The sequence below is a fragment of the Sinohyriopsis cumingii genome, chromosome 7, assembly GCF_028554795.1.
Source record: "Sinohyriopsis cumingii isolate HCF-2022 chromosome 7, ASM2855479v2, whole genome shotgun sequence".
NCBI lineage: Eukaryota > Metazoa > Mollusca > Bivalvia > Unionida > Unionidae > Sinohyriopsis > Sinohyriopsis cumingii.
The window spans coordinates 118,104,602-118,241,155 of record NC_142967.1 but is presented as its reverse complement, the minus strand read 5'-3'; the positions used below and the strand labels follow the sequence as shown (position 1 = coordinate 118,241,155).

Below are 136,554 nucleotides of genomic sequence, written 5' to 3'. Positions count from 1 at the left end.
GCTGATTTCGGGCAGCTATCCGGCCTCGTTCCCCCTATTCAGCAATGTCATCGCTAGCAGATTTGGTCATTGTTCATGTTTTTTGTTGTTAAATTGCTTTATTTGACACCTTCGTATCCGGACCTGAGCCCTAAGTTACACATGGGGTAATACCGCTCAAATCCATCCGGAGGAAGCTATTCTGGTCCTGAGTGGCCCGCACAAACATATCATGAATGATCGGTCGCACACCAGGCCCAATGAATGTTTGCAAGGCCATGCGCGTCAATGCCACAAAGTATCATATTCATGTTACAGTTGTCCTGGATAGTTTATACACATGCGAGTACCATTAAGCTAATTAGATCACGTCTGTGTGTTTTGTAACCTCGAAAAGATATTCTCGCAGGTTCTCTTTGGTTTCAAGCAGCACAATATCATATACATTACATAGTCAGCGTGCTGAGTGAGTTTGGGAACATGTCACCGTGTTTCGGTTTTATGTGTTTTGCCTGCACAGAGACATAAATGACGGTAAAATCAGACCTTTTCAAATCGGAGCTTTTTCTCTTCGGTGTTGCCATGTCGAAAATCCATTGTTCTATCTTGCAATTATGTCTTCATATTGCATGTGTGATGCCACAAGAAAATACAATTTCAACATGTAATGACAGTCTCGATCACTAACAATTGCTATTGAACTGCAGGAAAGAATGACGCGGCTTACATTAGTCATAGATGCGCTCAGTACGGACAAAAACACACTAAAGCAATTACACAGAAGACCATTACCTAGGAAACCATTCCATTTCCACCGCCGTTAGACCCGAATGTAAACAATTTATTTCAGTATATTTATGCATTGGCAATTTGAAAAGGTGGGCAGGATCGTGCTGCTGATTCAGGATGATCTGTCGAGGCATACACTATATCAGAACTGACTGACATTGGGGGAAGCAGAAACACAATCATATAGCACCCTTTGGCAAACTAGTAGAAAACCACCAAGTAGAGCATTTTGTTCAAGATGAATTATTAAATATTCAAGAGGATCGGAACTACCTCAGAGATACACGCTGTGTTTTAGATCTTTTTGTAACTCTGACTCAGGGAACTTTTTTTGTCTTTATGGTCTTCCCGATCTAGTCAGGATCAAAAATTTTGTGTGGCTTAGACAAGCACATTTTTCGATGGTTTGTCCGCACAATCATCTTTTAACATACCAACAGCTAATTTATTTGTGCTACTGAACATCTGATGATCTTTTGGATACTCACTTGTATCATATTCGTCCACAAAATATAGTAAGTCCATATCCGCATACACGCCTTCTGGGGTATTATGCAATAGCAGGGAGTCAATATAAGAGTACATGATGATATCACCGCTCCGGGGCTTGATATGGTCACAGCGGAACACGTACATGAGAACAATGGAAAAGTCTAGTACTTTTTCGCCAACATAGACGGAATTTATTGATCCGCGGTAGATTAGTTTCATCAAATTTATTCCAATCGCTCTTTTACTCATAAGGACACAATCCAGTATGTGAAGCACAACCACGTCAATTGTTAAGCGATAGTTGCAGTTCGCTAAAGGTTGTAGTGTTGAAGGGTTTTTCTAGAAAGGAGTTCAGATGCTGTAATGTGTCAATAAATTGTAACTGACCTAGCCAGAAAGTTTTGTATTTTACCAATGTGTTCGAATTATCGATGAGTTGCCACTGCTTTCATTATTCAGTGGTCATAATACTCGTGTAGGTTATGAAACATTACAGAAACTCGTGTTTTATTTGGATAAATTCGCAGCTGCAACCCTCGTGCGCTTCATACGATTTTTATCTACGTGCCAGTAATATGGGAGTGAACAATAGTCTTTGTTCCAAGCGAGCATCTTAACGGCGACGACCATGTTGAGTCGTTCAGAACGTTTGGGTTTGGGTATGGTGCCAGAAGACTGTTCAGGAAATAGAATTTTAGCTAACTTTTGTTCGTCCAATATTTGTTTATATTCTCAAGGCTATTCATTATTATAGCTGGCGCGATGCATCATGGTTACGATTACCCATTATCTTCGTTATATGGAGCATACTTTGGTTTGCAATATAACTCGATTAAGGGGGACTTCCAAGCATCTGGAAAGCATCTACCCTGAACTTCCTCTGGAATAATTGTAAACGTTTCTAGGACCTTTGAGTAACATTGATCAATTTTATCGTTGATGACGTCAGCGTCGTTCTGCTTCAAGATTACATATGCACAACCATGAAACCATGCCTGCGATGTCATAGATGGTGGAAAACCATCTTTGTTTATATAACCACGCATGGTAAATTATATAATGAGAATAATATCGAAGCTGAATCCGGACAACACCTCTGTCTTGACCACTTTCTACAATGTCTATTCAATCACCAGACGCATATTCAATATAAGTTGTAAGCATCCGTACTTGGTTTGCATTCAGTTGGAATGGTAGCCCGATAACCTTGAAGATCATAAGAGCCTTTGTTTAACTTGAATTCCAGAACGTTGGCTATTTGAGGAGTATACACAACAGCCATTCGACAATAATGCGCGCGATATGGCATGTGTCCCGATCACGGCCCAGTTTGGCATGTGGAGAAACGTTAATACAGAAAGCTCGTTTGCACTCAAATGAATTTCGACTGCAACACCTGTCATGTTGGTAGTAGTTTTATATTACGGTCGCGTGCAGTCTGATTCAGATGAGGTGATGTCTACTTTGCCGTTAAAACTGGATGTATTCATCCGGTCCAAATTATCACACTTCGTCTTCAAGCGCATTTGCATATATGATACAATAGCGTGTGATTGCAAGGTAACTTCATGGTAGATCGAAATCATTGATTTGTATCAGTAAAAGAAATAAATAGCCCCATAATGATACTACTAGCGAAACCTGAAACTCTTCCTGTTTCTTTCGGATTTGAAAATGTATTTATTCTGCTTGAGGACTATTCATTAATTTCTTGAGATATGTTTTACATACTTCATCAGAGATTCTTTGTATTAAGTGTTATACCATATATTTACAGTCTTGCGAAATACTTCAATCCTTATCCACACTTACATGCTAAATATTACTCTAACATGTCCGTTTAGTAATAATTGTATATGCATATAATTGTTATATTTCATGGATCTGGTCTGCATTTTGTGCATGTGCATTGCGTGCGTTGCTTGTTGTTTGTATGCAATGTATAATGTGAGTGTTGCTTATATGTCCCGTTTGCAACGAATTCTCTTACTCGTGTGTTTAGGTGTTGCGTTTTCTTTACTTTTGTATATATATATATATATATATATATATATATATATATATATATATATATATATATATATATATATATATATATATATATATATATATATATATATATATCATGTTCAGAGTACAGTAAATCCATTAATGTCAAGCTATGTTCCTATCTCTTTTTATGTACGATGGCTCAAATGGGATAAATTATATTTAATTGCACCATCTGTAGATGATCAGAGATAATACGAGGTCCTTAAAGAATTTAATGAAAATATAAAATTGTTGGGCGAGGATGGTAATGATATTATTGATTTTATCACCGATATTGAGGAAGCCCCATCTGTAGTTGAGCTCGATGGATTTATTAATAATCCCGTAGTATATGATTATGTAATGCTGGATAAGCAATCAAATCCAGCTCGGATATTTTCTCGAGGGAGACATACAAACACCGATGTTATATATGTTACTCAGCGATATAACAAATACCTAAAGTGATCAGAGATAACTGCAATATTTTAGTTGGGTTTAATGGAGTTGGTACACATACTCTGCGAAATATTCTTCAGACTTGGTGGAGTGGGGATTTTGACCTGATTAAATTCAAAAACTTCTTTTCAAAAAAGCACAATCTACTCCACACGGATTTATCACGATAAATTTACATGATCCTCGATCACAATATCGTATAGGTCTTGACAAAATATTTCGTTGAGACACTGATATAAATAATGATTTAATTACTCACACAATACAGCAGCAGAGAGGGTGCGACCTCAATGAAACGTTTGGCGGGTAAACGAACGCATTTTCAAATTTTCAAAAACAACAACGACAAAGATAAAGTAGCAGAAAAACCAACCCAATTAGAGAAAATCTCGGTTTTAGTCAGAGCATTCGGTTTGACGTTATTGACCTTTTATTTTCATTTTTCGTAGGAAGTTTTATATTTTTCAAAAACTGACCTTCCAGCAAATGGTCTGTTCACCCTCTCTGCTGCTAAAATATATGCATAGTTTGTATGCTGTATCATTAATATACCACTCGTTTTAATGAACAATGGTATAGCATTGACACAGAGTACATAATATACACAGTATATATATATATATATATATATATATATATATAAACTTACCAGGATATGTGTAGTGCTATTTAATGATGTAATGCTTCATGAATCAATCGTGCAGCGTGGAAAAGGAAGGTACCTTGGCATATTACAACTCATCCGCACACCACCAGTAAGAGAGGTATGGATAATGAAACTGAAACGGAAAGTAATTTTTGGCGTCAGGGTAGAGAGTAGTAAGACCCAAGCTAAATGTGTCATAATTTTATTAATCGATTGTTTCCTTAATATTTAAGTATTGAACACAGACGCCAATAGTGTTCTACCAACACGACACGTGTGATCTCATGTGGTCTATATGCACGACACTTGTTTTCTCATCAAACAGTGAGTTACGTACCCTATTCCGATGGTTAAGCACATACCAAAGTCTTCTGTTTATTCTTTTGTCTCTGCGTTTATCCGATGTTCTAACTGACCTCACTTTCGCATAAGTGTTCAATTGTACGTATAATGTGTCCATTTCTGTTCCTTTTAAAATTGTTATTACAGTGTGATTCGTTAATAAACCTATTTTTCTTGGTTTAAATACTTTCAAATTCATTCTAAATATCAAAGATTGGTCATGGTTTTAATTCAATAATTTACATCATAAGATCCAAATGCTTCAATATATATCGAATGCGTTTTACCAAATTTTGTTCCAAGACTCGAAAACAATGCACTTTACACAAGAACCAATTAAGTCCTCGTGAGTTAATATGTGTGTGTGTGTGTGTTTAGTATAAATGTAACTGTTGAAGGACTATACCTAACAAGGCTGTTCATTGAAATACACACACACACATATATGAAATACACACACACACACACACATATATGAAATACACACACACACACACATATATATATATATATATATATATATATATATATATATATATATATATATATATATATATATATACATTGTATTATTAATCAAGCAATATCATTATCAACCGTCCAAGTATTTGTACGACCAATTGCTTGCATACCTATCAGTCAGTCAGTCAGTCATACATACATGCATACATACATACATGCATACATTATATCATTGATTAGGCAATTACATATTCAACCATCCATGTATTTGTACGACCAATTACATACCTACCTACCTACATACATACACATATACACACATTGTATTATTGATCAAGCAATTACATTACCAACCGTCCATGTATTTGTACGACCAATTACCTACCTACCTACCTACCTACCTACCTACATACATACATACATACATACATACATACCTTGTTTTCTGATTAGGCCACTGTGAGTATGTGAGAAAGCTTGCCAGTAGCTACTCGTGGGTTGGTGGTTCTTTCTGGTGTTTTCCCGGGTTTTTCCTCCACCATTAATACCGACCGCCACGTATAGCCTATCGTTTGCTGAAAAAGGGCGTTAAACCCCAAAACAACAACAACAACAACATACCTTGTTTAGCCTTTTTCCTCGTATATTATTTAATATCTGAAAAGCGCGTCTCTTAAATGAATGGGCTATATGTAATGGACTTAGATTTGGATCATGTATATTTCACGTTTTGAATGATAAGAAGTGAAGCTACTTCCACAATGACACTGAACTATATACTTCGTGATTCCTATTTATCTTATCATTATATACTTTTCTTTCATTCTCTGGCGTCCAATGGTAATAGTTTCTGACTGCTTGTAGATAGTTCAATATAATAAGAAAAAAGTTGAAATTAGGCGTGCAACGAAGTTAGACAATACATTTGTCATAGAACTTTAATTTTAGCGGGTATATATTTCTTAATAAGACAGTCTACAATCTAAACCCCAAAGTATTTACAAAAAAACAAAACACGCTTTTTTATATCAGCAACACTTATAATTAAGTCTACAATGGGATACCCATAAACCGGATTAGAATGCCATAAACTCCACTATACTGAATAATTCATAACGCAGGACACTCATATAGCTGGAAATCTATGCTAGCTAAATAGAACAAAAAGATAGAACCACTAAAACAAATAACACGCAAATAGCCAGGCACGTAAGGCACAAGCCAGGCACGTAAGGCACAAGCCAGGCACGTAATGCACAAGCGCACTACTCAACTTATATACATGTACATCAGAATGTGTATACAGTCAGGACATAACATGTTAGCAGAAAACTGAGCATGGCGATTGCAATCATAATACATTGCGTACTCTTGTGGATTTCAGCGTAAATTACTATCCCTCCACCATGACTGAACGTAATGGTCAAGTGTAAAACAAATAAAACTAATACAGTTGAAATATTAAAAACAAATATATCTACTCATTGCAATCAATAGAGAAAGCAGTTTTTTTTTAAAAAAAAAATCTTTAATCAATAAAGAAGCAAAATTAAGTCTACTCTTCTACAGACTCTGCTTCACATAGTGTGTTCATTTGTTTAGGAGCATATAATATAATATAATATAATATAATATAATATAATATAATATAATGTAATATGATATCGAACAGTAATCAATGTTTAGGTTACAGGATAAGATTGATAAAAATCAAATATAATTGTAAGTTAAATGTTCTAAATATCGATGTTTAAATTACTTAAAGTGGTAAACCAAGAGCCAATTTAATATGAGAGAGAGAGAGATAATTTTCATGTTAAGCAGTAGAGATCAAAAATGGAGATGGCATAGTCGCCTGTCTGATGAATGCAAATAACGATTTACGCATCAAATATACTTACCATTATACCTTGTCGATTATTAAGCTAAACATTTGTCAAACCATAGGATTGGTAGAAGCCTGTACGATCACGTGACTAATAAATCACTGAATTGTAGATGGTAATAAACATTACTCATTTTCTTTCTATCTTTAAATTCAGCTTTTGACTCGTGTTTCAAAAATTCAACATCAATACATTCTTCGTTATCAGTATTTGTAGTCCTTCACTCTTAACTTGAATCATATACGTTTCACTGTTGTTAAAACGACTTGAATGTAGGTTGTTTTTTGTTTATTCAGTTTCTTCTATTTCTTGTAAGTTTCTCGAAAATGAAGCTTCGCTCGAACGCTACCCGAATCACGTTTTCCTTTATTTTCGTCCTTTGAATCAATAAGCATTAAATTAAAGCACTGACTCCTGTTATATATCTAAACTGTGTTACATTATTTTCTTTGTGGTTAAAGCTTGTATGGGTCATTTTGTAAATAACATATTATATAGCTATTTCTTGTCTGAAATTAGATTATATAATATTTTAATTGATATTGATTAAATACATACAAGCAAGCGTATGGTTTAAACATAGAAGACGGTTTTAATAAGAAAAGTAGAGCGCTACAAAAACCTGGTTAGCTTAACAGTGGACGATCAGCCATTCACGTGAATGTATGAAATGAGCATGGAATTTAAACTAAGCGAAATGACGAACCCACAAGAGGTAATTCAAACATTTTGACCTATATAAAGTTGATCCAAGTCATTTTTCTGCTTTAATTAATACTACTACCGGCCATATGATTACTTTTATCCTAAATCAAGCAGCTATATCTCGCTTACACTTTTCCGTATGGTCGGTTTGACTGTAACTTCTACCATCTTTCATAGGTAGAGAGACATTGTCGCATGGTCAGGATGACTGTAACTTCTACCATCTTTCATAGGTAGAGAGACATCGTCGCATGGTCAGGTTGACTGTAACTTCTACCATCTTTCGTAGATAGAGAAAGACATCGTCGTATGGTGGTTTGACTGTAACTTCTACCATCTTTCATAGGTAGAGAGACATCGTCGCATGACACATGGGAAAAAGTATCTTGCTAAGATGGGAGAGAGAGAGAGAGAGAGAGAGAGAGAGGGGTGGAGGGAGGGAGAGAGAGAGGGAGGGGGAGAGAGAAAGGGGGAGAAAGAGAGATGGGAGAGGGAGAGAGAGGGAGGGAAACAGAGAGAGAGAGGGATGGAGAGAGAGTGAGAGGGAGAAAGAGAGAAAGAGGGGCGAAAGAGAGAAAGGGGGAGAGAGAGAGAAAGAGAGATAGAGAGGGAGGGAGGGAGAAAAAGAGAGAGAGATAGAGGGAGGGCGGGAGAGAGAGGGAGAGAGAGAGAGGGCAGGAGAGAGAGAGAGACGGAGAGAGAGGGAGAGACAGACAGACAGACTGACAGAGAGAGAGAGAGAGGTTGGTCTGCTGACTGACTAGACAAACCAGCACAGTCAAAGAAAGTTGGGCGGGAGCGGCCTTCAGTCATTTTCAAATGTGAAACTAATCGGTTTTTAACCTTGTTAATGTTTGAAGAAAAAAACAAATGAACAACAAAAACAAGCATTAATATAAGATCTCAAATGGGTAACGATTTAATATTGAATTTTTTAAATGAGTCGAATAATGTCCAGCTTTTGCGAGCCTTGGCTCGCAAAAGCTGGACATTATTTAACTGGACATCATTTAACGAGTTTCATTAATACTGTTACACGCACAGGGGTATTTACTTGACCGCGCGGTTGTCAAACCCTGGCGCGATTCTCGCTAGAAGTCATAAGTTTACCCCAACATTCGAAAGACTTCCATTCAACTTCATTTGTAAATTAGAAAGCCCGACGTATCCATTATATACCTAAATTTTACTCTGATTAATGCAAGACCACAGATACAACAACCTGCCAAATATATATCAACCGCACTGCATGGTTTATCTTCTTGTTTCCGTACCGCCAACCGTTCACGCCTTAGAAAATATACGAGTATCCCCTAACACTCGGAACTATTTTAACTCCGGCACCTTAGGCCAGTCAATGTATGCTTTCCACGCACATTTCATCAATATAACTTCACCACATTTGCCCCCATGGCGAAATAAATGGTATCTGCCAAGTCCCTTCTTATTTATTCCCTTGTGTAATTTATTGGTTTCCTACCCTAAATACTGCCCTTGCAGTCACACCACCAAGGCACACACTAGATTTTAATATGGACTATCTTACTGCAGGGACATTCATTCGGTTTTGGCCTGAATTCACTACTAGTGAACCATGGCATAATGGGAAACTCACTAACACTTCACTCCGTGATGTTTGCTCCTAATAACTGGCTAATTATTTCGGGCTAGGAATATTTGCATTACGTCGAATTCCAATAATCACACAAGTAATCAAACAAATCTAAGAATTCCATAAAACGGTGCGCTATAACCAATTGCGCATACTCCATCTTTATTACAATACTATAGATATTGACATGACTAATATGAATTAATTATAGAGACTGACATGACTAAATAGGCATTAACTCAAGATGTCGACATGACCAAATAGGCATTAACTTTAGACATCGACATGACCAAGTAGGCATTAACTTTAGACATCGACATGACCAAGTAGGCATTAACTTTAGACATCGACATGACAAATAGGCATTAACTTTAGACATCGACATGACCAAGTAGGCATTAACTTTAGACATCGTCATGACCAAGTAGGCATTAACTTTAGACATCGTCATGACCAAGTAGGCATTAACTTTAGACACCGACATGACCAACAGGCATTAACTTTAGACATCGACATGACCTAGTAGGCATTAACTTTAGACATCGACATGACCAACAGGCATTAACTCTAGACATCGACATGACCAATAGGCATTAACTTTAGACATTGAGATGACCAATAGGAATTAACTTTAGACATCGACATGATCAACAGGCATTAACTCTAGATATCGATATAACTAACTAGGCATTAACTTCAGTCATTAATATGGCCGAATAGGCATTAATTCTATATAACGATATGAAACTCCTGAAATGTTTATTTATCCTCTCTGGGAAACAGTTGAATTCAATAAATCATAGCTGTGTGTCATTATTCAAGATATGAACAAGAGCAAATTAGTTTTGGAGTTCACTTCATGACTTGATTTGTAAAGTACTTTGATTATGTGAAAAAAATACCTTCGTATCTGGCAGGTCAGGTAATGTTGTTAGCTATACATGACCGTCAGTATCTATGGTGGAGGAAGAACACGGGAAAAACATTGGTAAGAACCACCGACCCACGGAAGCTGATGGCAAGCTTCCTCACTGACCCACATTTGCCAAGCCCGAGACTCGAACACACGCGGACAAAGGTGAGATCGCAGTGAACTGTAAAGTAGAGCGCATTGGACCAATCGGTCACCAATGGCCCCGAAATATCAGAGTAGTATGTAAATTGTGAGCAATGAAAACTTCTTGAACATTCACAATGTATTTACTTTTTTATTTACGCCTCAGCGAAACTCACGCAAGAAATTATGGTGCAAATTTCTACAATTATCCCGCACTTACAAAAGTGTGTGTGAGAGAGAGACATACATACATACAGACAGACAGACAGAGACAGAGACATAGAGAGAGACAGAGAGAGAGATTTGGATTTTTTACGTAGCTTTAAAAAAAAATTCAGTCATATCGCTACGATGTTTGCAGTGTGGCAGTTTATGAGATGTCTAGCAGTGGGGCATCATGCCACTGACATATAACCTCATATCCGACACAGTCACATTATGCTAACACGAGGCCGACTAGTCCTAGCACTAACCTCTTAATGCTGAGCGCCTAGCGAGGCAGCTGTTAGTACTATTTGTATAAGTCTTTGGTATGACTCGGCCGGAGATCAAACCCGCGACCTCCCTCATCCGATGCGAACACTCTAAGTCACCGGAGCGGGCAAAAGAAAGAGCCTCAAAGAGAATAATTTAATATTTCAGTAATTTGAAATTACTACCCAGAGATAACCTACTCACTAGGATTATTCCTGTAATCAATAAGAAATTAATCTACAGACACTAAAATCAAAAGTTGACACATTCGCAGAATATTTGCGGGGAAATGCTTGCATTCTGCATGTATTTACATAACGAAAAATTTTAATAAGCATCAATAAGGGAAACATTTTATTACCACATGCTAATCAAAGTCAAGCAAAAGCAGCACATAAGTAAACAGTGTAATAATTAAAATACAGATAGACAAGACAATTCAATAATAACTAATGGTTTTCATCGCGTTTATACATACCAGGAATAATTAATTTTTTCTGACTTTGCTTTTTTACTACGTTCGTGAAACTGTGCTGAAATTTCGCTACAATCAGCTTCTTTGCAGATATTAACATTAGACGTGAATATTAGAACTACAGGGTGCCTTGTTGGAAGAATGGCGATTGTTTACATTGGCCTGCAGCAGTGTCACTAGTTTTGTTATCGATTGTAATTTTATTACAAAGAAATTGTTTAACGGCATTATGTATCCAATAATGAAAAGCGTTAGTCGGACCATTATTTATCTATGTTGCAGTATATGCGTAGCTAACGTTAATAATGGTTTCGTCAGAAACGTTTATACAAGCATCACCCAGATTTTATTAACGGTCAGTCTCGATGTCAAGCGCAAAGAAAATGTTTAACTTTAAAAACTAATTTATTCCCTCTCATTGCATTTGAATATCAAAGAAATTTTAATATTTTTCCCTATTCAATAGATCCACAGTATCTACGATTAAATGTATTACGTATCTGCCTCTATTTGGTCTTGAAGAATTTGCCAGCGACTAGTAGAACACAAGTTCGAATAAACGAAATTGTAACTCAAGTGGCATGGCAATGTCCACTCATTAAATTCGTGTAGTTTCATTGTAATTATTTAATACGTGTTGGATAACCGTAGTTACTTCTGTTTTAACTGATACGAAGTACAGAGGCCAAATTGCCAATGTCGTCCGTTTTGCAAATTTACTGTAGTTTGTATGAAAGCAAATAATTATATGGTGATCTCTATGTGACTGTACGAGGACTAGAGTTTGTAGTCCGTTGAGAATCAAAAGATAAATTATGGGTTGGCAAAATTATTTAAGACGTATTGTGCAGAAGCAACGCTTTAATTTCAGTACGTATTAAAACCGCAAAAAGCGACAATGGTAGTTCATTTCTAGGATTCTTTAAGATTTGGTTCACACAGTCTTCACTCGTCATTTTAGTGATGTTAGAAACATTTATCATGTAAAAAGACATTATTAAAAAGCTGTGCACAAAAGTTTAAATTTGCTCTGCGTGTAATTTAGGAAACAATAAACCAGCCTTGATTATATAGATGCATCAGCTCAGAATTCCCCATGCAATATCCATGTTATCTAATAGTAATATCTATGTGATCTAATAGCAATATACATGTGATTTAATAGCAATATCCATGTTATCTAATATCAATATCCATGTGATCTGAGAGCAATATCTATGTGATCTAATAGCAATATCCATGTGATCTAATAGTAATATACATGTCATCTAATAGTAATATCCATGTTATCTGATAGCAATATCCATGTGATATAATAGTAATATCCATGTGATATAACAGCAATATCCATATGATCTAATCGCAATATCCATGTGATCTAATAGTAATATACATGCTATCTAATAGTAATATCCATGTTATCTGATAGTAATATCCATGTGATATAATAGTAATATCTATGTGATGTAATAGTACTATCCATATGATCAATAACAATATCCATGTGATCTAATAGTAATAACCATATGAACTTATAGTAATATCCATGTGATCTAATAGCAATATCCATGTTATATATAGCAATATCCATGTCATCTAATAGTAATATCCATATAATCTAATAGCAATATCCATGTGATCTAATATTAATATCCATGTTATCTAATAGTAATATCCATGTTATCTAATATTAACATACATGTTATCTAATATTAATATCCATGTCATTGAATAGTAATATCCATATGATCTAATAATAATATCCATGTGATCTAATAGTAGTATCCATGTTATCTAATATTAATATCCATGTTATCTAATAGTAATATCCAAGTGATATAATAGCAATATTCATGTGATCTAATAGTAACATACATGAGCTCTAATAGTATTATCCATATGATCAATAACAATATCCATGTGATAGAATAGAAATATCCATGTGATCTAATAGTAATATCCATCTGATCTAATTGTAATATTCATATGATGAATAACAATATCTATGTGATCTAATAGCAATATCCATGTTATCTAATAGTAATATCCATGTGATCTAATAGTAATATCCATATGATCAATAGCAATATCCATGTGATCTAATAATAATATCCATGTGATCTAATAGTAGTATCCATGTTATCTAATATTAATATCCATGTTATCTAATAGTAATATCCAAGTGATATAATAGCAATATTCATGTGATCTAATAGTAACATACATGAGCTCTAATAGTATTATCCATATGATCAATAACAATATCCATGTGATATAATAGAAATATCCATGTGATCTAATAGTAATATCCATCTGATCTAATTGTAATATTCATATGATCAATAACAATATCTATGTGATCTAATAGCAATATCCATGTTATTTAATAGTAATATCCATGTGATCTAATAGTAATATCCATATGATCAATAGCAATATCCATGTGATCTAATAATAATATCCATGTGATATAATACTAATATTCCTGTGATATAATGGTAATATCCCTGTTATCTAAAAGTAATATCCATGTGATATAATAGTAATATCCATGTGATATAATAGTAATATCCATGTTATCTAATAGTAATAACCATGTTATCTAATAGTAATATCCATGTGATATAATAGTATTATCCATGTGATCTATTAGTAATATCCATGTGATATAATAGTAATATCCATGTGTTTTAATAGCAATATCCCTGTGATCTAATAGCAATATTCTTGTGATATAATAGCAATATACACGTGATCTAATGGCAATATCCATGTGATCTAATAGCAATATCCATGTGATCTAATAGTAATATCCATGTGGTCTAATAGTAATATCCATGTGATCTAATAGTAATATCCATGTGATCTAATAGCAACCCTGTCGCTGATGATGCTAAGGACATCGTCTTCAACATATTTTCCAAACTTGTTATATTTAAAACTCAAACTCAGACATATCTTCAGGTTGTTTTGTTTGCTTGTTTCTTTTCATTTCTTGGTGGACAGTTCAACTAACACTTGTGGTTGATGTCTTCTTTTAAAGAAAAATCCAATGTCTGATTCTGGACCATTACTTTTATCCTGTTCATTCATCCATCTATTTTGTACTAGGAAATTCCCTTGTATTTTAGGGCCCAGTAAATACATTGGTACATTTATGTCCAGTAATTTAATACTTTGGTACATTCAAGTCAAGTAATTTTAAGACAGTGATTAATTCATGTGCAGTAATTTAATACATTGATATATTTATGTCCAGTAACTTAATACATTGGTACATTCACGTCAGGTAATTTTAATACAGTGATAAATTCATGTCCAGTAATTTAATACATTGGTATTTTCATGTCCAGTAATTTAATACATTGGTATATTCATGTTCAGTAACTTAATACATTGGAACATTCATGTCCAGTAATTTAATACATTGGTACATTCGTGTCCAGTAACTTAATACATTGGTACATTCACATCCAGTAATTTTATTACAGTGATAAATTCATGTCCAGTAATTTAATACATTGGTATATTCATGTTCAGTAACTTAATACATTGGAACATTCATGGGCTGGACATGTTATGCGTGTTTAGAAAAACAAGATCGGCTATACAGATTCTGAATTACTTGGGTTATGTTATTTACCTTCGTACTGCGTAGTAACCACATCTCTGATAAAACTATCCGTTAATTAGGTGCACACTAGATTCATTAATAGACAGGATTAACATGAGTGATATTAGTTCATATAATGGACAGGTTTAAACATGGGTGATACTAGATTCATTAATAATCAGGTTTAAGCATGGGTGATACTAGTTCATATAATGGACATGTTTAAGCATTGGTGATACTAGATTCATTAAAACACAGGTTTCAGCATGGGAGATACTATATTCATTAATAAACAGGTCTAAGCATGGGTGATACTAGTTCATATAATGGACAGGTTTAAGCATGGGTGATACAAGATTCATTAATATACAGGTTTAAGCATGGGTGATACTAGATTCATTAGTAGACAGGTTTAAGCTTGGGTGATACTAGTTTGTATAATGGACGGGTTTAAGAAGTGGTATATTAGAATTCTTTTAATGGACAGGTTTAAGCATGGGTGATACTAGTTCATATAATGGACAGGTTTAAGCATGGGTGATACAAGATTCATTAATAGACAGGTTTAAGCATAGGTAATACTAAATTCATTAACAATCAGGTTTAAGCATGGGTGATAATAGTTCATATAATGGACAGGTTTAAGCATGGGTGATACTAGATTCATTATTAGACAGGTTTAAGCATGGGTGATACTAGATTCATTGAAAAACAGGTTTAAGCATGGATGATACTAGTTCATATAATGGACAGGTTTAAGCATGGGTGATACTAGATTCATTAATAATCAGGTTTAAGCATGGGTGATACTAGATTCATTATTAGACAGGTTTAAGCATGGGTGATACTAGATTCATTAAAAAACAGATTTAAGTATGGGTGATATTAGTTCATATAATGGACGGGTTTAAGCATGGGTGATACTAGATTCATTAATAATCAGGTTTAAGCATGGGTGATACTAGTTCATATAATGGGCAGGTTTAAGCATGGGTGATATTAGATTCATTATTAGACAGGTTTAAGCATGGGTGATACTAGATTCATTAAAAAACAGGTTTAAGCATGGATGATACTAGTTCATATAATGGACAGGTTTAAGTATGGGTGATAGTAGATTCATTAATAGATAGTAGCATGGGTGATACTAGAATTATTTAATCGACAATTTTAAGCCAGGGTTATACTAGTTTGTATAATGGACGTGTTTAAGCAGTGGCATACTAGAATTTTTTAAAGGACAGGTTTAAGCATGGGTGATAATATTTCATTTAATGAACAGGTTTATTCATGTGTAATATAAGATTCATTAATAGACATGTTTAAGCATGGGTGATACTAGTTCATTTAATGGACAAGTTTAAGCATGGGTGATATTATTTTATACAATGAACAGGTTTAAACATGGGTGATACTAGTTCATATAATGGACAGGTTTAAACATGGGTGATACTAGTTCATATAATGGACAGGTTTACGCATGGGTGATACCAGATTCATTAATAGACAGGTTTAAGCATGGGTGATACTAGTTTATATATTGGACAGGTTTAAGTATGGGTGATAGTAGATTCATTAATAGATAGTAGCATGGGTGATACTAGAATTATTTAATCGACAATTTTAAGCCAGGATTATACTAGTTTGTGTAATGGACGGGTTTAAGCAGTGGCATACTAGAATTTTTCAATGGACAGGTTTAAGCATGGGTGATAATATTTCATTTAATGAACAGGTTTATTCATGTGTAATATAAGATTCATTAATAGACATGTTTAAGCGTGGGTGATACTAGTTCATTTAATGGACAAGTTTAAGCATGGGTGATACTAGTTCATATAATGGACAGGTTTAAACATGGGTGATACTAGTTCATATAATGGACAGGTTTAAACATGGGTGATACTAGTTCATATAATGGACAGGTTTACGCATGGGTGATACTAGATTCATTAATAGACAGGTTTAAACATGGGTGATACTAGTTCATATAATGGACAGGTTTAAGCATGGGTGATATTATTTCATATATTGGACAGGTTTAAGTATAGGTGATACAAGATTCATTAATAGACAGGTCTAAACATGGGTGATACTAGTTCATATAATGGACAGGTTTAAGTATGGGTGATACTATTTCATATATTGGACAGGTTTAAGTATAGGTGATACAAGATTCATTAATAGACAGGTCTAAACATGGGTGATACTAGTTCATATAATGGACAGGTTTAAGTATGGGTGATACTATTTCATATATTGGACAGGTTTAAGTATAGGTGATACAAGATTCATTAATAGACAGATTTAAGCATGGGTGATACTAATTCATATAATGGACAGGTTTAAGCAAGGGTGATATTATTTTATATAATGAACAGGTTTAAACAAGGGTGATACTAGTTTATTTAATGTACGAATTTAAGCATGGGTGACACTAGAATTATTTAATGGACAGGTTTAAGCATGAGGGATACTTGTTCATTTAATGAACAGGTTGAAGCATGGATGATACTCGTTCATTGGTAATATGCAGTACTCTTTACAGGTGGCTTGAACACTTAGACTCAGTGTATTATCATTACACACACACACACACACACACACACACACACACACACACACACACATATAAACGCAAACGCAGACATATTAACGGGTGCTTGAATAGAAGTAATCTCAAAACTCTAGTAATGCCACATGTCATATAAGTTCTCGCATAGCATCCTGAAGTCACGCACGAGAGAGGTGATGTCGAGCATGACAATCCCCCCAATGGTCAAGGTCAAGAGTGCGATCCCAAGAACGCCCAAACTAGTGGCAGATGGGCGAAAGTCCTTCATGCTGATCTTTGAGCGAATCTGAAATAAATGTAAAATTAAGACTAGAGTGTTTACTATTCGATTTTGCAACATGCTAAATGCAGTTGAATATAACCTTGCTTAGTGTATTACTCGCAATGACAAATTCTGATACTTCATGAGCTGCCTTATTTTTCAGTTCCCTCTAAAAGTTACTTATTTACATTAATAATTAGTTTTCAAAACATCAGCTAGCCACCATCGAACAGCACCCATGTGATATCTGTGGACCAATCACAATGCGTACTGCGCACTAATTGTCCTCGTACAACATGCTTCACAACGATGAATGATCGTCGTGCAATCTTTACATCATATACCTCATTTACACACTAGCTGAATGATATGAAAGGTTTGAATTGATGTTTCACAGAATAAGCACAAAAGCATTTTACAAAGTTGATAGATTATTGGATTGGTCTAAATTAACAAAACAGGGGACGGGGGAAGGGGTACTTGGTGTAATAAATAAAATAGCCAGAAATATTAAACTAGTGTAAAATTTGCTTTTGAATTTTCGGAAGATTGTGTAGCTAATATTAGACCCTTGCAAGGATGAACTATGTAGGCTTCTCTTTTTGCATTGTTCGTTAAAAACTTTACAAGTTAATTATTGTATGGCAAGTGCTTACTTGACGATTTGTTTTATTTTCCAAACTTATTCTTCATTATGTATGCAGAAGATACTGAAATCTTCCCTGACAATATAGAAGAACTACATCGCTTCAGTAGAAAACCTATAAAGTTCGACACTTGTATAGCGCTAAATGTCACCATGGTGTAAGTAAACTGAAAATATAGATTGGAGATTAACGAAAGGTTGGAAAGATTAAAACAGCATAAAATGTGATACTGAAAAAGCAAATAGACGAAAATGTTTGTTACAAACTGTTTTTAAATCACAGACTGCTTATTTATTATACTGGTAAATTAGCTGTGACTCCAAAATTATTAACACCTCGGCAACGACTGTCATATTTCACGTGAGAAGAATGACGCAGATCATTACTTTAATGTTTTAACAACATATAATTTTTCCAGACAGTGACAAAACGACATATGTGTTTTGTTTAGAGTGGGCGCCATAATCGAGTTTGATAAGGTGTACGAATATCGCAGTCGTCAGACCGAGTCGTATGTTCCAAACCGAATCAAAAGAGTTCTTTCCCTCGACTACCAGCAAAGCACATGTGTGACTTAGTATTTGTCACATATGCACCTTTACTTTACATATTCATTTCCATATTTTAAATGTGTACTTTGAGAAAAATTAATTATTACATATCCTCATTCTATTCACAAATTTTTTCAACCTTCTAATAAATAATTTTAGAAAACTTAATTAGGCATTTGGCGTTTAATTAAAGATAATATAAAACCCTCTGAAAAAACCTATGTATGTAAGCAGGACTAGACCTACTTTGCAGCTGCGTTATCGGTCTGTCTGCATTGAAGATGTAGTTATTTACTCTTTGGCTTTAAATTTGTAAAAGTATTCTAAGGGACATATCAAGAGATTAAAACTGCAGTCAAAGGCAAATGGATTTTTTCCTTGCTACTCAAATGGAACATATATTTTAGACCGGTAAATGGCATTTTTTCCTACACCCTACTTACTGAATATATACAGTTTCCAAGCAAATTTCAGGGCAAATTTCACGGACTAACAGTAATTTCATACATTACATTTCATACAGAGAATTGTTTTATTTACATTTATTTCAAGATTTGTAATGTTATGTTTTCATTTAATATATTATTAATATATTGAACATAGAGGTGATAACTGAAGCACATATACTTTTAGAAAACGAAGATTCTGTCATTTTCTAACATGCGGGCTAAAATATTAATTACTCCTTTGGCTAAATTTGACAAGAAAATTCTGAGCTATATTGTTCGGTTGTCTTTTCTTTATTTTCTGCTTGAAAAATTCTCAAGAATGTAGATGTAAACAACATACACTTCCCTCAAGGTGCCCCCATCATGAAAACGTCTCAGCGATAGCACAGCACGATGTTATTTTTCAATTTCACATCATAATCAAAGCAGCTGCCGCTTTCTGTTATACGTCTACATCTACGTTGCAGATATTTCCCCGTTTAAGCATCAGATTTACTGAACACGTTAGATTCCTAGGTAAATTGACATATTGCAAACGGAATCTCTTTGTATTGATAAAGGAGTCACGAATGTCGATATTTCTTTTGCCCTTTCCATCAGTGGAATTTGCCAAAATCCTTTTAGAAGGTCACATTTGGTGACATACTTTGCATTTCCAATTTTATCAATGCAGTCATCGTATCTTGGTAATGGTAATAAATCTGATTTAGTCACACTGTTCACCTTTCTATAATCAGTGAACACGCGGAACATATCTTTTCTTCAGAACAAGTATGCATGGTGAACTCCAGTTAATTTTACTCGGCCTATAAAATCATTCTGCAGCAAATACGGAATTTCTTTTTTGAAACATTCCTGTCTGAGAGAGTTCATCCTATACGGGTGTTGTTTCACAGGTGTGGAATTTACAATTTCAAGTGACAGACTTGAGAATGCCAAATTTAGTATAACATTTTTTTTATCAAAGCTTTTACTATTGTTTTAGTTTCAATATTCCTCAAACGAATTGCCTCTTGGAATCTTCTTGGTGCACACATTATGGTCAGCAAGTATTGGTTACCCGACTTGGTCTTAGATAAGTGACCGTCACAATCCACCATTAGTCTGCTAAATGGTTCGTCAAATGCAGGAGTAGGTTGCAGATGAGTCTTAGGTATCTTCTAATTGGGTTTTCCTACTGTAACGTAATCGAGCTAACTCCCTTTGAGACTGAATTGGTATTTAAGAAATAAAAAACACATATGCGAGTGACAATAAAAAGATGTAGTATTCTCTCACACTAATGATGAAGTAACATGACATCAAAATAAATACAAAGGTACATAATATGGATCCGATGGAAAACTATGATGAAGAACAGATATAATTTTTTGAAATGTTCAATAATTATAAAGTCGTCTCAGATAATTAAACACTACCATGCTTTTTGTCTCTGTGGTCAACCAATATGCCAACCTTTCCCTATATAGTCAAACACTAATGGCATTCTTATAGTCAAACACTATAATGAAATTCTCTTAGTCAAACACTATGACCGTCATATAGTCAAACACTATAAAGAAATTCTTATAGTCAAACACATTAATGACATTTCTCTTAGTCAAACACTATGACCTTCTTATAGTCAAACACTATAATGAAATTCTTATAGTCAAACACTATAATGAAATTCTTATAGTCAAACACTATAATGAAATTCTTATATGTACGTCCAATGTTTACTTGACATTTCATATGCCCTTTGACCCGCTTCCCGGCTCGGTCACTTCAACCATCCAGACTTTTCATGCACATATACGTTGGCACTTTCCTGGCGGTCTTTCATCGCTATTGCTGCAGCCTCTGGCTACACCTAGTCAGTCCGCACACAGTTATCCACACCTAGACACTCATACCTAGTTATCCACAACTAGTAATCCACGCCTAGTTATCCACACCTAGTTATCCACACCTAGTTATGCGCACCTAGTTAGCCAACTCGTTGGCTCAAACTAAGACATAATGGCGATCCCGCCCCGACAGCTAAACACATAAAGAGCTTCCCTCTAATGTCTGTGTCAGATAAGATCCCTAAGTAACAATATATAGTCGCGCGCGTTAACATGTATTACGCACGTGCCGCGCAAGCAATGAAGGCGTCACGCGATGCAAAGAAAAAGTATATTTACAAGATACTATGGCGCGCACAACACGTCAAATACTGGAATTTATGGTGGTCTAAGCAAGCCATATCAGGTATTTCGTAACACCTACCATTTGAAAAGTGTGACAAGATCTTCAGCATTTACAAACATCACTTTTATTATTTGCCTAAAAGAAGTGATACAATATCTTGTGATAAGTCTTATTAATCCCTAAAAGACCAGCCAAAAGAGTTTCATGGGCCGTACTAAGAATTACCAGTCTGTACGATTTTGGAACTAAAATTTGATGGTTCACTGACCACTCGTCACCAGCAGATATCTCGTGAGGTCTCCAGTTTCTCATAATATTCCCATAGGTAATGAAATAACAAACAGGTATTTATGTAGCTTCAGTTTCGTTAATAGCCCTTTGAAACAAACAGGAGATCTCAGAATATTTAACCTGTTCGACGACAAGTGATTGTCATTTGTCACACCGATTAGAATAAAGAGAATGAGTAGTTAAAAGATGATCACTGTGATCAATACCATCAATACCCTTTTATTAATCCAAACAATGAGTGAAACTGACCTCAACAAAAGCTTGACCAATACATGTGTCAGCTACAGGAATACTTTGCAGATCAACATCATTCTCAAGAACTTTCATTGTCATAGCTCTAGTAACTGCACAATCTGGGTATAACTTAGGGAATCTTTTTCAATAGGATCGACTTTCTGATCCAAACAAGGTTATCAAAAACAGTTGGATTAACCACATCATTATATTTCGCTAACTCATTGCCTATTAATAAAAGAATACCTTCAATGGGTAAATTTACACAATGGAGAGAAACATTAACAAAGCCGCACTCTACTCCCTGAATAAGAACACTCTCATTAGAAGAAGAATTCTCAGAAAAAGGCAAAGTACCTGACAATAAAAGATTCTCAGAAGCTCCCGTGTACCTTAAAAATGTAATAGGGATAGGAAAGGCCGAATCACCCATGAGTGATAGAGAATCCTTCGAGATGAATGGTTTATAATTCTCCATAATAAAATTAGATTGGGATTTATTAAACCCAACAAATGTATTGCTTTCAATATATGACCATGACCTTAACCTCTTAGAAATAAGAGCATTTGGAACAGGTTTGCCTTGATTCTGTGGCTTAAGTTTTAATTTGAAGCAATCAGAAATAATGTGTCTATTCTTCTTGCAACAGGTACACGTAGGAGGAGATAAGTATTTCTGATAAATCCTATCAAAAACTTGATTTCTAAATGTTGTGTAAGACTGAAATTTGGAAGGGCTCGTATTAGCGTCTACTTATACGAGTGTATATGGTTACTTTACAAAGTAGTTCCTAATACAATGAACTATCTTTTCGCACACGTGTTTTCCACGTGCATGCAATATGAAGGTGTTCAGTGTCGTAAAAAGTGCATGAGTCTGACAATATAACGTTAACGGAGACAAAAATTAGCATATTATAAAAACGGGTATGTAATACATATGTGAAAAAGTATGTTGGACATGCAAGATTTGGGAACTTTAATTAACCAGTTACGTAAGAAATGCATATGCAATATTGTCGGCACGTTCTAGGGCTACAAAAGGAAAGCTTATAATACAAGGTATACTCTGAATCAACAAGGCTACCTTCTGCATATTCACAGTACAATTAGAAATGGTAAATACGGCATGAAATTCTCTACAATTTTTAACTGCATTTTAAGAACATACGATAATTATTTGATATTAGCTTGTAGTTCAAAATTTTAACGATGTTCAGCATTGTAAAATGAATTCAATTCACTTTAGTTGGGTTATATTGGGCTTTGATCAGGCGGTTTGAGGCTGAAGAGGGAGTTTTTGATTCCCTCAACATGCTGATTACTACATTGAGGCTGAAGAGAGAGTTTTTGATTTCCTCAACATGCTGATTACTACATTGAGGCTGAAGAGGGAGTTTTTGATTCCCTCAACATGCTGATTACTACATTGAGGCTGAAGAGGGAGTTTTTGATTCTCTCAACATGCTGATTACTACATTCCGCATCTAAATTATTGTTTAAGTTCTTTACCAAATTCTGCTTGATATAAAGCATTAACTAGATGTGTATAAAATGAAAAATGAATTGTATCGTTCTCATAGAAATCTATTTGCAAATTGTACATTTACAACATCCTCTTGCAATGAAGTTATTGAAATAGGATGTAATTAGCATATTAGTATAATGTATACAAAATGAATCAATACTTCTTCAAATACTATAATGTGTTTCATTTTATTCTTGTTTAGAAAAATATAATAATATGGCGCAGAAATATATTAAACCTATATTGTTGGAATTATGCAATTCTTTCAAACAAGTGTAAAGAGTTGTGTTATTTAAGCATATTTAAAATAGTTAATTCTCGTGTATTTATTATTTTGGTATTTTATTGTATTGTGCTCTTGAAAGTCTTCTACATTTTATATTTTATTTTATCCCTGACCTTAAGGAAAAGTTTTAAAAAAAAAATAATAAAAGTATACTTTCATAATTGTGTTGCTAATCAGAGTCTATATTATAAACAGGTGCGTATTTACATGCAAAAAGATCTCCAGGACGAGAATATTATGACCTTTTACTAGAAAAATAATCTTATACCCAGTGATTCTTTACCTGCATCTCAACAAAGCCGTTATAGATCAGTGGTTGTCATTATTATTATTATTATTATTGCTGTGCATGAACATAAATTGCTCATTAACATCAAGCCTATCTGTTATTTCTTACAGTGGAACCTAAATTTGATTTTGTTCGGTCTTCCACAATACGGTTATCAGTTTTGTTTATATGAATTAATATAACAGTGTGACGTAAATGAGTGATTTAAGTAAATACAATTTTTTTTCGTTAATTTCATATTTTAAAAAATGCACTACACATTTCTTGACATGGTCAAATAAATTGATGAAAGTACTGTCGACATCATAACTAACTCTTATCATATATGGAATGCATAATTCTCACAGAGAGAGAAAGAAGGGGGGGTGGAGACTGGGACATGAATACCTCAGCGTCTCAAAACATTTATTCCGAAAACTGCAGTAACATAACAGTGTTTCGTCTCATTGCCACTGTATAGAGGCAGATAGATAGATAGATAGATAGATAGATAGATAGATAGATAGATAGATAGATAGATAGATAGATAGACAGACAGACAGACAGACAGGTAGGTAGGTAGGTAGATAGATAGATAGATAGATAGATAGATAGATAGATAGATAGATAGATAGATTAGAATATGAATAAATAAGCTATGTTTGCGAAAATAAAAATAAATAATCTTTGAGAATTATGTTATATTGGTGCCTTAGCTCTTTGAACTGTTTTCGATTCCCGATAGGGAATTAATTATAACTCTCTAACTCGTGCGCAAATTTACTTCATTCATAGTCAAGAGTGTACGGGTGGAAACAGGATAGATTGCTTTATTCATGTTTATTTCAGTATCTCGTTATTCTTATTAGTTATTATTAAAATAAAAGTACTATTATTCTTTTTACCGTTGATGCAAGCGCATCCTTATTGACAGCTAGTTTCTTCTTCAATTGAGCCACTTCCTGTTTGATCTCTTCTAAAGACATTGTTGTATTCCACGCCCAAGCACACGGAACGCTGCAATCACATGGTCCATCTCCCGGATTAGAAACCGTAGATGAAGGCACAGTACTTTGTGTTGGCTCCATCTGAGAAACACTGTTGATTTGTGTTACTCCATTCGTCGTCAGAGAAGCAGTGTTGATTTGGGTTGTGGATAGGGTTGACGACCCGCAAAACGGTCTTGTATTATTCGTGTTCCGACTGGTACCACATAGAAGAACATAATAAGGTTCCTCTCCACTTCGGTTACCTATAATTATTATAAAATCATAATGATCTGTCCTTTGTCTTTCCAAAGCCGTAGATAGTATTCACTTTGTTCCAAAGAAAAACATGCTTAAGAACATAGCATCATCACAAAAACGCATATTTCAGGCTATTTTGTTTTGGGGGAACCCCTAGTGTTTCGGCTAAAACTAATATTGTTTATATTCCGTCACGTAGCGGTTTTTAAAATTTTTAACGTACAGTTATATATAATCATTTTTTTACTTCAAGTGGTTCAGTTACGTAACTGAATGTAAAATAGGTTTCGGGTCCAGCATACACGTTTGTTACTGATAAAAGGATGTCGATAAAACGTGCTCAGTACGTACTTTGTTAACGAAAGGGTTAATAAGAGGTGCCTGATTAGAGTTCATCTGCCCTCACTTGGAACATATCGAAACTGTTCTATTTATAATAAATTCGCCATGTAATGATCAAATTGAGACCTACCAAAAAATCGAGTAAAGTCTGATTAGTGACAGGTTATGCAGCATTCAGAAGAAAACTTATGCTGTACTACCCCAATGCACAGTTGGCATTTTGTGAAGACTCTTTGAATAAATAGTTTTGGTGGCAATGAACTTCTCCCAAGGTTTTTCTTTGACTAGACGGAAAAGGAAAATGGATATGATCAGAATGATCACAATGTATTCAGCGAAGTAAATTCTTTGGAGTGATACAGCATACAAGAGGGTTTATCTCAAGGAAAAGGTGAATAACCCAGTCAAATGCAGTAACACGAAGAAAAATGGTACGTACTGAAAACATCATAATACTTTTCTGAAATTATTCGCACAATATGAGTTAAAGAAATGTATCTAGCAAACTCGTAAAAAATGACACTTTTGAAAGTTTCGACCAAGGAGGAATCATCTCAATCGATGAGTGGCCTAATGAACAATGATGCAACAGCAGGTTCTGTATAATTTCCGATCACTCGGAACATCGCGCTGCCAATTCTGTCAAGACGAGAAATTATCTCAGTGTAAATGTCGGAATACACATAAATTCCATGGGTTTGGTGATTAGCTTCAGGTGAAATGCATCACAGATTCTGCAACAGAAAATGCTGATAATGTTCCATTTACGATTTTATCGACTTCCGCTGCCAAATTGTGCGTGTGAACAAACGATGTTTGAGTATAGTTTTCAGTGGCGACGAATTACAGTCGAGGTCTCTTTCTCGACTTGACTCAAAGGCCAATGTTCCGATTTATATCCGATGCATATTTCGGATAATTGGCGGAAAGACCCGAGTAAAGTCCGAATGCTGGTGGAATACACATCAAATTGGTTAATTTGGCGATTCGCCTCTGGGACAGTGCAACACATGTTAGAATACTACAGACCCAGAATGTCCTTATGGTGTCTTTTTCTCCTTCCGCCGCCATATTGTCCCAAGTGAACGAAATTATTTCAGAATATGATTCTTAATGACGACGAATTACATATGAGGCTTCTTTCACGACTTGACAGAAAATACAGAGGATGTTCCGATTTCTATGTCTACTGACTATTTTGTTAGTTTGTAAACATCATGATACGCATCGTAATGAGCAACGCGCTGTAAATCACACTTCTTTATTAGTAAGCCAATATGACTGCCCGAATCGGAAGAGTCCCTTCGGATTCATCACTTGTTTTTGTTTCTACGCTTTTAAGTGTAATTTTGCAAAACATTTTTTCATCATTCCTCTTTACGATTGTCACAGAATTATATAATTATCTTCATTTGCCATTTGTTACAAGGCAATGCAGCTTTAATTGCATGTTGTCCCATGCATAAGCAAAGAAGGACACACTCCTAATACAATTAGTGTTAAATAATCGCACACTTCGTCATTTTGATAAATAACACCGGGTAAAAAAAAAACTTTTTTTGTTCCTGGGTAGTAAGTGTTATTTCATAATTGCTAATGCCTCAAAAGCATTGAAAATGGCTATTATTCACCACAAACTTTGCTTTTGTGACCAGGACAGTGGTATTTTGAAATTTACCTATTTTCCAGAACATTCCAGATAAGTTCAGTGCTGATTAAATTTGGAGAAACTTCTAACACTTCCGTGAAGTTTCCAGAAATATAAATATTAGTATAAATACATGGGGCTTAAGCCCACCAGTTCAGTTAGTTGCAGCTGCCTAGGTGGATACATATCTGCATTTTTCTAAGATGGCATCAAGAGGCTACAAGCATCCGGCAGACACAATTTGCTATGTCTGCGGCCAATTTAACAAGACAAGAACAAAAACGTACTCCGTGGAAGCATCTGCTAAGATTTGCGAGGCCTACAAGGCATAGTTTGGCATTCGTGTCGGGGATAAAGACAAACCCTGGGCACCTCATTCCACCTGCAAGCACTTCAAAAAGAAACTCTGGAAGGTAAGATGAACAAGTGTTGCTCGCAATTTTATGTTACAAAATTTTTAAATTTTTTAAAATTGTAAACGACTTAATTTTAACATGTATTACAATTTTCAATATTATTGAACAAATATATATGTCAAATGTTGCGAGAATCTCTTACACATTAGTCATGGGTGAAATAAATGTATTTTTATAGGATGGTACAGAGGGGAAAATAGAACCATGAAGTTCGCTATCTTAAAAATTTGGCGGAAACCCATGACCACTCAAGCAACTGCTACATCTGCATGGTGGACACTTCCAAACGTCGGACTAGCAAAAATGCACCTGATATCACGTATCTGGACCTTTCTTCATCCATCGCCCCGGTGCCACACTGTCCTGAGTTCCCCGTTCCCACTCCTCCGGAGAGAGAGTAACCGTCTTTAGAAGAGAGCAGCAAGTTAGAGAGAGAGAGGAAGACGTAAATCCAGATGACAATTTCAGAGGTGGAGCTGGGGAGAGAAACCCATACTACCCCAAACCAAAAAGACCCCAAAGACTTGATCAGAGATCCTGGTCTCACCATGACCAATGCCGAGCTTTTGACGTCAAGGCTCAGGACGTAGAACTTCTTGGATGAACGTGTGCAAGTCGAAGATCAGAGTAAGCGTCACCAAACTTTTATGGTTTATTCACCCGTCAAGATGGATTCTGCCTCTGCTACAATGTGATAAGTCTGTTCAAGGCAATTGGAATCGCCTGTAACCAGAATGAGTGGCACCTCTTCATTGACAGCTCATCCATTAGCCTCAAAGCCGTGCTACTCCATGATGGGAACAAGTACCCGTCTATTCCATGGCTTACTCGGTGCACCTCAGAGGATTACAACAGTATCAAGACCCCGCTGGACGCCTGCAAGTATGATGTGTACAGCTGGGGGGGGGGGGGGGCATCCGAGACTTCAAAATGGTGGCATTCCTGATGAGTCTTCAAGGCGGCTCTACCACGTTTTCCTGCTATCTTTGCCTTTGGGGCAGCAGGGACACCAAAGCGAACTACCACAGGATGCACTGGCCACAGCGGACCGAGTTCTCTGTGGGGAGAAACAACGTCATGTGGGAGCCACTGGTGAACCTCCGGAAGGTGATGCTTCCACCACTGCACATCAAATGAGGTCTTAAGAAACAATTTGTCGGAGCTCTAGATAAAATGTCGGCAGACTTCAAGTGCCTTTAAGACTTCTTTTCTAAGCTGTCTGAGGCGAAGATCAAAGTCGGTGTCTTCGTCGGACCACAGATAAAGAAGATCCTGGAGTGCAATGAATGCCCCCAAGAAGATTACTAGTAAGGAGAAAGCGGCTTGGAACAGCTTTGTCTCAGTGGTTCTGGGCTTCACAAAGCCGAAAACTATGTGGAGCTGGTTGTGACTCCGGTGAAAAACTACGGAACAATGTGCTGCATGATGTCCATCAAAGTCCATATCCTTGATGCTCATCTTAATAAATTCAAGGCGAACATGGCAGCGTACTCGGAGGAGCAAGGCGAGTGCTTCCACCAGGATATACTGGACCCTGAACGCCGCTACCAAGAACAATATAACGAGAACGTGATGGGAGACTACCTTTGTGGACTGATTCGTGAAAGTGATTTACAGTATAATAGTAAATCTCGAAAAACTACTCACTTCTAAGTCTTTTGTGGTAAGTTTTGTATTACTTTAGTATAAATACGTGTTAAGTGTTATTCATATGTTGTTTTTTCTGTCTTCATATAAACGAAACGACACAAATTCGCCCGTTTTCTCATTGGAAATAGGTAAATTTCAAAATATCACTGTCCTGGTCACAAAAGTAAGGTTTGCGGGAATAATAGCCATTTTCTACACTTTTGTAGACAAAAGCAATTACGAAATAACAAATACTGCCTAGGAACAAAAATTGTGTTACATAGTGTAATGCTTGTCCGCTTAAAAAGGTCTTATTAATTATCATTCAAACTTGTAATATAAAATAGTATGTGTGTAAGCAGCGTACAGATATTCCTTACCCTGGCATAACGAACAATCTTCATTGAAACTGCCATCTAGATCAAAATCTGGAAAAGATATTGGCGGTCTAAGTACAATTAGGTTATGCCACTGCAAAATCATTATTGCAGATACCCACACCATTCACTGAAGAGTCGGAAGCTACTCTAACCCACCAAACCCTCACACTTCGCTGGACTAATACATCCCACCCAAGGATAAGAATGTATAGGAGGCGTCTTCTTTCTATGGCTGCATATATTGCTATGCATATTTAAACTGTGCTACATGTTGGATTCTGAACATGATTATACGGTATGTATTTTTAATTTGCATTGTGTGATTGAACATAAGATTGTTTTAAAAAAAAATATATTACATAGATAATTCTTGTTTGTGACTTTAGAATATATTTTAAGATCAGTATTACTTGTAGGAAAACAAATGTACAGATGTTGAGTTTTAGGTCTAGTTTTTTAAAAAGAAATCAATAATATTCTAGATCTAGATGTAAGTTGTTTATTAATTTAAAGAGGAAACTGACCCTCATCCTGGCTCCTTTATAGTGTCTTAGCTATTTATATAAGTGTTATTTACTTCAGAATTACTCATTCCATAGTTAGCATTAGTCTTACTGGAATCAATTGAAGTTGTATTTCAGTTAATATTTGATTGGAACGATTCATTTGAATTATTAGCTCAATTGCAAAGTGCTCAATAATAATTACGGACTAAATTAGAATTATTGTGAATTCATTCAAGGACATTTTGGATTATATCATTCTGATACATCAAAAATGGTAACAAATCACCATATTCCAGGTTGTTGGTACATCAGCACTTTCGAAATTGGGATTTATTCGGTATGGCCATTTTTTTTTTGACTTGTGATAGAACTTTGAAAACTATTTGGGATTTAATTCTCAATACTGTCAAAACAAATTTTAAGTTTTCATCATTTTTTATTATTGGGAAATAAATTATTTCTTGAATTTTGCAAAACTTGTTGGTTTTAGCTCTTTTCTGTTATATGGTTTACGACTAAAGAGTCGTAAAACTATGACGTTTGGTAGGAAACTATTTAAATATGTCTCTGTAACTGAAGTTTCTGTACAGTTTTCTACTACCCTGCATTGATGTTTAAGACGCGAGAGACAATGATAGTCTCTTTTTGCAGTTGGTTGTCATTGTTGTTGTTGTGGGTATAACGCTTTTTTTTCAGCACACGATAGGCTATGCATGGGAGCCATTATAAATCATGAAAGAAAAAAGCGGAAAAATCCCAGTAAGAGCCACTTTCCTACGGGGAACTAACGCTTTCTCAAATACCAACATTGACTTGCAGTTATTTCTGACTGTGGTAATACTAAAGCTAAATGTATCGTTGACCACAGTAAAACGCCAGGTTTTTTGTTACATATTTACGACACTGACACAGCAACCTACTAAAGATGCTCCATTCTATATGGATCATGACCTATGGGTATTTATCAGCTGACTCGTTAAATGTGTCCTCCTCGTAAGAATCCATGTTAAAGATTCAGGCAAAAAATACCGAAACTGCAATCTTTTATACTTGATCATTTGCACCAGTCCACAGGAAGGGTCCCAAACTACTACCCCCTCTCGCAAACCTTAACAAATATGTTAATCTATGTACCGAATTTGGTGAAATTCCCTCCTATGGTTTCTACAGAGAATTTGTTACGGACAGAGAGAGGGACGAACAGACAGACCCAGAGCGGGACGGACGGCATCGCAATATACTGGATGATGTTTCGAAATCGTGATGTTAATGACCATGTTACTATAATGTTATTCATCTTCCAATCAAGTGCACAAACAGCTTAAATGAAGTGCCCAAATAATCTAACCAGTTTTATATCGAGTCCATTTACCAGATAGTTTATCCTGTTTCATATGGAGTCATTTAACGAAATAATCTGACCTGTCTCACACGGAGTCCCAAATAATCTACCCCGTTTCATACGGAAGTGTAGATACCAAAGGGGTTCTGGCTCACTTTTACTACTGTGTGATGAACGAATGAGTGAGTTTCTATCTACTACTGAGTTATGGAGTTTCTGGTTCACTTTGTATCACTGTGTAGTAAAAGAGTGTCCCCCATTTCTTTCTATTAGCTGATTTATGGAGTTTCTGTCCTGTGCCTGAATTAAGTGAAATGTTATAGCATGCGAAGGAGTTGATAGCATATGCGAATAAGGATCTGATTTATGTGCCTGAGATGATCTATTTGAGGAGCGTGAAGAAGAGGAGAGCGAGGAGTGGGTGATGCTTAGTCATCAGCGTCTTGTGTAGCAATCAGCAGTACTGCATAAAAAATAAGCTGAAGCGATTTCATTTGTCAAAGTCTTAGCGAGATGAGTTTTATTATTGGCTGAACAGCGTGACTCGAGTTCAGTTGGTGCGTCGTGCGACATTCATAAAATGTGTTTATGAAATTCTTTGAAAAGATGGGTTTTCACGAGCATGCCTCCTAATGTAAAAGTATGTCTCTGGAAAGAACCTAGGTGAGTCGTATGAAATGATTATTTCGTAGGCATTGTCTGATGTACACTAGTCAAAAAGGCTGTAGAGATCCACAAGTTGAATCGTTCAGCATCATCAAACAGCATCAACAAACCACTTGATCAATTTTCGACCCTTGGTAGGATTAATTTTTCGACTCTGAAGACGACCTGATTGGTTTTTGTAACGTCCCTTGGATGGGTTCTCTTGAGTAGCCTTTGAGTGTGTATGTGACTGGAATAGTCTTTTGGACGGTATCGACGATGAAGACTTCTTCGGTCCAGTTAAGGCGTATCCTTTTTCGAACGTGTCTTTTTTTTTGTTCTTTTCTTTTATGTCTGCTCATTCTGAAGTGGTTCCCCACCTTGAATTTGGATGTCAAAAGTAATGCCTCTGTAACCTGTTGCGGTTGTGAGGAAGTTTCCGTGTGTGGCATTTGAATGCTGAGATGCTGTATGTGATTGTACTGATTAACAATGTCTAGTTATAATTTTAAAAAAACAGGTACCGGTAAGAGTTATCGCTGTTGAATCTCTTCCGCAAGCAATTTTTGAGAGATAGGCAAAACCGCTAGACGACAGATACTTTAAGACGGCTTTGCGTGTTTTTCAGATCAATAATAAGATTCACTTTCATGATCTACCCAACGTTTAAGAGGCTTACGTTGACCGATAATGGCATCCATTGCATCCACGACTGACTTTTCTTTTTTGCTATGGAGAGGCAAGTCCCATGAGTATTTGGTGAAAACGTCTATAACCGTCATGAGATAGTGGAGAGGATCATTTTGCGAGCTGTAATCTCTAATGTCGAAAAGATCTGCCGACCATATATCGTCGCGCGACTGCGATGACTGTTGCGTCGTGGAAATGTTTGCGTCCGGGTGTACGCAGTTCATCTGCCGACGATTTCATGGCTGGAATACCATGCCCAACTTATGTTTCTTGCCAGTAATGCAACGCACGAGAGATTGGTCCACATGTTTTCTGAAATATTTAGGCTTGAGTTCTTTTAAGTACCCCAGCATGACTCGATCGCATCCCGCTTTGTCACCGGGACGATCACGGTAAAAGAGATCAAGTTGTATCGCGATGGCATCAATGCCGTTGTAGGGATCCAGACCGGGCAGCGGCCGGTCATTTTTATCCAAATGTTTCAGTGGATTCCACGGCGAGGTGTATTTATGCCCGGGCAACGTCCTTCCTCCACCAAGTCTGCAAAGTTTACCGATGAAGGCATTAACATCCTCGGCTCCCACGAGAATTTGTCTGTGCAGCTTCCTGTACAGTTTTTTCGCATGCATTTACTGTAAATTCCCTTTGCACGCATGGCTTCAGGAAGCTGCAGTCCTTTTACACCGCCGAGCAATCCTGGCAGTAAGGATCTATCAATCCCTGCAAACAAAGGTCCGAGGAATCCTCCTTGTTTAGACATCTGCAATACTGACAAATTTAGAACGATGCCTTTCCGAGCAGCCCTAAATTTGGCCACCGAGGTGCCTTGTCAGTGTGTCAGCATGAGTATATCCGATCTTGAGAGTGGCAGCGCCTTCAACCTGATGAATTTTTATGCGTAGCTGCCACAGCGATACCTTTTTTATGTTGCTGTAACAGCGTGACATCGACTGGAATATACGATTACATGATGTAATAAACTGCTATTATTTTGGGGTTATGTTATGTAGCTGGTTTGCGATTGGCATAACCGCTGTGTGAGGTCACGATGGCCTTCTTTTGCCGTCCTAAATTTTCCATACACTCGGCTGCCATACATTTCGTTGCCCATCACAGCCCCTTTGAGTAACTCCAGCGATGGCTTCCGTCGCTGCAGGGTTTCCTAACGGTACAAGGACCAAAGCAAATAACTTAGGAACCATGGTCTTGACGAAAGAAACGATCGCAGTGGCAATGTATCCACCATCGCGTATACTCTTGTATGCCTTTCATCTTGACATGTCTTGTCGATACAAGGATATTCATTTTTCCATTGAGTACATCAAGAGTCATGAATCAATCTGAAGTCAGCAGCACGTAGCAGACGTAATCGCTAACTGGAGCGTAAATATTTCATCGGATTATGGTGTCGCCAGGGGAATCTTTGAGACGTTTAAAATATTTGGAGACATGGAAGTGAAATATGGGATGCAAGTTATCGAAATTGTCCAACGAGATCTCCGTGCCAGTAAATACGTCTTTCTAGTTTTGCAAGAATTTCAGCAACATCATGTGCAAGCGAGTTGCATTCGAGATCTCGCTTAGGACATTGCCTGGAGTTGATGCGGACGTGAATGCGAAAGAGATTGAGATGTTTAAAGATGTGTTTGTTTTGAAGTGGGCTATCTCGCTGTGTAACAAACCGAAATGCCACGAAGACGTGTCAGGGAAGTTCGCTGCCTGGATTAGTGGCGACTCTCAACGACGTGTTGACATGAGCAGCGATAAACTTCTGCATGTAGATGCCGTGTTGTTTGAAGGAGATTATCTTGGTGAACCTGGCTAACGTTGATTCCAGTTTGAGCATGTGAAACGTTGAGGATGTGATCTTTTGCATCAACAGCAACAACCACGTCATGTTGAATTGTCCATCCGTGGCTACTGCTGATGCTTTGTGAAGGTACTTGCGGTGGAATCTCTTTCTAGGACCCGTGTGTGCATGACTTCTCTGAGCACCGTGCGGGTATCCCTGCACACACCAACTATGCTGCTCAGATGGGTCATCATGCAAATTTGCTAGCCACTCTCGGCGAAAGCGCGCCGAGAACATCCGACGTTTTCGGTAGCAGTACTTGAAAAAGCAAAATTGGCTCTAAAATTGGGTCTAGTCACATCAGCAGCATGCACCACATTTGTCACGGGAAACAGGTCTGCATTGGCAGAAAATTCGTTGTTCATAACATCTTCCGCCGCTGTATCCCTGAACCACTACATGTTGGTAGAGCACGTTCGCATGTAGTCATCGCTGAACATGATCAGCTTCATGACCATGCTTGTTTGAAGTAAATAGAAATTGATTTCTTCCACGGTCTCGTTGTTCATTTGGTATTGTGCCGACTTGAATAACGACCATACGTTGTTCTGGAGCGTGATCAGCGATCCAGCAAGGTGAGTGTTACTATTATCCACTCGCACTATTTTCACGGTATTCCAGAAATGCCTCGCGGGAATGCAGGTACACATTTTCGTCACACGTCTCTATTTGTCGATGCGTGCTCGTATTGAGATTGTTAATTTTCGTGTCCTGCTACTCGATATTCGATCGTCGAGTAATCCACTGGAGTGTCATAGTTGAGTCGAAGATAATCGGGAGTAAACTTCGAATACTTGGAGCTATTAATGGGCATGATATATATTTTTGTTACGATAATCTTTTTAATCCATAATCGGACATGATGGCACAAGACAGGGTTGCATTTTACTTTGTTGCACAAAGTTGACCTTTCTCTTTGGGTCCTGCTAACATTTTCGGATCTATCGCTGGGGAGACCCCAACCATTTTCTGAACAGCCTGATTGACCTGCCAGGACATATGGGATAGCTATGAAGAAAACCACGAAGACGGAGCAACTGAAGTGCTGACGACTGTGTCACTGGCATGATTTTCCTGACTATTTTTGTCCCACAACCGTTACAATGGCAGAGGCTACTCTGGTGGCTCCCGCTTCGGCTGCCTTGAGGCAAAGTCAGTGCGGCTTTGGTGGCAATGCCTGGAAGGGCTAATTGTACCGAAGAAAACAGCATGGAAAAAACTCACCCACGATTTTACGTCGTTGCACTAGTGAGGGTCTGTCTCATCGATTCTTATTTTATCTGCAAACATTCTTTTATAAGGCTTTGCGTCGTAAAGAGACTTTGCTACGTACGTATAGGTAATTGGTACTTCTTTCCTGGTTATTATCGTCGGCATTTCAGGACTGATAGGTGAGCCACATGGTGTTTCTCGGGATCGCTTACGTGTTCAGGATGAGAAAGTCAATGAAAGGATTAGGACGAATTTACATGAATGAGCATGTGAGAAGATTAGTCGACATGGACTAAATCACGTTGCAGGCGGTACCGACCGACGACAATGATGCCTGGGAGATCGAGTAGTTGATGAGAAGACTGTTTATATAGGTGATGTTGACGGGACGGTCTCTTTCGTACACGCCGTTTTGCGTGAAAGTGGCACCAACTCTAAAACCCAGGACAGATCTGATCGAGTTAAGAATATCAAATCGCACGAGCTAATTACCAGAGAGTGAGAGCAGTTGGGATCAATTTTGATATTGGCAGAGACGTCTCCTTTGGCGGTGATCAGACTGGAGATTTCCGTAGCGATGTCCGTGATGTTGTATCCACATGAGGTAATCGTGATCGTTTTTTGTTGAATCGATGGCGAAGATGTCACCTGCGAAAACTGATTTCTGTTCGCGGGGATGTTAAAGAAACTGTTCCATACTTCGGATGAGATCAACGCGATTTCGTACGACGGGAGATCATAACTACCGTGGATGTGACCGACAGAGAATCGAACATCAGCGTTGTATCCTCATGCAAATTTCGATACTGATCCGAGGTTACCAACTTTTGATCCAGAAGATGATTTGAAGACCTCCTCGTTTGATAATGATTCCTCAAGTAGACTCTCCTCTTGTGGTTTTGCCGACGCTTGTTCCTTGAGCCAAGCAGACTCTGCTATACAACGGGCATTACAAAGGCTGATTATGCCATGGGAAACATAGGTGTACCTCCTGCTCGGTAGACTTGTTCTTGGTTCTGATCTGTTTTGCCAGATGAATGTCAAAATCTTTTGATTGATCAAGCATGTTTTTGTCCTGATATATTTCAATACATTGTCGGTACGCTTGGTTACCTTTGCTGACCAAGTTACGTGCAGCGGTTGCATTAAAGTAATTATCCTCTTCAGACGATCCTACAACCGCATAGGTAGCGATACTTGAAATAGTTTCTTGCACAAAGCTCTCCAGTCATTCTTTGATGGGTAGTGTTGATGATTGATAACTGTTATCGATTTTCAAATTATCTGAGGCTCTATTGAACTTATCCTTATTACGTTTTCTGGCTACTTCCTCTTCCAAAAATAATTCCTTTTGAAAATTTTCCTTTTCCCGCCGATTCTTTCTTCTTCTTTTTGAGAGATTCGATACTAGTTTCGGTTGGCTTCTTTTCCTCTTCCATCTTTTGCAGAGTTACCGCTTTTACTTTTTCCTTTCGTCTCATTTTGTTTTTAGTTCAGCCTTCCTAGCTTCTCCTCTTTGTTCAGCTTCCGTTCGTCTCATCATCTCAATTTCCGTAGGTGGGAGTGGGTGTTAACTCTTCCAGTATTCGTTGCTGCTGTTGTTGTGTCGATTTGAGCGTGTTCAGCAACTGATCTTGATGGACATCGTACGTCGTTTTTGCTTGGCCGAGTTTGGTCAGGATAGGCTTGAACAGTTGTTCAGCCACGTCGCGCTGGCTTACTTTCTCTTCGAGAACGTACTGACATAAGGCTGCCCGTTGATTCATACACTTTTTGAGGACATCCTAATACTGATGACAACTGGTGATCTTTTCAAACGCCATGGTAGATAACGTTGTTTATTTACAACAAAATTTGTTCCTATACTAATCACGAAGGTAAAATTCGTCAAAGTCTCTTCGATTACGTTCCGGTACGATTTCGTCATCGAGACGAAAGATCATGAAATCGTGTTTAGAAGACGACGTCGCAGCGGCATAGTAGTCTTGGAATAGTTTGGCGGTGCTGCCGCTGTAATGGTCTGTCGCGATAGCGTCGAATGTATCGGTTATCGAGTCCTGAAAACAACAGGAAGCATCCCATGTTTTGCCCTATGTATTTAGGAACATCGTAGTACGACTGAGTGGGATAAGTACTGTTGCAGTGCTTGTACCTCGACGATGAAAAATATTCATGTTCTTGCTGTTGATTTTAATGTAGTCGAACACGATGATCTTGTGCGTGTTCGAATCGAGTTCTCCTTCCAGTTTGATGTCGGTTAGATCAGCAAGGTGAATACGTCTCTAGCGATATCTTCTCTAGTGACATAGTCACTCAAAACATCGTTTCTTGCCACGTTCTTTCCAAACTCTAGCAGCGTTTGTTATTTGTCCTGGCGAGGATTAAGTGTACAAATCATGTACACGTCATTTGGTACTCTCGTGAGATCAGGAAGCAGTTACTCTTAACGAGAGCTGGCTCAAAAAGTCTACTGAGCAGGAGATTCCATGCAGGGTCATCTCAACATGAGCGGTCACAGTTTCATCAATCTCGAAGAAGCGAGTTCTCCACCTCCGGACGCCAATGCCGCACGATGGTCTCATTTAAATCTAATCGCGTAGACCAAATTATCCATGGCGGTTGGAACGAGGACGGGAAATCCCAACAAGGGTGGCATGAGTTTGTAGGGATTATATTCGGACTAGGTTGTGTTCTCTCAATCCATGAGATCCTCCGATCTCGAGGTGTCCGGAGCCGGACTGGTCATGCAAACGATGATGAAACGCATCCAGCCTTGGACAAGAGGCCAAAACTATATTATCAAATAGGCCATACTGTCCTGTCAAAAACTGCTCAACAAGGTCCGATCGTATCTGCGTGGACGTACGTTTGACAAGTCGCTGATGATTAGTGAAATCGGAACCATGGACGATCGCATGGTGGACATGGTAGGCAATCAGTGGTTTTCGCTAAGCCAATTCGAAAAGTTCTACGATCAAAAATACATTAATATATATTCAAACATCTAGCTACACTGCTGGGATGATGAGGTCATTATCACCGACGTGATCGTACACCAACTCGAGGCTCTTCACGAAGCCATCGCGACAGAAGTTCAAAATAACTCTCCTGTGACGATCGAACTGACTCTGGCCAAAATAAAAAGATCAGCGCGCAAGTAGTTCTTACTCACGAAAGGCATCGTTTGGTGTTATCTAGAAACGGTGTTGTCTGGATCTTCTACGACGAGGATGTGATCAGACAGCACTGCATGCGATGCATGAGTGAAAACAAAGGCTCCAAAAATCTTAAAATTATCTTAGTATAGAATACCATGGAGGACGTGGACATGGCTGACGAATCCAAGACATCGCTGGCTATCCCAATCAACTCCGTCGTGAACCAGACACGATATCTGACCTATGTCATCGTGGAAAATCGGAAAGGATGATATCGTGAACGTGTTCCATCTCAACATGACAACAATTTAGCTCTCCCGATCACCGAAGTTGTGGAAATAGGAAACGATCTCTTATTGCTCACGGAGACACAGCAGAAAGAGCTATACGACAATGGAATGCTCATCGTCGTCTGCAATAAATAACTCCTTTTCAAGCACTGCATCTCTTGCATTCATCGAGAAGAACTCCTTACGCTTTTGTACAGATCATTAGAGTAACAAAACAAAATGTAAAACATGGTTTTCTAATATATATTTTTTTGGTTATCAGTCATGTCTTAACTCCAAAATGTCCTGACGGTTAAAGGAATATCCGATGAGAACAACTCCTGGGCCAGCTTCAGACGCGAAACGATGACAGTACATCTTAGCCCTATCTCCAATGATAAACAGATGAACGATGGCGTGACGAGTAGTACTAAATCTAACCACGTGCCTGAATTTCGTGCGCACGCTACGTACCTCTCCCTCCGCGTTAGCTTCGTAACGTCTAAACACGGGATGAGCTTTTCACTCCAACGTCATGCATAATGTTGATCAAGAACACGTTGAAAACCGCTGAAAGTGTTTTGGGTTTCTGGATAGTAATCGATGTTTCGTAGCAATATTTGATTGCACTGATGTTTTGTCCACTACAGTGCCGACACACTTGGAGTTGACCTTGAACACCTTCCTAAAAAGCCAAACAGGATTTCATCCTTGGACTTCCTCGCTTAATAAGGGCATTATGATGAGTACAATACTTTCTCGTGCATTCCTTGTTGCACATTTACGTCCTGCCCTGAGGTGCCCTATCTCAGATCGAATGCCGCTTTACACAAGTTGATCAAAAGGGGTCAGAGGAGACCTCAAGGAAATGCAAAGGGGAGATCCTGAAAGCCAAGCTTTTCCCCGCAATCTCGTCAATGAGTACAACGTACTGGCAAGGACGAGAGAGCCTTACTTCGCAACAGTATCTGAAGCTTCTGCGAGACAAGTAAAAGGGGCTCACGGGAAAAAACACTGATCCTTCCAAACTTCGACTTCAGCGTCAGATCATGAGCTGATTACAATGAGCAGACATCGAGAAAAAAATAACCATTATCAATCTACAAGCTCATCAACGACAATGCTATCAAATCACTCGTCTTCCACCCGCCAGACGCACCGAAAAAGGAAGTATTTAGGATCATTCCCACATCCTTTAGCTCGGAGTCGACAAAGAAACCCTGCAACGCATTCTGCAACTTACTGCAAAAAACAGAACTACGCACACACACGGCCATCAGACTTGGAGTAGCTGTCAACGTTCATCTGGTGACTGAAATACAAGAGCTTCGACGTGTGGATCAGGTCCACATTGCTCATCGTGTATCGCAGTGACGCTTTCAGACACATATTCGACATCATCTGGTCGTTTATCCAACGTCGCTTCGAAGATTATCAAACGTCAGGATTGGCATTGGGCTTTGCCGGAGTCAATTATAGTTCGTCTAAACTTCCTAAATCACACCATTGCGCGGCAGTAAGTACGTACCACTACCCAAGTCCTAGTCACCAAAGCGTGCAACACTGTCAACAACAGCGATGACTACTGTCTCGTGTGGGCTATCCTTTCCTGGCTACATGCAGCAGAGGACAATGCCGATCGCGTCTCCAAGTACAAGCTACATTTTGATACACTCAAAACCACTGACATCACCTTTCCAGTATCAGTTAAAGACGCACCTAAACTGGAAATGCTCAGCAGTGGACTCTCCATCAACGTGTTTGGACTCGATGAAAAGAAAGCAGGTGATAAGCAGTTCGTAGTCTATTCTCTGATGATCTCCAAAACAGCCTTAAAGCGCAGCATCAATTATTTACCGTATTACCCATTGCTATTTAGTCTAAGACTTAAGTAGGTTGTGCCGATCTCAGTACACACAACATAAGAATCACTGCTATTTCTGTTATCACTGATTGGTTTCCTCGGTCACAACGATTGCACGGTCAAATTTCGTCGCAATACTCACAAGAACCACAAACCGTTCAGATGCCACGCGGGGGAACACTACAGTTCGAAAACGACTACAGAAAATACGCGCACACGTTTTACATGGTCTTTAATTTTGAAACGATCCTTGAAAAAATACAAGGACATTCTTCTGGTTAGAACTATCATTTTACTCAAATGGAACACAAGCACGTCCCGTGCGCTATCTGCCTTAAAACCTTTTGCTCTGTCGACGAAAGTTTGTCTTCGTCGCATCAACAGCAACGAGGTGAGGTTTGCGTCTTCTGGTTTTTTGAGCAATTCACCGCTGCATGAAAACGCATCAGCAAACTCCGAAAAATCCAACTCCTATCACTCCACTCACATCGTCACAAATGCGACAGTAAGCATCGTCGACGGAATATCACATCTGTGAAAAGTACTTCAAGCCACATGATAAAAAATTCGAGTTAATTGTTTTGTCACTATCAAGAAGCTGATCGTTCAGATTGCAACCTATGCCTCAAAGATCCAAACTTCATTCCAGTGATCACACATAATCTACGAGGATATGGTGGACTCTTGATCATCTCAGCATTCAGGCATCCGTGCGTTAAGAATATTCCCGCTAAGATGGGTTCCTGTAATAACAAATGCATCCTTAACAATTTACAAACGTACATGTCGTTTTCGATTGGTCCTTTTAGATTCATCGCTTCATTCCAGTTTATAGAGTCGTCGTTGCAAGAACTTGCTGAAATACTCCTGGAGAAAGAATTTGGAGCTCATGCAACTCTCTTCTAGCGAAAACGCGTTTATCCATACGAGCATATCAATACGTAGTCCAGATTCGACGAAACAGCGCTGCCACCCAATGAAGCCTACTATTCTCACTTGCGTCTCTCCAACATTACCGATGAGGAATATCAGTACGCAAAAATTATATGGAACGACCAAGGTTGTCAAATTCTCGGCGATTATCACGACCTGTACCTGAAAACGGACGTTCTTCTACTCATGAATGTCTTCAAAAATTTCAGGCGCACGTGTCTGGATCATTACAAGCTTGATCTACCCCACCTGGTCTTTCCTGGGATGATCTCCTTAAGACGAGGCAATTGCAGCTTGAGCTCTTTACAGATCCAGACATGTTCATGTTCACAGAACAAATGATTCGCGGTGGAATCTCAGCCACCATCCGAAAACACACCGTTGCCAACAATGAATACATGAAATACTACGATCCCACCAAACCATCCACGTACACCCTCTACCTAGACGCCAATAATCTCTCTCGATATCACATCCACTTCCAGTGGGAGTCTTTCACTTGATCACCGAAGAAAACTTCGCCTAGGAAATACAAACTGGATACGATGATGATCATAGCTATTTCGTCGAATTCGAATTTCTTTATTTATCTGATCTCCACGACGCTCATAACGATTGTCCCTTCTGTGCTGAACCACTCCCCATAACCCATTCGATGCTTTCTCCTCAACAACTCGAGCTTTATAAAAATCGGACTTGGTGATGCCAAAATATATTTTAAAAAACCAGTACCCAATCTCAGCCACAAAACGCGCTACCAAATGCATCGTCGACTGCTCAAACAAGCTCTCCAACATGGACTCGTTCTTGACAAAGTCCATCGAGCTCTCCGGTTTAAACAATCTCCATAGATTAAATCCTACGTCTACGTCAATACAAAACAACGAGCCGGATTTCGGTAAAAATTTCTTCAAACTCATGAACAACAGCGTTCTCTGAAAAACCACGGAACACATCAGACGCAGCAAAAATATTCGAAATCATCAATAACCAACGAAGATAAGATAAACTGGCGGCCAGTGGTGTCTTTGTCATGATGAAAATCTTTGACGAAGAACTCATCGTGATCGAATCCAGAAAGACACATCTCGTGCTAGATAAAACAATCTACGTCAGTCCAGAAGTTCTCAACCACTCCAAAATGCTCATGTTTGAGTTTCATTACGACTTCACCAAACGCAAATATGGAAATAAAGCCAGACTACTCATGACCGATACAGGTTCACTCATCCATGAAATTCACACCATCGATGTCCACGCAGATCTGTATCATCATCGAGACATCTTAGATTATCCTGAAACAATCCCATTTCACTGCAGAGATAACAGAAACAATAAACGTGGAAAGTTCAGATGACACTTTTGGGATACCCATCACAGAATTCATAGGACTCAGGTCCAAAATATATTTCCTCACGCTCGGTAATGATACAATCAAGAAAAAAAGCTAAAGGAGTCCAAAACCTGTCATCAGTCGCATAGCCTCCATCGATCATTACAGTCATTACTATGGCATATGTGCTACTACTCCATGAGAACATTTACACAGTGATAAAAAGTGATCCAGATACCCCATAACTCAGTAGTAGATAGAAATGAGAACACTTTCACTCACTCTTTTATCACACACTGATACAAATGACCCAGAATCCCAATTTGTATCTGCTACTTACAGAGTTCTTCCAGTAATTGATGGTTGTTGCAGTAAATGGTGTCTTTGTCATGATGACAATCTTTGATGAAGAACTCGTCGTGATCGATGGATGTTGCAGTAAATGATGTTGTTTCTCCCATTTTATTCTAAATTCACTGACATGGAACATGTTCATAATTGTCATTGTTTGTGTCTATCAAATATTTAAACTTTGTATTCTTCATTTAAAGCAACCTATCCGTCACGCGAAACTCAGCAATGCTCTATATTTAGTCTACTTTTGTATTAACCTAACAAGCAGCAAACGTAATGCCTCCTGTAACCGATATATACTTGTAAATAACTGTTGTTAATGGAACGAGCAATCCCTCTGATGTTTTGCATTTATGAATATGAGCAGTTAGAGTCTACATTAAGCTCATGTTGGATCTACCCTAAGGTGCCAAAATTCTTTAAATCAAGTACGATACCAATATAACCCTGTATGGCATACAAACAACGACGATAAATGTTTACCTCGCCGCTAGACGCTCAGCATTAAGCGGCTGTGTTAGGATGGGTCGGTCTAGTGTCAGGATAATGTGACCGGGTGGAACATCATGCTATATGTCTACGGCATGATGCCCCAGTCCTAGACACAATAAACTGCCACACTGCAGACATCGTAGCAATGTGACTACAAAATTGTTAAAGCTACGCTAAAAGTCATATTCACACAAACACACGATAAATGTTAATCTTAATCTACCATTCATTATTCTTCTGGAGACAGGGGTATGTGCTGATTGTTCTTTTTATTTCATGAAAACGATGTTGACTTTAGTGAGATAGCACATTATATGGCGGCAGATCCTTTCCCTTCTTCGCGACAAAGTTTTGCGCAGAGATCTAAATCTCAAAACTTCAAATGTATATATGATACCCAGGGTACAACAATGTCAGCAAGAGTTGTGTATCTAGCAGAAAGGATCCGTTTTAAGGAACGTCTTAAGGCTAAGCTATTTTGCTTTCTTACAATTAAAGTATAGACAGTCAAAGGTTTGCGATACTGAGCTTACTTTTCTACTCTCAAATTTGAATGATTAGTTTGGATTTGTATTAGTCAGTTAGGTTTGCATACTGTAAAATCAGATTTGTATGAATAGGGAGTCTCGATTTGTTTTATTCAGTTAGGTGTGCATACTGTACAATCAAATTTGGATGAATAGGAAGCCTGGGGATGTGTTGCTCAGTCAGGTTTGCATACTGTAAAATCAGATTTGTATGAATAGGGAGAGTCGATTTGTGTTATTCAATTAGGTGTGCATACTGTAAAAGCAGATTTTTAGGAATAGGAAGCCTGAATATGTGTTATTCAGTCAGGTGTGCATACCGTAAAATCAGATTTGTATGAATAGGGAGCCTGAATTTGTGTTATTCAGTTAGGTGTGCATACTGTAAAATCAAATTTGTATGAATAGTGAGCATATATTTGTGTTATTCAGTTAGGTGTGCATACTGTAACATCACATTTGTATGAATAGGGAGCCTGGATTTGTTATTTAGTTAGGTATGCATACTGTAAGATCAGTTGTTGTTGTTGTTGTAGGGTTTAACGCCATTTTTCAGCACGATAGGCTATACATGGCGGCCAGTATTAAAGGTGGAGGAAGGACCCGGAAAAGCCCGGAAAGAACCACCGACCCACGAGAAGCTACTGGCAAGCTTTCTCACATGCCCACATTGGCTGAATCTTAGACTCGAACCGCCGCAGACAGAGGTGAGATGGCAGTGATCCGTAACGAAGAGCGCTTTAGACCACTCGGCCACTCGGGGCCCCCTGTAAGATCAGATTCATATGAATAGGGATCCTGTATTTGTGTTATTCAGTCAGGTTTGCATACTGTAAAATCAGATTTGTATGAATACGGAGCCTGGATTTGGGTTTTTCATTCAGGCTTGCATACTTTAAAATCAGATTTGTATGAATAGGGAGCGTCGATTTTTGTTATTCAGTTAGGTGTTCATACTGTAAAATCAAATGTGTATGTAATGAGAGCGTGGATTTGTGTTATTCAGTTAGGTGTGCATGTTGTAAAATCAGATTTGCATGAATAGGGAGCCTGAATTTGTGTTAATCAGTCAGGTTTGCATACTGCAAAATCAAATTTGTAAGAATAGGGAGCCTTGATTTGTGTTATTCTGTTAAGTTTGCATACTCTAAAATCAGATTTGTATAAATAGGGATCCTGAATTTATGTTATTAAGTTAGGTGTGCATGCTGTAATATCAGATGTGTTTGAATTTGGAGCCTGGATTTGTATTATTCAGTCAGGTAAAGTCAGATTTGTATGAATAGGGATCCTGAATGTGTTCTTAAATTAGGTGTTTTTACTATAAAATCAGATTTTCCTGCAGCCAATAGCAATCTATGAAACACGAATTACAAACCTGTTAACCTCCTATAATCTCCGGTGTGTATATGCATGTTTGCATATTTCTTCCATCCAATGTTTGGTTGAGTTATAATCATATTTGACAAATCTCTTTTTAAGCCAAGGACCTTTTTCAAAAGAATATTTTGAACTTGGAGTCTTCCTGTGTCGTAGTCGAAGTCACATATAACATTAGACATTTCAGTCTGTAAAATAATGTCTACAGGGTTTGTTTAGAAAAAAGTTTGAGATTTCCTCAATATTTCAGGCTTTAGAGCGTATCACAGAGCAAAGCAAGACTTCATTAACTAACGTATTTCCAGTAAAGGTGGAAACACAAAGGGGCGTGTGGAGTCGCTTCAATACGCCTATGAGATTATTCATTTCAGGTCTGCCAGATTAGCCCGTTACAGTGTCGCAATACTTACTGCATTGTGACAATCAAGGGTTGGAGAGACGCGTTATGTGTATCAAACTCACCTTGAAACCGATTCACAGTAACCACCCCTGATAATTTTCTTTTTTAAGTTGGAAGCATAAGATTCGATATTATATCTGCAAACAAACCTATTGAGCCTGGCACGATATCCAGAACACAATATTCTTCGTCCATCAATCCATCACAGTCGTTGTCTATGGTATCCCCAGCATAGCCAGTACTGAGTCTGCAAGTCTGAAATCAGTCGTGAATGATATCAACAAAACAGTTTTCATCACTTCTCTGTGACTCAGCCTTTGTATAGTTTTATTTATAAGCTGTATGCCGTCTGATAAATAATCATTAGCTAACTTGAACAAAAATCTCTTTCTAATATATTCGCACTTGCAGACTCTGATTACACTGGTCAACAGTGAAATCATTACTGACTTGAAAAGGCCCTAATCTGTAGTATTTTGGTGTGCCGAACACGAATATAACCGTGAAAAATTTGTATTGGCTCTCGTTTTGAAGATATTCATATACCTCATTTTCTATGTTTCACTGTGTAAATTTCTCCAGTAGGACTGCAGCAACATCCGGAATAATGATGTAACATTGCATAATACCATCATGCTCACATCATCCACAGTTGATTGCATCATTTTCTGATGCAATGCAATACTAATGCCATGCGGCTGCTGAAGTAAGTTGACGTCAGCAGTGTACTATACATGTGTAGGCCTATTATACTAATGCCAGGCGGCTGCTGAAGCTGACGTAAGTAGTGTACTATATAAAGCCCAATCAGATAGGTTCAGCATTTAAAATATTTTAGACGTTGTGCGAGACAGTTCAAGCTACTGTTACATAAAACTTATTATTTTATCCATTTACGTACAATAAAGAACAGTAATGCCTCGAAAGTGTGTTAATACCGCGGACAATTTTTGCTATATTTGTGGGGAAGTGACATTTGCCAACCAGAAGAAAAGTATCAATTCTCAAGTGAAGAAGGCATATCATCTTTACTTCGGATGCAAGGTTGGTGACCAAGACAAGCCTTGGGCTCCGCATATATGCTGTGCTACATGTACAACACAGCTTTCGCAGTGGTTGAATTGCAAAAGGTCATCAATGCCGTTTGCAGTCCCAATGGTGTGGAGAGAGCCAAGCAACCACCTAAATGACTGTTACTTCTGCTTGGTTCCTCCTCTTTCCGGCGGAATAACGAAGCGAAAGAAGTCGAGAATAGTCTACCCAAACATTCCGTCTGCATTGAGACCAGTTCCACATGGTGAGGGACTTCCTATTCCAGAACCTCCAGCAGAATATTCTCTTGATTCATCTGACGAAGACAAAGGTGAGTCGACCTGTTCTTCTCCTGGTCCATCAGCATGCAGTGATCCAGATTTTCACTGTGGTGCATCATCAACCCCACACAGAATAACACAGGAAGAACTAAATGACCTGATTCGTGATTTGGACTTATCAAAGAACAAGGCAGAATTGCTAGGATCAAGACTCCAACAATGGAATCTTCTAGAAGAAGATGTCACAATTACTGCATATCGAAAGCGCCACCAGCAATTGGGGCCTTTCTTCAGAAAGGAAAGTAATCTGATATTCTGTTCCGATATTGAGGGCCTCATGAATGCTTTAAAAATCACTCATGACCCACAAGAATGGAGACTATTTGTGGACTCTTCGAAACTGAGTCTCAAGGCTGTGCTTTTGCACAATGGAAACATTCTTCCATCTATTCCAGTAGCGTATGCTGTCCACATGAAAGAGACATACGATAACTTAAGGCAGCTACTGAATTCCATTGAGTATAACAAGTACAGCTGGCACCTCTGTGGTGATTTGAAGGTAGTTGCCCTTTTAATGGGACTGCAGCAAGGATATACAAAATACATGTGTTTCTTATGCGAGTGGGATAGCCGAGCAAGGGAAATGCACTACATGAGGAAGGAATGGACTCACAGGCAGAATGTAGCCATTGGAGAGAAGAATATCCAACACCCAGCTCTGGTTGAGGCTCATAAAATCTTGCTACCACCCCTTCACATCAAACTAGGTTTGATGAAGAACTTCGTGAAAGCCATTGACCGGACTTTGCCAGCATTCCGATACCTGCATGAAAAATTCCCTCGACTCAGCGAAGCAAAGATTAAAGAGGGAGTTTTTGTGGGTCCTCAGATTCGAGAGCTTTTCAAAGATGACCGGTTCAACAACTTGCTGGAAGGTGACGCGAAACAAGCATGGAATGCTTTTCGCCTAGTTTCTACAAACTTCCTCGGAAATGTTAGGGCAGAAAACTATAAGGAACTAGTAGAAGACATGTTGATGAAGTATAAGAAACTTGGCTGCAATATGTCTCTAAAGATTCACTTCCTTCATTCCCATTTGGATTTCTTTCCTAGCAACTGTGGTATTGTTAGTGATGAACACGGCGAACGTTTTCATCAAGATATCGCAACAATGGAACAAAGATACCAGGGAAAATGGTCCACTACAATGCTGGCTGACTACTGCTGGACACTCCTCAGAGATGCTCCCGAACAGCTGTACAAGAGACAGGCGAAGAAATCTAAGATGTAGTCAATGACTTGATTTTTTATAGGTAGGCTATTACAGTTGACCTTTTACTATTGGAATGCATTTCGTTATGTAAACATTAATTTCTTGCAGATTACAAAAAAACTAGAGCCAATTTTGCAATTTGACTGTCATATTCGTGTTCAGCACATAAAAATTGATAAGAATTGACTAATTTTATTTCAGTAACATGACTTTTGTAAAAATTTGTTGTCCAGTGTTAATAGCCTGTTAGATAAATTTAATTCATGACAAATCGAAGTCCGAGATGCAACCAATGGAATGTCTGATCTTTATTCTACCCTGACTGGTTTTCTTCCTTCTGGGAACTCCAAAAAGGGTAAGAAACTAATGTAACAAGAATAACATTACATTGCACAAAACGTTTATTATTATGTTTTCCATTCATGACATCACTTAAAGATGTGTATCTTCTTATAATTGACACAAATTTGAAAGTCTGTACTAAGGATGAACAAACCGGAAATTATGTAGAAATTCTGTATGCCTCGCCTTCTTTGACGGTATATCATCCAAAATATAATAGTTTACTTATTAATAAACTATGACATGATAGCAACATTTTACCTGTGCTGGTGGCAATAAGTGATCAGTATGAATGCACATATGAAGTTTCACGGTCGCACACACACACACACACACACACACACACATATATATGTGTGTGTGTGTGTGTGTGTGTGTGTGTGTGTGCGACCGTGTGTTTGTGAACGAGTGCAACAGTGTCCAGGAGACAAGTGTATATGTGTATATATGTGTAAGTGAGTGTTACATGGAAGGCACGTGTAAGCCTCTGCTACTGATTTGTTCATTCTGCCTGTGGTACTTTAAAGTATGAACACACTCATCACATGTGATGACTAAGCACAACAGTGTATGACAGTCACTCGATTATAAAATGTAGTTCACTAAAAAAGATTTCTTAAATAAATTGAACAAACCAAAAGGAGGAACACTTGTATACATGTGTTCAAAGAGATGTACTTACGGTATTATTGAGATTAACAAAGACGGTGAACTACATCACATATGTTGCTTAAAAACAGGGGCCTGTCCATGCAAATATGTAGACCGTAGTTATGTTTGATTCGAAACACCAAAACGTCGACAGTGTTTGGGAACCACTGGATACAATTTCATTAGAACATGTAAATCAATCAATAAAATTACTCAGTTTTGTTAAATTTTATATATCCTTGAAGGCTTTTGTTTTTTAAATCGGTGTGGGAAAATAAAATGAGATGGTGAGCGAATAGTATAATGGACAACATATTAAATATAGCATTTTGTCCATTTTATACATTTTGAGCTTGTACTTTGGGTTGACGTCATTTCGTCTGAGTTAAAATGTAATTCTGGCCTTCTGACCTTGGAATAGGTAAAATTAATCTTGTTCACGAATTTGATGCGATTTAAGTTCGGGCCATTGGTTTCCATTGGAAAAACGTGTGGCCTAATTTTGTATTGGTTACCTTCTAAAGGACTAAACCTTCATCATTAGTAGAATATTCTGGAGATGATTTTTTTACACTCTTTCTGATTCTAACTTAGTTTTTCATATAAGGAATGTATACCCGAGAATTAATAATTCCTGTCTTAAGCATCTGTCTTCGTGGAGTCATTTAGTTGTGTTTGCTTCAAATGAATTAATTCAAGTATTTCAAATATTCATCAAAATTACAAGGTGAACATAAACCTTATGATTAAGTGGCTGTTTTGGAATTACTGTGAATTCATTTAAGACAATTTGGAATGTACCATTATAGTACATCAAGACTATTAGCACATCCTGACTACTGACATGTCAGCACACTAGATGGATCTTCATTTGGAACACTACTGGTGGTCATTTGGAATAATCGATACTTCTCGACTTGTGATAGAACGTTTAGGACTATATAAGTTTTCATTCACCATTCTGTTATTTAGTTTTAACTTTTTACTTTGTTTTCTAGGGAATTAATTATTTGTTGAATTTTACAAACCTTTTTGGCCTTCGCTACTTTCTGTTACTTAGCTTAAGGGCATATAGCCATAACACTCCATGAGGGAAGCACAGTTTCGAGATGTATCGATTGGATTGATTAACGGTCAGATGGAATACGCATGTACGATGCTATGCAAACCGATCTAACAGAGAAACTTGGAGATTTTACATACATTGACGACTTATGATGATTAATGGATAAACATGACAAATGATGATTGTTGCAAAAGCCCATAAAATATCCAAAGATCAGCAAATGTTAGACTTGATGGGAAGCTGCTGAACAGCCAAATTCCCAAATCCCTAATGAATGAGCAAGCTAGATGATTCTTGTGTTTCCCGTGGGAAAGGACGAGAGCCTTGTTCAGATTGGAAAACATGTACTGCTTATAAACTGAGAGCAAGCGAAAAATAAGTTCGTTCAGATAGCTCTGTTTTTCCTTAAAGGTAACAATAGTCTGTGTTCGTAAACCTCTTTAAAGTATAAGGACTTTTTAATGTTTGAGAATTTCATGGTAAAGTTTATATTTTTCAAACCTGTTTGTGAGTTCCATATATTTTATATTATAATGTAATGGAATGTTTAATTGTTTCAAAAAAAAATTATATTCATTTGTATTTATGGCATGTATTATTGGAAGAGACGAATTCGCTACCAACTTCATGTTTAGATTTAATTTGGAAATAAAAGATTCTTGAAATAATAAAGAAGAATGTTTAGTAACCAATTCCAAATTAGTATTCTATTTTAAATTTAGTAAAGTACATTTCTTCAAAATGATTGTTGCATTATATCGCAACTATTGAATTTTATACTCTTTGGCGATCATGAATTTAGTGGAGATCTAATTATCTGTATTATATTCAAAAATGCAGAAATTATGTATGAAGTTCGTAAGCTCGAAGGAAAAGTATAACCTTTTTATGTATTTCGTGTATTCTAAAAATATAACGTTATATGGACGTTTTCTCTAAATTTGTCAATTATTTAAATAAAAAATTCGTTCATTGAGAATCAGATGGTTCTGTCTTTCCTTACAGCGATTCCGTACCTCCACTTGCCATATTCTTCAATATGTAGCCGTATCTCTCTCTCTCACACCTGACCGCTTTGGTATCCTAGTGGTTATAGCGTACACCCCGGATGCGGGGCGTCGTGAGTTCGAACCCTGGCAGAGTCATACCAAAGACTTATAAAAATGGTACTAACAGCTGCCTCGCTAGGCGCTCACCATTAAGAGGTTAGTGTTAGGACTGGTCGTCCCGGTGTCAGGATAATATGACTGGGTTAGACATCATGCTACATGTTTGCGACATGACGCCACATTGCTAGACATCACTTTAAACTGCCACACTGCAATCATCGTAGCGATATGACTGGAAAATTGTTAAAGCTACGTTAAAAATCTATATAACACACACACACATTCTCTCTCTCTCTCTCTCTCTCTCTCTCTCTCTCTCTCTCACACACACACACACACACACACACCATGTGCAAGACATTTCTTAAGTTATGAGTATTTCCTTCTCATAGCACGAAATCAGAAGAAGGTTATGATGGTTACAATTTAACCCCATTCATAACACCTGTTCTGCCGATCACACACCCAACCCATTAGCAACATATACACAGGAAGTGCAAAGTGGACATGATATAATAAATAAAACAAAATTAATTTTTATAATGTACACTGTTTTCTTTAAATTTTACGGGGCAGGTATGTCATTCTACAGAGACAGACCAATCGGGAAGTACTCTTTAACGACAAGAAATAGAAACGTCCAAAATACCCGTATCTAATAAACCAAATCTTAACAGATAACTAACTCTCTGATGTATTTTTTACAATGATGACATCTCTTCAGTTGGATTTTGACTACTAGAGTACCAACTCATTAATTAATTAATTAGAAATATTCCTCTATAAAGATGTTGAAAACGTAATTTAGTTCTGGTATATAATGATTATTTATCGGTTCTTAAATTTTCCATAACTATCTTGTGGACAGGTCCATTTCCAATTATTCTTCTTTCCTTCCGATTCGTGTAAGAAAAGGAAAATGCGTCCATTGTTGAAGACCATTTGCCAAACGTAATTGTGAATCAGTCGACTAAATTCATACTAAAGTGGGAATCAACCGATTCAATTCATTATTAATATTTCTCAAAAAATACTTTTCTGTTTGATTTCGCAATGGATGAAGTCGGCATTATACCCCCATCAATTTTACAATTCAGCTTTTCATTCTAGGCTTCTTTCCAATGTTTCCCTCTAACCACTGCATTAACAAGCTGAATGTGGTAGATTCACTACTGTTTAGTATTCTGTATACTTATTATGCGTGATAGTAAGCTTCTTCAGTTCCGTTACAACACTTTCCTTAGCGGAGCATATGGTAAAGCTGTCAATTTACACAGGAAGTGATCAAAAGTTACCTCTATGTGCACTAACACAGCCTGTGCATGGTCACCAAAACCACACGTATGAGTCTCAGGCGTAACACAGTAATCATATACCATACGCATTAATCATATACCATTGTAATTATACTATTGAAAGTTTATGCAAGACACAATAATCATATACCAAACACAGGAATCATATTCCACTGTAATTATATGCAAAACGCGGTGACCAATCCCGTGGTCTAAGTGGATAGAGAGGGTTCGAATCCCGGCCAAAACATACCAAAGACCTATAAAAATTTAAAAAATGGCATAGACAGCTGCCTAACTTGGCGCTCAGTATTAAGCAATTAGTATTAGGACTGGTCGGCCTGGTGTTAGAATAATGTGACTGCGTGGGACATCATGCTAAATGTCTGCGGTATAATACCCCAGTGTTAGACATCAGTGCCACACTGCAAACATCGTAGCGATATGACTGAAAAATTGTTAAAGCTACTTTAAAAATGCAAATCACATACACGCACAGTAATCATATACCAGTGTAATTATGCGCCAGTGGTATTATGAAACAAAACCATTAATAATATCCCAAACACAACAATGACATACCAAGCAATCCTGGTGCGATAAAACGAAGTTTGCACCATATGAGCAACAACAAAAAACAAATAAGCACTTATTCCTGACTCAAAGCTGTGGATAGATGATTGTTATAACATAATCTGACTACTACCAATTTAGGTCAAGTCAAAAGAAAACAATGCGGTTCCTTCTTTTTCTCTTTGGCTTTTCGATAGAAATATATATTGTTTCGATCACTCTCGGAACCGAATTTCCAACCATATCTTTCTGTCCATCCGTCTCTTGATTACGTTGTTGCTGTTGTTGAGTTTAATTATAGTGGCGTGCGCACAATTGTGCATGTGCCACTTTTTCTGACTGCACCGCAGCCTGCTAGTTGTTCCTGGGGAAGGGAATGGTGCCACCTCCCCTAGGCTTTTATGGGTTCAAGGAACCCTGATAGTTTGGCCTCAATCTGTGGGTCCATAAAGGTCCCTTACAGTTGAATGGTTGGCTGTCATTAGTGGGAAGGAGAGCTCGGGAATGGTCCTGGTTGCTTTACATCGCTGGTTTCTTGTTGCATTTGCCTGGTGTTTCTTGCGATTTTTATATATTTCATATATATTATGGAAAGAGGTCAGCGTTTTTAACAAAATCGTTCCACAAAAGCCTCAAAGTATGAAAAACAGGTCCAACACGAACAAGTACCTCACAGTTTGTTAACTACGCTGCAACGGCTCCATAACAGGTCCAACACGAACAAGTACCTCACAGTTTGTTAACTACGCTGAAACGGCTCCATAACAGGTCCAACACGAACAAGTACCTCACAGTTTGTTGACTACGCTGCAACGGCTCCATAGACGATTTTACCTGGATTGACCTGTAACAGCCGCGAAGATGCCTACGTGACTTTATGTAGATACGCGTCTGCGACGCTTATATAAACATTAGACATCAACTTTACCGCTTTCTTGTATCTGCTAGCAACATCGACAATAGCTAATACATACTTATACTGTGCGTCATACTTGTCAAATGGTAGGAAACCCAATCACAAGCTACCTAAGGCTCATCTGCAACTTATTCCTGCATTAGAGGAACCATGTAGTAGAATTATCGTAGACTGTGTTGGTCCTTACCTAAGACCAAGTTAGATAACCAATACCTGTCGACCATTATGTGTGCGTCAACAAGGTTTCCATAGGTAATTCCTTGGAGGAATATTAAATTAGAATGATTTCATCAGACTTTGGAAAAATATGATTCGATCATATAGTTTTGATACGGGTAAAGATTGGCATTAATTTAGTATTGTTTGCTGTTAGGGAATCAGTTCAAGAATCTTTAGGCTTCAGTCCCTTTGAACTGGTTTTTGGACACACTGTGCGCAGACAATTGAAGTTGTTGAAAGAGAAACTACTTTCAAATGAAGATACTGAAATTAATCTTCTCGATTATGGTTCAATTTTAAGTATAAGTTATTAAAGGCTTGTGCGGTTGGAAAAGCGAATATGCACTCTACTCAGCTAAAATGAAATTAAGATATGATAAACACTCTGTGGAAAGGAACGTTCGACCTGGTGATATAGTTCTGGCTCTCTTTCCCATACCACAAAGTCCTCTTCAGCTTAAGTGTTACGTTCCCTACACGGATGACAGGAAAGTAAATTATTTAAATTACATCCTGAATACACCTTGGAGGCGAAAACAACAACAACTTAGCCACATAAACATGTTAAAGGAGTATATTGAAAGAGATAGCCAGGTTAAACATGTAATTAATTTAGTTGTACCTGTCCCAATCGGTGAAGATTGAAGTGAAGAAATATCATCGGATTCTGCTGATATTGGAGTGACATATCTTCGGAATTTAGAAATTATCAACCGTATGGACCAGAAATTTTGACATTTGCAACAACAAGAACGAAATGAACTTAAGCAGTTATTATTTGAATATGAGCACTTATTTCCAGATGTTTCTACAAGAACAAACAAAATATTCCATTTGTAAATTCCAAACCTGTGAAACAACACCCGTACAGGATTTACCCTCTCAAATAGGAATACTTCGGAAAAAAAAGAAATGCAGTATTTGCTGGAAAATGATTTCATAGAGCCCAGTAAAAGTGACTGGAGTTCACCATGCATACTTGTTCCGAAACCAGATAAAACTTTTCGTAACGGCATTGATTATAGGAAGGTACACAGTGTGACAAAAGCATTCATTTTCATTACCTAGAATCGATGACTGCATTGATAAGATCGGATTGCCAAGCATGTCACCAAATTTGACCTTCAGAAAGGATTTTAGCAAATTCCACTGACGAAAAGAGCAAAGAAAATTTCGGCATTCGTGACTCCAGATGGACTTTATCAATATGAAGTGATGCCTTTTGGGATGGAAGGGTTGCCAAATACTTTTCAACGTCTAATGATTTTGATCACCCATGATCTAGATAATTGTGATGCTTACATCGATGATTACATCATCTACAATCATACCTAGAAAGAACGTTTAGCAACAATTTGGAAATTTTTTGACAGACTCACTAATAAAAGTTTGACAATTAATTTGTCCAAAAGTGAGTTCTGCCGTTCTAGTGTAACTTTTCTAGGACATATCGTGGGACATGGACAAGTTAAACCTGAAGATGCTAAGGACAATGCTATCTCTGAATTCCCTGTGCATGTTAGTAAAAAGCAACTGATGCGATTTTAGGTATGGCTGGATGGTATCGGAAATTTTGTTCCAATTTTTCTATAGTTGCTGAACCCTTGACAAATTTATTGAGCAAGAAAAAAAACAAGTCTCTTTGGACGGAAAGATATCAGGAGGCTTTTGATAAGTTAAAAGCCATATTTAAGAGTGTACCAGTTCATACAGCTCCAAATTTCAGCCGATCATTTAAACTGTCTGTTGATGCAAGTGAAGGGATTGGAGCAGTATTGATTCAAGAAGACGAAAATGGTGTTGATCATCCAGTGTGCTATTTTTCAGAGAAATTAAATAGGGACTAAAAAGAAATTATTCAACAATCGCGAAGGGATGTTTGGCATTTATATTGGCATTACAACATTTTGAAGGTTACATTAGTTCAGCTCCTTCTTCGCTTAGTGTGCTTAGTGACCACGAACCCCTTACTTTCATCGGCACGATGAAAAATAAAATTTAAAGACTACTAAGATGAAGTTTTTTGTTACTGGAATATTAAATTGACATCAGGCATATCAGGGGAAAAGATAATTTAATAGAAGGAGCATTTTCCCGTGTATATAAATGTATTATTTCATGTACACTGCGTATAATTCATAAGATTTCTAATGTTATTTTTACCTCATGTATAAGAAATATAGGGTAAAAAGAAAGATTTATCATATATAGTTTCCTTTTCCTTTATGGGGGATGTGTTATGTATATTTGAATTAATTTGTATTTGATTTGATTTAATTGTTTGTTTGTTAGTTTTAATTTTTTTTATTCAATTACATGTTATTGTAATATAATTTTGTTTACTAGAATTAGACATTTTCCAGAAATCAGTTTGACCTGACAGTTATTTCGTAAACACCTAATATTAGAACTTTGTATCTTAATGATGATCTAGTTCCTGACCTTGATTCAGATTTAGTAAGAGTCGAAATAAAAACAAATTCTTTTTTTATTTTGTTTTAATGTAGGATTAATAGGGTAGAATCGAGGTTGTAATCGTGTACGTGTGTGTGTGTGTGTGTGTGTGTGTGTGTGTGTGTGTGTGTGTGTGTGTGTGTGTGTGTGATTTGGATTAATAACGTAGCTTTAACAATTTTTAGTCATATCGCTACAATGTCTGCAGTGTGACAGTTTGTAATGATGCCTAGCACTGGGGCATCATGTCGAAGACATGTAGCATGATGTCCCACCCAGTCACATTATCCTGACACCAGGCCGACCAGTCCTAACACTACCCTCCTAATGCTGAGCGCCAAGCGAGTACCATTTTTGTAAGTCTTTTGTATGACTCGAACCCACGATCTCCCGCATCCGAGGCGGACGCTCTAACCACTAGGCCACCGGAGTGGTACTACTTGTGTACGTGACTTTAGACATGTGAATAGCCTCTATTTCAAAATTCTGGATTTACCGGAATTGCGCAGTAGTCTGATTTAATAGTGATGTATTCTGAAATAATTGTAGTTGAGCTTTTAAGCACTTCGATGTCAAGGTTGTGTTTTTTTCTGTTGTGACGAGGTTTGGAGTTAAATATTGATTTTTCTTCAAATTGTTTGGATTATAAGATATTAATTCTTTTTCCTGGGAAAATGTAAGTGCTCATACAGAATTCTTGGGCAAAGACTTTTATTTCAATGTTTTTCTGTATTCAAAACTGGATATTAGTTTTTGTGGTACAACGAAGAACTTTAGACACATTAGTACTATACTGGTTAAGGTATATGTCGTCGCCTTCCATTTTGGATCTTCGTCGGGACTCGAACTCAAATTCATTAAAATATTTTATTTCTAGGACTTCTAATTTTTTTAATTCTTGCATTATTCTTGGAATCTGTTGGATCTGATTCTTAAAACCGTAAGTTCTTTTCCTTATTTTTACCTTGTTTTTCTAGGGAAATAAATTATTTGTTAAATTTTACAAAATTTTTTGTCTTCACCTTTTTTCTTGTTACTATTTATGAGACCCTAAACACATATGCTTTACCTAAAATAAAAAATGTAGCCTTCTTTGATGACCCATCTGGCGATTTTTACTCCAGGTGAAAGATTAATTGAAACCTATATCGGCGTGTTGATTTTGTTTGAAACCTCATAAGCAAGATCATGTATTTAACATGAAAGATCTACGCTTTTTTAGGTACTTCTTCGGGCTCAGGTCAAATGCTATGATCAATTCATATATCAAGTCTTTTCCAAGTCCACTGTAAATGGATCAGAGGACACAAGATGAAATAGTCCCATAATGATACTACTTCACATGTATCCTTGACTTTCTCTAATAGTACTTCGTTTTAAAGATTGGACTGACCTAAATTATAAAATAAAATATCAGTCCCGTCAACCTATCTGGTTCAGGATATGAAGTGATCTAAGTTACAATATCTAATATCAGTCGTGTCAAAATATCGGATATAAGGGATAGTCTGATCTAAGTTGTAATATCTGCCATCAGTCCTGTCAACCGATCTGACTGAATTGTATTATTCATATTATGTAAATTTCGCAACGAAGATTTGGCCTTACCTTAGTCGTTTTGTTCACCAGGGCGCCGGGAATTAATGCAATCCCGAGGGATTCTGAAAAAAACAGTGTGAATCCGAACATAGCCATGGCGTCATCCTTCTGTCGACTGCTGGGGAGACGTTCCGAATAATTGCTGTCTCTCAGATCTGAATACATAGTTCCATTCTTCTGCACCCAACTTGATCCCATTTTTTGGTTTCCATCTTGTACATTGGGGATAAAATTAATAGTTGAATACTGGTCTGTTGACGGAACAATAATGACAGATGAACCTAAGATGGAAATGAAATAGAGAAATACGAGGACAGGCTTACTGGCTGTTAGAGTGTACGTATGATTACCAAGAATTGTTATCGCTACGGCATCTCCGACTCTTTCCAAGTCATAACTCTGATCGAAGTCATTGGATTTGAGAGTGTTTGTGCCGTCATAACCTGATAGCACAAACAACGTAACAGTCGTAGCATTGTTTAATGTGCTGTTTCCAACATTAACATCCGGAATGTAGAACTTTGTCCCAAAGGTCTCAATGGGTGGAATTTGTACTAGTGTGGTGTATGTGGTGTTCATTGATCCACATGTCACGGCTATAGGATTGTCCGATCTCACAACGCTTCCCGTTAAATTGTAATTGCTTTTAATCCAAGAGACGCTGTAGTTACTTATATTGAATTGATGCTCGTAGTTAACAGTTGTTGAAACTTTGTCTGTTGTTATTTGAATGGAAATGTTTCTCGCGAATGCGATATAAACATTTGCATGTACCCCGGCAGTGGCGAATGCACACATATATTCGCTATTGTTTGTGGTCATCAGTACGAAATGTGTGCCCATTAGGGCAGTTGGCAATGAAATGAATGACACCGTTTTACCTTTGATTTTATTCTTACAAAATGTGGATACAAAAAGCTCCGTGTTTGCAGAAACGATTATAGATGTCCAGTTTTGCACAGGTTGCCTACTCCAAGTGAAGTTCTCTAATCGGCTGATCTTGGCAAATGTGGGGTTGAAGGCACTACCAAGCTGAAGCTCGCGGATAGCAACTTCGGTTTCATTTGCTGAGGTGATGTCAGTAACGCAGCTTTCACAGGGTGGAAGAATCACTAGGTATGACTGACTGTAGTTGCTATCTGTAAACGACATACAAAACTAGTTAAAGTACTTGATTACATACAAATAAACAAAAGCAAGGAAAGATATCAAGAATAAAAGATACATGAAACAAGTTGTTAGGTGGGAATGCGGCCGTGTTATATTCGAAATATGCAATGAAGTGTATAATGTTTCTTTCAAATAAAAATAGTGTTGAAGATGATGTTAAAGTGTCCTACTGCTTGACCAGTGACTCCACTATGGAACAATATTCTTGGAGGAACAGTAGTATACATAAAAAGTGAAGTATGAGGTAATGTATTATACAAACTAATAAATGAAATGATTCACTGGTTATTTAAAGATTAGAAAAAATTATACCCAACTAGTTGACCGACGTCTTACCCCCATGGCCACCAATGAAGATAACGGAAACGAAGAAAGCAGTATGGGCAGAGATGGAAGTTTGAAATAATACAGTTGTCTGTATTTATAGTAAACTAGACAAAAATATCATTCAAATACAAGAGAACTAAGCAAAAACTGTAAACAAATGGTGTCCTACATATTGAACACATGACTTCACTTAGGTACTTAACGCAGGGTTAGTGAATTGGTTATGGAATATCAGTGATTGTGTCCCCATTAAAATTCCTGTCCCTAGGGACATAGCCCATTGGCAGAAGCGGTAATGTAAAAAGTGGAGTGTGTGCTGACATTATATTCAAACAATTAAGTCAATCGGACAAGTGGTTAATAGGAAAACTCTGGATAAGATATATATATATATATATATATATATATATATATATATATATATATATATATATATATATATATATATATATATATATATATGAGAAAGACTAACAGGGACAGGCAAAGGACTGAGCGATATATATTTACCTGGCATCATTCCGCTGCAATCTTTTGTGGAAGCATCTGAAACATGAAGACGTTACTGATCTTAGCACATTAATTTGTGTTTATGAGATAGAATGACTGTAATTTTACAGATTTGGATCAAACAGATAGTAATTTTAAAAGCCAACATTTTTCTTTGACAACTAACATCACTAAGTAATGTAGTGTTTTATGCAAATGTATCACACAATTATATAAAACAAATTATACTAGTAGAGCATTCTTTATTGTTTACAGAACCTTCCATTCACCTTACTCGTGAGCATATATCTTTCCAAGAGGAATTAAACTTTATACAATTTTAATCCTTTTTTTATAATCTGGAAGATCATTGCATTGATTTGCCCGTTTCTTAAGGAATTCCTAAACGTTATAATCCAAATACAAAATTAAAATTACATACCCATACAACCAGTTGGAGGAAAGATCAGAAAAGAAAGTAAAATCTTCACTAAGTCACCTGGCTAATGACCACAACGCTGTGATATATATTATCTTTTTAAGGATGGTACCAGGACAATTGAAATGTCATCTGCCATCTGACAAATATTTAGTAAATGCCATTAGCATAAACTTGCTAAAATCAATCAACTGTAAATATTTTCAGGAAACAATGAAGCTACAACTTTGGAAATTTCAGTATCATCTAGACCTACTTATATCAAAAGTATGTCGTTGCTGCCAAATTTAGAGACCCTGTGAGTAATTTCTAAATTTAGTTTTTGAGCATAATATCAGATTTGTTTGCTCAGACACCTTCGTAGTTATCGCTCCTAGTATTGGGATCGGAGCGAGGATTTCCCAGCTGATACTGTGCAGTGTCTGTCTACATGGCGATGCAGTTACGACGAAATATCTTTATTGGGACTTAACCAAAATTTCAGAAATAACGGCAGCCAAATATTTACTTTCTAACAAAATACACCGAACAATAGACAACAAAAATGGGGAAAAAATCGATAACAGAAGAAACCTGGAAACAGTTATAAAAACCCTGAATATCATAATTACCATATGCAGGGAATAAATGAAATAAAGCAGGTCATTGAAACAATGTATTGATCAGTCAATTTAATTTTAAAAAATATAAAATAAGAGTAGTGAAAATATTACATACCTATTTCAAAGTCTGCCTGCTGTAGAAGAGTTCCAAAACCAATTTTACGAACGATCATGCCATTAAGAGGTACGGAGTGAAACGTGGAGACATCAAAGGAAATTTTCATATCCGTCTTATTAACGAATATCGAAACATTCCTATACTCCTCCGTGCATTTGATTACTGGGGTAACCTTCTGAGTTGAATTAGAGCAAGAGATATCACACACCGTGACGACAATTGCCGAGTTCTGTAGCACCATCAGGATGAAATTTCTAGAGTCGTACATGTCCTTCACGGTAAACATAACGATACCACAGGATCGAACACGGAAATGAAGATAGTCATTTTTTTTTAAGGGGAAATATCTAAACTCCGCTGCAAGTTCCATAAGTGGCTTTAGCAAGCTGAATCGTGTCACTGAAAAGAATAGTGTTTATTTAAACTGCTGGCTAAAGTTAAGATCGTGTCACAAAAAGTAAAGTTACATGAACTAACGATGCTCCTCTGCGCCCCATAATATTCAATTTTATCTCTGAGAAATGGAGAATTATCCAGTCAGAGTTTTGTACAAAAGTATGGTAAAGTTAATCCAACCTACAAGCAACAATGTATCCCAGTAATGATGCATATACCGATAACACGTGTGTTTAAACAAAAATAGTTTCGCAGGTACCATTGAGCCCAAGGGGGGGGGGGGGGAATAAGAACCGTGCATGACGTTTGCTCCCTATACAACAGGCGACAACAAACTATGTTCATCAAAATTATTCCCGATCTCATTAAAATTATAATAAGAGAGTGACATACCAATGTACATTAATGACATTCATTATTTCATTAAACTTTATTCATGATATCAGGGAATTGTCTGCATTCCCGATGCTATGAAACGAATCTACACAACATAAAGTGGACACGAATTCAATACATAGAAGGCAAAGCAGCGTTTGGTCAAACAACAAAATGGCTTACTCAGATCGTCATTCGTGCATTTGTCCTCGTCCACCTCTCCGTCACAATCATTATCGCGCATGTCGCCCACATGCATTACCGTCTCGTGGCAGCCCTGTATAAAAAAAAGTGATTGAATATCAAAAGTGCAAGGGTTTTACCAACGTACACTCTGCATTATACTCAGAATTATATCGTGATTACCCCATTGAACAGCATCAAAACTATCCTTGTTTTTCATATTTACTAGTATGCATGTCACATTAAAGGTTGTAGCAAAACAAATTTATTATATAGCATATATTTGTAAACTAAATAGAATTGCATTTCTTGATAGTTCTATTGAACTCGAAACGTAGAATCAATGCTTTACCTCTTTTATTAGTGATAATGTATATTTTTGAAGCTGCTGTGTCGGTATTATCCTTGTCGGTTTCTTACCATTTTACTTGATTTATTCATAAATCCAGTATTATATAACAAACATCCTCTAATTATTTAGCAAAAAATGTTCGATTGTCATGTACAAAAAACCGACTGGAGAGATATTTCCCAGATAGTTAATTTGCCACTGATGGCATCACTTACATCAATGTACAACAAGTGATAATTAATTCAAGTATAGAGTCTACAATGTACACCATCTTTGCTGTCGATTTTACTTCCCTATACAAAGTGAATTTTCTCCATCTGGCGAAAAATAACGAAGATATTACACGAATTTAGATTAACTTAATGGTTCTTGCTGGACAATCAAGTTTTCAAGGGAGATACTGAATCTTAACACAAACATAAACTAGTGCATGTTAATGCTTGGGAGTTATCAAGTCCTGGTTTTATAAACATGCCTACGAGTACGCCAGCTACAAATGAGACTTATTCAACCAGATCATAAACGTTGATGGCAAATAAATGTATTCATTATTCATTTATAGTTAATCATGTAATGATAGAAAACTCTTCATCAAAACATTGGTCAAAACTCATGCAGATAATAAGGTACACATTATACTGAACAACGACGATAAATTATGTGTCATTCACAAGGATGACAGAGTTGATATTTTTATATAAAAAAGACCAGTCTAAAGGACAACTGTGCTCTTAGCTATTTCATGGGACAATGTATAGAGCACTTAGCAAGTTAGTTTAACAATGACATAGTTATTTATACAAAGCCATTTAATTTCGTTATTACCAATTTTCCTTTTCGCTGTTCTTTTTATTTGGGGTTTTTATTTGTTTTTGCAGGGTGTCTAAGACCCAATACAAATTTCATAAACTGTGTTCATGTAGTTTGTAATGTTTTTAGTTCGTTCATTTCAGTTTGAATTGCATTAAATCTATCCGTTAATGCATCTCTATCCGTTGTACACTTCGGATCCAAATCATTTAAATATTTTCACTCTGAAAAATTCTTGAATAGAGATATTCATTGGAATTTACAGTATATTCAATCCTGGAATAATATTTCTGTGATTGAACAAAAGACTGCTGACACATCAACACTTTAATAGCTACCACAGACACGTTATAGACTTCAGTTTGTGGATTATGTTCTGGAATTTTACTGAATTGTATTAAGGACTTCAAATTACTAGGACTTGTGCCTGTCATTGTTGAATTAGTTTGGGATATAATTCTCAATACCGTAATTTTATGATAAAATTAAACAAGACATTATTATTGATCATTTACCATGGTACTCACATAATAGTGTATCTCACATTCACACACATGTATGTCATGATATGATAATTTTTTGCAATTTTATCTAAATAATTTATTCTAATTTTGACCACCTTTGTAAATTGTCTTGGCATTTTTATAATTGTCTGCATGTAATAATTACCTTTAATAGTTTTAAATTTATCGGTAAATGCTGTACTAATTTTGATCATTTTGTAAATAATTAATCAATGTGTGTGCTTTAAAATAATCACATGTAGATCTGCTTGTAGGTTAATGTATTCCCACTATTATCTTAGTCATGTTACATATCAGTAATATTTTATTTTGCTTCCTTCTCCCTATGCCACTCATTAATATTCCTTTTAATTATATAATAAGCCCCAGTATGTTTCTGTGATTACTGTGCACATTCCCTTTTCATTACATATTAAGGCCCGATATGTTTATGTGATTGCTGTACACATTCCCTTTTCATTACATATTAAGGCCCGATATGTTTATGTGATTGCTGTACACATTCCCTTTTCATTATATAATAAGGTCCGATATGTTTCTGTGATTACTTTGCGCATTCCCTTTTCATTACATATTAAGGCCTGATATGTTTATGTGATTGCTTTGCGCATTCCCTTTTCATTATATATTAAGGCCCGATATGTTTATGTGATTGCTTTGCGCATTCCCTTTTCATTATATATTAAGGCCCGATATGTTTATGTGATTGCTTTGCGCATTCCCTTTTCATTATATATTAAGGCCCGATATGTTTATGTGATTGCTTTGCGCATTCCCTTTTCATTATATATTAAGGCCCGATATGTTTATGTGATTGCTTTGCGCATTCCCTTTTCATTATATATTAAGGCCCGATATGTTTCTGTGATTACTTTGCGCATTCCCTTTTCATTATATATTAAGGCCCGATATGTTTATGTGAGTACTGTGCACATTCCCTTTTCATTATATAACAAGGCCCGATATGTTTCTGTGATTACTGTGCGCATTCCCTTTTCATTATATAACAAGGCCCGATATGTTTCTGTGATTACTTTGCGCATTCCCTTTTCATTATATATTAAGGCCCGATATGTTTATGTGAGTACTGTGCACATTCCCTTTTCATTATATAACAAGGCCCGATATGTTTCTGTGATTACTGTGCGCATTCCCTTTTCATTATATAACAAGGCCCGATATGTTTCTGTGATTACTGTGCACATTCCCTTTTCATTATATAACAAGGCCCGATATGTTTCTGTGATTACTGTGCGCATTCCCTTTTCTTTATATAATAAGGTCCGATATGTTTATGTGAGTACTGTGCATATTTTCTAAATAGATTAGTTTTTAGAGACATATATATGCATAAATTTGGCAATCTAACTGTTTATGTTTACGTTAGATATTGTAAAAAAAAGCAGCCACTCATAAATTACTAAAATTTTATTTTGTAATTTATTAAATAATATTTCATAATCATTAGCTTCTATTAAATAACATTTTAAAGTATTTTCTGTAAAATATTTCAAACATTTTCAAGTCTGACACTTTTTAAGATGACCTTATCTTTACTCACTTTAATACAAATTAAAAAATCATTAGACCCCTTGTACAAACTTTTCATAGTGGGAATTAACTCTGTGATTTGGAGGATACCAATAACAACGGAGATATATATATATATATATATATATATATATATATATATATATATATATATATATATATATATATATATATATATATATATATATATATATATATATAATTCATTCTGTACAGTCAGTCGCTCTCAAGTTTCATAGATCATCGTCCAGTGTCTCACCAATTGTACGCTGATGACACTCAAATATACAAATCTAGCCACCTAGCTGAAGTTGATGCCACCATCCAAGGTGTAGAGAGGTGCATTTCTGATGAGAAATCATAGATGACATGTAACAAGCTGCAGATGAATGATGATAAAAATGAGGCCATTCTGATTACAACACAAATACTTTCTCATTCACATCCTTTACCTCAAACAATAAATATCAGCAACATCAACATTAAATTCACACAATCGATACGAAACCCCGGTGTTACTCTGGACAGTACTCTCACATTGCACCAACATGTCATGAACATATGCAAGGCTGCATATCTTGAGCTGAGACGCATCAGCTCAATTCGCAAATATATTTCAGTTGATGCCACTAAAACACTTGTGTGTTCATTAGTACTTTCAAGACTGGACTGTTGTAACTCAATCCTGTCTGGTTCATCTCAATATCTACTCCAGAAACTTCTTAAAAGTTCAAAACACAGCTGCTCGGATCATACTTATAGTACCACGATCAAAGCACACCTCCCCGCTGCTCTGTACCCTACACTGGCTATCCATTCAATCCAGAATCAAACACAAAATTTGTTCTCTGTGCTACGTTTCACTGTCGGACTCCAGTCCAACATACCTATCTGACCTCACCCATGTGTACACACAAGCAAGATACTTACACTCCTCTTCTGACAATCGCATAGTCATTATTCCCACTATGAAAACAAAGTCATATGGACAACATTCTTTTGCATACCAGGGCCCAGCAACGTGAAATGAATTGCCCACTGAACTTAAACACAAAGACACAGTGATCACATTCAAGAGGGCTCTCAAAACTCACTTAATTCTACTGCAAGAACAAACTTAAAGACCTAATAATGTTTCCTACCTGAAATATTCTCAGCATATTTTATTTTTTAATGTTTTTCTAATCTCAGTGTGTTTGTTTTTGTAATAATATTATTATATGTTTTTTATCTTATATGTGTTGTCTAATGTTGTAAAGCGCTTAGAGCTTCTAAAGATTAGGCCCTATACAAAGTCCTCATTATTATTATTATTATTATTATTATTATTATATATATATATATATATATATATATATATATATATATATATATATATATATATATATATATATATATATATATATATATATATAACTATCTTCTTCCCCATTCTTGACTTTACTGATCTTACACAGTATATATTTTCTGACAATTGAATAGATTTTATAATTCATTGAAAACGTTATTAAGCAAGTGTGTGTGTTAAAGCTACAGATTAAGAATACCCTAATCCTACATGAAGAGTAATTTTAATACCAGTATTATAGCTCACACATTGAATTAAAGGAAATATTTTGTCATCCCTAGCAATTTGATTTTCAATATTTTTGTCTTCTTTAGTCAATTTAGACTTTTCTGAAATTCGGAGGATACTATACTATTAGGAAGTTATTATAATCATATACTGCAAAGTAAGTACTTGTTATGAATATAAATAATACCAGTGGAGAATCAAAACATTATCTGGCGATAACATCGGCTGATATCCGTATGAGTTCATGATAAATTCCATGAATGTCCAAATATGACGGAACTTAAAGATTTAATCCTGAGATATTTCATAGGCTTCAGGATGGCAAACCGAAACGTCAGCCTCCGTTGGAGGAATCCAAATCCCACAACGCATAAGGGTATGTTATGTGACCTCGTAATGCAAAGACAATGGACACTCAAAAAGCCTACGGGTTTTGGACGTCCTTAGGAAATACATGTATAGAGATCTCAAGTGAATAATGATTTAATATTGAATTTATCAAAAGAGTTAAACAATTTCACGCGATTTTCGGATGCTGTCAATACGTGATCGAAGTACAATTCTACATACATATCAGTTTTCAAATAAATTAATATAATCCTCATAACGTAACTTAAAACAAAAAATTGCTTAATATTTCACTTCTTCTGATACTAACGTACAAAGCTTGCATTACGGAAAATCTCACCGGTTAAATAACTAGGAAAGTTTCTATCCAAGACCCTGCTGATCGCGTTTCAGCTGTTTTGGAAGGGACATTTTGAAGGCTGCGGTGGGGATTAGGCATGTAAATTGCATCATTATTTCAGCTATTTACAGATTGGGCACATTGTTGGAACTTGATGATGCAGATTTGTTTAAGAGAATGTTACTCATTTCTATAGGTATGTCAAGTGAAGCTGCGGCATATTTATTCAGGTTTGTTCAGTTCTAACCAGGAAACTTCGTGTAAAATGTAGTTCTAGAATTGTTTGAGAAGAATTTATACGGAGTCAGAAAAAAACTTTATACTTATCATTTATAATTTATAATTTATCATTTTCCTACCTTTGACCTCTGACGTTAAAATTCTCTCTCGTTCTTGAATAGGCAATTGACAGGCACACAATAAAATAGAAAGAACAAAAGTGGAAAACCCAAAAATAGTGGATTCTATATTCTCTTAACTTGGGGCCCGGGGAGGCCCAGTGGTCAATAAAGCTCGCCTTTATCGATCACTTCATCCCACATCTGTGTGCGTGCTTTCGAGTCTTCGGCTCGGCCAATTTGGATATGTGAGAAAGCTGCCATTGTCTTCCAATAGGCCTATGGTTGTTACCTGTTTTTTTCTCAGATTCTTCCTCCACCAGTTATACTGCCCGTCCTGTATAGCCTAGATTCTGTTGAGAACAATATACTGTTCACGGGCACCCACGTTATCCTGTAGCACCATTGTTTTGCTTCCTTGCTGTAAAACAGTCTTTTGTCTTCATCTGATATTGCAGTTAGTTCCACATTTTTAGGTCTGTCTTTGTATGTAGTAACTAAACCTCACTATCGCTTTCTATCTCGTTTACATTACAATTAAATATCCGATAAGCACGGCATGATGAGGATTAATTGGATTACTTACGTCCATAAAATGGTATAGCATGATGAGGATTAATTGGATTACTTACGTCCATAAAATGGTATGGCATGATGAGGATTAATTGGATTTCTTACGTCCATAAAATGGTATAGCATGATGAGTAATAATTGGACTACTTACGTCCATAAAATTGTATGGCACGATGAGTATTAACTGGATTACTTACGTCCATAAAATGGTATGCCATGATGAGTATTAATTGGATTACTTACGTAAAAAAATGGTATGGCATGATGAGTATTAACTGGATTACTTACGAAAATAAAATGGTATGGCATGAAGTGGATTAATTGGATTACTTCCGTCCATAAAATGGTATGGCATGAACAGGATGAACCGGATTACTTACATCCATAAAATGGTATGGTATGAACTGGATTAATTGGATTACTTACGTCCATAACATGGTATGGCATGATGAGGATTCATTGGATTACTTACGTAAATAAAATGTTATGGCATGATGAGTATTAACCGGATTATTTACCTCCATAAAATGGCATGGCATGATGAGGATCAAGTGGATTACTTACGTCCATAAAATGGTATGGCATGATGAGTAATAATTGGACTACTTACGTCCATAAAATGGATTGGCATGATGAGGAATACTTAGATTACTTGCGCCATAAAATGGTATGGCATGATGAGGATTAATTGGATTACTTACGTCCATAAAATGGATTGGCATGATGAGTATTAATTGGATTGTTTACGTAAATAAAATGGTATGGCATGAAGAGGATTTTTTGGATTACTTACGTCCATAAAATGGTATGGCATGAAGAGGATGAATTAGATAACTTACGTCCATAAAATGGTATGGCATGATGAGGATTAATTGGATTACTTACGTCGATACAATGGTATGACATGATGAGTATTAACTGGATTGTTTACGTAAATAAAATGGTATGGCAGGAAGAGGATTTTTTGGATTACTTACGTCCATAAAATGGTATGGCATGAAGAGGATGAACTGGATTACTTACGTCCATAAAATGGTATGGCAGGATGAAGATTAATTGGATTACTTACGTCATTAAAATGGCATGGCATGATGAGTATTAACTGGATTACTTACGTAAATAAAACGGTATGGCATAATGAGTATTAACTGGATTACTTACCTTCATAAAATGGTATGGCATGATGAGTAATGATTGGACTACTTACGTCAATAAAATGGCATGGCATGATGGGTATTAACTGGATTACTTACGTCCATAAAACGGTATGGCATGAAGAGCATTAATTGGATTACTTACGCCATAAAATGGTATGGCATGATGAGGATTAATTGGATTACTTACGCCCATAAAATGGTATGGCATTATGAGTATTAACTGGATTAGTTACGTCATTAAAATGGTATGGCATGATGAGTAGTACCTGGATGACTTACCTCCATAAAATGGTATGTCATGATGAGGATCAAGTGGATTACTTACGTCCATAAAATAGTATGGCATGATGAGGTCTAAATGGATTACTTTTACGTCCAGAACATGGTATGGGATGAACTACTTACGTCCATAAAATGATATGGCATGATGAGGATTAGTTGGATTACTTACGCCCATTAAGTGGTATAGCATGATGAGCATCAATTGGATTAATTACGCCCATAAAATGGTATGGCATGATGAGGATTAATTGGATTTCTTACGTCCATAAAATGGTATAGGATGATGAGTAATAATTGGACTACTTACGCCCATAAAATGGTATGGCATGATGAGTATTAACTGGATTACTTACGTAAATAAAATGGTATGGCATAATGAGTATTAACTGGATTACTTACCTTCATAAAATGGTATGTCATGATGAGGATCAAGTGGATTACTTACGTTCATGAAATGGTATGGAATGATGAGTAATAATTGGACTACTTACGTCAATAAAATGGCATGGCATGATGAGTATTAACTGGATTACTTACCTTCATAAAATGATATGGCATGATGAGGATCAAGTGGATTACTTACGTCCATAAAATGGTATGGCATGATGAGGATTAATTGGATTACGTACGTCCATAAAATAGTATGGCATGATAGGAATAATCGGATTACTTACGCCCATAAAATGGTATGGCATGATGAGCATCAATTGGATTGCTTACGCCCATAAAATGGTATGGCATGATGAATGTTAATTGGATTACTTGCGTAAATAAAATGGCATGACATGAAGATGATTAATTGGTTTATTTACGTAAATAAAATGACATGGCATGATGAGTATTAACTGGATCACTTACGTAAATAAGATGGTATGGCATGATGAGCATCAGTTGGATTAATTACGCCCATAAAATGGTATGGCATGATGAGGATTAATTAGATTATTTAAGACCATAAAATGGTATGGCATGATGGGGAATAATTGGATTTCTTACGCCCATAAAATGGTATGCCATGATGAGTATTAATTGGATTACTTACGTAAATAAAATGGTTCGCATGGTGAGTATTAACTGGATTACTTACGTAAATAAATGGTGTGGCATGAAGAGGGTTAACTGGATTACTTACCTCCATAAAATGGTAAGATATGATGAGGATGAATTGGATTACTTACGTCCATAAAATGGAACGGTATGATGAGGATTAGTTGGATTACTTACGCCCATAAAATGGATTGGCATGATGAAGATTAATTGTATTATTCACGTCCATACATTGGTATGACATAATGAGGATTAACTGGCGTACTCACATCGATTAATTGGATTACTAACGTTCATCACATGGTATGCCATGATAGGGATTAATTGGATTACTTACGTAAAAAATGATATGGCATGATGAGGATTAATTCGATCACTTTCGTTTATAACATGGTATGCCATGATGAGGATTAACTGGATTACATGCGGAAAAAAAATGATATGGCATGATGAGGATTAATTCGATTATTCATGTAAGTAAAATGGTATGGCATGATGAGGATTCATTGGATTACTTATGTAAATAAAATTTTATCGCATGATGTGGATTAATTGGATGACATACCTCCATAAAATGGTATGGATTGATGTGGATTAATTGGATTACTCACGTTGATAAAATGGTATGACATAATGAGGATCACTTGGATTCCATACGTGCATAAAAATGGTATGGCATGATGTGGATTAATTGGATTATTTAATTCTATAGATTGTTATGGCATAATGTGGATTAAATGGATTACTTACGTCCATAAAATGGTATGGCATATTGAGGATTAATTGGATTATTCACGTCTATAAAATGGTATGGCATGATGAGGATTAATTGGATTACTTACGTAAATAAAATGGTATGGCATGATGAGGATTAAATGGATTACTTACGTCCATAAGATGGCATGGTATGGCATGATGAGAATTAATTGGATTACTTAGGTCCATAAAATGGTATGGCATGATCATTATTAACTGGATTACTTACGTAAATAAAATGGTAATAGCATGTTGAGGATTAATTAGATTACTTACGTACATAAGATGGTATGGCGTTGTGAGGTTTAAATGGACTACTTAAGTCCATAACATGGTATGGCATGATGAGGATTAATTGGATTATTCACGTCCATAAAATGGTATGGCATGATGAGGATTAATTGGATTATTCACATCCATAAAATGGTATGGCATGAAGAGGAATAACTGGATTACTTACGTACATAAAATGGTATGGCATATTAAGGATTAATTGGATTACTTTCGTCTATAAAATTGATTGTCATGATGAAGATTAATTGGACTACTTACGTCAATAAAATGGTATGGCATGATGAGGATTAATTGAACTACTTTTCCGTCCGTAAAATGGTATGGCATGATGAGGATTAATTGGATTACTTACGTCCATAAAATGGTATGGCATGATGAGTATTAATTGGATTACTTACGTCCATAATATGATATGGGATGAAGAGGATTAATTGGATTACTTACGTCCATAACATGGTATGGCATGAAGAGGATTAATTGGATTACTTACGCCATAAAATGGTATGGCATGATAAGGATTAATTGGATTACTTACGCCTATAAAATAGTATGGCATGATGAGGATTAATTGGATTATTCAAGTCGATAAAACGGTAACAAAATAATCCCTTAATTGTCAGGTGTTAATTCAAATATGTTGCTCAAAACAGAAAGCTATTAGGTTTAAAAAATTACCTTGTGGACTTATCCATATGTTTGTACTGAATTGTAAATTTGATTTCATTTTGCCTTAAATACATAAATTATATTATTAAAACACATGTAAGGTCTTCATGAACGTAGAACGAAACTGGCAACATATCCATTAAAGCAACTATATTCTTTACTCGTACAGTGTCTACGAGATTAGTCATTATCTTATTGTGCGAGAGTAGATCTTGTTGTGAACAATGATCTAATGAAACTGCATAATTGCACCAAGCAACGGCTCTTAAAGTTTAAAAAAAAAACAAGAAGAAGAAAACAGTGGCTATGTTTTTTCAGGAACAAAAATGTAATAAATATTCCTTAACTTGATTTTTAAAATATTAATCTTACGAGTGTGGATTCTCATCGACATTTAGTTGTATTACTTTCATCAAATATCAAATGAAATTTGTCACATTGATAGCATTTTTAAATCAGCATCATCTCGGATAGCCAATATTCAAAAAATAAAAAAAAACTAGGCAGTTAAATTTTCTCAAAACTAGATATAACTTATATCAGGCCCATCTTGGAATATGTCAGTGTAGTCTGGGATTGATGAACGTTGATCGCTTCAGAAAGTTGGAAAAACTCCAGCTTGAAAGGGAAGGAATAGTAACAGGACCTTTAAAATACACCATTAGACAGTCTCTGTATTTTGAAACAGGAAGATAAAATCTACAGTCTATAAGAAAGAGCCAAAAGTTATTAAGGCTCTACAATATTAATACAAGTCAAATTCCGGACTGTCTCGTTGAATTACTCCATCTTCATGTGTCCAGACTAACAAATTATAGCCTTATACTTTCAAATATTATGGTCATTTGTAATTTCAAGCTAAAATCTACTAAATCATTTTCATACCCTTAACAGTAGCCCTGTGGAAAAACATCGATACTCAACGTAGCATGTCTTACGGTGCTTTGAAAAAGCGTTAAAGTCAAAATATTGTAACTAGTAAATTGCCTGGTTTTATTAATCGAACCCTAGATACTATCCATTATAGATTACGACAATATGTAAGTTCATTACAAGCTGATCTTTATCGTGTTTAACTTGCTGATACCCTTAGTATGTTCCGGCGGTGGGATTGAAACCACCATGCATTTAGTTATGCTCTGTCTCAAGCTTAGTAGACAACGAACTGAGCAGATGAGAAAATTACTCTTTATGCCATATGCAACAGTTGGTTCACATTTACTGCTCTGGAGAAAGGGCGATGCAATGGAAAACATATTATTCTGCAACAAGTATGGAAATATATAACCAATACCGGACGATTTTCAGTAACTTATTCAAGTTGTGATTACTGTCGTCATCCTCTCTCTCTCTCTCTCTCTCTCTCTCTCTCTCTCTCTCTCTCTCTCTCTCCAATGTACTTACAAAAGCAGATGGCGTTGTTGCGATAGTGATGGGCATTACCGATGAATCATTACATGCAATGTATCCGCTGATTTCAGTGTTGGATGAGCCATACCCAGTGAAATTAGTCTGCATTACAAACGTTTTAACAGCATAAAGGGACCCTTGCACCTCTTCAGTGGCAATATTATTGTTCCAAATATTTGGTTCAATCTTGTGAGACAATAAATCCTTCTTCTTTATAATCATAGTAAGGTTCGCTCCAGCAAGACACGAAAATGCAAAAGTGCGTGAAGACAACTGCACGGGTTGGACTAACAGCATTGCCGTTTGGGCAGAAACGGAATTGTTATACAGATTCATCGAGAAGAACTGTGCGATCTGGATAGGATAATCAGACAGCAAATGATACAACAAGCCTTTTTCAAGACGTTTTTGTACATATTGTCCCTTAGCCGGCATGATAAACGGGGGATAGCCAGTCATTTCAATTTTTGTATTCATTTCTCCCGCTATGATTTGAATAAAATCTCCCGTTTTGCTGAGTCCCGGTTTCAGAATGAACTCCGTGCCCCAAAGTTTAACAGGCAGCAGTTGCTCGATGAAGTGGTTCATATCGCTTGATAAGTTACTTCTTGACCCAGCAAATACAGCGACCGGTTTGTTAGATGTAATATGCACACCGGTTAGGCTGCGTGTACTTTCCACCTGCAGGACATCAAGCTCGTTAAGTGTAAGTGTGATCATCGTATCATTTAAATTTGATTTATCTTGGCTTTTATTGGAAGCATTACTAAAGTCAATCTGCAAGTACGTGTTCTTATCTGTTGCTAGAACAGCAAACTGACAAACTGTAGTTACAAATGCACAGAAAGTGGTAATGTAGTATTCCGTTCCAAGAACCTCATATGGGTACACCGTGTATCCCTCTGCCTTGTCTCCCGTCTTCAATAATATTTGAGCAGAAACTGCTTCAGTCAAAGTGGTCTCCAATTTAAAACCCGTCTTAGTTATTCCCGTCTTGCGCGGGAAAGCATCAGCACAGATGTTGACCGGTCGTTTCCAGAAAGCAGGTTCCTGTTTCCAAGGACATGCTCCAGCAATAGTCATGTTGATTCCAGGACTTCCTGTCTCGTTCGTGATGACGGTGAGTGTTGCATTTGCTTTGGAATCGCGATATAGCAGAGCTGCATAGTACCTCTGACCTGAATAAATAAATTTAACATATGATTTATGTTAGTAACATTTTTAAGGTTGGGGCCTCGTTTATCTTCATCATTATTCTCATAGTTGGAATAGTGCCTTTATATCATACTACAAGCACCTTCCATGTACTGAAACAACGCTTAGCTTAAACCATACTAAAGCTGAAGGTATACAAGTACAATGTTGTGTTACAACCCTTACAACTACTGTAACCATATAATAACCTAAGAAGTTTTGGCCGAAGATATAGGTGTCAGCGGGTAATGCTTTAAGACCAGAATCGATGATATGGATCGGACATTATGGGACTCTATTAGAATATAATATGGATGGGATTCTATATCAGCAAAGGGAGATTGAACATGACTCAGCTCCTACATGGGTAAAGTGAAATTAGCATTGATGGGACACTGTGGTGAAAAGGGACATTGAACATGGCTCAGCTACTACAAGGGTAAAGTGAAATTAGCATTGATGGGACACTGTGGTGAAAAGGGACATTGAACATGGCTCAGCTACTACAAGGGTAAAGTGAAATTAGCATTGATGGGACACTGTGGTGAAAAGGGACATTGAACATGGCTCAGCTACTACAAGGGTAAAGTGGAATTAGCATTGATGGGACACTGTGGTGAAAAGGGACAGTGAACATGACACAGCTACTACAAGGGTAAGGTGAAATTAGCATTGATGGGACACTGTGGTGAAAAGGGACATTGAACATGGCTCAGCTACTACAGGGGTAAAGTGAAATTAACATTGATGGGACACTGTGGTGAAAAGCGACATTGAACATGGCTCAGCTACTACAGGGGTAAAGTTGAAATTAGCATTGATGGGACACTGTGGTGAAATGGGAAATTTACCATAGATGGGTCACAGTGGGTCTTGTTAAAATTTTAACATGGATGGGACAATATGGGTGGTAGAAGAAGGGGAATATTAGCACTGTGAATACATTGTTCAGTTGACAAACACATATAACTAGAGACAAATACGCCGATAAAGAGGCAAAAAGTCACCTAGGTACGGACAACACCCTCACGCACAATATACACCTTATAAATAAATATTCGCTCTTGCAAATGAACAATCACACATACAATTCAATGTACAAGGGAAATGGTACGGTATAGTATAGTATTGTACAGTATGATATAGTATAGCATACTACTATTTTACGAGATATGATGACCTTGACAGACTCGTTCTTACAAACACCCAAACATACAACCCGATATATACGGATTATGATAGAGTATGATACACTCTCGAATCTGATATCTAAAATGTCACGTTATTGAAATCGACCGAAACATCATTTCCCATTATAAAGACTATTATATTGTCTTCGATTAGAGGCATCAATTACGAATCAAATACTTCACAATGTCGTAGATGTTGTAGTGCAATAAAAACCGGGTCGATAACTGTTGTCTATGATTATCATACAGTCTACCATCATTGGATAACCCAAACAACTTTCGAGCCTATATGATAATCTGTATTAATCCTGTATGCTCAATCGTCTTGTGTGTTTTGGATGAGGGGGTTTGTCTTTGGCGCAGATGGATAGATTTCATGACACTATGTGCGAACTGCGTGTTGGTGTGCATGTGTGTGTGCAATGAAATTCCCAGGTATTCATTCTTATGGAACATAGTTCAGATGCGCTTATAGGCAGTAACTTCAAACTTGACTGGTTAGTGAGAGAGGTGGAGAAAAAGTGGAGTCGATTCAGTCTGTACTGAGAAAGGGTTTTGATTTTGTAGCAAGATTTTTTTAACACTCGTTCAAGGTTTATCGACAGTCAGAGTCCTGCTTCCTCTATAAAATACCACAGCTTTTCATTTTGACTCAACATCAAACGTCTTTCGTATTCTACTTGATGTTGATAAAAGATTTATCATTTGTAACATTGTTATATTGTCAATAGCGTGATTCTCGAGTGAAAAAGCAACATATTTTGCTAAGAACTTCCTTGTTTCGACCATCATGACAATACTGAATCTTATGCTAAATATTTTACTCCTATTCACACGCTTTGACGTTATTGATGTTGCTCTTTGCTCTTGGTCGCGTGTTTCTTTGAAGGAGATCTCCATGAGCAAGCTTCTCATGAGTGAGCCAGGTGGAGTTTCAGCAGCCCATAATCACTTTTGATGGACCATTGATTTCAATGTTTCTGTCGGACAATTCAAACACGATCACGTTGTCGAGTGCTTCAACAAATTGAATTGCCACACGTAGTTGTCCCAATTTATAGAATGGGATATTCTTCATTACTGAAAGCGAATGTGAACGAACAGTAACCTCTTGCGTTGGTATCAATCAGTGATGCTGGGTCAAACAGAGTCAATTAATTCCTGTGAGTAAAGTTGGATTCAAAAGGTCTAGTGCACAAAGCTGTCCATCCCAGCTGACTTCTATCTTGAGACATTTTGGCATTGAATATATATCTTCGATCTTAGATCGAAGTCCAGTATCAATGGTGATGGTACTCATTTCCACTTGTTGTCTGGTAGTTTTGACGGTATTCCTAGTCAACAACTGACTGGTTTCACTTCCTACGATCGGTAAAACTTCCACTTGACGTCGTATGTAGTTACCCGTCTTCGATGATGGTGTTGAAATCGTTTGCGTTTGCTATCAAGTGGACGATAGTACTAGTACGATTCAGCCTTAGACAAAATATCAGCCTAATTCAACAAATACTTGTATGGAAAAAAATCCATCATTTTCTTATGACGAGAGTGTTTTAATCTTTTTTTTCTTTTTATTACTTATTTTTTTTTTTTGTCGTTCGGTAAATCCCTGACTGTGGTCCTTTTAATCATATCATTCAATTCCACTTTGTCGAGCTAAATGTGCGTGTCCGATTTCAACACTATGTAAGTATCTAAGTGGGGGCTCTTGGCTTCCTTTTGGTAAATCTATTTAGATTTGGTGAAGGTTAGTGTCTATAGTCTTGCTCACTGGTTTCTTGCTTATGTACAGATCCACTTCACTAGGCAAATAATGCATGGACATGTTCACATGAGCCACTATGCCATCTTCGTCTGAATTCGTATTTTGGTGTTGGACCAGTTTTACTTTGAGGTGCATCTTGATTTCGAACTCGATGAAAACCGTCCGTAGTGATAGATGATACTGGAAGGTATTATACCCACCGGTATTCTTGTATCGTCATCATTGTGGATGCAATGGCAAATATGTCGGGTACGCTCTTTAGATAACAATTTTGGTGCATCGTCTTGCTCTACCACACTGGTACAAAAAAGTTCAAGTTGAGTCCTTCATTCAGTTTCATGGGGAATCGTTCTTTAAAAATATCCTATTCTTGAATTTAATGGCTTTCAAACTGACAGCTACATTCTTGTTTCCACAAACAAAAGCAGACACTTGCATGGACAAAGTTTATAGTGTTGTGAATATTTAATTTGTTATGTGTGATATAATTTGAGAGAAATCATTTACTCAAAAATTATTAATTGGAATCACTTTTTGGGATTATTGTGAACTTATTCAAAGACAATTTAGATTAAATCATTGTGATACATCAAGACTATTGTCACATCAACTTAATTAATAGAATTAGCACATCAGCACGTTAGGAATAGTCTCTACTTTGGACTTGTGATATACATTTGAGGATTACTTTAGATTTAATTCAGAATCTTTGAATATATTCCAAGCAGTATCGGCGAGACGTCGAGTATTAACATTACATCACTCAGAGATTCTCATTTCGTACGCGTTTACTATGGAATTGACTGACGATATTATCTTTCGTTCTTGTGATCCATGATCGTTTTGTGTAGCAGTTCTTGTCCTTGTTCTTCCAACATTTCTACGAGAAAATGATTTTCATTGCCCGTCATATTTAAGATTTGAGTTGAATGAATCCACTTGCCACTGTGTTTACCTGTTTAGTTGCATCGATTGAGATAATTTCGCACCTAAAGAACACATATTTGGTAGTAAGAAATTCATCCAGAGACCTGTTGCTGGTTAATTTTAAATACAACTGATTACTTATATTTCAGTCCTTCTTGTCTTCGAATAGCTTGATTTCAAAGTACTAAATTGCGAAAGTTACTTTGGTAGTTATACAACGTATTACATTAGCCACATACCTTTTAACGCTAGGGCTGCGGTGATTGCTGCGGCTGCCATGGAACCTTCGCTTCTTTGGTGCAACGTATTCCAACTTTGAGGATTCTTTGCATGCCCTCGATATCGTAGTTGTCATATTTTTTGTTGATCACTCTTTGTAACTGGGACATGCAAAATCCTACAATTATTGCTTCTTTATTCAAATCTATATTTAATAGATGTCCACTGATGTCGCACAAAACAATTTTTCTCGTCCCGTTAGGTAAACATTCTTTGTCGAAAGTATATTTCGTTATTCCGAGTCCGAAATGCACATTTTCCATGGATAGGTACTAAGGCGACGTTTGTTTTGTTTGATTTTTCTCTAATTTATTGCTGGTTCAAAAAAGTTGGTCAAATACTTCGACTTCTGTTTAGGTCGTGACATCCTCTGTTACACGTGTTCAGTATTGCGATGGTAAGAGTTCTTGCTGGCTAGTCTGGTGATGTAACAAATATGTACTAACAAATATGTACTTATACATTTTTGTCAAGGTTTCTTGAAATAGTTCGATTACCGACACCTTGGATTGAGGATTTTCGGTTGTAAAGAAATGGATATTTCGTTTTTACAATTCGGTTTAAAAGCAGCTGTTTTTTATAATCAGATTTTGTCAGCTTGCCATCGGAGTGGTCACCAAATTGCTTCAACCCGACCTTCAGAATTCGTTCTAACTCACAACATATTTAACATTTAATTCTTCCTTTCGTTTCTCCAAATCTATAAATTTGTGTTATGGCAATATTTATATCATTATGATGCCGATGAGAGTCATCATACACATCTGGATTAACTATGAGAATGTACTGACATCGTTGTAACCACTCTGGCATCTTCGTCAACCTAAACTTTAGATACCCATTCATAGAGACTCCCGGTGCAATGAAAACACTTTACTTTGTCTCCTTCTTCGAAGTAGACATCTTATTAGGCCGAAGCTCTGGGAGTTGGGTCCTTGAAATATTTCGGTCATTTCCCTTTGAACGTGTTGAATATACTGCTTAAATCATAATATACATGCAGGGAAACAGGAATCTTGTGTTCTGCTCTCCTCCATGATTTGTAAAGAACACTATGTGGCTCTTGAACGATGAGTTCAAACTTAGTATTAGGTGTGTTTTCTTGGTTGCAGCACAGATTAAAGGATATACTACACCACTGATTATGAAATATAAGGTTTGGCATCTTGACAACGTCATATTACATGATGAAAATACCCGGCATCACTCTTGTCGTATGGCACAGTATCATATTCGTCTCTTTTCTATGCAGAAAACATCGTAAGAGAAAGGTTGTTTTATGCCGAAGTCTCCGTGACAACCATGTCATCATTCGACTGTATTTATACCCGACTGTAGCCGTACGACATAGTCTTGTAACCCAAAAAGCAGATGCCGTTTCTTGTAGATAACTTGATACACTTTCTCCAATGGTTTAATGTCATGTTGTTACTCTGTAAGGGTTGTGTATTTGGACGACACAGAGTCTCTTTTTTTTATTTTAGGAAGTCATTTACGTATACTGAAGAAATGCTCCCGATTCAAAGCCGTCAAATTTGCTCACTTTAGTGATGGAAAGGTGCCAGATTTATTACACGTTGAATACATATGCATATATAATAATAGTATCCTCGTTTGAGAACAATTACATACTCATCCACATTCTTTTCAAAGCGAACTCTGTCACCGTAACGACGAGTTCGCACTGATTTTGCGACAGTGTGATAACAGCTTTATGTTGCAACCATGAGTCAACACAGGATAGCGCAAGTGGGTGGAATGGCTTTATCTTTTATCAGTGTTTCGTGTTTGCAAATTAGTCCAACGTCCTGAACATTTGTAGTGGCCTTTGAGAATCGAAAATACTCATATGCCCAAGGGTTCGTCGGACACAGACTGATGTACTATATCAGAATCATGTTAGGTATAGGTGCATCATCGGCATGCACTGTCGCCAGGAATAATAGGTCTGACTATCTCCACGTCGTAATTAATGTTCGACGACGCATCGAAATTCGGAACCACTTTTCAAACGTCAGCCGTATTCGTGCTCCCAAATCTCCAACTTACTGTATCCAGGGATATTTAAGTTCGGACATTGTTAGTAACTTCATATATACAGGTCATCCATGGATAAAACGCAATGCGATCTTTTCCGTCCTCGGTTACGATAATAAGTTGAAATTTGTACGTTTTGTGGATATAACAACTCAGAACGATTGACCTGGTAAGTCACAGTCTTCTTCTTTCCACCATTTTGGATATATTGTTTTCCACTTATCTTTTATTTCTCATAAGTAGTGTGTCCCACTTAAAACCTTTGCCAAATACCTGCAACTCATAAATCAAGGTATGTGTGGCGGCACAATAGCTTGCGCGTTCTCCAACACGTAATTCTTGCTGTAAACCAATCCACAAGCCTTGGAGATAGTAGATGCTTCACTTAAAGGATACCACTACGATCAATAAGCAACTGTCAAAACGTTTTTTACAACAACGTAGTACAATGTTCGCAATGGACAGACCATATTTTTGCATTTCTTGTTTAAAGTCAATGGCATAAACATAGTTGGTACGGTATCATGTGTAGAAAGTTCACCACAGCTCCTCTGGTATAAAGTCAGGGTCGAGGTTACCTGCGTCGAGCTAATTGGTAGAACCACGTGGTGTTTTATGTTTTAGTTTAAAACATAAAGAAAATGTCCTTGTGATTGCAGTCGTTCAGTTACAGTTATGGTTTTCGATGGTATAGCCAAGTGACTCGCCAAGTAGCTAATAACGATCTGAATCTTCTTCATCCCAGTCATCGGCTGGGTCCAAGACTCGCGTAACCAAAATCGGAAAGAGTGTTAGTAAAATCTTCTTTAATTCTACCTGGAGCACGCTAATGTTCCGAATGTGACATACTGGAGATTTCTGAATAAACTCGCTGCACGGTAGCTGTGTCACACAAAGTTAGGTACATAAATGGCAGTTACTGCGCACATTCAAAGTCAGGACGATTAAAGCAGCACAGGGTCTCCATTCTGTTTTCATGTTATTATTGTAGTCATGTTGGTCTATCTTTTCGTCGTATTCTCTGGCATATCGTTAAATGTATCGCCGATGATTGAAATCAGCGACATTATGGTAAAAATGATATATTTTCTATCCTAGACAAATATGTCATTATCTTGAATTAGAATGCAAGGTCTGTTTACATTTTTGACAATTTTCCAGTAATTGGAGCGTGTTAATGTTTTACCCCTGTTTGGATAGTTTTTGTTATATTTCAATCGTACCAAGTTTGATTCAGACTTTTGTATCCGCATGTGGAATACCAGAACATTCATTTTCCTTTAGAAACACAACATTTCGACGCCAAGTAGTGACCACATCTCTCCCAAAATGTAATTGTTGCATCCGACTATTTGATTCATGGTCATATTGTTAGCAACAGTATCCAAATATGATACATAATTTGATGTAGGCAACTACGTCTAATTGATTTTGCTTATTATACAAGAGCATGTGTCTCCGTCTGAAAAAAAGGATCCACGAAGCAAGAGATTTCCACATACAGATTGATGTGAACTTTTACGGTATATGAAGTAGCCAACACCTCTTGAATTTTCTACATCTCATTGCTGGTTCCAGAAGTATCTCTGCTTCTCTAGATTATTTGGACTCCCATTATTCGCACCCTCCATTCTATTTTATCTCTGTTCTCTTCTTGAACTCTAAAGACTGAAATATTGAGCTCTAAAATTGTAGTGTCTATGTTGGTGTTGATCTAGACTATGCGTATTTTAATGGTCTGGAGCTGATCAACTAATAACTCTTTAAAAAGCCCTTCTCTATCCGAAAGAGGCCAAACTTGATGATATACACGGTTGCATTTCCGTCTTTGATGTCAAATGTTGCATTACTGCACGTTTTAAATGTTTCAAATGATTTTGGAAGCCGTTAAATCTACAGATCTGCTATTTTCTATTCATACGGGAGTCCTAAAACTGTCATGTGTGATAGAAAGTCGCAAATAATCGCGATCTTCATCCCGACATTGTCTTTACAATAGATTAACACAGAATCAAAGAATTCACTGATAAATTAGTCCATGTCTCACCGCTGATATTTGACTTCAAATACTTGAAGATGATTTTGTGATCGTATGTTGTCGTTCGATACATTTTGGAATTCGTCCTGCTTACATTTGAATATGGACATAATCCCTGGTTTTAGCAGTGTGACTTTCACTATTGCACGACACTGGTTCTCTTGGCGGTGGTGATGCATATAGTTTGTTCATCTCACGATTAAAATCGCTGGGATGCACTTGTACCAACATTTTTCTCTTCATTTCGGGCGACACACAACATTGTCGCCTTCACTGTCGTTTCGCGTCTGTATTTTCGATTGAGTTTTGTGATTAGTTGTGATATTTGTTCGCAACATTCATTGTTCTATATATAGAGAGAGAGAATGAGAGAGAGACAGAGATAAGTACTGTTTTGTGTTGCATAACTTACCCCATATCCCTTCCCTGGTCATTGTTTTTTTATTCGTAATGATGTGTGTTGGATTGTAAGCATGTTTGGGTGTTAGTCGTTATAAAATACTATTTCTCCAAAAACATTTGTTTGTAAGTATGATTATTGGTATGTCTATTTGTGTGCTAGTAATTATATAAATCCCGTTCTTTCCCGTAGATTAGATTCAAGAACACAATAATTTTTCTTTTGTTCGCTAATTCAATCATTTTCGTGCAATTAATTGCCTTCAAAGGGAGGAGAGCTATGCTCCCTACGGATAGTGTATCGCTCATCACCGATCTCATCAAGCACTTGGCGAGTGATTTTGTATATTTTTATTCTTTATCGACTTCAGCGTATGAATCAACTTGACGTCCGGGATACGTCGTTGTTGCAGATCTTTGTATACGCGACGTCATGAGTATGGCACGCTTGATCAATCGCATTTACCGGAAATTCACCTAGTTGTCCAGTTTAAGATCAAGTCGGGTTCCAGGACCACAATAATTATATCCTGGAAGATGTTTTCTCCTGGGTACTTCGTCCGTGACATTCCTGGTAATATCCCGAGTGTCGCGGCAATATCACTTCCTGCAATGCTCGCATTGCTGCTCACAAACTTAACATTTTTTATACCACATCTCACATATTTACCTGTGAGCTCTAGCCTGTTATTTTTCAACGTGGTTATGTGTAAGCCAAATGGATCCGTGACCGTCTTGCACAATATAAACTCATCACTATAAATAATATTGTATTTGTACAATATGAACGTGAGAGACCTTTCAGCGACACGCGAGCAAGCACCGGCAGAGCATCATCCAGTGTTACCAAATTCCATTCGAGCCATTATAATTGGTCCGTCTGGGTCTGGTAATATTCAGTTGTAACTCAACCCGATAATGAGGTGGCTCAAATGGGAAAACTTTATTTAGTGGCGCCATCTGTGGATGACCAACCATGCTATGATGTTCTAAAGGAATTCACTGAATCGGCAGCGAGTTCGGAAAACAACATCGGCGATGGAGACGTTATTGAATTTATAATGAACCAGGGAAATATTAACGATATTATCTCTATCTATGAGATTGAGCGATTACAGCAAGATGGTCTCGCGGTTCAACTTGATATTGAAAGAAATCAATGATGATTTTGAGATGATGCAACGGCGATGTGAAGATGGCAGATATACACTAGCGGTAGAATATAGATTTATCAAATTACTCCAGCGCGAACTGGAATTGTCATTGGTGGATTTCCATGAACAACATGAGATAGCTAAATTTGTTCCACTGCCATTGAGAAAATATTATCACAGCTATCTCAACAATATGAAACTCGAGCGGTTGTAAGTCCGTGTGCGCGAGAGATAAAAAAAAAAAAACCTTGTGTTGGAATCGGTTATTATTCCCGAATCCACCAAGGTGGAATAGCAACTTCACCGGTACCAAAAAATATTAACGACATAAAAAAATGTTATTTTTTTTGTTCTTAATTGCTTTTGTCACGGTGTGGCGTTTAGGGTTGGCCGTCACGGCATGTCACACACATACAAGCAGTTAATTCTTCACCGCTTGTGTCCAGTAAATTACCGTCTTGGTCGGTTAGACGACAACGTATTCGTGACAGCGATGGAATATGACATCGTAAAGAAACAGGATTAACGGGCACTGATACAATCAAATGACCTAGTTGGACCTCCAGAGAAACACTGTAAAGAACATATCCATGCTGGGCCTGCCCGTGAGATGCATGCCCAGACGAGGTATAACTACCGTCGAGCAGGTCATAAATTAGATTTACATAAATCGTCGACGTGATATTGACAATGCCCGTCGATACATGACGACCACCTGTTGAACCGTTATCATGTCGCAGAGTATCTGGGAGGCCTCTTATTTTCTCCTATGTGGCATAAATCTTTGCAAAATATTCGTCAATTATGTCATCCACATCCTGTTTCGTTTTATCGGTATCCGACCCGGGTAGTTTGAAGTTGGTCTCCGATGATCTCAGAAAAGCCATTTACTATCATAACATCACCACGGTGAATTATTGTTTCTACCACAGATTTTTGAAAGTATGCTGCATCAGATTTCACCGAGTTAAGATATTCCGCTGTCATCATGATTCTGAATTTAAGATCATTCGGATATTCAACTACATACTGCTGAAGCAGCTTTCTCAGATCATCCTGTGTATCTTATGCTCTTTAACTATTGTATCGATATGTGTTTTATTAGAAACCCCCCGTGTGTGTGCTTTCCTTAATGCTGATTCCGCCATTCATACATCGTCATAGAAGCATATCGGGTATTTTTTACCGTCACTCATAAATTCTTCAATGATATTACCGAATTTATCACGGTCTTCCCTGGTTGTCCCTTGCCGGTGTCCTGCATACCCCGGAATTCTAATGGATCTTTGTATGTCTGATAAATAATCAGATCTTTGAGGTTGTGGTGGTTCAACAGCAGCTGGTGCTACCATCGGCTTTCCCAATACTAATTTCCAGTTCTGATTGACGATCTATATTTGTCAACAGCGTAATCCGGCGTGGTTATTTCAATGGTGGCACTCAACATCGGCTCTTGTACTTTGATAGCGATCTTTGATTCTTTTCCCGTCATAGATTTGGTTCTACGCTGAAATTCATCATAGATTTGTTCGATTTGATGTGATCGTGTTGGATTGGCACCGACGTTCCTCTCAGGATACGAGGATCCCTCAATATTCCGTCTATGCGAGAATACCATCGAATTATTAGCGTCTAATCCACCAAATATTTTGTCTCTAATATTTGGCAAACTATAATAAAGTCGCAATTGTGCCAGTGTGATCTCAAATGACCGGCCATGGTTTCTTTTTATCGGATGTGGAAAACTAATATCAAATTCCGGCTGTGTTGACGTCGATAATCTCATTGTGTGTCGTCGGTATCGTTGTGTTAGCAATAATCTGTTCCAGTCTTGTCGTTATTTCTTCGGTCATTATTATCTATACGGCGGATTCTAAATGTGGCGTTGGCAACGTTGGCACTGGTATTTTTGCGTATTTGTGATCCCGATAATAAATACCCCTAATTGTAGAAAATTCATTGTCTGATATTGCATCATCGTTTAACCCCGCTAACAGTATCGTGATATATTTATACACGCATACGTCGCCGCTTATGTTATTTCCGTGTGTTCATATGATCTTTTGCCAGCACATGTAGATATTTTTTCGCGATAATATTAAGGATACCACCAACGCCAGCAACAACACCGACACCGATTCCAACCACAGGCAATATCATGTGCGTCGCTGATTACGTACCGATTAACATCGTTGTTCTATTTTTATTTTTGCTTTGTCATGTGCTCGTCGATGATTTCTTCCAGTGATGCCTTCAATGTACATGCTTGATTATACTGGACTATGTGGGATTCATTGTTATATGATAAGTTTCCAATTGAGTGTTTGCGCGACGAATTTCAGACACCACCAATACGTTGCTGCGGTTAGGTCTTTTGTCTTCTGGATCCAGTATGAATATTTCCTCAACATCTTGATTTAATATGACTGACACGGTTCCGGAAAATCTATTGGCGGAAGGGCGCCATGTATATTTCGTAAATATCATAAATCGTTCAGCGCGAAACACGGAGAGTCTGTACACCCCGGAGCTGTTTTGTTGTGACCATGTTGCTGATCCAAACGGTAATGCGTATACCGCGTTCATGAGCGGAGTCATATGAACAACACGATCTTGAAGTTTGTTCTTTGTCAATGTTGGCGAGTTGTGTGCAAATTTTATTAAGACTAATGTCGAAGTAATTTGGAATTCAAAAATATAGCGGCGCTATTTATTTTTCTGCGAAATTTCGAAAACGCGGCTACATTATTATTATATTCAGATCTGAATACAGCCAATCAATCACTGATTGTTATTAACGATGTCCTTATCGCGATGTCGTTATTGTCCACGTATTTCATCGTTGCTGCAATTCCTTGTTGAGATGCTATCTGCCATGCAAATGAATGTGCTGAGTCTGTGGTCATTGTCATCCACGACATTGTTAACTTACCACCACTATCCATGAACGATTACAACCGCGTTTCTTCTGTAACTGATGGAGTTAATGTTGGCATCCACAACGCAACTTTTGTTAGCATTACTTTACAAGCAGCTGCAGCATTATCTCGCCAGATTGCATTGTTATCGGTGGACTTTCGTACTAATTCAACTGTATGTTTGGCTCCAAAGATAACTTTCTTCACATGTATATGCAAAACTTGTGTTTAACGTTGTGTGATTTCATTTCGGTCTCAGAGTGCGAGTCAAGCTACAGGTTAATTTCAAATCAATATATGTTATGGACGTTTGCATTGCTATTGTATCAAAGTGATTATTGCAGCATTCCTAAATTCCAGCTAATGAAAATTTGATTTGAAAATAGCATCTGGGGGTTTGAATGTCTAATCACTCAGACTTTGACAGGTTCTCCTCAATACATAAATCCTTGCGACCTGCCTCATTATAGCCTAAATAAGACAAGACGATTAAGTATCTACTATATAGCACGACTATGGGCTGCTGTTCTTCAAGCAAAGTGATACAATATGTGTATTCAATATAGAAATTCTAATACAAACTTGATACGTCAGATTTGTGTTGCATGTCCTTAAATGTCCAAATTCAGAAACCCTGTCTGGGATGTCGTGCCAGTTACGTTACAGAATGAGAATTCGCAACTGCAATATCTTCAAGGTGAAAGGTTACAAACGGGTGTAACTGAAAGAAACCTTCAAGTTATTTGTCTGGTATCTATCATACTTTGTCATGCAATACGCAGTTATGTTCTGATAATAGATGTTTTCGAATGTGGGGCTTCCCTTGGCCATACAAAGCTTAATGATGGACATAATGTAAGCATTTTGAGTATAATATTCTCTTTCACAGCGTAGAAAAACTGTGTTATGATAGTTGTACTATACATCTCTTTACGTTTATTTGTGTAAGAAACTATTGTTGTCGCTTCAAAGGCCTATTATTGACTTTTTTCGCATAAAACGGATATTTTTCCTATAGTTTTCATTATTTGTATGTTGTAGTGATTGCTTGAATTTTTCAATTTTCATACCAAAGGTATGTAATTGTAATTACGTGATTTATTTTGTTTAATTATCGTCTAATCTTCTACGGAGGAAAGAATAGAGGACACAAAAGATGACAAAATGAGCGAAATGTATTTAGGGAAGAAAGATTATGATTTTGACATTTCTACTCCATAAAAGGATGATGATAGTTCTAAATGAGCGCCTTACCTCTGGCGACGGACTTTGGAGGGAAGATCCATTTCGATATGTTTGCAGAGTTGAACTTTTTGTACAAACAGCCTATTGCACAATGACAGATTCAACAGAAAAACTTGACTATTTCAAATGATCCGTTACAAATGAAAGTTATAATATAAAGAAGCCTTCCATGAGAAAGAAATATATTATACTGTTTGTTTCTACAATATTTCCTATGAACTTAAACACAATATTTCAACTGCATAAATGAGACGATGTCCTTCTTAGTTCTGATGCTTCTTTATAATAACAAAATATACAGCAATAAAGCCAATGAGGGAAAGTCTGTATATGTAATGACATTAAATGGTTTAAACACAACTCGAGAGCTAAAATAACTCCGGGTAATATTAGCGGTCATAACCATCTGGCACACTAAATTGGTGGGAATCAATAGTCAGAGAATGAATTATTTAAACCTAATAAATTTCTTATTTTTCTTGATCAGATCAGTGACACCAATAACTATTCTATTTTTACTGATTCTGTTCACTAAAGTCTTTAGAAATTATTTCACGCGGATTTTTTTCATACAATGCTAATGGTCATCACAGGTAATCGCCCTTAATAATAAAACGCTTCAAAAATTTTGCGTGATTATGTTACATTAACGGGTGCAGTTAGCAGTAGGTTTGTACAAAGACTTGCTCATACTCCAATACGTTAGACTTTGCTTAGATCATGATAATTTGAAAGATATCAGAACATGTATGGTACAAATTGACAGCCAATTAATAGCGATTGAATAGATAATACTGCAATACTAATGATACTACTATAAAAACATATTAATCAGAATATAAAATAGATTTTTGAAACTTATGTCTTATTTAAACAATGATTCAATGCATTGTCTAATACAGTACAAGCCTTGAAAATACTAAAAGAACTAACGGACAAATTGCCCAGCATTCAACAATATTTGCGGCCAAACTGATAATAGGGCAAACAAACGCATGGAGATTGATGGGAGGTTCTAAAGAACTCTCCAAATGAGTGCTGTTCTTTAAAATATCCTCTGGAACAGTTATAGGAAGATGTGAACAATGAAATAATTACAAAATCGACTGAGATATTAAACTCTACAGAATTATTTCAGTACAAACTTTCAAGTTTTGTCCAACTACATATTGCTAACATTAATACCATGCCCGACATACAAAAGGAAACTGATTCCCCGAAAACAAAACAAAAAGACAGAGCATAACGAAACAAAAATAACAATGTGCATCAAATCACGAGACAAGCTAAGAAGGCAAATTAAGATTTCTTTATTACATATAACATAGTCCATTTATTGAATTTTACATCAAGTTACAAACTGAGATTGAACAATATAAAGTCAATATAAACGAATACATTTTGACTGAGAAGTAGTTAACAATGTTGGTGCGGCATATGGTAGTACAATTGGATGAAACAAATGAGAAAAAAGTCAATGATTTAGAATATGTTTACAACGAAAGCAGATACATTTAAACTTAAAATAAAAAAGTCAATGATTTAGAATATGTTTACAACGAAAGCAGATACATTTAAACTTAAAATAAAAAAGTCAATGATTTAGAATATGTTTACAACGAAAGCAGATACATTTAAACTTAAAATAAAAAAGTCAATGATTTAGAATATGTTTACAACGAAAGCAGATACATTTAAACTTAAAATAAAAAAGTCAATGATTTAGAATATGTTTACAACGAAAGCAGATACATTTAAACTTAAAATAAAAAAGTGGACTGAAATAAGTAGTAGAATCCATAGCCAAACTAAACAACATGTGGAGACACAAAACGTTTATTGAACAGGGAAATGAGCATAAAACGTATTGCCTTTGCCCTGGAAGGGATGAGTCAGGAAAGGAAATTGATAGTAACAAAGATTAATTGTAAGAGAAAATTGGCTAAATGTTAATTCTTATTTAAGATTTTTACTGTGGAAATTTATGGATATCTCTGTCATTACGGAATTTAATGACGTGCGACTTACTATGAAATTTCAATAGTCAAGGATATATCAATATCTCAACAAGGAATGAAATGATTGTTTACATCTGAAAATACACAATGTACATTAGTTAAAAGTTTGACACTATTGTCAGTCTTGTTTTCTTCCAAATATGAGATAAAAACAGAAGGTTCTCTACAACCGTGTATTGGTTTATGGCCCATGCTTATTAAGTTTCTCTACATTCTTGTATTGGCTCATAGTCCATGCTTGTAAGTTTCTTTACAGCCTTTATTGGCCTATGGTCCAAGCTTATAAGACTTTTTACAATCCTTTATTGGCTCATAGCCCATACTGATAAGTCTCTTTACAGGCGTGTATTGGTTCATAACCCATGCTTATAAGTTTCTTTGCAAGAATGTATTTCCTCATGACCCATGCATATACTTATCTACATGCGTGTATTGGCTCACAGTTCATTCTAATAAATCATTATTATTTAGGTAGACAATGAATCATATTAACATTGATCTTGATAAGTTCACATGTTTTGGAATTAAACTTCTTGGGATCTCTCGTACTTCTTGGTTTTTATGTGTTTGTGACTTTCTTTTAATTTTTACACCATATAGTCATACATCCATACAAGAATACATACATACATACATACATACATACATACATACATACATACATACATATCATATTATATCATCCCATTCCTAATTTTGGCAGCATGGTAGAAACTCTTTTTAACACACACAGATTATTTATCTATAGAAGTTTATGAATAATAAAAGTTTTATTACTCCTTAAATATATATAATTTATTATTTATTTGATATAATATTTTGCATTGATAAAATAATGAAGATTTTACATTATCTGTACATTTTGAAATTGATAATGTATCTACCATTATCTAATTAGTTAATACAATGTATATTACCTTCTTCAGACTATATTATTTTATGAAAGCGTGCATCCCAAAATAAAGATTATAAAAGAATTAATTTCACCATTCAAGATGAAGACTTAAGACTGTAACCGATGACTGGTATCTTTTTATCAAGGATAAAAATAAGATGAATATTTTATTCATAATAGTAACTTACTGACAATTCCCGTCACTATGCCAGATACATGGAACAGTATGGCCAGTAGAACCTTCGAAACGTGTATCTGTCAAAATTAATAATAATAATAATAATGATGATGATGATGATAATAATAATAATAATAATAATAATGGTCGAGTCACTGGCATGCTAACCACGCTATTCCTTTCTTATGACATGTAGAAGAGAGCGTCCTTTGCATCCCCGAACCCGTAGAGGATTTGTGCATACCAGATTTGCATAAACTTATATCTGTGCCAAACGGAGCAAAGGAACAAAGATATCCTAGCTATTATATTGTACCAATCAAATGAACCCTGCAATTATATTGTACCAATCAGATGAACCCAGCCATTATATTGTACCAATCAGATGAACCCAGCCATTAGATTGTACTAATCAGATGAATTCAGCCATTAGATTGTACCAATCGGATGAACTCAGCCATTACAATGTACCATTCAGATGAGCCCAACCATTACATTTCACCAATCAGATAAGCCCATCCATTACATTGTACCAATGAGATGTGCCCATCACTTACACTGTATCACACCCATTACATTGTACCAATCCGATGAGCCTAGCCATTCGAGTGTACCAAAAAGATGTGCCTATAGATTAGATTATACTGTTTATTTTAAACAGAACAAATTTGTATCTAAGAGAGTTCCTTTTCGACCAAAGTTTCAGAATTACAGAATCTAAAACACTCATAGTGATTTACTACTGAATAGTCTAAAGATGCAATACAACAATCTTTAACTCCTATGATCTTGTGGACCACAGATGACGGGTTTGAACGCAGAGAAAGAATCTTTTCACTACTGCTATCACTTTTGCATTGTGTCTACGGAGACATTGGAGCTCGCTTCTTTCACACAAAATGAGTGATTTAAATGCGCACTCATCTAAAGATAGTCTAGTGCTCGTACAAGTATCAATATACACAACAAATAAATAGCCACCGAATCAAATATCCGGTCATACAAATTGCGAAAAAGGGACTAAAATCAATAAATTGGTTATGCATATTATTAAAAAGTTCTCACTGCGAAACTGTGAATACTGATCAAGTTCACATGAATAATTTATCAGGAAATAATTATCTTTATAGACGAACCCGGTCGATATAAAATATTTGCTTTTGTAGAATCAATATGAAATGCCTTTGTGATCTTTGGGAATAATTTGGTTGTTTCCTTTGGCAACGGCCCAAAACCTTTCAATGAAACCAGTAGTATTCTTCGGTTAGAAAGTATGGCCAGTCTCTCTCTCTCTCTCTCTCTCTCTCTCTCTCTCTCTCTCTGTATATCAAAAACTGGTTCTTATATTTGCAAAAGTAGCTGCGAATCTGTTAGGGGGGTAATTTCCAATTAGTTAATACTTCTAGTTTACTGTTTGAATTGCGGTGGTTCAGACGATGCGGTGAAAATCATCCAAGTATGAACGTGTACCCTTCAATTTTTTATAGTCTGCCGAACTGACTGGAGGTTTTAAAATCCTACATTTGATGGATCGATGCTACTGGACTAAAAACAGACCAACTCATTGAGATGCTAACGAGCATCCTCTTCACAATATCTCCCTTGGGTTAGTATAATATCACTGCCACAATGCTGTAAATGTGGCGATAAAGTGCCATCTAGCGAAAATCGTACCTTTTGATCATTGCCTTGCACTAGTCTTGTATTCCATTTCATTTGCTATCTTTTACTTGCAATGCCTTTAGTGCGGAATGGGAAGATTTTTCGCAGTAAGGTGGTGTAAGAAGTCGGGAATTCTATAGTAGCAGTGGTGGAGAACAATGTTGTGTTTTTTACAAGCTGAGTCAAACATTCTGCGCATTAAAAGTAAATACGGTTTATCGGCAACTTTGAAATTCCACCAAGAACCCATTATTCGTCATTTGATTGATAATAACATAGCGTAGAATATCCAAATATGGTATGGCAAGCCTTATATAGAAAATGGGGCACAGCGAGAATCTCGCGTTTTCTGTCATGACGGACACGGTGAGATTAGTGTAACCATGCCAATTTATTTTATCGTGTAAGGGCTTAATAAATTCAAAATAAGCCAAACTTCTTTCACAACATGATTATACTTATGTAGTTGATTTCTACACTGTTTGTTTTTCTGACTTTAGTGATGATTTTGCTTTTGCTCCATTACATGATATGGGATCAGTTCGTAGCCTCAACCACAACAAATCAAGTTGAGGCTACGACATCGTAGCTAAGTCGCCATGTACATCCTTGCTCTTTATCCCTTATTTGTGATCGAATAGCAGTCTGTAAAAAAGAATATCAGTCTGTATAACAGAATATCAGTCTGTATAATATATCTAAAGCAGGATTCAGTCAGCATACTAGTCTACTTACGCGCTCAGATAATGAATCAAGGTTACAATGACCCGGGGGTCAACAACAAAAAAGTACCAAAGCGAGTAATTCTTACAGAGCATAAGCTGTGAGGAGCGTTGCTAAAGAGTCGACGAACCAAATCATCAGACATTATAGATAGTTTTTAAAAATATTTAAACTAATAATGCTGCGCTTAAAATATTTGAGATAAATTGTTGATTTTCAACTTTTAACATCTCTGGTTAGAAAAAGATTTTCATCAATTCATTCTTAGGCACAAATATACACATCAGTTGACATTTTTCCATGATTGTAAGTTGTGCATCAGATTACGGTAATTTGTAAACAGAAATGTTTACGTAGCATTTGAGTTCATGGCCAGTCTTATGTACAATTAAAATGTTTTTTTCCTTTAGAATGCTTCATATCCTGTTACAATATAAGTCAAGTGAAAATGTGTAGAGGTTTAAAAACAATTAAGACCAGAGAACTTATCATCTCTGTTAATTGTGTTTACACGCATCATCATGGCTTCATTCATGTTCACGTTTTCTTGTAGATCAAAAAACCTAAATCCTAAAAATAATCAAAATCATCATCCTTTCAGTCAAATGTCAGAACTTCTCCTCGTGTAGGTAGGGAATCGGACGTTTTGGTTACTTTATGTATGGTCCTATGTTGCACTGTAATCTGAAGCGGACAACAAGTGAGGTAAACTGATTACCTATGAAAGGTCGTGGTTTCGTCCGTTTATCCGATTTCCTTCGCGAGAGATATTTATTTATTTATTTATTTATTTATTTATTTATTTATTTATTTATTCATTCATTCATTTATTTATGTATCTATTTATTTATTTCTTTATTTATCTATTTATTTATTTATTGTTTAATATTTATTTGCTTGCTATCACAGTATATCATACAATAGCTGTAATAGTGGATACCTTTAATATACACATGTGCAACTCTATACAAAAGTAGATGAAACGAAAATAATATTCACGCTATTGTAAACAATAACTTACAAGAAATAAAAATATGTTATTCTGTACAATAGATAACAAACAACATTGGATTTAACAAACGTTTCGGGTAACACATACACAGATTATATATATATATATATATATATATATATATATATATATATATATATATATATATATATATATATATATATATATATATATATATATATATATATATATATATATATATAGTGTGTGTGTGTGTGTGTGTGTGTGTCACACAGAGAGAAAGAGAGAGTTCTTCAGCTCTTAACTGAGAATATAGTGAACAAAGTAATAAAACGTGTAATGAGTCCATAACACAAAGTCTGCAAAAAGTCTATTCCTTATCAGTAAACGTTTATAATGCAATATATGGCCATTTGACAAACCTCTTAAACATCGTAAGCATAAATTGATATAACTTGATGAACAATTGCCGAGAAGCAAAAACGTAATTAATTAAAATAAACTGGGTCAATTGCCCGTCCAAGATCGGGGAAAAAAAATAAAGAAAAACAAATTAAAAATAAAACTGGGATGAGCGAGTTTAAAACAAAGTTCGTACATAAAAATACAAAAAAGATACGCTAAAAAAATTGAAATGCCGCCGCCGCAAATAAGCGACCTCTTTTTTTGGGCAAGCGGTACACACAGAAAGAAAGACAAACGGATCGAGCAAACCAAACCGCTTCTTGAATTCTTCCTATGTAGCACATTGCTATATATAAAGTTCATCAGATAACACACGTAGGTTTCTATTTTTACGGCTTGCATATTGAACCAGAGTTGTTAAGCATGTGAAATCGGTGGCGTATCAAGATATTCTATCACTCCCTCCAAAAAAGTTAATTTAGTTGGATCCCTGCCAATAACAAAAAGTTGCTTAATGAGAATTTCTATCTCCACTGGGCCTACATCCACCAAATCCATTATCAAAATAAGGACTTTAACGAAATTACTTTAACGAAAAACTTTGAAAATAACTTTCTTTTGACAAATTCAGAGCGAAGAAAGAAATGTCAACTCTATTTCTTTCTTAAGATATAAAATTATGATTACTGAAAACTAAAGAAAAGAAGATCATATATCAATGTTATGTTCTGAAAGATCTTTGTCTTTTTCTTTAAACATGACTAAGGAACGAGTTTTCTTTAGCACCAATAGTCTAAATTGGAATGGAAATGCATATTTTGTAGTAAAGACCAATCATCCTATACTCCAGTAAATTTTAACCGCAAAGTCTCTCATTCCAGTGTTATTATTTGTACAAATCCTATTCTAAATTACTGTTTGAAAAAAGTCTGGTTACTGACCTTAAATATATTTATTCACAATTGATATGTGTTCATTAAGATCGTGCACAATTTGAATTTGATATTACAGTTCTTTATAATCGGAATTCTTTTATCTCGATCCAACTGAAGTTTTGCTTGTGAACGGTTCTAAACGTACCTATTGCTGATAGAGACAAGTGGTAAGCAGGAAAGACATTTAATGTTTATTTATGCTGGTTTAGCTATTCCAAACCGCAAACGAATAGATGAACAAAATAAAATAGTTTTGTATGTATGTACGTATGTGTGTGTGTGTGTGTGTGTGTGTGTGTGTGATTTGAAACCTTAAGCTCGTATTCATTACTATACACTAAGTAATAGAAAACTGACCATACCTTCATTTCTCCACTTTTTTTTCTTCTTGTTCTCAATACCTGCGCGCCATCAAAGACACCCAGCAAGGCAGCAGCCAGAAGCCAGTTTCTGCAGAATAATACGCGACCCTAATGCCGTCAGTCTGTAATTCCGCTATCTACGACGCAAGAGAGTGCCATCCAGGATCTTGTCTGAACTTGTATTCAGCTTCCAAATACCCGGGGGAGATATATCTGCCGAGTTGTATCGATTATTTTATTGGATTTCAAGCCACGTTCTTGTAACCGAGACGGTGACATGAATAAATTATTGTAAGGCTATACCTCTATTGTTTATTGTAATAATTTAAAATGTTTGTGAACAGTCTGGTATGTAATTCGGTGTTTTAATATGCATATGCTGTGCAAGTGTTTAAGCGCTAACATATAGTTTGGGGGTGGGGATTGGTATTAGGAGATAGGAAACTAGAAATCAGCAGCAGCGGAACCTGTCAATTGTGATGTACTTTAGCAGCACGTGCCTCATCGACGTTTTAACAAAGACAGCCTGTCGTTTAGCAGTACGTGCCATAACGACGTTTCAAAAAGACAGCCTGTAGTTTATGATATACTTTAGCAGAACGTGCCTTATCAACGTTTCAAAAAAGACAGCCTGTCGTTTATCATGTACTTTAGCAGTACGTGCCTTATCGACGTTTCAAAAAAGACAGCCTGTCGTTTATGATGTAAGTAGTAAAGTGGGGCACTTTAGGGACAATGGGACTTAGCATTAAAAAGACCCCTGGGTCACTTTAGGGACAATGGAAATTTAACATGGAGAAAAATCGTGGGTCACTTTAGGGACAATGGGAATTTAACATAGAGTTTGGGTCTGTCTAGGGACAAGGGAAATTAACATGGGAATAGAGTTTGGGGCTTGTCTAGGGACAAGGGGAATTGAATATGGGATTATTTTTTTTTTAATTTTTCTTTTAAATTTAAATTTAAATTTAAATTTAAAACAAAGGGGTAGGCAATTGAAAGGCTATCTCTTTTCGAGAAATATGGCTGGCCCTGAAAAGGGCCTTTGGGTTTATGTTAATGTATTCATTAACATAAAGGGCACCGCATTGGTCTTCTTCTTGTCCTTAGGCTGCGTCTTATTGTTGGTCCGTAAATCAGCACTCTTTTCAGGCATCCTTGTCTTTCAACGTAGATCCTACGTATCCACAGGCTGGTGTTTGTCCTGTGGACAACGGTTCACTTGGATCGGACATACATGAGCATGTCCGTCCTAAACATCATGGAAGACACAAGGGTGGATGACTCAACTGTGGTCCACATCTTGAAGCGACGAGAACAGGTGAATCAATGCAGTGAACTGCGCTTATTTATAGGCAGAGGAACGATTGAAACGGATTGAGTTCATTCACCAATCCGAACACGCGTTACAAAATTCAGTCAGCTCGCATCCAATCCGAAGAGAGCAGTCTGTAACGTCACGTGGTCTATATAGATTCGCTAGCGCTTGTGTACAGTCAATCTATGCGACAGTGATTCAACATGACGAAAACTCAGAAAACGATCCATTGGGGTGCACCAACAGGGGAGACCGCCCAAGGGAACCCGGACTTACTTTCAGAAGAGGTGAATTGGGATTTTGTGGATTTTCTCTCCTCGCAAGAATTTGTTCCGGAACCTTCGTTACCTTCTTCATTACCGCAAGTGGAGAATTTTAGACAGAGACAGAAAGAAGAATTGGAGAAATTTATACAACGACAAAAGGAAGCGGAACAAGCTTTTCTCCTACAGCAACAGCAGCAAGAAGAAGAGGTAAGAAAAAAACAACAGCAACAACAGCAAGAAGAAAAAGTAGCAGCAAAGAAACAAGAGGGTGAAAATCAAACGGTCACGGTACTGTTGGACATTTTAGCGGAGTTAAGAAGTCTGAAACAAATGTATCAGACTTCTTTATTACGACCGAAGAGAATACGACCTTCCCGAGCTAAACACGTTAACCTTGTGACTAAGCCTACCGTACCACCCTTAGTGATTTCAACCCAATCATCATCATCAACATTACGCAGTCCAGAAGTAGGCCTTGGCCGTGGCAAAGGCTTAAGGCAGTTAAAGTTGATTGCTTAAACTCACCCCTACACCATAAAGAAAAAAAGGCCCTTTTCAGGGCCACCCACATTTCTCGAAAAGAAATACAATTTCAATTTGCCAATAACTTAAAAAAACCCACCCATTTTACCCTTATAGTACGTTTCTGTGTATGAGTGCGTGAGTGTACGTTCTAATTTTAAAATCAAAACTCAAAGACACTTACCTTATATCATTAATGTATTCTTTTATCCAATTTTTTACAATCCAATTCACAATTCACAACACATCACTTTGATAAAAAGTTCATTGACTTCTTCTTTCTCCTAGTTTAGTCTCTCTGTTTTTTAAATTTCTTCACCGTCTTTTCCTCTTCTTTCTCCTCATTTTCTTCCCTTCTTCTTTTCTTCTCCTGTTTCTTTGCCTCTTGTAAATAGAATTGTCTTCTTTCTTCCTCTTCTTAATCTGAAGAATCCCTCTCTTTCTCTGAAGAATCACACTCTTCCTTTGAAGAATCCCTCTCTTCTTCTGAAGAATTCCTCTTTTTTTCTCATTCCTCTTGTTTCTTTTTTGGGCAATCTGGAGACCAATGTCCTTTTTCTTTACAATAATAACAGGTATCTTTACTTTTGTCTTTTTTAGCCCGTTTTTTTTTTTCTTTTTTGACGGTCTGGACACTCTGAAGACCAATGCCCTTTCTTCTGACAGATATAGCAAGTATCTTGACTTTTATCTCGAAAGGAAGGAGAGTAGTCCGTCGGCTGGTCTGAAGAGAATTTTCTAATGACCCCTCGGAAAGCTCTGACGAAACGTTCGATTTGGTTAGTCTCTTCCATCGTTGTGCTCGGCTTGAGAGTGAAATGAATAGTGAAAGGACAAGACATGCACCCTTTTATATACGCTGGTCTCCCATGACTATAAATTAGTTTATGGTGTTTACACTTGAGTCATCTGACGTTTTGCACTCAAGATGAAACGATCCCATTCATTCGAGAAGAAAGAAGAAAGTAAGAGGCAAAAACGTGATCTATCGCCTTGTATTAGAGCTGAAATCTTGGCACAAATTCATGCCAGTGATTTTGAAGAGGACATGAGTGAACCAGAATTTGAAACCTCTAAACCAAGTTCGTCACCCTTAGTCAACCCTGAAAAATACTATTCCATTCGAGAGACAGAAAAGCGCTCCTCTAGAAAATTTAGAACCACGGCTTACACCTACACGGTGAAGTTTAAAGATTTCAAGGCCGACGTACCCTTAGAGAAAGCAGAAGGGTTTATCACCGAGATGTGGGATTCTTTGCTCACCGCACTCAAGCGACAATGTCAACCCAAAGAAGACGATCGCTTGACACTATCCATAGATCACGACGGTTTGAAATCCCCTGTTTGGATCGAGTTTAGCAGACCCGCAGAACTAACCCCTTCCAAAATCATGGACAAGATTCAACACGTACAACAATCTAATGACCAGTTTGACAAAACCGATGGTAAAGCCACACTGAAAATGGCTCACGTCTCTCTTCCTCAAGGGACTGGACGCAAAAAGGTTTTATTGGTGGACGACCTTCGCAACACCAAAAAGAGTCTCGTCCGAATTAACAACCCTCAAGACCAGATGTGCTTAGCTCGTGCCATCGTGGTGGGACGAACCTATGCTAACAAGAACGACACGGTAGAATGGAAAAGAACCTGGGAGAACGTTCGAAAATCGAACCGAACCAAACAACGAAACGAAGCAGAACTCCTGTTGCAACAAGCTGGCCTGTCCAAAGACACACCCTGTGGCATTCCTGAGATGCAAAAATTGCAAGATGCCCTAGCTCCATGCTACACCTTGAAAGTGCACCCTCAAGAAATGTGCGGGCCTCTGTTGTTTCGAGGCCAACATTTTAAGGACGGAAAATACATTCACCTTTATCATCACGATGACCATTTCGATACCATTACCATTATCACTGGATTCCTGGGATATGTTTATTATTGTGAGAAATGTGACTATGGTTATAATAATCGAGAGCAACACAAGCATTGTGGATGGAAATGCCCAGGATGTTTGGCCTCTCCACCCTGTCTGAGCGAAAAACCAGTGCCTTGTTCAACTTGTAAGCGCACGTTTGTCAGCCCTACCTATTACCAACAACATTTGAAAAAACAAGGTTCACAGAAGAAATGTGCTTGTCAACTCCTGAGATTGTGCCCTACCTGTGGACAAGGCATACTTACCAATAATGCCAAGGCACACGTATGTCGAGGAAAGAAAAAATGTCACATTTGTCACCACATCGTGGACTTGGAACACCAATGCTATGTGCAAAAATACCAACCCCCACCAGAGAAAGAGGACGGTCACAAGAAGAAAGGCAATTTCATCTTTTTCGATTTCGAATGCATGCAAGAGACCGGCATTCACATTCCTAATTTCTGCGTGGCTCATCGAGCGTGCGAGAAGTGCATTCAAGAACCTATCTTCAGTCATTGCCCTCACTGCAGCAAAATTCCCGGAGGGCGTGAAAAAATCTTTCGAGGACCGAACACGTTAGCCGATTTTGCCCAATGGGTCTTAGATCCCATCGACAAGACGTGGAGCCAAGAGGACATCGAACGTTACGGAGATTGTCATCGTCATGCCACGGTGATGGCTCACAATTTCTCCGGATACGATGGACAGTTTCTTTTGAGGTACTATACGGAACAAGACACCGAACGTCCTAAAGTCACTTTGAACGGAGCCAAAATCATTTTCATGCAAGTGGGACAAGTACAGTTTAAAGATTCGATGAGCTATCTGGCCATGCCTTTGAGTCGAATGCCTAAAACGTTTGGAATGACAGAAATGGCTAAAGGGTACTTTCCACACTTTTCAATACGGAAGCCAATCAACACGCCGTTCTACCCCATTTACCTGAGGCTCACTATTACGACCCCGACAACATGCGTACCGAACAACGAGAAGCTTTCTACGCTTGGTACCAGGCTCACGCCTCGGACCCTTTCGACTTTCAGGAAGAAATGCTAAAGTATTGTCGTTCCGACGTGGACATTTTACGGCGTTGCTGTGGAAAATTTCGAGAACTGTTCATGGAACACGGAGGGGTCGATCCTTTGAAAGAAGCTTGCACCATTGCCAAAGCGTGTTCCTTAGTGTATCGACAACGATTCATGCCTGAAAACACCGTGGCTGTCATCAGCCCTCAAACGACCCACTTTGTCAAACGTCAATACTCGGTCAAAGCCCTACGTTGGTTACATTACTTGTGCGACAAGGAAGACAAATGGATTCAGCATGCCCGCAACGGAGGAGGCGAAAAGACCATTGGAACGTATTCGGTCGATGGCTGGGACTTAGAAAACCCCAAGATCGTGTACGAGTTTAACGGTTGCTTATTTCACGGATGTCCCGTCTGTTACCCTGACCGTGGCACTAAAAATCAGTTTTTGCAACGAACCATGGAAGACTTGTACCAGGACACTTGTCAGCGGCGCCTAAAGTTAGAACAGCAAGGATACCAAGTGGTGGAAATGTGGGAACACGAGTACGATCACCGTATGAAAACCGATCCCGAATTTAAACGCCTCGTGGAAAGTTACCAGTTCATGGACCCGCTGAACCCGAGGGATAGTTTGTACGGAGGAAGGACCAATGCCACCTGTTTGCTGTACCAAGCCGACGAAGAGAAAGGAGAAGAAATCAAATACTTGGACGTGTGTTCGTTGTATCCCTACGTGTGCAAATATTGTCGCTTTCCTGTAGGGCACCCACAATTGTTAAGGGAACACATCGACCTGGTCAACTTTCGACAATACGAAGGCTTGATCAAGTGTAAAGTTTTGCCTCCCACGAACCTACACCATCCCGTCTTACCTCACCATTGTCAAGGCAAACTGATGTTTCCCTTGTGCCGTACTTGTGCCGAAACGTGCAACCAAGACCAGCCTTGTCATCACAGCCAGGAAGAACGGGCCTTGACGGGAACCTGGGTCAGCGTAGAATTGTTCAAAGCTTTCGACATGAGATACCAACTGTTAGAAGTGTACGAAATTTGCCACTTTCCCAAGACACAACAATACCACAAGGGTGACCCCAGTCAGAAAGGCATTTTCGCTGACTAGGTGGATGCCTTTTTGAAACTGAAGCAAGAAGCCAGCGGCTAATCTTCCTGGTGTCACGCTCCCGAAGACCAAATACAATTCAAAGAGAAATACTATGAACAAGAAGGCATCACTTTAGACCACATCGAGAAAAACGAAGGCAGGCGGTCGTTTGCCAAAGTGATGTTAAATTGCTTGTGGGGTAAAATGGCACAACGACCGTGTTTACCCAAGACGGAATATTTGACAGAACCTTCCCGCTACTTCCAGATGATTCGCGACAAAACCAAATACATGAAACACGTGGACGTCGTTCGAGAGGATTTGATCTTGGTCAATTACGAAGAAGATCTGGACTTTGTACAAGACGACCCTTTTGGAAATGTCATCATTGCGGCTTACGTGACAGCTCATGCTCGCTTAAAATTGTACGAAGCTTTAGAACTGTTAGGGGAACGCGTCCTGTACTTTGACACGGACAGTTGCATTTACATCCATCACCCGATTCAACATCACCCTGACATCGAAGGAGACCGTTTAGGAGCCTGGACAGACGAACATCCCGACGACAAGATTCTAAGTTTCGTCAGTGGTGGTCCCAAAAATTACGGCTACAATACCGGGACCCACAAGGAGAATTGCACACGACGTGCAAAGTGAAAGGACTGACTCTGAATCATCGTACCAGTCGTGTGGTGAACTTTGGCGTATTGAAAGAAGCCTTGCAATCGGGAGAGGATGGAAACTTTAAAGTGACCACTTACCAACCCAACAAGATTGTACGTTTACCCACTCACCACATCGTCAGTCGGCCCTTGGAAAAAGTTTATCAAATCGTATACCAGAAGCGAGTGCGACTTCCCAATCATTTTACCTTACCTTATGGACGCGTCGGTATTGGTCTGTATATAAGAAAGGAACCCTAGGCAAGATCGATAGTTCATTGTGACTACCAAGACCAAGCGAACAAGATGAATACTTTCAGAGAAACACAAAACAAGTTGTTTAGAAAGGCACAATACAAGTGGTGTGGGGCTTAGGAAGTGGAATGCGATTGTGAGCCTTGTGATGGATACGATGCTGTACCTTGTGACCTGAGCGATGGTGTAAGGCATCATGGGAACTTTAGTGTCACTACCCCTATCATGGAAAGTTATGCTGTGCGTGTCAAACCTGAGGGATGCGAAAGGGATGCCGCTCGTCCTCTTGGACATTTTACTGGGTTTCGTTTTAAAGGGGAATGTTCACCTTCACGTCTACCCCCCTACGGATGTCATCCAGCCCTGAGCAAACTTCTGTTCCTGTCACCCAACCCTCATCGAAACGAATCTGTGAAAGACGAATATTCGTTCCCTGTGCGTTTGTCGGAATACTGCGACTTTGAAAATCGTCTTCAATCGTTCAAAGGAAAATGGCCTAAGTATCTGGGAGGACCGACCCCGAAGAATTAGCCAGAGCCGGATTTTTCTACTTGGGCGAAGGAGATAAAGTCAAGTGCTTCAGTTGCGGTGTGTCACTTCACCACTGGGAACCGCAAGATTCGGCCTACGTAGAACATGCTCGATGGTCACCGAATTGTCATTACTTACCCTTAGTGGGACCGAGACATTGAAGTAACTTTACCATAATAATCTGTTCATGAATACTTTACAAGAGAACATTCGTGCTTTGCCTGTGGAGTTGAGAGAACGCATTTACCGAGAGCTGGTCAAAATACAAGTCAAACGTAAAGAACAATTGCATCCGTTACGTCACCGGTGTTTGAACCACTGGTACTTGAAGGCTATACAAGGACTGATTCAACTGAAAGTGTTCCATCGGACAGACATTCATGAAAGATCCTCTAGCTTTAAAAAGGATTGGTTTGGTATGGACGATTCTAGCTACATCGTTGTAAACGTACTGCATCGAATTCCAGAGGAAGAGTTAACGAATTACCAACATCTTGAACACAATGTCAACTTAGTGAAAGAGGAAACTTCTGAACGAATTGTAATGTGTAGATTAGTGACTGAACGATTTAAATTCGACACTGAAGTAAAACCATGTTTGTGCAAACAGTATATTTCTTGTGTCAGAAAGAGAATTTAGTATGACCTATTCATGGATACTTTGTTAGAGAACATTCGTGCTTTGCCTGTGGAGTTGAGAGAACGCATTTACCGAGAACTGATCAAAATACAAGTGAAACGCAAACTCAAAGTGATTCGTCCGTTTTTAAATTATGCTATGTTCCAAAGTACAAGAAGACTGATTATGAGTGGATATTACATTAGGCACAAAGTTAAACGAGGCTATTGGCCACCACCCAACGATTCCAAAAACAGTGTATATACTTATGGATACTTTACAAGAGAACATTTTGGGCTTGCCTGAGGAGTTGAGAGAAAGGATTTACCGAGAACTGGTCAAAATACAAGTCAAAGATAAAGAACAATTGCATCCGTTACGTCACCAGATCTTTAACCACTGGTACCTGAATGGTATAAGAAAACTGATTCGTCAGAAATTGTTTCAGTGGTCAGACATTGTTCAAAACTTTGAGGTCGCCAATGATGTACATGTTCATAATTTTGGTTACTTCGACATTCACTTACTGCAACCTATTGAGGAAGAAGAGTTAAAGGATTACCAACATTTGTTACGTGGAATCTGCTTAGCGGAAGACGAAACTTCTAAACGAACTATGACGTTTCGGTTACAGTATGTAACATTTAAATTCCCTAATGGAGAACGAAGATCTCTGGCTAGAAAGTACGTGTATTGCATCCGAGAAAAAGAGAATATAAAAACAGGCTGCCATGCCACGACTTATGTCACATGTCATTGAACAGATTCCGTGGAAGGAACTCAACGACCATATTCAAACCGTGGATCATTACCATCGATTATTACAAGAACTGTATCCATTCAATTTGGGACGACAAGTGGTGTGTGTCTTAGTGACTTGTTTCCTTGGATTTCGTTTACCAGCCGATTCTTTGTGGACTCTTTACGATCAGTACTTACCACCTCAATGGCCTTAAATGGTCACGAAAAACTCCTTTTGCTCAAAGCCTTGCGTTTTCATCTGGATACTTCTCGACCTCAACAGGAAAAAAAGATTCGTCAACTTTTAGCTACCCAAGACGTGTATGACGATGTGTGTGTAGTTTGTGACTTACATCCCCATTGGACAGATGTCCGTGCCTGGAAAGAATGGGGTTTTGAGGCTTGGACCCAAGAGGTGGCTCAGTATGCACGAGAGTTGTTCAAGGAAAAAAGTTACTTTTCAACCCGTGTTAGTGACGGTGCCAGAAGAACCCGTCACCCAGGACAGGACTGTCGTGGACAGACCTGAAAGACCCTTTCGGGAGGACACTTGTGTGACCTTACCCCCTACTATAGAACTGGTTAGAACATTACCCAAAACATGTTGTACAGACACTTGTTTTTATTCCACGTTCATGGTTATCATGTGCCTTTTATTCTTGTACTTAAGCCTTTGGGTTTTATGTATTTTTGTCTTTCGTATTCATGTTTGAAAAAAACATTCAATAAACGTGTTCTGAAAAAAGTATATAAACTCTTGTTTTGTTTGTTTTCGTGTCACAAGTGACGTTTCTCACACAATGGCTACCTCTGCTGTCTCTGCTCCCTCTTCCTTTACTGTCAAAGTCATCGACGAACACTTAGATCGTGCCAGTTGGGAGGCTTTGTATCTTCGCCATCCCTTTAACATGCTCATTGCTGGACCTAGCGGTTCAGGCAAAACCGAATTCGTCAAACGTTTGATCGAACATAAACATCATTTGATCGATCGGCCACCTCAACGGATCGTGTGGTGTTACAAAGAGTGGCAATCGGCGTACAACCTCTTGCCAGAAAGTCAAGGCGATTCCATCGTGTTTGTGGAAGGCATTCCTAAAGAAGACGACGGCATCGTCTCTGACTCCCGTCAAACCCATTTGGTCATTTTCGACGACATGTTAGGAGAAGACGAAGAAGAAATTAAATTGTGGTTCACGCGCAAAGGGCATCAGCGTAATGCCAGTGTCGTTTACATCACCCAAAATTTGTTTCAACAAAGTAAAGCCCATCGCACCATCAGTCTCAATGCGCATTACGTGGTCTTGTTTAAAAGCCCTCGAGATAAATCGCAAGTGCAAGTCTTAGCCAAACAGTTAGGAACACCTTGGCTGACTCAGGCATACGACGATACCACTCAAACGCCACACGCCTATTTACTCGTCGATTTGAAACCTACCACCCCCGAGGATTTGCGATTTCGTACCCACTTGTTTCACCACTGGTGCCAAGACGGAGGGCCTGTCCTGTACACGTCTCCGTCCTCGACTTCATTTCACTCCCCATCAAAAAATCTATAAAAACCTCAGACCCTTTTTCGTCTGTCTCACACAGTGTGAACATGACGTCCCTTCAGTCGCATCTTCCCGTCAAATTGATTCGTGCCTTGTATGGCATCAGTCGAGAAAAAAATCCACAAACACGAGCTCGTGTCTTACAAGCTAGTCTCAAAGAAGTTTTACGATGGTTCACGGTGACGGCACGTCAATTACTCCAAGGAATCATTCAGATTCCTCATCAAACCAAACGCTTTCTCGATCGAAACAAAGTCGCTTTGGTCCAACTGGCTGATCCCCGCATCGACACTCAAACCAAAAAACAAATCATTTTGAAACCTGGAGGGAGCGGTACTCTAGGAGGGGTCATCATTCGCTCACTCTTAAGATGGGATCCTAATGCTACCAAAGTTATCCCCAAGAAAAAAGTCCAACGAAGCCCCAAGAAGAAAAAGACCAAGTCCCCAAGGAGAACTTCTCCAGTGGCGGGACCCTCCTCTTACCAGACACCACCCCGGAAAAAGAAAAGAAGCCCCCAGAAAAAGAAACAGAGAAAAAGTCCCCAGAAAAAGAAAAGTCCACAGTAGAAAACTAGTCGCAAGAGAGGCACTTCGGCCAGGACGCAACCTTACACTCGCAAACCACGACCTGCCACGTCGGTGACTGTGTCTCCGGCAGCCTCACGTTTATCCACTTCTCCGTTGATGACACCAGGAACTGAAGAGTACTTGGAGACGTTGATCACACCAAGAACTTCTCCGTTGATGACCCCCAAAAGAACTTCCCCAGTAGCAGGACCCTCCAATTTAGTGGCAGTGGCTGCTGGTCACAAAGTACCTTCTCCCAAAATCAAAGTCCATGAAAGATCGGGCATGTTACAAAGTTTACTGGATTTGTCCAAGCAAGAACTGGCTCGATTTAGTCCGTTACGTACCCCTGCACGACGTGTCATGCCTGTCCTCAAACTGATAAGACGTAAAGACAATCAGTGGCGACGCGTTCCAGTATAAAAAGGTGTGTGACCAAGTCGGGGGTATCAGTGTTTTTTTGGTGCTCCTGAAGACTCAAAGATGTCACCCTCCAGAAAACCCCAAGAAAAGAAAAGGAAAGGACTACCACCACGTTTAGTCAAACATGGGAACATGTTATCTGTCCTGTCCAAAGCTTCTTCACCTCTACGAAAAAAACTCATTCAATCAGCCTCCAAAGAGGTCATCGATACCGTGTGCGAATGTTGTTTGAATGTTTTGAAAGGCACGATCCCTTTGTCCAAACACCAGAAACAATGCTTAAGCAAACATCGTCACGTTCTTCGCCAAATGGTTCGAAAGACAATTCCCATTCGTCAAAAGAAGAAGATGTTAGTCCAACGTGGAGGCATTTTGCCTCTCTTGTTAGGCCCCATACTGAAAGGAGTCTTGGGAACCATGTTGGGAGGACTGGTGGGAGCAAGATAAAAAGGCCCTCGGAAGTCCCAAGATCTCAGAATCGACCGCTGACAACCCCATGGAAGGACGAAAACTAGCTTTAGTGCCTTACAAACGATGGATGGAATACCATCGGTGGCAAGAACAACGCACCCCTCATTTACCTCCCAATCCCAATTTGAGCGAGATGTCCCAGTTACAACACGAATTGCAGTCCTTGATGGATCGCCAAGATTTGTCCGAAACAGAAAAATCTCAACAGTACGGTCAACTCTTGCAACGACTGCAACTCTTTCACCAAAAAGCTTTAGACGAAACAGCTCTACCCACTCTGAAAGATTTTAAGACCTTAATGAAAAGTCCAGCACCATCACCAGTACCAGTACCAGTACCACCACTACCAGTGACCAAGACAGAAAAAGGAAAAGAAGAAGAAGAAGGGTTTCAAACTCCACCAGAAAAAGTACGCAAGTTAACAACACCACCTACCTCCAGAATTGGATGGATTAAAAAGATGATGGCCACCCCTTCTTCATCACAAGAGAAAAAGAAAGTGAAGACAGAAGTGAAGACAGAAGTGAAACAAGAACCTATATCGCCCGCTCAGACATCCTCCTCCTCTTCAACACCTATCGCCGGTCGCACACGCAAAGCATTGCAATCCAAGAAAATACCCCAAGAGAAAAAGAGTAGCCTCTTCCAAGAGTGGGTGCCTTATTAACACACCAACCAACACAAAAAAAATAAAAAATGGAAAAAGTCTTAGCCAGCATTTACTACGATCCCTCGCATCCTGCAGGTTACGCAGGAGTTCAAAAATTGTATCGTGCTGCCAAAACGCGACTGAAAAGTCTCCGTTTACCTCAAGTGCAACGATGGTTACAAGAACAAGCTACCTACACTTTACACAAACCCATTCGACGCAAGTTTGCCAGAAGTCGCACCCGAGTGGAAGGCATTGATCATCAATGGCAAGCCGATTTAGCCGATGTCTCTCATTTGGCCAGCTACAATCGTGGCTACAAATATTTGTTTTGTGTCATCGACGTCTTTTCCAAATTTGCCTGGGTCGTGCCCTTGACTTCCAAATCGAGCAGCGAGTTAGTGCGAGCCCTGCAACGAGTGCTGAAACAAAGCGGTCGTCACCCTCTTCGATGGCAAACGGACAAAGGCACCGAATTTCTGAACCAAGCTTTCCAAAAAGAATTAAAGAAACGTGACATTCATTTTTTTACCACCGAGAATCCCGAAACCAAAGCCAGCATCGTGGAACGTTTTCAACGTACTTTGAAAGAACACATGTTGAAATATTTTACGCATCACCACACTCTGAAGTACATCGACATCTTACCGCACCTGGTGCAAGCGTACAACCAATCTTACCATCGAAGCATCGGACGTGCCCCGCAAGACGTGACTCCCGACAACGAAGTGTTGGTGTTTGAGCGTCTGTTTGGTACGTCCCCGACGAGGGCTGTCCCCAAGAAAAGTGGAGAGTTGGCCGTAGGAGTTTGGGTGCGCATTGGCAAAACCAAACGCACTTTCGACAAAGGTTACTTACCTAACTGGACCACCGAATTGTTTCGCGTCACTGGATGAGTGCATGGCCGTCATCCTGCCGTCTATAAATTGGAAGACATGAACGGAGAAGTGCTCAAAGGAACGTTTTATTTGCCCGAGTTACAACGTGTCACCAAAAAAGAAGACGACATGTACGACATCGAAAGCATTCTCGAACGCAGAACCCGTAAAGTGGGCAAACGACGTGTCAAAGAAGTCAAAGTACGTTGGAAAGGATATCCAACCAGTTTTGATTCTTGGATCGACGCTTCGCAAGTCATCGACTATAAAAGGAAGAAGTGACCATCATGCCCTTTCACACAGCAGACGCAGCTACGTCGACCACTGCTTCACGTAGTTATTCTGTGCAAGATTTACAAAAACAACCCTTGTGGGTGTGGTGTGGAGAACGTGTGCCTAAAACGCAAATCGTCTTTTTCTGCCAAATCTTCGTGGTGTATTGTGTCATCGGGGCAGCCATCGCCAATTTGAGTTTGCAACAAGGAGACAAACAATTGTGGACCATTTTATTGAGCAGTTGCATCGGTTACCTGCTTCCCAATCCCTCCCTGAAATTCTCCTCGAACGGGAACCACGGGAACCTTGTGTCCAGTGCCAGTGTCAGTCACAAGTCCAACCACAATCAGAACCCCATTTTGGGCGGAGACACGCCTCTGACGTCCAGTAATAACCCCTCGGACAGCCACAGAACTCTGGAATTATGAGTCACCAAAACCAATTTTACTTAACCTTACCCAGTGACAGTTCCATGGAGGTGTTTCCCCACAACACGTTGTTCTGTTACACGGCCAAATTACCTCAGACCATCCCCTTAGATCACTAAGCCCATTGGGAAGTGGCTTTAGTGGAAATCATTCACCCGACCCAAGTCCTCAATGTCCTTCCCAATCAAAATGTTTTTGATGTGGAAGTTCATGACAAACAATTGCAACAGTACTTGGATACCTATGGCAAATATGACAAGAAAACCCCTGGCACAAAAAATCAAAAGTACACCACCTATCACTTGTTCATTCCCCCAGGGTATTATTTTAGTGGTCAACATTTGGCGAGCACCATTACCTCCAGGTTTAATGTCGTGTTTCTGAAAGCTTTGGAAAGTTTCAAAAAAAGTGTCACCATGGAATACCACAAAACAGCTCGTCGCTTCTTGATGAAATTTGACGGGGGTAAAATCCTGTCCATTTTATTTTGTCCTGAATTGTTTGACATGTTGGGCGGAGACATGGACATGAGAATGGTCATGATGAAGAAAAACGAATCACCCATCGTTTACGACAACGAGTCTTTTAGCAAGTTATTTCGTGCCCCGGTAGAACTGAACCAAGGACTGAATTTGATGTTTGTGTACTCCGATGTGGTGGAGTATAACGTAGTGGGACACACCTCTGTACCGTTACTGCGTGTCATTCCTTTCAAAGTGGATTCTGCCACGAACGCTGACGAGGAAGGTGGAAACACTTACCACGTCCACCGCGAATTTGTCCATCCTCACTATTTACCGATCAGCAAATCGTATTTGGACACGGTCAACATTGCTATAAAAGGAGATTTGGGACAAAATATTCCATTCACCAAAGGAAAAGTCACGGTGAAACTCCATTTTCGAAAACGGTTCTCTCACGACTCGTAAGTAAGTCATGTATCCAGTGTACCGAGTGGTTGCTCGACAGCGAGGACACGGTTTAGGAGATATGTTAAAATCGGCCTTTCGTTCGGTGGCCCCGGTGTTGAAACCGATGGTGACACGCGGATTGCACGCCTTGAAAGATGCGGCACTGACGCAAGGCAAAGAATTTCTCCAAAATGTCATCATCGACAAACAAAACCATAAAGAAGCCTTCATGAGGGCTGGCAAAAATGTCTTGCTGCAAACAGGTAAAGACATTTTGGGCCGACGAGACACACCTATAAATGCCCTGCATGCTACCGAGTCAGGCATTCAGCAAGGACAAGGTAGAAAGAGACGACGAAGAAAACACCCTTTCACCAGACTTCAAGCGAGAAAGGCCAAGAAAAGAAGAACCGATCGAGACTTAGACGCTTTCGATTATTGAGACACAGCAACAAAATGATGCACCGAGAGTCTTGCGCTTGTTCCAAGACGGAACTGGATATGTTTGCCATGCCACCCACCATGATGACGATGCAAGAATCCCAATGGGTGGAATTTCATCCCGTCTCCTCATTGACCGATTCCGCTCCCATCGACCTCGAAATCAAAGGACAGCCCGAAGATTACATCGATCTGAATAGCAGTTACCTGTACTTGAAAGTGAAAGTGATCGAACCACCCAACACTAACATAGACAATGATGATGCAGTAGCTCCCGTCAATAATTTCATGCATTCCTTGTTTAGCGAGGTGGACTTGTACTTGAATAACAAACTAGTCAGCAGCAGCATGGATACTTACCCTTACCGTGCCTACCTGGAAAATCTCTTGACGTACGGAAAAGAAGCCAAGAACACTCATCTGGATGCTTGCGTGGTATGGAAACCTGACCAAGCGAATAGGTTCAACACCGTTACAATTGCTGGGGATGCTCAAAATTTATCGGGGTTTGTAGAACGACGAAAGAAAATTCATCTAAGTCGTAGTTTAGAACTGATGGATCGTTTTCATTTGGACATGTGGTTACAAGAGAAATATTTGCTGAACGGGGTGGATATCCGCTTGAGACTGAATCGTAGCACTGCCGCTTTCCATTTGATGGCTGCTCGTGATGCCACTTACAAAACCATCATCCAAGAAGCCAAACTCTACGTCTTGTGTTTGTTCCAAGTCGGAACTGGATCTGTTTGCCATGCCACCCACCATGATGACCATGCAAGAATCCCAATGGGTGGAATTTCACCCCGTCTCCTCTTAAACGGATTCTGCTCCCATCGAGTTTGAAATCAAAGGACAGCCCGAAGATTACATCGATCTGAATAGCAGTTACTTGTACCTGAAAGTCAAAGTTCTAGATAAGACAGGAGGTGATATAGACACTGAAGCAGTAGCTCCCGTCAACAATTTCATGCATTCCTTGTTTAGCGGAGTGGACTCGTACTTCAATAACAAACTAGTCAGTAGCAGGACGGATACTTACCCTTATCGTGCCTATCTGGAAAATCTCTTGACGTACGGAACAGACGCCAAGAACACTCATCTCAATGCCTGGGTGGTATGGGAAGCTGACGATGCGGGTCAGTTTGAAATATTGGAAACTGATACAACTGATAAAAAGAAAGAATACAATGAGGGATTTGTAGAACGAAGAAACAAAATCAAGGATGGAAAGAGTTTAGAACTGATGGATCGTTTGCATTTGGACATATGATTGCAAGAGAAATATTTGCTGAACGGGGTGGATGTTCGCCTGAGACTGAATCGGAGCAGTACCGCTTTCCATTTAATGGCTGATATTGACGATTACAAAACCAAAGTCCAAGAAGCTAGACTCTACGTACGCCGTGTGGAAGTGTTACCTAAAGTAGGTAACGACATCAGTCAGATGTTGAGCAGAACGACCGCCAAGTACCCGATCCGACGCGTGGAAGTGAAAACCTTCACCATTCCTGCTGGACAGCGATCCATGATCGAAGATCATCTGTTCCAAGGACAGTTACCCAAACGTTTGATTGTTGGTATCGTCAAGAATTCAGCCTTCAACGGAGCCTACAACGAAAATCCTTTTGAGTTTCAACATTACAATGTGTCCAAGATCGAAGTTAGTCGCGACGGCAAGACCTTGTGTACCCGACCTTTCGAACCTAACTTTGGTGCAGCGAAGAATTACTTGAGATCGTACTTGTCCCTGTACGAAGCCACCGGACAGTTAGGAACCAACACCAGTCACGGTATTACGTACGACGATTATGAAGGAGGCTATGCTTTGTGGGCTCTTGTTTTCACTCCAGACCAAGGCAGCGACGAGGGACATTTCCACCCTATAAAATCTGGCCAGATTCGTGTGGAAATTCAGTTTGCGAGTGCACTACCCGCAGATAACACAGTGAACGTCATCCTGTATGCAGAATTTGATAATGCCATAGAAATCAACAGTTTGAGAGAAGTCATTCTAGATTACTAGAAACCATGGAAGACTGTTATCCCTCATTACCTAGTGGAGAAACTTTGGACATGAAATGTGAGGAGACTGTGGAAAAAGAAGAAGTGATCATGATGAAGTCGAGATGGCCAGAACAAGAAGCCCATTTAGTCTCCTGTTTTGCCAAACACTTGGTGGAAAAAATGACGAAATTGATCAAGAAAAATTGTTATGGATGTCAAAACGATCATCCCAGTCAAATTCAACACGATAAATGCCTAATGTTAAGTCAAGAAGAAAAATTGGACGAGTATCTGGACGAAGCTTGGAGTCTCATCTCGAAAAAAGACGTGTTGCATCAGTGGTATAAAGACTTGCGTGAACATTCTTGTCCACCATTAACCACTCAAGAGATCCATCGTATCGAAGCTCTCCTGAATCAGAGTGAGGAAACAGAACGAATAACCGTTTATTCGTCAGACATTTTCAAGCAAAAAGTCAGGATCGAATTGACGACTTATTATTACCTGTGAAGAAGAAGAAAAAAGCACACACAAAACATGGATACCTGGGAACTTTATTACCTTTTGAACCACAGTTCGTATACGGCTTCTTGGAATCCTGTCATCTGTGCTAAAGATGAACTCCCTCATCGCAAACCTCAAGACCATCAAGCTTACGTGATCAACACGGACGACAGTCATCTCCCAGGAACCCACTGGGTAGCCGTCTACTTTCCTCAAGAAGGATGTGTGGAATATTTCGATTCGTACGGATTGCCCCCTTTGGAAGACGATATCATCGACTTTATGAGAAGAAATGCTCAAACCACCCGATTCAATAATGTGAAATTACAAGGCACAGATTCCTTGGTGTGTGGACAGTACTGTGTGTATTTTCTGCATCATCGCAGCCTGGGCTATTCCTTAGAACATTTAGTGACTCATTTTGATCCTCGTTCTTCTTCAAGAAACGATGTGAAAGTAGATCGATGGTTTTGTGACCATTATGCTTATCTTTTGTCTCAAGCTAGGAAACGTAGTGTCCATCAATGGCCTAATGATTTCCAACAGTGGAAATTACAATTTCATTCACAACGTTGTCAGTCCTGTTTAAAGTAGATTGTCCATTGAGAAAAAAATGTTTGTGATTTGAAAAGATTGTTTGATGTTATATTGTTGGATTATTGTTAAAAAATGTTAGAGTTGTTGTTTAGTGTTAAGTGATTTTTGAATAAAAAAATGTTGTGTTTTGAAAAAAATGCCTTTGTCTTTTGTTTAGCTATAAGAATGTTGGATTGATGCTCTTTCATTTCTTACTATCCCTCCCATAACACTCACTGAACGTTGCGGCTCGAAAACTGTGTGGGGGATGTTTTCCTTCACGTCCGCGCTTTGACTTTAAGAACCGGGGGTTGTTTCCAGTCTAACCATCCATTGTCGATTCATCCTCCTAAGAAGATGTGCTCCAAACTAGCTAAGCTCAACGAAGCCTACGTGAATTTGCATAGGGTCAGACACAGTCTGATACCGAAGCCAGAAGAAATAGAGAATGTGAGAATGTTAAAAATCACTGAAGACCTGATAGAAGAGCTCTTCAGAGAAGAAATGAACAGAGAGAAAGAAGAATGGACAGAGAAGTACAGACTTCAGAGACAGCAGCAACAGCAGCAGCAACAGCAGCAACAACAACAGCAGCAGCAGCAACCTGAAGCTGACAGAGGCTTTGTCGATTGTCGTATCGACACCAAAGAGTTCTTCTTCTCTTTCCGAAGAAGCAGACCTATTGCCAGAAAGTCTATAATCAGAGGACATCGAATTCTTAGAAACTAAAAAAAGAATGCCATAGCAAACAAAAAAACAGCCCTTTTCAGGGCTACCCAATACTCTAGAAAAGAAATAACCATCGATTTGCCAATGTGTGTAGGTAGAGTAGTGTGAATATAAACACTAACTCTTTATTGATAGTGAGAGTGTATGTGTTTGTGTTTGTAAGAGTTTACGTAAGTTTGTGTGAATAGTAGATTAAAATAATGTCTTTTTTTGGTGTTTGAGGTGTATAATTGGGGTTAGATTGGATTGCTTTGGGTATGTAAATAGTCTATTGAAGTGATTTATAAAAAATTTTAAAATAGTGACGGGTAGCATAAAAAAGTGAGTGAGTGTTTCTTTTAGATCCGCGCGTTGTTTTTTTGGTCATGATCTAGGTAAGATCAATTTTATGTTTTAGGGGGGATGTTTTCCTTCACGTCGGCGCTTTTACTATAAATTGAAACTCGTTCGGCAGTCTAGCTACCCTTGTTGATTGATCAACACCAAAATGAACACGAGACTGTCTAAACTGTTGGAACTTCATGTGCATCTGGAATATGCCAGGCGCATATTAAATGAACTGGCCGCGGAAGCCATTGTGGAGGAGGGAAGGATAAAAGAGGAGGAGGAAAGAAGAAATAAAGAAGAGGAGGAGAGAAGATATAAAGAAGAAGAGGAAAGAAGATACAAAGAGGAGGAGAGAAGACACAAAGAAGAGTAGGAGGAAAAGGAGAGAAGAATTAAAAATTTCAGAATCCCAGAAACCGAAAATTGGGATTCTGAAGCCACATATCCTGCCTCTGCTCTCTCCCCCAAAAAGGTAAAAAGTAACTGGGGGACAAGATGTGTATGTGGCGCCAGGCCTGGAAGGTGTCACCATTAACCAGGTGTCCATGAAGTTCCAAAAAAACAGCCCTTTTTAGGGCTACCCAATACTCTAGAAAAGAAATAACGATCGATTTGCCAATGTGTGTAGGTAGAGTAGTGTGAATATAAACACTAACTCTTTATTAATAGTGGGAGTGTATGTGTTTGTGTGTTTGTGTTAGTAACTGTTCACGTAAGTTTGTGTGAATAGTAGATGATGGGTTTCTTAGCGTAGGTGGAGAGTATAGTTTGGGTTTTATTATATGAAATGAGAAAAGTAGGGAGATGTTTTCCTTCACGTCCGCGCGTTGCTCTTTCTTTGGTCATGTTCTAGGTAAGATCAATTTTATGTTTTAGGGGATGTTTTCCTTCACGTCCGCGCTTTCACTATAAGAACCCACAGTATTCGTCGTTCAAACCATTCTACAAAGAAAATGGCTTCTAACCAAATGGACAAAATACAAACATTGCAAGACGTTTTAGACAACTTAGGAATGATGGAACAGATGTTAATAAGACTCGTTGAAGACCATTATTCCTATAGTCCCCATCGTGTAAAGATGGAAATTAATAACTTAAAAAAAGTAAAGGACAAGATTAGTGGTGTCATAAAAGAGATAAAGGAGGAGAAGGAGGATGAAGAGAAAAGAATAAGAATAAGCAAATGGAACGAAAAAATTGAAAAAGAAGAAGAAAATGAGAAGAGGAAGAAAGAAGAGGAGGAAGAGAAGAAGAAAGAAGAGCAGGAGAAAAAAAAGAAAGAGAAGAAGAGAAAGAGTGTAGGAGATAAAATAAGAACTTGGTGGAGAAAAAGAAGAAATTAGAAGCAGAAGAAGAAAACCCAAAGGCCCTTTTCAGGGCCAGCCATATTTCTCGAAAAGAGATAGCCTTTCAATTGCCTACCCCTTTTTTTAAATTTAAATTTAAATTTAAATTTAAAAAAAAAATTTTTTAAAAAAAAAATCCCATATTCAATTCCCCTTTTCCCTAAACAAGCCCCAAACTCTATTCCCATGTTAATTTCCCTTGTCCCTAGACAGACCCAAACTCTATGTTAAATTCCCATTGTCCCTAAAGTGACCCACGATTTTTCTCCATGTTAAATTTCCATTGTCCCTAAAGTGACCCAGGGGTCTTTTTAATGCTAAGTCCCATTGTCCCTAAAGTGCCCCACTTTACTACTGATGTACTTTAGCATCACGTGCCATATGGACGTTTGTTTCAAAAAGGCTGCCTGTCGTTCATGATGTACTTTAGCAGTACGTGCCTTATCAACGTTTCAAGGGGGCCCCGAGTGGCCGAGGGGTCTAAAGCGCTCTCAGTTACGGATCACTGCCATCTTACCTCTGTCTGCGGCGGTTCGAGTCTCGGATTCAGCCAATGTGGGTATGTGAGAAAGCTTATCAGTAGCTTCTCGTGGGTCGGTGGTTCTTTCCGGGGTTTTCTCGGGTTCTTCCTCCACCATTAATACTGGCCGCCATGTATAGCCTATCGTGTGCTGAAAAATGGCGTTAAACCCCACAACAACAACAACAACATCGACGTTTCAAAAAGGCCAACAAACACTCTTCAAAAAGTCTGATGATTTATGATTATAATATAATAAGGCCATTCCTTTTTTGTGTTGTTTTTTTGTCCTCTGTTTTGTTTGCTGGGATGGGGTATGGGGGGTTACACCCAGGGCCGACAAGAGGTGAGGTCAACCTGGGATATATCCCAGGGGCCCGGGGCCATGACCCGTAAGGGGGCCAAAGCCGAACAACACTTTTTAATTTTATAAAAGAAAACTTTTGTTTGAACAAGACGTAGGAGAGGCCAGGGTGTTTCTTACCCCAAGGCCCGTCATCACTATCTGCGGCCCTGGTTACACAAACAATTATTTGACTACAACCATACTCAAGTATCGGAATTACACAAGCTATTGGTTTTTGAGTGCAGGGTTTGTGAGGAGTTCCAAATCAACTCTCTTTTCTTGGCTTTGGTTATATAATTTATGTACAAGTAATTGATAACATAAGAATTATGAAAACACGATTATCGGTGTGCAAACCCTCACCGGGTTCAAACACTTTCCTGGTGCTTTGTCCAGCGCTTGCACAAGAAGACTCATGCACGATTCTTGTCATATAGTCCAAGAATTTTGAGGGAATCAAACCTCTCTGTCCACTCCCCATTTTCTGTAACATATCACTGCTGATCAAGATTCCTGTTATGTTTAGGATACTGTTGAATATCATTCATGTCCAGTATTGCTTCGACAGACAAATTACCTGAGAGCACGGAACCATCATGCGTGAAAAAACATACCGATATGTATTTTCTATACTTTGAATATTTTAGCTGGTCCGTTTTCAGCTTGTAATAAAGAATAATTGTTGTCATCTAAAGTTGAAATACAGCAAAATTTCAAATGGTCGAGGTGAATTATATAAAAATTTCTAGTGGTCAAAATGCTTGCACGATTCAGGAAATAGTCAATGTTTGTTCAGTGCTGCTCATTTCGTGAGCAGTTGCCTATGTATAAAGTGGTATGTGATGCCTTGCAAATATTGGAGGCTTGGATACCAAATAGTACTCCGTGTCAAGAAGACCAAAGTGCACAATATCAAATGTCAAGAGATTCACTTATGTATTCTTTCTAACAACGTGTTTTCATTCCACTTATTAAAAGAAAACAAAACTGTAAGTTAAGTGACTAGTGATTGTATTAGTGTATGTATTAACTTCTGGTAAAAGAAAAGCAGATCAAAAAACGTTTAACCTCTTGACTCAAATATGTAATGGACTCAGCTGCTAAAGAACACCACTCTCGTCAATTAATGTTAGCAGATTATTAGTGTTAGCGGATTATTCGTGTTAGCGGATTATTCGTATTAGCGGATTAAAGAGTTTGCTCGTCCAAAGCATGATGCGTTATATGCTGAAACAGAGGTAATTTTTTTCTCTCAAAATATTGATTACTTTCTCTCAGTCTGATATAACTTTACAAGAGAGAACGGTGTAAATTGATTGTATCAATGTATGATTTTATTCATTTCGTTCCAATTTCTTGTGAATTGAGGAGTTCATGGACAAAAAATAGATATATTTTAATTCGCATCATATGAAATTGGTATAAACTGTATTCATTCATTCCTATGAATTGAAACGTGAACAAATACTAAAATGAAACATTACATCAGCAAGTACGTGATGTTACGATAGGTACCTGACGCTAAGAATATCATTACAATCACAATGTAAAGGCACCCTTTTGATGCAACATTCCAGCTCCTTGAACCTAGCATACTGTGTAATTTCGTTTCACCCTTTAGCAGCAGAGGGGGCGAACAGACCTTTGTCTGAAAAGCGTCGAAACGTCGAAAATAAGCCTTCCTACGAACGATCGAAAAATAAAAAGCGTCGAAAAGCGTCGACGTATTACTCTGTCGTTGGTGATTTTTTCTGCAAATTACGCCTTAATTGAGGTCATCGCCCCCTCTGCTGCTATAATTAAATCATTATGTTATAATAAAATGGTACATCCGGAATCTCATACTGCAAGGATAGCTCGAGAACGATTAGAAGCAATTAAAAAATTTCTTCCTGTTAGAGATTCATTCAGAAAAAATCTACAAGCGCAGCAAGAAGCTCAAGTTGAGTACGAAGAAGAAACTAAAAAACTGTTTAAACGCGTCACTGCAGCTACTGAGAAAGTTACAACTGTCATCAAAGAAGATCTTCTTCCGGTATCAAAACAAACTGTAGCGCAGACTGAAAAAATAGCAAGAAGAACTAAACAGACAAAAAGGATTTTACGAGACCTTCCAACTGACATAGCTGCAGCCCACCCTCCACCTGTCGATGAAGAAATACTTGTAAGTATTGGAAAACTTCGTACTGAAGTCGCCGACGTGAGAAAAAAACTTGCATCTGAATCCAAACCAGTAGGAGAAAACTTAGAATTGATTGCAAGATTTAACGAAGGGGTTGTTGAGGATATTAGAAATACTGAAAGAGAAAAATTACCTGAAATGATATTATTTGGTATATTTAATAAATCTGGTATTTTAAAAACCAGTCATGAAAAAGTAAATGATGATAGTCTCATTAGATGGATATATCGCGTATATTACAACAAAAAACAAGGTAGCGGTTCAGAATACGAAAGTCTTAGTAGAGAAGTAAAAAGTCTTTATAAAGAGAGACTGAAACAACAAGAACAACTCTCTCAATATCAACTTCCTCAGCTTCTGCAACAACAACTCTCCCAGTATCAACTTCCTCCACCTCTGCCACAAAAAGAACAACAACAATCTTCTTCACCGCAGAAAGAGATGATGTTAAAATCACCTGCAGAGAAAACGAAACAGACGATAAGAGAAGTAAGGCAAAGAATAAGGGAAGAATTGAAACGGGGGAGGAATTACGTTCACTGGGTGAAGAAAGAGATCCTCCTGGCGCTGTAGGAAGTGGTTTTTTGACTGCATCAGGAGAAAACAATTTTGTTTGTCCTCAATGACGTGTCACGGTTAGAAGTTCTTATGGGGGGGAAACGTGCGGGAAATAATTAAACAGAAATAACCAATGAAGCAGCTAATATTTGCCGGCGATTATTTCAAGGTGGTATCATGGATATTGGCGTTTACCGAGAACTTATTGATGAGCTCGTTGATGATTAGTCACCGCGATTAGATAAATGGTAAATAAAATAGGATGATCGTACACAATAATCATCGTAAATCCGTATCGGTCAGAGCGGTAAACTCACGATTACCAATCTATAGGGTTATTTACGGAGCTGGACTTGGTGATGTCATTTAGGGATTATTTACAAAGTTAGCCCCAAAAGCAGCGCCTATTGCAAAACAATTATCGATGAAAGGTATTGATATTGTTCGTGAAAAAGCTCCTGGTGCAATTGTCAATGTTGCTTGTAAGGCGTTCTCGGCGATCAAAGATAGACTAGCACGATTATTGCGACGAAAACGACAACCACCAGTAAAATTACCAAGTACTGATATTATGCTCGCAGACGTAAGTAAAATAATAAATCAAGCTGCAAATCAAAAACTAGCAGCGTTAGCAAATCAAGGACTCGGTGAATCGGGAAATAATATCTCAAGTTTGATATCCGGAAGTGGAACTTCCCGAGGTGGAATTTTCCGAACGCGGTAATCAACGTGTTAGACGAAAATAATTATAATAAAATGTTCAAGCGCGTATCCGACACAGCATTTGACATGGAAGCACCTGTCCTTAAGGATGAATCGGTACGTGATTATCAGTTTTATTCTTATGAAGCACGAGTACCAGATCAACGTGGAAGAATTGAACTCCAAGTTCATGACACAAGTAGATATTTTCTACCCGCTGAGGCTTTTATTGAGGTAGAGGGTACAATTATAAAAACGGATGATACTAATTACGGAGGTGCAGTAAAAGTTGGTTTTGTCAACAACGGGATCATGGCATTATTTGATAGTGCCATGTATATGATTGATGGAAAAAATATTGAATCGATTGAGAAAGATGTAGACGTTGCTACAACAATAATTGGTCTAGCAAGATATTCTGATGACTATACAAGATCAGCAGGTCCCACAGTGATGTTTGTGGAAGATAACTCCAATCACCCTGAAAGCGATCCGTATAATATAAGACGACCAAGAAATTTTGCCAATAACAATGATGCTGATGTGTGGCCGGTGGTTCATGATGCTAATGAAAATTTCAACTTGGGATTTGCAGCACGTAGAAATATGTTGTCAGGAGGCAATAGAAGTTTTTCATGTACAATTCCACTATCGCACATTTTTGGATTTTGTAGGAATGTTAAAAGGGTTATTTTTGGAGCTAGACACACGGTTGTTCTTGTAAGAAAGGTTAATGATAACGATGCACTTTGGCACCCGGCTGGTGATGATGGTAAAGTAATATTATCGAAACTTTCACTGTGGATGCCGGTAATGACTCCAACGATCGCAGAAGAACATAAATTGATTTCTTTCATGGACACAGGTGGTAAATCCTTGTTGTCATGGTTAATAACAAGCACAGATAGTATGCAAACTAAAGTTAACGGTCAGTTTACATGGCATATAGCATCACAACAAGGTGTTTCTGCACCACGGCATATTTTTATTGCGTTTCAAGACAATGATCGTTTAGGCTCACAACTTCGCTCTCATATGATATTTAACCAACTAGGTCTCACAAATATTTACTTACGGATAAACGGACAACAAGAACCAACAGAAAATATACAACTAAATTATGCACAAAATCATATAGGATGTGCATATCATCGTTTGATGTCATTCATGGGACATGATCAAAATGTAGATACTGGGTTGCAAATATCACAATATGATTTCAAAACCTTGTACCCGATTTATTATTTCTCACTGGAGCATCTTGATCTATCAAAACAATCTGTCGTTGATATACATCTAAAAGCAGAATTAGATACAGGTAATGTTGATTATTGAGCAATCGCGGTTATACTCAGCGATAAAGCCATGTTACTTGAAGGTGGTAGTGGTCGAATGAGAGTCGTTGATGCACCAGTGGAAAATCTTTAATCACCATTTGGAGCGTGGCGAGTATGATCATAAAATGCCATATCATCACGTTAGTGTCAGCCTGACTCTTGGTCAGATTAAAAACCTTCAATCAAATTCAGCAAAAAACTGCGGAATGAAAATATCACTAAAGCGAGATCAGATCACGGGTGGTCAAAATAAACTATCATTATCAGAACGCCAGCTTAATCATTTCAGCGGCGCTAAAAATCAAAAACAGGCGTCAAACTCAATCTCTCTGCGGATGCGGTTAAAGACTCAATTAAAACCGGTGGTATTTTTCCACTTCTCGCGGCTATTCCAGCGTTAATAGCTGCTGCCGCGCCAGCCGTAGCAAAAGCAGCCGCGTTAGGTGCTGTTGGAACAGCTGCTGGAATGACTGTAAAGAAAGCAACAGGAAATGGATACAAAAAAGGGACGCGGCTTAAGATTGCCAGGATCTCGTTGGGGGAGAGATCTAAGGCTTCCACGTTAGAGTTCCAGCATCAAATTTTGATTTACTTGATGCTGCTAAACGATTAAAAATAAAAGCCTTTAGAGGTGTTTTCATGCGAGATCAATTACCAAAACAACCAAACAAACTCGAAACAGGTATTATTAATCTCGACGAACGTTCCGGACCTGGTACTCATTGGGTATCATACGCGGTTGATCCACGTGGAATCGTTTATTTTGATTCATACGGGTTAGCTCCACCTGTTGAATTTATCAAGTATGTTGCACCACTTCACGCAACAACCTCTGGTTGTAGAGTTTGGTATTCAACGCTACCCACACAAACAATGACAGATCCGCCAATATGCGGCCGTGAAGTAATTAATGTACTTAACGCTATATCAAAATCATCCAAACCGCCACATAAAGTCGTGCATGATTATACAAGCAACCGCTTCGTTGCGCGTAAAGCGTTTTAAACAGATCTTTAGATCTTATATAATGGTTGATATTTACGGAAGAAGATCTTCCCGCGTTAAGAAAAAACCCGGCGACGTTGATCTGTCGAAGTACGCGACTAAGGATGACCTCGCTGATAGTATGAAGTTGGCTGGATTTGACCTAGATGAGGTTGTTATTTTTCAGGATCGACATGGTAAACTAAAAACGAGCAATATCAAATGGAATGATATAATTGGACGAGTACTTGGTGCAGTTACGGATAATATACCTGTATTTACTGACAGCGGCAGAATAAGGGATTCAAGTATGTCGTTTACAACCATCAGAAATCAAATTACAGCAGCTGTTGCTAATCGCGTAAAAAATACCGGTGACACAATGACAGATGAACTTAGCATGAATGGAAATAAGATAGTGGTTTTAAGAGATCCAACATCCGACGAAGATGCAGCAACAAAAAAATACGTCGACGTCAACTATGGCACCGTAGATGGTAAATTATCCACGTTGCGGGCCGAGTATGATGTTCACGTAGGCTCTTTTGGAAGATTTCGAAGAAATTTTCAAAAAACCGACGAATCCATAGATAAATTCTTTGGCACTCCGCACGCCATTGACATGAAACTCGTTGATATCAAAACTAACCTAGACACGATCAAACAAACACAGCAAAACATCGTAGCGGGAATTCCTGAGATCGTTAATAAAACCAGTCTGATTAAAATGCCAGCCGGAATAACTCCCGGGCATATTACCAACATCGTATGCACGGTATCATCGGGATTCGCAACATGGTCGCAGCAAAATAAAACCATTAGATATACTGCAACAGTCACTGGCTTATACAGGCTGTTTGTGTTTAGTGCTGCAAAATTTGAAATATTTACAACGTATCCATGGCGTCATTCAACTGATAAGTTTTCCGGGGTTGTATCTGTTATATTAAATAACGGAACCGAGAAAATATTTATTCTGGAAGCAGCTGATAAGAAATTAACCGCAACATCCTTCTGGTGGTGTTTGGAATTTGTAGCTGAAACACCTCAATTGGTTACGGCATAAAATATAATGAGAACCTATATCGACGTTCAAAGATTTTGGTACAATCAAGCGCGTGAATGGCAGGCAGCGTTGAAAGATCGAGTCGAACAATATACAGTAAAAATAAAAAAGTATCAACGACGATTAGTTATCATCGACGTTGTTGTTTATTCGGTATCCGCTGTTGTTGCTGGAGCTGGAATAATATTATCCGCGGTAACAATGATGGCACTGACTATTTGTGTTTGTGCAACTACGACAATTGCAGGTGTGCTTAATATCATTGCAAAAAAAATATGTACTTGCACCAATGAAAAATTATCCAATTACAAGATAAAATTACACATAGCAACTGTCGCATACACGAGGTTATCCTCGTTGTTATCAGCGAGTCTCAATGATGGAATTATATCCGATTTTGAGTTTTCAATGATGATTAGCGTATACAATTGCGCTGGTCTTAAAGGTACGAGTATCAATAATGACGGAATTACTGCAGCAGATCGTGACGAACACAACCCCGCACAAGACCACGATGATCTCGCTAAGCTCGATTAATCCTGAATTTAACATCAATTTTCCAACTGCAATTCGCGCGAATGAAATTGCGCTAGCCCAATTACGAGTATACTATAGTTGGCCAAATATCAGATCGAGATCATTTAATGGTACACCAGCAAATAATTTGCTTGTATTTGCTAATAAAACAAACCCGATGGAACACCTGACTGGGTTGTTGTTGGAATACCAACTGGTAGTTATGAGGTCGAACAAATAAATGATGAATTTGCGCGTAGAATAAAATCAATAACAGGAAAAGAAGCAAAAATATCGATTAATGTTCATGAGCCGACGCTGTCCTCGACGATTGAAATAAACTCGCCTGATTACGTTGTTGATATTTATCAATCTTCAATCAGATCCGTGCTAGGCTGGCTTGAAATAACACCACAAATACCTGCACAGATACCAGAACCAACTCGGGCTGATTTTACATCGACGAAGAGTTTTCATCATAATATTAAAATGAGTTACACAAGTTTTTGGTGGAACATAGAAAAACGGGTATGGGATAAACGTTATCAATTTCGTGTCGAGCGAACTGGTGAATACTATTGGCTTTTACACAACGCTGATGACGGTAATAACCTGTACAATTCATTTTACGATATAAATATCAATAATGTCACTGATATCATAAATTCAGACCATAAAGAACAACTAGATAATTTACGTGTTCTTTTTCATGAATATGTGTCTGATTTGACATTTACGCGTGAAGAAATTATTAAACGAATAGAAATTTTAAATCATATAGCTGATTCTATTGAATATTTTCATAACAGAATCATAAACCTGGTTTTTGAATCATCAGGCGATTATAGAAGGTTTTTCGCAACCAAATACAAAATACCCGAAGCTGACATTGTAACGTTTAAGTTCCCTGATTATAATCCAAATGGATTAAGAAAATCTGTCAATGATGTCATTGATGAGTTCTTTCCTAAAATACTTGATGCATGGACAAAAATAGCCCCACCAGCAACTATTCTTAGATATAATAATGATCCACTCGGCCGCGGCAGACACGTATCTCCGGGAATCGTTAATATAACATCGACAATCGCGGTTAATCTAGTTTGTGACGTAATCGAAGGCAGTTATCAAATAGATGTTGGAAAATCAAATCAGGCTCAACAAAGATACATCCTATACACGTTCACACCGCAAGTACCAACCAATCCTGTTTATCTACGCACACATAATCAGTATTTGTCACGAATAAATTTCAAACTCACAGACCACCTTAATCGCTTAATTGACCTACGTGGAGAAGAGCTTATAATAAATCTATATGTGAAATCGTAGATCTTTGATTTTAAAGATCCAGTAAATATTATATAATGTACCAGCACGTGAGGGTTTTTATACATGACAAAGAAGCACTTGAAAACGCCATCAGAACAGCGTTTTCACAAAACACAGAGCAATTTAACGTTAATTTAGTTATTGATGAACACGGAAACGAGGATTTCTTATTAACACAAGAACAGTTAGATCAACTCCGTCGAGAACATATTATCGAGATCATTTGTAACAGAGATCAGATTCTAAAGTATGCACACTCCTGTATCAAAGTCGATCAACTTAAAAAAATAATAAATATTGGTGCAAAATATATCTGATAAAAAATTCATCTTTTTTGAAATATTTTATTTTTTTCTGAAAATTTGATCATTTTACATAAATCTGAGTACCAACTAACCCATCAGAGTTATAAATTTGATCATTTTACATAAATCTAAGTACCAACTAACCCATCAAAATTACAAAATTGATTGATTTGCATAAATCTAAGTACCAACTAACCCATCAAATTCAGAAATAAATAATAATTCAAAAATAAATAATAATTCAGAAATAAATAATAATTCAGAATAAATCTGAGTACCAACTAACCCATCAAAATTACAAATTTGATCATTTTACATAAATCTGAGTACCAACTAACCCATCAAATTCAGAAATAAATAATAATTCAGAGTAAATCTGAGTACCAACTAGTCCATCAGAGTTATAAATTTGATCATTTTACATAAATCTGAGTACCAACTAACCCATTAAAATTACAAATTTTATCATTTTACATAAATCTGAGTACCAACTAACCCATCAAAATTATAAATTTGATCATTTTACATAAATCTGAGTACCAACTAACCCATCAAAATTACAAAATTGATTGATTTGCATGATTCTGAGTACCAAGTAGCCCATCAAAAATTCAGAAATAAATAATAATTCAGAAATAAATAATAATTCAGAAATATTGAGAAATAAATAATAATTCAGAATAAATCTGAGTACCAACTAGCCCATCAGAGTTATAAATTTGATTGATTTGCATAAATCTGAGTACCAACTAGCCCATCAGTTATAAATTTGATTGATTTGCATAAATCCGAGTACCAACTAGCCCATCAAAATTGCAAAATTGATTGATTTGCATAAATCTGAGTACCAACAAACCCATCAAAATTGAAAAATTGATTGATTTGCATAAATCTGAGTACCAACTAGCCCAACAAAATTGCAAAATAAATAATAATTCAGAAATAAATAATAATTCAGAAATAAATAATAATTCAGAAATAAATATAATAATTCAAAAATAAATAAAATATTTTAGAATAAATATAATATTTCTGATCAAAGATCTACGTGTTCAGGCCATTCATTTTCACCAGAATTATTACTTTGGATCGTTTCACCAACTAGGTTACTCGCTAACATAATTTTTCTTAATAGTCTTATGCGAGTACTAATTGTTTTCTTTTCCTCGTACTCGTGGGATAACAGCGATCTAATACTTTCTACTGCGGCAGAGAGAGGAACGAATTCCTTCACCTGATTATCTTCTACGGTAGCTAGCGACTGAAACATTGCCGCCTGAATCCGTTTCATGAGCTTGTATTCAGATGATAGTGTGTGTATTCCTTGGTTTTTACGTTCTTGTAAAATCTCAAAATCAGAAACTATTTTTTCAGGATTTAGTTCATTAGATATATTAATTCCATCTTTTTCCAACTTTTTAATAGCAACAATTACATCATTGATATTTTCGTAGTTCATTATTTAGTATATATATATTTAAAATAAAAAAAAATATTTCCCCTATGAACATCTATTCGAGTCTTTTAGCAAGTTCAGGAGGGGAAAGGACAGTACAAGCAAGAACTCATAGCTTGCCAGCGCATTCTATCAAGTTCATCAGGCACACGAAATATTCCCTCTACGAGAGCCTCTAACCCGTCAAACAACGGTCTAGAGGCCCAAGAAGGAGGACGGCACAAACATATATTATGAATGAGTCTTTAAGTATGCAATGAATGAATGAAATGAAATATATATAATGAGATGAAATGAATGAATGAGGCAATTTTCTCCGCTCAACAGAACCACCCACCCCAATAATCAGCCCGTGGTAATACAAAAACATGTATCAACCACCAGTTGATATGCGGGTGGGTGTTCTGAGAGCGGAGAGGGGCTGGCGGTGCCCCAATTAATTATAAAAATCGCTAATATGCGTAACCACCCGTCCAGTTGTCAGTCATGGGATTCGATCCTGGACCGCGAGCGTCACGGTCCAATACGATACCGATTGAGCTATCGAATTCATCTAACACTATATGTTTCGGAAGTTAATATATCTACAGCATTTCTGAATAGATTGTAAATTTCTGTATAAATTGTAAATTTCTGTATTAAAACAGTGGTTATAAATAGATTGTAAATTTCTATATTAAAACAGCGGTTCTGAATAGATTGTAAATTTCTGCATTATAAACAGTGTTATGAATACTTGTGCATTAAAAACAGCGGTTTCTGCCAAGATCTTGCACTAACAGCGTGTTTTGTATTACCACGGCACCACCACCTGCAGATCGCTTTAAATATTTCTTTAAGATTGTAAATATCTGCATCAAAAACAGCGTGTTGTGCCTCGATTTCTCATAACAGGTTTAAAAATAACTCGCTATATTGTATGATGGGAAATACGTTTATTTTTCTATTTTGCAAGTTAGAAACCATAAATATACTTCTACGAGTAATTAATTACGACGTAAATGGTTAATCTGACCAATTACGACCATAAAAATAGGAAATTTACGAAGAAAACTATATATTACAAAGTAATCTCCCTTTTGCATAACTAAAAATTCAGTAGTATAAGGGGGACATACAGCGACTCCAAATAATAAATATAATTTAAGGTAATAATGATAGTTTATCTCATTAACAATATTGAAAGGTGATTTTCAGCTTATATTTTTTGAGAAAGGAGAAAGTGGATTTGTATATATTTTCCGCGACATAACGTACTGAAGGCATGCAGATATCAAAGTATTTTGAAGCCTCGTTCATTGATTGAAATATAATTTCTTTACCGGTTTCTGTATTTGTAGACTTTACCGCCCTCCTTGCAATTGTTTTACATCTTCCAGTATTACCACATGCAGAGTTCTCGCTTTGTGTGATAGCTCGAAGATTGGATAAATTATTATCAATTTTCACCCCATTGATATGATCGATTTTACAAGACCGTCTTTGATCAACCCCTTGTGACACTCGAAAATAAATCAATGACAGAGATAAGTTTTCTTCCCAACAGAAAACAATAGATAACCCAAATTATTAATATAATCAACTGGTACTTTTTTCTGACAGTGTCTTATCATACCATTAATATTTGATTCATAGTTTGTTATTGTAGGATGTTGGACAAATTTATTTTGCTCCATATATGATAATATCATTTGTTTAAATCATAGTTTGTCTGAAAACTTAGTTAGATAATCCTCCACGGATTTTATAGCATTTTCACTATTATTATTTTATTTGTCATAATATCTTTTAAGCTCTCTGTATCGTTTACCACCGCACTTTCCACATAATTCTGTTTTTCCTCGCACTCCAGTACCACATCGCAGACATGGTATTGGTCCTAAGCTTCCACGGTTAACGCACTGCATGTGTTGTCCGCAGAATTCCTTTTCACAGGATTTATTACAACGAGTTAATAAACCCACCATGAGCCATCTGCATTGAGACATTGTATACATAATATTTTAATGTAAATATTTGTTTGAAATATAAAATGAATGAATTCGATAGATTATCCCGAATAAAGCCCTTGAGCGTGGATAAATTCAACCTCGACAGAATATCTCCTGACGTGCCGATACGAGATTTGGTTGATCCAAAAAACAAGGGTTTGATTAATAAAATTCACGACGCCAAGAAAGAATTTCACACAGATGGTGCATCTCATGTCTGGTCAACGTTCAAGATTATACGCAACAAAAATATCATTAACGCTATGATGAACGACAAACGAGCAGCAATTATCATTAACTACCTTGATAATCGCAAGTATCCTTTCAGAATAAAATTCGTCGTGTTGACAGAAACAGATGATTGGATTATCCGTGACAAATATGATCCTGTCCACGGTAATAAAAAAAACTGTCGTACTAAGTAAAGATTCCAAACCAGGTCTATTGACTGGCATTGACAAACCGTATTATGAGCGAGCATATCCTGTGATCGCGGTTATTTATGGAATCTATGTGATAAATGAAAAACCTATGTTGATAAACTAGCGCCGATGAAATTTTCAAAAATAAATTGTGTGGCTGAACGAGTAACAGAACATTTTACCGTTTCGACTAGTGGAAACGGTCTAACGGATAAAAGACGTAAAATAATAAACACGTGGGGAGAAATGGTTAAAGATACCGGTGCGTCTATCAAAGATGTCGCTGAGTTAGGAAAAAAATTAAAATTTCCAATAACCGTAGCGACGATAACGGGAGAGATTTTGTATGAATCAAAATATAGATCAAAAGGAGCTTCGATCGAAATTATTGATCATAACGCACTCGCGTGGACTAACGCAGTAACAATATTTCCACGAGATCGAACTGTTAAATGTTATCCCGGAGACATGTTTGATTTCATTAACGAAATAAGTAAAAACGATCCTTTGTCAGTATGGTTATTTCAGTCTTGCGTGGAAGAAAAAAATCAATTTGATCAGTTTGTGAGACCAAATGGAGTTATTTATCGAACAAATCCTCTTCACGAGAAAATGAAAAATCTTGCACTGCAATATACTGATGACACTGACGAATTACTGAGCAACTGTTTTACTGTTCCGTCAGTTGCGGCGCATTTTGCTAGAAAGAAAAATTCGTGGAAACCAACTCGGTTTGATTTTCTCAATGACATAATACTGAGTTGTGTCGAATATGGACACGGTGGACTATGGAATACTAAATACAATCACAGAGATGTTATTTCAGTTGATATGGTCGCGTGTTATCCGGGAAGTTTTCTTGGATACGGAGATTGTTCTGTGTATTTTGAGCGATTCGGTCATGCGACGCACGAAATGACGCGAGTATCGATAAATGGACCATTACCGGATTTTGACCTAACTGGATTTGCTCGTATCGAGTCATTTGAAATGTCTAAAGGACTCCATGTAATTTGTTATGTTTGGTTTGGAAAACATTTTTCAGAAAAAATGTGGTCACCAATAGTACTATTACGGTATATGCTTGATTGCACGATGTTAATATCATATCGAAAACAAACCGAAGTTTGGTTACCACATTCTGATGAAACCGATTCGAAGGATCTTGGTAGAAAAATAATTGGCAAATTTACCCAAGAGGAGCATATGATCACAGACGACATTGTACAAGATTGATCATGGACGATGCTGAGTTAGATTTTATAATCGCTGATACAACGAACAAGAACACGTTTATAAGTCGAGAAACAGTTTTCTTGTCAAATGGAAATAAACTAGGTACCATTGTGAGCTACATGGACGGTGAGTCACCTCAGTATACTCATTTAAGATCATCGATGCTCGCGTATGTTTCAATAAATCTGTTATCGATGATAAATAAGGTTTCTACGCATGCCGTCAGAGTTGCTACTGATTCGTTTTATATAAGTAAAAAACATTCAATACTGTTAGAAAAATTAAACATAGGCACTTATGCATCGTGGGGTTCGTGGAGAATAAAATAGGAATATATGCTCGATTATTCCAAATCCGCCGATGTTGCGTTTAAAGATATTTACTGTAAAAAATATCAAACGTTGACAACTTCGTTGTTACCATCGGTATACGATCCAATAACTAGACACAAAACGGTTTATCTAAACGGACCTAGCGGTTCTGGTAAAACCACTCGAGCTATCGAACTATTTCAGAATTCAGATATGATCGTGCTAACACCTACACACAGACTCGCGCGAGAAATGAAACAACGCGGTGTTAATTCCTGTACTTATCACAGCTTTTTCCGATGGAAGGGTGATACATGGACATCTTTAAGGATGGGCGAGAAATACATTCCAAGGATTATAATATGGGATGAAATATGCACTGTACCGCTAGAAACACTAAAAAGATTTCTTGATTGGTTGTTAACAAGAAATACTGCCGTGATAATGTGCGGCGATCACGGTCAACCACCACCTGTAGCTGGACCATCTCCACATGGATGGCTGAAAAATTTCGTTCACCACGCTGAAGAAATAACTGATGATCATAGAGCACTTGATGCAGCGTTGAAGGAATTTAAAAAATTAATCAGACTACAACTGAATAAAATACAGTGTGAAGTAATGCGCGAGATAATTTCAGAAACACTCATGAAAGACTTTCTGCAAACGTGGCGACCAAACGATTTGATAGTTGCAAGTAGAAAGATAGTTCTGATACACTTCAGCGGGAGTTGTTTCAGTTACAACTAGAAAAGTTTCCAACGTTGTCAGTTCCGTTATGTTATCGACCAGCAGATACGCGACGGCAAAATATCGACGTTGATATACCAGGACCCTTGGCTCACTCAAGGAGGAAACAGAATCTTATATTGAATGATATTGTTGCAGTTGATGTTGATGTTGTTGAAGATGCTCTACGTGCTGATAAATCCCCGTGGACGCTTGGATACTCAATGACGATTCATTCATCTCAGGGATTAACTATCACTGATACAGTTGTTTGGATCGTTGATGATCACATCGAATGGTCGAACTTGGTTTATCTTGCAGTGTCTCGAGTTAGAAAAATATCTCAATTGAGACGAATCAGTGTGATAAAAAAATAAT

General features: G+C 37.7%; 1 protein-coding gene across 1 annotated transcript; it reads right to left on the bottom strand.

Annotated features, from left to right (window-relative positions):
- Nucleotides 1-17,199: 17,199 nt before the first annotated feature.
- Nucleotides 17,200-99,271, bottom strand: LOC149796007 (uncharacterized). Its single transcript, XM_089963910.1, has 11 exons — nt 99,138-99,271; nt 94,088-94,154; nt 75,835-77,018; nt 63,817-63,910; nt 62,860-63,261; nt 61,725-61,760; nt 59,727-60,856; nt 47,057-47,162; nt 29,951-29,998; nt 25,194-25,540; nt 17,200-17,883 (listed from the first exon to the last, which is right to left on the bottom strand). The coding sequence occupies exons 1-11, from the start codon at nt 99,141-99,143 to the stop codon at nt 17,710-17,712; spliced, it is 3,594 nt and encodes a 1,197-aa protein (XP_089820036.1). The 5' UTR covers nt 99,144-99,271; the 3' UTR covers nt 17,200-17,709.
- Nucleotides 99,272-136,554: the final 37,283 nt, after the last annotated feature.

Excerpts from the sequence above, each read along its gene's own strand:
- LOC149796007 (XM_089963910.1), bottom strand. Across the intron at positions 63,262-63,816 it reads ATGCACGAATGACGATCTGA|TGACACGATTCAGCTTGCTA; the intron begins GTAAGCCATTTT and ends TATTCTTTTCAG. Across the intron at positions 47,163-59,726 it reads TGGTGAACAAAACGACTAAG|ACTTGCAGACTCAGTACTGG; the intron begins GTAAGGCCAAAT and ends GACTGATTTCAG.